The sequence below is a fragment of the Oreochromis niloticus genome, linkage group LG8 (genome assembly GCF_001858045.2).
Source record: "Oreochromis niloticus isolate F11D_XX linkage group LG8, O_niloticus_UMD_NMBU, whole genome shotgun sequence".
NCBI classification, from domain to species: domain Eukaryota; kingdom Metazoa; phylum Chordata; class Actinopteri; order Cichliformes; family Cichlidae; genus Oreochromis; species Oreochromis niloticus.
In genome coordinates, this window is record NC_031973.2 from 17,287,509 (window position 1) to 17,404,465 (window position 116,957).

General features: G+C 38.3%; 4 protein-coding genes across 4 annotated transcripts; all 4 read left to right on the forward strand.

Moving 5' to 3' along the window:
* Positions 1-6,213: 6,213 nt before the first annotated feature.
* On the forward strand, positions 6,214-19,755 carry LOC100708582 (integrin alpha-M). Its single transcript, XM_019362656.2, has 30 exons — positions 6,214-6,311; positions 7,194-7,296; positions 7,446-7,549; positions 7,837-7,907; positions 8,512-8,626; positions 10,154-10,281; positions 10,410-10,555; positions 10,839-10,989; positions 12,111-12,261; positions 12,458-12,531; positions 12,698-12,818; positions 12,956-13,095; positions 13,222-13,368; positions 13,461-13,670; positions 13,769-13,902; positions 14,762-14,904; positions 15,000-15,154; positions 15,263-15,388; positions 16,324-16,397; positions 16,888-17,029; positions 17,119-17,217; positions 17,325-17,404; positions 17,483-17,569; positions 17,669-17,738; positions 18,163-18,261; positions 18,362-18,442; positions 18,563-18,673; positions 18,821-18,934; positions 19,013-19,123; positions 19,291-19,755. Exons 1-30 carry the CDS (start codon positions 6,275-6,277, stop codon positions 19,381-19,383), a joined length of 3,417 nt encoding a protein of 1,138 aa, XP_019218201.1. The 5' UTR covers positions 6,214-6,274; the 3' UTR covers positions 19,384-19,755.
* Positions 19,756-28,398: 8,643 nt separating this feature from the next.
* Positions 28,399-53,087, forward strand: LOC102080873 (integrin alpha-M-like). Its single transcript, XM_025909571.1, has 30 exons — positions 28,399-28,498; positions 29,722-29,824; positions 30,017-30,120; positions 30,554-30,624; positions 31,170-31,284; positions 33,039-33,166; positions 33,280-33,425; positions 33,706-33,856; positions 34,304-34,454; positions 34,674-34,747; positions 34,911-35,031; positions 35,157-35,296; positions 35,473-35,619; positions 35,709-35,921; positions 36,020-36,153; positions 36,776-36,918; positions 37,039-37,202; positions 37,313-37,438; positions 38,181-38,254; positions 49,472-49,613; positions 49,701-49,799; positions 49,924-50,003; positions 50,094-50,180; positions 50,383-50,452; positions 50,552-50,650; positions 50,770-50,850; positions 50,961-51,071; positions 51,235-51,348; positions 51,424-51,534; positions 51,677-53,087. Exons 1-30 carry the CDS (start codon positions 28,462-28,464, stop codon positions 51,773-51,775), a joined length of 3,435 nt encoding a protein of 1,144 aa, XP_025765356.1. The 5' UTR covers positions 28,399-28,461; the 3' UTR covers positions 51,776-53,087.
* Positions 53,088-62,135: 9,048 nt separating this feature from the next.
* On the forward strand, positions 62,136-73,816 carry LOC100695195 (integrin alpha-M). The gene is made up of 30 exons (XM_013267773.3): positions 62,136-62,291; positions 62,725-62,827; positions 63,009-63,112; positions 63,470-63,540; positions 64,030-64,144; positions 64,768-64,895; positions 65,021-65,166; positions 65,487-65,637; positions 66,000-66,150; positions 66,540-66,613; positions 66,785-66,905; positions 67,287-67,426; positions 67,557-67,703; positions 67,791-68,003; positions 68,110-68,243; positions 68,924-69,066; positions 69,179-69,333; positions 69,466-69,591; positions 70,168-70,241; positions 70,716-70,857; positions 70,947-71,045; positions 71,148-71,227; positions 71,302-71,388; positions 71,483-71,549; positions 71,629-71,727; positions 71,846-71,926; positions 72,142-72,252; positions 72,383-72,496; positions 72,576-72,686; positions 72,897-73,816. The coding sequence occupies exons 1-30, from the start codon at positions 62,255-62,257 to the stop codon at positions 72,957-72,959; spliced, it is 3,387 nt and encodes a 1,128-aa protein (XP_013123227.2). The 5' UTR covers positions 62,136-62,254; the 3' UTR covers positions 72,960-73,816.
* Positions 73,817-78,916: 5,100 nt separating this feature from the next.
* Positions 78,917-95,091, forward strand: LOC100694924 (integrin alpha-M). Its single transcript, XM_025909572.1, has 30 exons — positions 78,917-79,050; positions 79,749-79,851; positions 80,111-80,214; positions 81,605-81,675; positions 82,117-82,231; positions 84,352-84,479; positions 84,604-84,749; positions 85,131-85,281; positions 86,266-86,416; positions 86,627-86,700; positions 86,823-86,943; positions 87,057-87,196; positions 87,325-87,471; positions 87,566-87,778; positions 87,882-88,015; positions 88,838-88,980; positions 89,085-89,239; positions 89,376-89,498; positions 91,041-91,114; positions 91,986-92,127; positions 92,216-92,314; positions 92,411-92,490; positions 92,575-92,661; positions 93,071-93,140; positions 93,232-93,330; positions 93,451-93,531; positions 93,647-93,757; positions 93,914-94,027; positions 94,106-94,216; positions 94,387-95,091. Exons 1-30 carry the CDS (start codon positions 79,014-79,016, stop codon positions 94,483-94,485), a joined length of 3,423 nt encoding a protein of 1,140 aa, XP_025765357.1. The 5' UTR covers positions 78,917-79,013; the 3' UTR covers positions 94,486-95,091.
* The last annotated feature ends 21,866 nt before the right edge of the window (positions 95,092-116,957 follow it).

The window sequence follows — 116,957 nt, forward strand, 5'->3', positions numbered from 1 at the left end:
ATGGTGTGGTCAGTGAAGATGGTCGCCTGCAGGTTCAAGCTCATTCCATCTCCAACCCACATCCACTGCCACTGTACTTAAGGGAAGTTAAAGACTTTCTTCTGCACCTACATTTGGATCACCTCGATCCATGATAGTCATTCAGGCAGTAATGCCTGGACTGGAAACAAGCCATCCTTAAAATAACATTCCAGCTCCTGTGTTGGAATGAAAAACAAATGTGTTGTTTAAATTAGAGACTGCACTTGTGACAGAACAATAAATATTTTATTTTGATTATATAAGTAATGTAAGTACAAAACAAACTTGTGGTAGACCTAAACTTATTTTCAGAATAATTACATCTGAGACTTTGTTTCATTGTAAGATTATAACAGTGATGGCAATATAATTGTTTGTTGTTCAGCAGAACAGTGTCCAGTATGTTGGCTGTTGTACTTTGTTGTGTTTGAAAATAAAAGTTGGGCTGATTTTAACATCATTACAAAAAGTGTTGTTAATTATTTTTAATCATATTCAGGTTACCACAAATTGTTTTTAATTTAGTTGAACTTAACATGTTTGTCAGTAGGTAAACAATTAGTATTGTACAGTCAGAAATATCAAGTTATTCTTAATACTGCAGACTTGCAATGTATAAGTTGTCCTAACAGTCATCTTAAGTAAGCTTTACTCAATTTTTTTGAGGCAACGAGTTTACATATTTTTTGTGTTCTGGGAACTAATTAGATTTTACAGTGTAGTCACTTAACTTGTGATTACAGCTTTTAGCAAGGAGAAAATGTCATCCAGCCTTCATTGGAAATTGGTGTTTTCATTCTAAGGTATCAAGACCATTTTACATTTAAGAGTTATTGTGTTGATTAAACTGGGTCAACCAGAAACCTTGGCAAAGATTACACATTCACACAGTCAGGTTTACTACACTATGCATCCGTTTCAATTTCTCTTAATCAGGCAGTTCATAAGAAAACATAGATGTAAAAAATGACTAAAAACAGAAAAGAAAAAACTGATGTGAAACTTGGCACCTCAGATGTGGTCAGATTATTCGGTGTTAAGTTGCTGAGAAAACTGCATTTTCTCACAGGACACTGACGAAAGAGGAGTCTGATTTACTGTAAAATGACTCACTGACAAGCATTTCTAGTCTGAACTAACAAGCATGCACAGATGCCACAAGGTGTGAAAAGAAGTACAACCACCTTGTTAGTAATCTAGTCAACGAGAGTATAGAAATTATTTTTAGAAGCTCAAAATAATAGCAAAACGTTTTTTTTGTTTGTTTGTTTGTTTGTTTTTTAATCCTAAATTGCAGTGAGTTGGTCATGGAAATATATTAAGTTGCTCTACTTTTGGCTGCACATGCACATTAGGTACATCCACAGAACATCTACTTTTCAGCCATAGACAATAGTAGAAGTAGCCACATATCGGATCTAACTTATTCTGCATGCATCATAAAAACTGGAAATATATCAGAATTTCTGACTAACAAGAACTGGATGGAAGTGCAGAGGAAGTCAGGCAAAAAGGAGGAATTAACCTTTTTTTATTTTTAGGTTTCTTGTGAGGAGGATGCTTTTCTCAACAGACAGTGGTGTCAGCATTTTAGCTCATCCTACACAGGACTTTCTCTAAATGAATGTCTTAGCTTTGAGTAATCAACCTATAATTTCTGCATTTTTGGTTTCCAATTCTTCTCTGTCATCAGAAGTATTACCTCACTCATCTGTCAAATAAAATGTATTTTCAAAGTCGTATAAAGGATTGAATAGTTAATGTAAATGGTAAATGGCCTGTATTTGTATAGCGCTTTACTTAGTCCCTAAGGACCCCAAAACGCTTTACACTACATTCAGTCATCCACCCATTCACACACACATTCACCCACTGGTGATGGCAAGCTACATTGTAGCCACAGCTGCCCTGGGGCGCACTGACAGAGTTAATGCATGTTAGTCATCCAGTTAAGGAAAGGAAAGTTCACTGGAGGTTTCTCCAGTGTTGTAAACTATACAGTTGCATAACTAACGAAACTACAACCATTCACTAACAACTGGCTATACGCTCAATTTCATTCACAGAGTTAGGGAATGGCTGCAGTCAAACTAATGTGAGATGGTGAAAGAACGAAACTTAGGGTGAGAGATATTTTTTCCCTTTTCACATTAACGGCCTCCCTGACTGCCCATTTAAACAAACATTCCTCCCTTTAAGTCAGTAAGTAAAACTTATTTATACAAAGATACAGAATAAATTAAATCAGTAAAAGCATCACCAAAAGCCTGGTTAAACACATGGCTTTTAGCTGGTTTTTAATCCACAGAGTCCGCTAACTGTAATTGTAGTGGGAGGCCATTCCAAAGTGTTGGTGCCACAGACTGAAAAGCTTTGTCCTCATGTCTTCAATCTTGTATTTGGAACCATTAGAAGATTCTGAGCCTATGATCAAGGACTATGAGCAGCAGTGTACTAGGTAGAAAGCTGGGATAAATAGTCTGTAGCCTGGCCATTTAGTGTACTGTATGCAAGACCACAACTCTAAAATCTAGTGGAAGCCACTGTAAAGAATATAGAATGGGAGTGACGCAGCTCCCTTGCTGGAAATGTTAATTGTCTGATCACAGAATTTTGTATTACTTGGTGATGTGAAAGTCATACTTTATCTAGGCCATCAAACATGGCAATACAATAATCTAAGCCTGATGACAAAAATGAAATAATTATTTTCTCCAGTTCTGCCAAAGAGACCATATGAAATCTTCCTAAAAATGAGAAAAACAGGAACAAGAATTAGATTTTAAATGCAAGTCAAAACACAGAGAGCAACCAAAAATTACACCAAGATTTCAAACACTGGATTAAAGTTTGATTGATGATCAAAGAATAAGATGATAATGGTAAATATGCAGAGCTATGCATGACACGAGAAAAAAACAAGACAAAAATGGTTCAGACCCTTCCAATCTAAATAATTTTGGGCCAATTTCAAATTTGCCTTTCCTAGTCAAAATTCTGGAAAAGATAGTGGCTTCACAGGTTCATAGACAGCTCACTGGAAATAACTTGTACAAACAGTTTCAGTCTGACTTCCGTTTATTTCATAGTACAGAAACAGTTCTAGTAAAAATCACTAATGATCTTCTGCTTGCAGCTGAATCTTGACTCATCTCCATCCTCATTCTCCTTGACCTTACAGCAGCTTTTGATACTGTCTCCCACCACATCCACATAGATTAGCATCTATTGGCATCAATGGTACAGCAGTCACCTGGTTTACCTTGTATCTCTTTGGCCGTTCACACTTTGTTCAATTAGTCACTCACAGATCACTATCTACTCCAGTTAATTCCCATGTACCCCAAGGCTCTGTCCTGGGTCATTTACTTTTTTATTATCTATCTCCTACCCTGCGGTAATATTTTCAGGAAATATAACATCCAGTTTCACTGCTACGCAGATGACACCCACCTCTACTTATCTTCCAAACCCACAGCTACTCTCCCACCCGCATCCATTCCTGACTGTTTAAGTGTAATCAAGGTCTGGTTTACTCACAACTTCCTTAATGGCAATAAAACAGAATTTATTTTAATAGGCACCAAATCAAAACTGACTACAGTTCCAACCAGAAGTTTTTAACTGTTGTCATGCCCTCCCCTCAGGTTAAGACTCTTGGTGTCATCCTCGATAGCACTCTTTCCTTCACAGCACATAAAATAATATCACTCGGTCTTCCCATTTTCATCATCGTATTATTAACTGCCTTCAACCTTCACTCACTCCAAACAGTACCGCCATACTTGTGCATGCTCTTGTCACATCTCGTTTAGATTACAGTTATTCTCTTCTTTATGGTCTACCACATAAATCGCTCCATAAATTGCAATTAGTTGAAAATACAGCTGCACATATTATATCCAGAATTAGATCCACTGAACATATAACAACTGTTCTTAAACAGCTCAATTGGCTTCCAGTTCACCTCTGTGCCAATTTCAAGATCCTGCTTCTTACTTTCAAAGCGCTTCATAACCTCGCTCCTCCATATCTATCTGATCTTCTCCATACGTAGTCACCCCCTCGTACACTTCGCTCTTCTTCAGCTTCCCTTCTGTCTGGTTTACCTACTCGCCTGACTACCACGGGACTCAGAGACTATGGAATGTACTTCCACCAGATCTCTGGACTATAAACTCTCTCACCACTTTTAAATCACATCTTAAAACCCATCTATTCAGAAATGCATACCCTTCACCATGATTCTGTCTTAGTCTAGTTTTACCTTGCTTAGCTTTTATACTTGCTTTTATACTTTCATGCTTTTTTTTCATTTACCTTACGTTTAAATTTTATTTTGCTATATTTTTTTTATATTGTATTGTTGCTACTGTTATTGTACTATTGTAAGGTGACCTTGATGGTCTTAATGGCACCTATATTATCATTATTTTTATAAGTCTCTGTCGGATCCACTCCTCTTTAGGTTTTAGCATGTTGATGGTAAAATTTGTTTGTTGATCAAAGACCATTGGTCAGTGGTTGTTGGTCAATGGTCATGACAGTTTGCATATTAATGATTTAGAAACTGACCTCACAGCCCATTGTTTCAGTCATTATGCAAATGACTGTTTATAAGGTTGAGGAAACCTGCAGTGAGCTGAGACTGAACAAGTCACTTGGATTAGTGACGAAACGTTTCTCCCACTGAAAACGTTACGTCCAGATGAACAGAATCAACTTTTTGGAATTTCCTTACCTGGATGATTGAGCATGCATCAAGACTCTTTCACTACTAACAGAAAATAAAGCATAGTGTTCACCACAATAGGTCACTCATGTTCATGTAATGTCTTTGGTTATAGTGTAGAGCCTCTGGATGACAGTAAAGTAAAGTTTTATTTGTATAGCACCCTTCAAGATAAAAATCAAAAATCAAGTTTATGTTTATGGTATGTTGTTGTCATAAATTTCTTAAAGAATCTTAAAGAATTCCTTCCTCTGTGAAATGAGGGTGGCACACACACACACACACACAGGCAGGAATGATAATTTCACTAGTGTTATTTCTCTGGTTACCTATCAATTATAAATCACCCATTTCAGCAAATCAAAATTTTACTAATATTGCATGATAATAATAACTGCAAGCTGTTACACCTGCAAATCGTAACTTCATTGCAATTTAAAATACCACTAAGTCAGACACAAAATCACTCACAGCATTATTTAAAAATGAAGGCTATAAAGGTCATTCTCTCTCTCTCTCTCTCTCTCTCTCTCTCTCACACACACACACACACTCACACACACACACACACACCAGCCCTTTGCACTCCCTACATGAAACGGCCCTTAGTCTTTCCCTGGCCATGTCTCTCTCCTCCCTGAATTGTTTATTCTGCCTCCTCCTTGGGCCCTGCACCACCTGCTACAGCAGTAGAACTTCTGATGGGAAACATATTGAGAGATTTTATTGGATTAGCCCGGTGTCCTTCAAAAAAATTAACCAATGGGAAGTTGGGGTTGATTATCATTTATAATATATACTTTTTGGGGTAAATTATTACAGCCCCTGGTCGGCTCAAACATTTTCGCCAGTGCGTGCCTGGCTCATGGTCAAAGTATACATTCATTTTACCTGAATTCTTAAATCTCTCCCTTCCTAATTATGTTTCTAAATCTGTTTTCCGAACAGGTTAATTTCACCTTCCTCGTCTCTTTCTGGTGCAGCAGCAGCCTCTTCCGATTTTGAGACCTGGTTACTAGTTTGTACTGTTGTACTACTGTCAACATGGCAACATACGTAAATAAAAATATCACTTTTGGTAATCTGTGACTTAGATTTCTATTTCAAGATGAGGGTTTTCTAAACAATACTGTGGTGAGTTGGACAATTAAATTGTTTAGTTCCACATCGGTAAACAAAAACTGAAGTTAGATAAAAGTTTCTATTTGGGTATTTATTATTTTAAGTGTTATTTGTGATTATAGTGATTTGATCTTGTTGCCCATAATGCAATGGACTATCCTCTCTGTTTACTATTAATGTTTTTATTTTTCAGTTAAAAATAAGTGGTTGAATGATAACATTTAAACAATACTACAGAGTGTTGTGCCAGTGTTATAACTCCTCCTACAAGTTCCTCTGAATGACTGTCTTAGCAGTCACCTCATGACTTTCTGCATTTTTTGTTTCAATTCCTTCTCTGAATATTAACAAAAGTAATTTCACACTCATCTGTCATTTATTTTTTATGGCAGCAGTACAATGGGCTGGACAATTAGTGCTGCACTATTCTTGTCAGGTAAGACCAGGTTGGCCCTTCCTATTTTTTTCTTTTGTTCTCTAATTATCATTGTGTAGAAATAGTGGATATATGACTGGCATTTTAATTCAAGCTGTGTTTGTAGTAAATATACACAGCACAGCAACATTTTTCAATCAAAAAATATTTCTTTGTATTATTAATATCCAGCAGGGATTATAGATTAGTAAATGAAACCATATCATATAGAAAAAATAGACAAGTAGATGCTTTGGATGAAGTGATTATTGAAGTTAAATCAGAAAGCTAAATCTGAGCGAAAGAGTTTACATAAACATCAAGCTGTAAGTAATGATACATTTGTTTTCTTTCTCTAGAGGTTAAAAATGTATTTGTGAAGAAACTAAACGTAAATAAATCTAAATAAATTTAGATCATTAAGATGACATTGTAGAACACTGTGACGTGAAAAATACAATAAACAAGCGAAAGTCAACACTATGAGGTTATATCGACTGTATTCCTCCAAAAAGAAGTCTTTGTTTAATAAATATAAAAACAATAGGACAGTAGGTACAGCAACAAAGACTTTGCTATTTATGGTTGCAATGGTACACGATTTTCACTGCACAGATAATCATGAATTCATCATCATTAATTAATCACATTGTCACATGAGAAAACATTTAAATTTTCACAGTGAAATCTAAAGTATGAATTTCAAGAGAAAAATTGTTCTGAGCCACAGTGTTTAGAACTTTGAAATATATGATTTGGGCGCTCTCTAGTGGTAATAAAAGTAAAATGGTTAAAAAAATGAAAGAAGGCAACTCATAGACTTTATGCAGTTTTCTATATGTATATAATTAGATGTGATTTAAATGGCAATACTGATGTTCTTCTTTCTTCTCTAATTCTCAGTGTTAAATGTTGCCCTTTGTTTCAATATTGATCCTGTGGCTTGGAAGACCCTGAGGAGCTCTGCTGCTGGTTTTGGCTACCAAGTGGTTCAAAGACAATCAGAGTAAGTCAGAATATGCATTGTTATCTCTGTTATGCCCCACAGCTGTAAGTTAAGAAGTATAACATAGTTCTTAACAGAAATGATATGGACTTTGTTTCATTACAGTTTGCTCTCTAAACTTACATCATTGTCTGGATTTGTTTTCCTAGTTTGCTTGTTAGTGCGCCACTTGAACAGTATTCACAAAATGGAAGAGGAAGAATTTATAGGTGCACTAACACTTCTCAAAACTGTGAAAATATCCAACTTCAAGGTAAGAAACGTAAAAGTAACAGTAAGAGTCCTATAACCAGGCACATGGTTAAATAAAATCATCATTGTGATTATTCAAATATTCCAAATTTTTAAAGATTTTAATAGTGAATTGTAATAGTGAAATTAAATTCTGTTTTGCGATCCTTACTGTTGAACCTAAAATTGCTTTTAACTGTTTTAATGTGTGTGTGTGTGCTCTGCAGTTTTGAGTTTCACTCTTGTTTTCTTTCTTTCACAAAGGGTTTTTCAGAAATGTTTAACAAATTCTGAATGCTTTCAATACAGTGCCGGGTTTTGCAGTAAACATGTCTCTTGGTTTGACAATGAAAAGTGATCCCACAGCACAAAAGACTGTGGTGAGTTGAGAAACTGCAGACATTAGTAGTGCTTTGTTAAAATCACTGAGGATCAACATCCTCTGTCCTTAAATGTCTTGTTATTGTTGCATGAAGGTCATCCCATGAAAACCAGTGTGCCTCCCACCTGTCCTTCACAGAATCAGGGGTACAATAACTTCAGCATATTGAATGAAGTAGAAGTCAATGCAAAATTTTGTGTCTTTAATTTGAATATGCGTTTCTTTTTAATTCAAGTTTAAAAGAAAATTAAGCTGCATTTAAAAATTAAATGTATTTATAAGCCCAGAAAACTTAATACGGATATATCATTTCCTTAAGAAGGTTCGAGGTCTCAACAATGGTGGGCAAAAATGTTATTTAAAAACATGTGAACTAAAAAGTTTTTTACACACCCCATGTACTTTGGTGGCCTCTAACATGGATTTTTTAAAAACAGGATTAAGGGAAAAATATGAATAGCTTTAAGAAGACTAAAGGTATTTTTTAAAATCTTCATATTCTGCTGGATCATGTGAGATTTTTTTTCAGTTTTGGTTGATTTTATAAGGAATGAACTGTTGTTTATGGGACTTTATGGGAACTTGACTTTGTCTCCTCTCAGGTGTGTGGTCCAACCATTCCAAAGGACTGCAAAAGTATCACCATGTACAATGGTGTGTGCTTTCACATGGACCGATCTAATACATTTGGACTGCCCATACCTTCTTCTCCAGACGGTAACAATAAATGGAGTTTGTGAAAATGTGCCCTTAATAATTAGAGTCCCGGTGCCTCCTTAATAAAAATCTCTTGCATTTTTACTTGAACATAGTCTTATAATTATTTATATTTGTGCTTGTATAATTTTAAATCAGTTGAAACTGTCTCAAGACTTCCCTTATATATTCCAGCAATTAAGGGTTAATCAGAAACAGTAAATAGAAAATTACGTTTGTGTGAGATGAGATCACTCATGGATGAATATAAGTATAAGTTGTATGATTTGTTATTTTTTTTTTGTTTGTTTACAGTTTTCCCCTCTAAGCCTTATTTCAGATTGTCTGTTTGGATTAATTGTATTGTAGTTTTATCCAAAGAGCTTTTCTGGAGGGATTTGCCCTGAATTCATCAACACTGAAACAAATGCTGGTAAAATTTGAGCTAGCCAAGATTAAATCTACAGCATAAAAAGTAATTTGATTCTAAGGATCACAATTTTTTTGAGATGGTTCAGAAGGGAATAACCATATCTGCATGTAAAATGAAATTGTTATTTGAAAAACAAATTTAAAAAAAAAAAAACCTTTCAATTTCAAATTCATTACAAAAATGAAACTAAGCCTGGTTGTTTGGGTTATGCAATGCATGACAAAATGCAAGAAGACTAGTACAGACACACAAGATCTTTGGGGAAAAAAATCAGAAGGAGACCGAGAACTTTTGACTTCCCTCTAAAGCTACTTACAACTTCTTTAAAGCTCCGTAGGCAAATAAGTAATGTAATATGGTTTCCTGGAGAAAATAATTTGTGTTGCTGTGTGTTACATTACGGTGTATTCCTGTTACATAAGAACAACGTAAACATGAGGCTACTGTCGCTCACACTAACAGAAATTCCAACCCTAACAAGAACATACAGTACAGAGGGTCTGTAGTGTTGTAAGTTTGAACACAATGCTGTATACACTCAGCTTTAACATCATTCTGGGTTGATTCAAAGCGTTGTGTTAGCACGCCGTCTGTACAGATGTTTGCAAACATCTGATGTTGTGTTAGCAGTTTAATGCAGCTGTTTTTGTCCTGGATGGGGTTTGGATGTTACCATCATGCTCGTGTCCCTTCATGGTCAAAAAATAAAAGCAAAAATTAAAATAAAATAAAAGTATTGTCCAAATCTCCACCATTTTCCTCCCCCCTGCACAAACCATAGATTCTATGATTGTAATACAGGATGAAAATGGCAAACTATTACTAAAAAATGTAATATGATCATATTACCCAATACTAAAGATCACATGAGTATGTTGAAGTAATTAGAATTGAATGCAAAAATTAAGGTTAAAATAACTAAATTAGTTTAATAACAAAATTTGGCTTCTATAAGCATTTTTTAAGACTCATTTAAACTAATTTAACCTCTTAATTTTAATTTCTTCTTTTCTTTCTTCTAAAAGACTAATCCTCTAAATATGTGGGTATTCATAGTCGATTTGCTAAAATGTTCAAATTCACCTAAAATAATCAATTTCAATTCTCTTTGATAGTGTGCCCGACACAAGTAGACATTGCTTTTCTGTTGGATGGTTCAGGCAGCGTATCTATCTCTGATTTTCAAACAATGACAAAGTTTGTGGAAGATCTAATCAAGTCATTTCTGTCAGTTGATGCACAGGTAAGACACTGTACTACCTGTCAGTCATATCATATTACAGACACAAATAGTTTCAACTGCTTTCCATTTATCTCCATAAAACAGGGCTATTTTATATTTTTTGAATATTGTTTCTCCCTTTTTTTCAGTTTTCTGTTTCCCAGTTCTCCTCGTTACCTCGGGTTCATTTTTATTTCAAGAAATTTTCCTCATCTGGATCACTGAAGACTGAAATCGATGGAATCACACAGCTGGGGGGATCTACTCATACAGCTAAGGCCATCAGACATGTTGTGTAAGGGTTACAATGATATTACTGAAGCATTAAAGTTAAATGATCTTGACAGACTTCCTGTGCAGATAATTTTTTGTGAGACTGACCACACTAAAAACTGTATTGACTGATGCAAGATTTTAGCTAGATTTGCAAAATACTAAAATGTCCATGAGCGATAATACAAAACAGATGGATGCATGCCAAAGTAATAATCATTCATGCAATTTACTCTATGATCAAAATATGCACTGTAAAACATGTTTTATATTGAAATTAGATTTGTTTATTTTTAATTTGACAGAAACAACGTTTTCACACCACAAAGAGGTTCCAGACCAGATGTGAAGAAAGTCTTGATAGTAATAACTGATGGACAATCTAATGACCGGTATGACCTAGGAAATGCAGCACAGCTAGCAGGAAATCAAAACATTGTTCGATTTGCGATTGGGGTAAGTACCTCCATTATTTAAATCTGCATAATGTTGAATTTTATGCTAATAATGTGTTTTGGTTATTTATTAGACTACAGTCACATGATCCTACAGTATATGGAGCAAAGTAATGAGCCACCTACACACCTCCAGAAACCATGGAAACCCGGGCCATACCATCACACTGTTTTTACACTATTATTAATGTTAATTTCTCCTCTATTTGCTTCCCTTCATTGGATCCCTGTTAAAACCAGGATTAATTGAATTCAAAATCCTGCTCCTCACAAACAGGGCCCATCATATTTTAATGACCTCATAGTACCATGTCACCCAATTAGAGCACTTCGCTCTTGCACTGCAGGTTTACTTGTGGTTCCCAGAGTATTTAAAAGTAGAATGGGAGGCGGAGACTTCAGTTTTCATTCTGTGGAACCAGCTTCCAGTTTGGATTTGGGAGACACTATTTCTATTTTTAAGATTAAGCTTAAAACTTTCCTTTTTGCAAAAGCATATAGTTAGGGCTGGATCAGGTGACCCTGAATCCTCCCTTAGTTATGCTGCGAAAGGTTTAGGCTAAAAAAAAATTGAATTGAATTGAACTGAACTGAACAAGGAGCTGCATTTACAGTTGATCATGGAATATGCAGGAGTGATATCCCATTACAGTACCGTGCTCAGATTCAGTGAGCTCTTTAGAGAACATAATTATAAATAAATTGCATGGTGAAGTGTTAGATTTTTTTTATAACCTGTGACAATGTGACTGAAAACACTGGAATTCAAAGATTTAGAGGTGTGCCCAATAATCCACTCAATTTCACATATATACTTGTCCATATAGTGTTTTTAATTACATCAGAGCCAATCTCATTGACCATGTAAACATGAAATAAAGTCACTTAAATAAATGAAAAATCAGAACAAATAATGGAAACATGGACTGTATGACTAATGCAAACCATTTCAGAAAATAAAATGTGTAAAACTTATTTTACAGCATGAGGTAACTGTGTATAATGTCAGAGTATAATACCTGTCTGTAAATTTCCTCATAAATGGTGTGAAAACTTTAAGATTTAAAAAATCAGTAAATAATTTTGCATGAAAATGTAAACACATTTTTTAAACAACCCTAGGTGGGGAATGCATTTTTTCAGCCTGAGGCAAAAAAAGAACTGCGCACCATTGCATCGTCTCCCTCAGACAATCACGTGTTTCAAGTGCAGAACTTCAACGCACTTGAAATAATCCGGCAGAGTTTGCAGGACAAAATTTTTTCCATTGAAGGTAAATCATATATTTAACATTTAGCAAGCTTTGATAAAGTTTCTGTAAATGTTAAATTGCATTATTGTATCATTGCTTATTCCTAAAGGTTCATTTCACTAAGCATTATTGAAATGAAAAATAACTACTGAAGCACCTTTATAATAACCACAAAAAGAATTGTGTCTATCAGTAAGCTTTATATTTTCTTTTACAGGATCGCAAACCGGTGGAGTCTCACTGAAAATGGAAATGTCTCAAGAGGGATTCAGTGCAGTTTATGTGCCTGAGGTAATTAAAACTACCTGAAACTCACCAGACAGTCTAGTCATAGAAAGAGAGATTCACACACTTTTTATAACCTTAAAGCAAACACACAGTTATAAAGTTAAACACAGTCCAGATTTTTAATGTAAAATAAATTGTATATAAATTGTATTTTCTGTCTGCATTGTAGGGAATTCAGATGTCTATTGTTGGTGCAAACCAGTGGAGGGGAGGCTACGTGCAATACACAACAGGAGGGGAGAAGCTGAAAACATATGAGGATGCGTCTTTGGAGCCTGACAGTTATCTTGGTAAGAATATTACAGCTTTAACAATCTAACTCATACACATGTGATCATGTATATACACAGCTCTGCTGTAATTCTTTCACACAAACACTTGTATCAGATTCCATATCCATTTCTCTTTTTGCCTACCTAAATTCTAGGTTACTCCATGGCAATTGCTAAAACCCATAGTGGTTCCCTGACAATTGTTGGTGCTCCAAGATATAAACACAGAGGAGTTGTGGTCGCTGTTAACAGACAAAGCTTAGAAAACCAAAAGATAGAGCCATTGGCATCACAGGTATGTATTTACAGCAAGATAAACCTGAATGGGATTATAAACTAGAAGTAAATATTTTCTCAAATACAAATTGTTGTCATTTGGCTTTATGTGATTATTTTCATCAATAATGTGTTTCTTACACAGTATCAGACTGGTGAATATTTCGGGGCAGAGGTGTGTACCATGGACATAAATAATGATGACATCACTGATCTAATCTTCATATCTGCCCCAATGTACATGGAGCCTGATAGAGAGGGAAGAGTTTATGTTTGCAGATTAATTGATTTGGTAAATCACAATGTTATCTACTGCAGTTAAATTAATCAGTTTATTTGTCAACTTTCCTAATAGCCATAAAATATTCACTCTCCTCTTTTTAGTTTGTGGAGTGTAATTTTGATGATCCATTAGTACTAAGAGGACATGCAGCTGTCAAAGGAAGGTTCGGCTCTTCTCTTGCTGTACTGCCTGATCTAAACTCAGATGGATTCAGGGATTTGGCAGTTGGAGCACCTTTGGAGAATAATGGTGAAGGCAGCATCTACATATTCCACAGTGACGGAGGACGAATCAGTCCTACTTACTCACAGGTACACGACATCAAAGAACTCACAAAGATTATTAAATGCATCTATTATGTAAAGTCACACTATGCAGAGTGATTAATAAAATATTTCCATGTACACAGAGAATTACTGGCTCTGAGGTCCAGTCAGGACTGAAGTTCTTTGGTCTATCAATCAGTCAGTCATCTTTTGACCAGAGCGGTGATAAACTTCCTGACTTAGCAGTGGGTTCAAAGGGCACAGTTGTCCTATTGAGGTAAGTCCAAGATTGTCCAGTCATGCACTGTTGTTGTCTATGGCAATTCTACAATTTTAAAAAAAAAAATATGCAACCTTAATGAAAGCTTTGGTCTTGATGAACACCACACATGTTTTTATATGACATAACATCAAGTTGATCATAAATTATGGAATAATTCATGATAAGAGGTTTCAAGTTTTTTTTTAATAAATACATATACAGAGAAAAAAGGTATTTATCAAATTATATTTCCCATAGTTTATTATGTTAAAATTCTTGCTGACCATTAGAAAAATATTTTTTCCGGTTAATTTACCACTTGATTTAAAATGCTCTTCTCATTACAGAAGCAATAAATGCAGTTGGTTAAACACCTCGAATAATAGCCTGTGTGGGTTTGGTTCAGATCTCAAAATGAAATGTGAAATTCATAACAGTAGCCTTATTCTAACAAATAATTTCCATTGAGAAATGGAAATGCATTTATTACCCCAAATGCTGGAGATTTCATAACACACTGTGTAATTTAGCACTGCTAACATGATGGACTAGTTATCATTTAGTCAACCTATGAATAATAAAGTTACGCCTTTGGGACACTGTTGGGGCAAGAAAATGGGTCTCTGTATACCTACATAGACATTCCATTAAGTGATTTATGAGGATTGATTCCATAAAGCATTTCTGATCAAGTTAAAAAGCATATTCATATATGACTCAAAGCTTTTTGAGGTTTGTAAACTTTGACATGTTTGTAGAACAAAGGAAAGTGTTGTTTTTAACTCAGGTCAGCACATACAATTTAAGGGCAGCTTTTAGTTTGGTACTATTTAAAGAGCCAAATCTTGTTCACTCGTGTTTTCCTACTTTCCAGATCAAGACCCATAGTGATGGTTGAACCGGAAGTGTCATTCAGCCCAAACCAAATCCCCACTCAGAATGTAGACTGCTCAAAACCATTGGAGAACACAGCTACAGTCTGCTTTACCATGAGCAGACTGTCTACAGTCAACACAGGTTCATCAGCTTTTTCTGTAACACAAAGTCACTGCCCGTTTATTTTTAGTGTTTGCACATTTGTAGAGTTTAAACCAAACTCTGATCTATTCCAGCTCAAGCGAGGATTAATTATACTTTAACACTGGATGCCACTCGCAAGCCTCCAAACAACCGAGCTTATGTCAGCAGGAAACAACAAGAACAGTCTGGATCAGTCATTGTTGACTTAAGAAAGAAAAAGTGTTCAACTGTAAAATTCCTTATTGAGGTAAAACCCAATAACAGCAACAGAAAAAATAATACAACCAGTAAAGTTCAATTTCCATTTAGTTTTTAAGAGTCCTACTACAAACCTAACATTGCTTTCTTCTTGCAGGCCTGTCCAGAAGATGCTCTCAATGCACTGTCCAATGAGCTTAAATTCATGCTTGATGGTTTGCCCTCAAACACAAATCTTAGGCCAAGTCTTGCCCCGCAGGCTCACACAGCAACCATTTATCCTGTAAGTAACCTTTATAGACACCGTATTAACTGAAGTGAAGAGATGGCTTTAGTTTGATCTTACTTACTTTAATATTCTTACCGTGCGATTGACCAATACCTTTTGGAGAGAAAAAATATAGTTAGAAAAAGTGACAGTGGCTTCACCTATATTGTGCTATTTATGCCGGGCTCACACTGTGCGATTTTTGGCCCATTTTGAGCCGATTTTTGAGTCGTGCGACCGTTTTGGTGATCGGCCCGAGTTTGTCCTTCATCGTGCGTCATGCATCGTGTAGTGTACGTGGGGTAACGAGAAGCGATTAACACCTCACGACCAGCTCCCGATCATCAATCGCTTGGTCGTGAGGATTTCAAACCTGTTTGAAATCCTCACGACCGTCGTGAGGGTGTCACCTCAGCTTCTCACACTGCGCACGCGCAAACACAAATGTCAGCGAAAAAGACGGCGCAGCACGGCAGTGCAGCATGTGATCTGGACACAAGCGATGGAGGCACAACTTGTAGAACTTTGGAAAGCTCACCCGAGCCTTTTCGATGTGGCCTCACAAAATTATCACGACCACAACAACCGTGAAAATAGTTGGATTTACACTGCTGCTCAATCACAGCTGCCTGATCAATGTTTTTCATAAAGTTGATGGTGGTGGTGTGCGTGTCTGTGTGAGTGAAAGACAGAGAGGGAGAGCGAGTGACAGAATTTCTGTTATAACCTTCATTTTATGAACGCACAGTTTGAGCACTCAGGTCGCATCAGAGCATCGGGCCGTATAGTGTGAGACCCTGCATCGTGACCTATGAACTTCTAACCCCTGCGAGTCAATCGTACAGTTTGAGCAGGAGCTGAATCGCGCGACTGAAAAAATCGCACAGTGTGAGCCCGGCATAAGTCTGAAAATAATATAAAAACTTTTTACATCATGCTTTCTTTCACAGTTGGAGTTTGAGATCAACTGTGGCACTGACAACAAATGTGTTGACAAGCTGAAAGTAGATTTTGGCTTCACCAGGTGAGGCCCAGTTACAAAATTAGAGCTGTTATGTCAAAGAGTACAATAAAATTGACTACAGAGTACTACAGTGTGCACAGTTTATTAGTCTGTATTATGTTGTCTTTTAAATTTCAGTTCCTGAAGATAAATAAACCTTGACGTGAACAAAAAAAGAAAAACTAGCTTTTCTTAGAACATGTTGTTAGTGGCATGTTTTATTTACTTCTCACTTAAATTTAAATAATACACCATCACTAATATTAGTAAAACTGATGAAACATTCAGTTGTTCTTTGGATTTTGTGCTAATAAGCAAATTGGCACATTAACTTAGTAAATTCCTATAATAAAAATACCACCCCACGTAACATAACCATTGCTACTATTCTAGCATTGAGCTCAAAGCTATACTACACTATATTACTGTGAGATTACTTAGTAGTAAGTTAAATGGTAGTCGTCTTGCTTTGTTACGCACATTATTCTCGCCCTTCTTCATATGCTGACAGATCCTCAGAGGTTAAAGTGGGCATTGATGAGCTTTTGGATGTCACAGTCACAGTGGAGAACAGAGGAGAAAACTCCTACAACAGTCGTGTTATTCTCACGTACCCAGCTGGACTCTCCTACAGGAAGTTCACCAGTCAGCAGGTAAGGTATCAGGATCAAGTCTGTATCAGTTCATCACTGATCTGCTGCTCTTCCAATGCATCCAACAGTCATTTTATTTTAAAATAAAGGGAAGAATTGAGTGCAACTCTTTGGACAGTGAAGATGGTTTATCACGAGGAAGGACAGACTGCACTATCGACAAGCCAATTTTCAAGAGCAAAACTAAGGTTTGTTTCTTTATTTCATTGGTACAGAACATCTTTTCTCATTTTTTGTCTATAATTTTTTTATACTTTAAAGACAAAGGGACTAATTATCATATCTCTCAATTAAGGCTTCCTTCATTGTCTCCTATGGGATTGACACCACCAATCAACTCGAGAGGAAGATCTTTGTCACTGCAAATGCCACCAGGTACTCTTCCTTTAGTCCAGGTATTGCTCGTTTATGCCATAGCCCTACATAAACAATAAAACTAATTTCAACTTTCAGTGGAAATCAGGAGCATGCCACTACAAGTGAACTCTACATAAAGAAATGGATTGATGTGAAATACAGCATTTTTATGACATTTGAAAGGTACATGTTTTTTTTATTTGACATAAAAGAAATCACTGAGAAATTAACAAAAGTTGTCCTGCATAATATTTATATAATGTTTTAAATATATCTGTTTAGCTCCCTCAGCTACAACAATTTCACATTTGGAACAAATGATTTGCAGAAACCAGTCCAACAATCAATCAAGGTAAAATACGAGCCACGGGGCGACCGTGGCTCAGGGGTTGGGAAGCGTATCTGCTACTGGAAGGTCGCCGGTTCGATCCCCGGGCTCTCTGTCCTGGTCGTTGTGTCCTTGGGCAAGACACTTTACCCTACCGCCTACTGGTGTTGGCCAGAGGGGCCGATGGCGCGATATGGCAGCCTCGCCTCTGTCAGTCTGCCCCAGGGCAGCTGTGGCTACAACCGTAGCTTGCCTCCACCAGTGTGTGAATGTGAGAGTGAATGAATAATGGCATTGTAAAGCGCTTTGGGTTCCTTGAAAAGCGATATATGAAATCCAATCCATTATTATTATTATTAAATATAATTTCCATCTGTATCTTTAAAAGTTCATTGTGTGATTTAGACTTAACTATAATGCTTGGTTGCCCTTTTCTTTATCTGTTTAGGTTACAAATGACATCAGAGCACTTCATTTCACTGTGGTGATCAGGGTTCCAGTGAAGCTTGATGAAAAAGACATTTGGGTGGATTTGAGCAGCCTACAGGTAATATATATTTCTGAAGATTTACTCCAAAAATGTCTAAGGATGGATGCATGTGTTAAATTAGGAGCAATGAAACTTCAGTATATCAAATGTATTTCAGATTTCAAACTGTCAAAGTGGAAATGATGAAGCACCAAGTGTCAAAGATTTTGTTCCGAAGATACAAAAGGATAAAGTGGTGGTAAGTATGTTTCTGCACTTTAGCTACTTACCTGTTTAAACTGAACCATGTTATAGATTCTTAAAGTAACATTTAAGTGGATGAGAGACTTGTTTTATTCAATTTTTAATTTACCCGCAGGACTGCTCTGTAGCCATGTGCAGGGTGTTCAAGTGCAGCACATTTATGGGAAGACTGCAGAGTAGGACATACGAAATCTCTGCCAACCTCAGTTCAGGATGGATAGAGCAGGTAATTGATGGGAAGTCCATGTTAAATGTTTCATTAATAGTTTTCCCAGCTGTTCCTGAGGAAATGTTATAAATTTTTAGATAAAATTATTTCCCTGTTAAATCAAACAACACCTGATTCAGGCTCAGCTCATCCCATTTTTCTTAGATTGGACTTCAATCTGCCAAATTCCTCTTGACCAGTACAGTCAGTCTGGAGTATGACAAAAACCAGTACATCTACCTTTCAACAGAGTCTAAAAACAATCCTCCTATTCGCAGGGTGAGTACACATTACTTTCTCTTGTTTGAGTCATAAAGAGCTTGAATGTCATCCACATTCTGCTACCTCATCTTTCAGATTGAGGCAGAGGTAGAAGTGTATCCTGAGCCAGATTCTACAAAGGCAATCGTTGGAGGATCCCTGGGAGGGTTGGCTTTTCTCGCTTTACTCACTGCTGGCCTGTATAAGGTAAACTTTTTAATTAATTCCACAGTTTTAAAACTTTTTTTATAGAACATGTCCAGTGAAGAAATAGTTTAAAAGTCATTATATTCACTCATCTCACTTATTTTCAGTCATGTTTGTTACAACAATTGTTACATTTTTGTATGTTTTTTTTTTTTTGGCACTCCTAGGCTGGGTTTTTCAAGAGTAAATACAAACAGATGATAAATGAAAATCCAGAAGATGGTCCAGGGACTGATGCCAGTGCACCCCTAGCAGAATAATAAAGATCATATTTGTAGTTGCGTGTTTGTGAGAACCGTTTGTGAAAGCAGCAACTCGGTGCTTTTCAGGGATATTAGCGTCACTACGGTAAACCCAGACAAGATGCCACATGCAAAAAAAAAAAAAAGCAAAACAGTGACAAGAACCCAAATACACGATAAAATGTTTGTTTTCTGTATGTCTATATGTCTCTAAAGCTCCATCACACTCACTCACTTTCTCTGCTCTCAACCATCCTTTGTCTTTACTTACCGAATACTGCTGGGGCATCCAACTCCAGGCCTCGAGGGCCGGTGTCCTGCAGGTTTTAGATGTGTCCTTGATCCAACACAGCTGATTCAAATGGCTGAATGACCTCCTCAACATGTCCTTAAGTTCTCCAGAGGCCTGGTAATGAACTAATCATGTGATTCAGGTGTGTAGACCCAGGGTGATTTCTAAAACCAGCAGGACACCGACCCTCGAGGCCTGGAGTTGCCCACCCCTGGAATACTGTAACGAGCCTAACTCACAGAAAAACACTGCTTTCAGGAAGAGTTAGAATTCTTTCTATTGAGCAAATGATTCGAGAGTTACGGGAGTTACAGATGTTAAACAAAACATTGCAAAACACCTGCCTGACACCAGCGACAGGTTGGCATTAGAGGGTTAAACAAATAGTATCTGAAATCACTCTCTCCCTTACAATCAAGGTAAATTTCACATTGTACCTTCCAAAAATATTGGTGACTTTGTCTTTGCAAAGTTATATTATATTTCATTAGTTGTCTTAAACTTCCTCTGCAATGAAACTTTGTTTCAATTCCAGCAAACATTGTAAAATAACTTTCATGTACCTTAACTCAATAGATATGTTTAAAAGCACTTAACTTGCTTAAAAAACTAAACCTGTTTAATGTGACTTGCTAAATTTAAGAATAAATCACAACATATAGAATTTTTAAGCTTTCTGCTTTTAATTTGCAATTTAAAAATCATTTTGTTTATTATTTGCAATATGTGAATAGAATATTCATAAGCATAAGCATACAGTCCCTTGCAAGTGCTGATATTAAGTTTTTCTTCAGTTTGACTTTAGTATTAACAATTCTTTTAATACATATGAATGGAGGCTTATGAAGAGTGTTGACAGCTGTCAGTTGTACATTTCAGTCCAATAACTACATCAAACAAATCACAAACAATAACCAAGAAGAATATGTTATTACCCAAAAGTCAGTGAGCTGTATTTTTCACAGAAATGCTCTTTTTTTTAAAAATAAAGAATTCAGCTCTGTGTGTGGAATATTGCAATACCTGGAATTTGTTAGCAACATGTATAACAAGTAGGTAAATTAGCTTGGTTCTATTGAAACAGAGCATAACCTCTCCCCAGTAAGAGTGAGTCAACCTAATAAATGAAAAGTCAAACTGCACATTGCATGCCTTTCATTTTCCCTCTGATGTTGATTAAATATGATTTTTGTCCTTTGACTGTATTGTATATTGTGTACATCGGTCCCACAAGATTGGAATTCAGTGAACTGAAATACTAATAATATCTAAAAGCATCTATTTTAAAAGCATCTTTATATATTAAAACAAAAAATCAGCTAAAAATTTTTTTGTAAAATGTTGTGTATAGTAGAGAAGTAGTAAACTTATCCCTCTCAGTCTTTAGTACTTTCTTTAAATATATGCTGTTTCTAGCTCCAAGGCCATGAAGAAGGCAGGCATAGCCCCTCATAAGTATGCTTAAATTCTGGTGACTCTGGAGGTATAGAGTAAGTATTCGATTGCAGCAGCTATTCTACAGTTTTCCAAGTTTTGTAAGAACAAAGGACAGCCCTGATGCCCTCTTGATGCCACAGACATTTGTGTTTTGTGAGTGTATAACATTCTCACTGCGTACTCATCAGTGAATCCTTGGATATAAGCAGGAAGTATGCAAGTAAATACGGCACCTCAATTATGTCTCAGACTGTGTATCAAATCAAAAGTGACTGAAGATTGGCCAAAATGTCCTTAAGATGGATGTCTCAGAGTCAAGTAAAGTCAGTATGTCAGTACTGACACGGCCACTGAATAGAAATATTGATTCATCCACCGAGGACAGGTATAAGGTAGTCCCTGAAGTGGAAGTTACCTTGGCACACTGATGCATTCCAGGTAGGTGTCTCTTTGTTCTGTATTCCATCCACTGATGAGAGGCTTTTTAATTTCCAGACTGTGCATCCATAAACCAAAGCTTGAAGTTAGTGCTTCTTAGCATTGTCTTTGTACTGTACCTCACTGATAACTTCTGCAGTAGGTCCAGGAAATCCACTTAGAGTCAACCTTTTACAGCTTACGTCTGTCTCTCAAGATTACTATGCAGAAACATCACTGCACATTTTAGTCAGTCAAAGGACTGAAAAAGAGAAAGTTTAAAAAGAATTGATACATATAAATTCATTTCAATTTTATTTATATAGCATGAATTCAAAACAACAGTTGCCTCAAGCACATGATATTGTAAAGTAAGGACCCCACAGTAATACAGAGAAAACCACAACAATCAGATCACCCCTTATGAGCAAGCATTTCTTTAAGAGTGGGGAATGGAAGAACTGCCTTATTCTTTATACCTTTAGCATATCAGTTATTTTCATCCACATTTGGTGGAGAAAAAGGGAGGAGGAGAAAATGAAATACAGTTGAAAACAAAATTATTAGCCCACCTATGAATTTTAATGTTTTTGTTAAAAAAAAATTCCCAATTGCTTTCATAAGGGATTTTAAACATAGCATTCCCCATCATACTTTATTATTAGGCCCCTGAAAAAACTGACATTTATATTTAGCCAAAACTACTGATGTGCAATGATGTGCTTTGTAATGCTCAAATCTTTTAAATTCAAGTTAAGACTAGGAGTGGTCTCTTGTGTTCTGGGGGCCTCTGGATGTCTGGAGTTTCGATCTCCTCCATACCTGCTTCATGCCCTGGAGGATGGGGCAGTGGCCCCCCCACACCCTTTAGCAGATCATTACATGAAGGAACCTTTTTAAAAAAACAAGCGCGTCCATGCTCACAGGTGTACACACGGGTGATCACACACACAAACTACACCCTTTTTGGCTCCTACCTCAAAGCACACTGTGCGCTGTCGATCTTACGTGCTGCACAATAATGTTTAACATTTAGTATTTACTGCCATATTCCCATATATCGTTGGGATGTTGTTTATTCTATTACTCTCGTTTTCTTCTGCTTGTTTTCTTTTTTCTTTCTCAACAGGTGATCCAGGTGATCGATATATGTATTTTTTTGTCTGCTTGCTCTGTTGGTTTTTGTTTTTAGCCCTTTTTTCCCCGTCCCTCTTCTCAGCTGTTTTTCTTTCCCTCTTTCTTTCTCCCCTTTTCTTTCTCCCAGTAAAGTGTGTCCCGTATTCAGCAAATGAAAATAAAATAAACAATAAAAGGTGAGTCAAATGGACCATTACGGCAAGGCTGGGATGGTCAGTTTGGTAAAGTAAATCCGTTGGGCGTCTTTCTTTGCCTTTAGACAATAATTCTGATGGCAAAAGAGCCAAACGGGACAGGCAAAAAAAAAAAAGACTAGGAGTCATCTTCTAATTTACACACAGTATAAAAACCTCAGTTATGGTCTGTGTTGTAACTTGAGAGAATATCATGCCCACAATTAACAAAATTAGTTTAGACTTGAGAAAAAAAATGTTGATGATGAAGCAACATATCTAATATAGGCCTATTTGACCAACTCACACTGCATGCATAATATAAAATTAGCAAATTATAAGATTTGATGACTTACAGGAACTGGATGAAAGTGCAAAGGAAGTCAGGCAAAATTACCCTTTTTATTTTTAGGCTTCTTGTAAGGAGGATGCTTTAAAGGATGATCTGCTGATTTCGTCAAACAAGCATGAAATGAAAACCATGCATATTCTTTTATATGCATACTATAAACTGGAAATTGATTCTCTACAATCATTCATTTATTTCTTATCTACAATTGAAAGTGACAAAAATGGAGTATCCTCTGAGTAAAACCATCTATCAATTTATTTTCACAACAGTTAACAAGAACTGAAGTTAGCTGGTTAGTTATTTTTTTTAATTATTATTTATGATTAAAAATAACTTCATATGGGAGCAAAAGTGCTATTAGTGTTTATTTTAAAAAAAGGACTGGATCACAATAGGATCCAGGACTGGATCAGCCCCCGCCCCCCAAAAAATAAAACAAAAAAACCTGACAATACTGTCAGTATTGTAGCTCAGCCTACACAGGACTTCCTCTGATCATACGTATATGTGTAAATGTAGGGATCAGTCTATCCCTGTTAATGAGGTACATACCACTTGGACTGGTAGTACTATTACTGAAAATACAGTCACTTGAGCCAGCTGTCTAGTTAATCTCAAATTCCCTTTTGTCTAAAACATTTTCAAAGAGTAGTTGTTGTTGAGTCTGCGCTTCCACCGACCCCGCTAGTTTAGAGACTTATTCCTCAAGAAGAACGAAAACAAGACAGAACATCTTCAACCGGTCTTTTACTCGCTAACGAGGAAAGGCTAGTTCAGAACCAGGCTGTGGAGCTTAACGCTCCTCACCTGTCTCCAGCCCAACTCCTTCAAAGTGTAGCCCTCCTCGTAGCTTTTTATTCCCATGACAGTTATAGTTTACACAACACAACACAAGCACCTCCCACCGTAAAACCTCCCAATGGTTCTAAAAGACAAGGCACTATGTGTGTATGTGTGTGCACATGTATGCATGTCTATGCATGTGCAAGAACATGTGTGTGTGTGTGTGTGTGTGTGTCATGGGGGTGCGTTTGTGTGACCTCCTGCTCACCAAAAGGATCATAAAAGCAGGAAGCTTACAACACAAGATAAGATGTGCCTAAAAAAACCTCGCCCAGCACCAGAGTGGCTGGAGAGGTGCTCAAAGACGAAGGAATGTCTTTGATCATGCTGCTTGAACTAAGACTTTACAAATTTAAGAAACACAATGACAACATTCAACAATTTGACTCCAACAGTTGTAAAATGGCTAACTGATCTTCTGCAGAGGAGTGGTTTATTTGTTTTATTCAGGATTCACAATTGATGGCAGTACAGAAATACAGTACAAGCAGCTGCATGACCTTCAGCTTTCAGGTTCTGCAGCACCTTGTTTGGATTTGTAAGACAGACACTCTCTCTACTTTTAAGACTAGGCATAACACTTAATTTTTTGATCCAACATAGTTTTAGAGATAAATCGGGTAACCCCGAGCCTGGGCTTCCCATGATGGAATTTATTTTTATTCAGGCACCTATTTTTAGTATATGCATTTATACACCACAGATAATCATTAGTTGTTATAAATCTTTGACCCTCTTCCACAGATTGGCTTTCTTCCAGTCTCACTCCCCTCACACAGGCTCAGTGAGGGGCAGCCATCTGCCAGATGGTTAATTAATTGAAATATTTAATACATTAATTAGCTTTGAGAAGTAACTGTATAACTTCTGCATTTTTATCTTTCTCTGTCAGCAGAATTTTTGCCTCACTTCATTTGTCTAATAAAATTGACTGGATAGTTTGGTGCATATTGGGGAATGGCTGCTATCTCAGCATTGTAAGATGTGAAAAATATACTTTAAGGCTTCCTCTTCCTATTCGTGTTTGTTCCCTTTTCACGTAAATGGCCTTCTCCCCATTCAAACCAGCATTTCTATAAGTTAACATTTATTTTCACAAACAACTAGTCACAAAGCATTGTCCACAAAACAAAATAAATCAGCAAATTAAATGTCATAACAAAGACAAGCTCAAAGGCAAATTAATTAAATTAATAAAAGTATTGGAGGAGAAAGAATGCTGAGTTGCATCCAAAGAACACAATACCTACTGTGAAGCATGCGGGTGGATTTCTGCCAAGGGACCAGGACGACTGATCTGTGTAAAACAAAGAATGAATGGGGCCATGTATCGTGAGATTTTGAGTGAAAACCTCCTCCCATCAGCAAGGGCATTGAAGATGAAACATGGCTGGGTCTTTCAGCATGACAATGATCCCAAACAAACCACCCGGGTAATGAAGGAGTGGCTTCGTAAGAAGCATTTCAAGGTCCTGGAGTGGCCTAGCCAGTTTCCCTGGTTAAACAATAAGATTTTCAGTTGGGTTTTACAGTAGTCCACAGAGTCAGCTAAATGTAATTGTCGTGTGAGAATGTTCCAAAGTTGTGGTGCCACAGACTGAAAAGCTTTGTCCCCCTTCGTCTTTAATCTCATACATGGAACAATCAACAGATTCTAAGCCTGTGACTCATAGCCAAGTCTATGAGTAGCAGTGTGCTTGGTAAAAAGCTGTTTAGTGTGCTGTATGTGAGAGCAAGAATTACAATGAATGTGAGAGTGAATGAATAGTGGAATTGTAAAGCGCTTTGAGGGTCTCGAAAAGTGCTATATAAATGCAATCCATTATATTATTATTATTATTATTATTATTATTGAAAACGTAACGAATGTGTAACAAATATAGAATCGGATGCGTGTGACAAGTGTCAACTGGCAGTTTGCTGCCTTCTGCCAGGTGATTGGCGGAGGAGCTCTGAAAAGGTAGTGGGTGTGTGGGGTGAGTTCAGCGCTCTTCTGTGGGAAATTCCAGAGGCGGTTAACTCACTCTGGTGCGAGTGGGTATATTGTTCGGTAAGAGACTTTTGCCATTTTGTTAAGATATATTATTATTTTAGGTGCCCATTTTTAATGTGTGTTGTTGGACTTTTTTTAGTTTGACCAGGAGTTTTAATGGAGGAACTGATCAAGCTCTTTTTTGTTTTGTTTATTTGTTTGTGCCACTTCCCTTTAAAACCCAGATTCCAGGTCATGCATAACAGTAATTCCCAGCCCATCCCTGCCCACAGGTAAAGTGATTGCAGTGTCTCTAAACGGGGTGTGACGGTTTGCAGTGTACTGTTATTTGTTCACACCTTTAGTTTGGTAGGTCTCATGTGCAGCTGGGGTATTAGTAGGATGTGTTGTAAATCCTGTCTGGGAATAAACAGAAAAATGTATGTTTAATTGAATTGACTGTAAGATTCATTTGTTAAAAGTTCATTTGTTATTTCAAGGATTTATTCTAAGGTTCCTAGGTTGTTAGATTAAGTTTATTAGATAACCCCTTGTGTCTTTGCCCCGTCTCCCTCTGTGTCTCTGTGTTTATTTAATTGCAAGTTCTTGTGCCTTGCTTCCCCTTGTGTTTTTTTTCCATGTTTCCCCTGCTCGTCACGTGTGTGCTCTCCATGCTCCTGTTTTCTCTCTCCCCCTCCAGTCTGTGTCTCTGTGTGCTTCCTGTTTTACTTTGATAGTCTCCTGTCAGTGTATGTCATGTTGTGCTTGATCCTGCCCTGTCTCGTTATGATTATTTGTGTCAGCTGTGTTCTCCGTGTCCTCCCATGTCCCTCGTTATCCTTCTGTGTATTTATGTCACGTCCTCCCTCATGTTGGTGTTTAAGACAAGATTACTGACACAAAGCTAATCACTAAACCAGGTTAAACAGTGGACTAGGGTGAAGCCAGCCAGTTTAAACTGCAATTAGATATTGTCATTTTTGGTGGTCTGGGAACAGACACAGTCTCTAAGGGGGTGGGGTTTTGGGAGGATGGCAGAAGGAGAGACTGGTCCCAATTCTGGATAGCCACATTTTGGGGGAGGGGAGGGGTCCATATTTGGAATTAGGAAATAAAGTCATAAAAACCATATGTTATGTAGTGAGTAAAAGACACCAAGTAACCAATAAGGGCCTCTGTACTACCCATGTACGCCCAACGCTCTTGCAGGAACGAGCCCAGAATAAACGGGACAGGAGGGTCAAGATCAGCCAGGGTACATTAAAGTTTATTATTTTAAAAGAAAATACAAATGTCAAATATATAAAATTAACATACCTCCAGCTGACTACTATGTTTGCTGCACAACTTGCATGTGGTCTTCTAAAATCACTACTAAAAAGATGAAATACAATAAAAATCAAATACATTTCAACAAACTTAAAAAAAAAAAACACTAAAAAAAAACCAGCCTGTACTTTGAACTTCTGCTGTAGAGATTTACAACGACAGTTTGTGTAGCAGACAATGGAAACTTCTCAGGTTCTTCAACTTCTCATATAACCATCGTCCACAGCCACTTGTCAGTGCAAATGAGAGAAGACTGCTGCTACTTCCTCCCTTGGGTCCCCTGGGTCCTAAAGCCTTCCCTATTACAGTTATGCTTAACTTGTTTGAATAATATTCAAAACTAAACTTGGCTTTAAATTAGAAAGAAAAAAAAAATAGAAAAAAGACTTCAAAGAAAAACAATGGGACATTGTGATGTTTTCTGATAATGATTGACCTCATAAATCATTTCACAATGTTCTTACCTGTAGTTAATTTAAAAATATTTTTAATGGTACTTTTAATATATGCACTACTGAACCTGTATTTACTTAGTATTTGATCGATACCAAAATCAACCATATCAACCATACCAAATTCAATATTGCTCACCAACACTTCCGAGTTCCACTGGTAATGATACCCTTACCTCCTTCAAGTAGGAGGGGGCAAGTCTTTCTGACTGAAAGTCATGGTTTCATATTTTGGAGGTGCTGTAATTCATTTTTCTTAATTTCTTTTACAAGAAGAGGCTTTTTTTAATCATACTGTGGTCAGTGGGAAAGATATTGTAATCTGGTCAAACGTAGGGTTTTTTTGGCTATTGATTATTCTAATTATTATTCATGATTACAGTAAATTCATCTTGTGGCTCCAAAAGTAATAAACTTCCAATCTTGTTTGTTATATCTGTTTCTATTGTTTGATTAAAACCAAGTTGATGATTTTCTAGATAAAATGTAAACGACATCGCCACAGTGTTGTGTAGCATCAAAGAGACAGTGTTGTTAGTACTGCAGCTACTCCTACATAAGTTCCTCTAACTCACTGTCTTAGCTTTGAGAGGTAGCTGTTTGAGTTCTGCATTTTTGATTTCAGCTCACATTATTAGCAGAAGTCGGTTCATGTTCATCTATCATTACCCTCGTTCCTTGGGAGCGACAAAATGGACTGGATAATTAGTGCTACATTATTCTTGTCAGGTAAGACAAATTGGTGCCCTCAGATTTAATCTATCGCTTTCTAATTATTAATGTCTGCAAACAGTATATGACTGGCATTTTAATGAAAACCGTGTTTCTGGCAAATACAGCACAGACACATTTTAAATTTTAAAAATTTTAATTTTAAAAATTTTAATTTTAAAAAAGTACAGTGAGTAGTATTAACCTTTTCATGCATGAATCAATGGTAACTTTATTGTCCCTAACGGGAAATTGATTTGCAGTATGTCCGTACAAACAAACAAACAGACAACCAATGACAATAATGACAATCAGGATTTTTTTTAATTATTTTTATGTTTAGGCATTTAGGCTTTATTTTACTTTATCATTACTAAGATGTTTTTCTGTTATAGAAGTGTACTGAGTGAAAAAGTATCTCATAAGTTGTCATCATAAATAAATAAATTCTTGATTATTAAGAAATGATTAAACTTGATTAAAACAAGATGAAATAATCCAAAATAATCATTGTATATTTATGCAGTCATTATATATACCTGCCTGTTTTGTTGAGGTCTACAGAAAATGTGAGGCTTACTTACTGTATGGTATTCTGACACTGCACCCAACTTTCCTACTGTGGTTATATTTGATATTTAGTGTAAATAGCATATGCAAGAGTGAATAAATGCTGAGGGGATCCTATGGGAGTCTTTTATTTAACTCTTGTTTACGCCATAACAAGAAACAGAAGTTGAGTCTCATGTCTTATGCTGATGAGATATAAATATTAAATATTTTTAGATTCTGGAAACTACAAAATGAAGCTGCTGCTGTTGTTGTTGAATACTGCGGCATGCAGAAAAACAGGAAATTTAAAAAAAGTTAGCATTATACAGTGTCGTACTGACTGCTTTTAACATCTAAAACTAAGAAAGACTTTAACAGAAATAAATAACTTATACTGAACAAAGACTTTGTTATGTATGGTTGCAGTGGTATGAGATATTCACTGTACAGTAATCATATCAGAAAATGTTTAGATTTCCATATTGATATGTGACTTTGGCGCTTCCTAGTGTTAATGAAGGAAACCTACAGTTAAGAAAAGAATTAAACCAACTCATTGACTGAATTAGTTGTTTCTTACTTTTATACTGCATATAAACAATTATAATTAGAGACGCTATAATGACATTATCATTCTTTACAGTGGCTCTAAATAAGATTATTGATGTTCTTCCTTCTTTGATTCTTAGTGTTAAATGCTGCACTTTGTTTCAATATTGAACCTGTGGCTTGGAAGACCCTGAGGAGCTCTGCTGCTGGTTTTGGCTACCAGGTGGTTCAAAGACAATCAGAGTAAGTCAGAACATGGATTATTATGTTGAATGTTGAATGTTAACCAACAAGATTGTTTAAGATTACTGCTGTTATTTGAACTACCACCTCCATTATGCCCCACAGCAATAAATACACAAGCATACAATACTTTGGAATGGAACCAAAGTTTGTTCTCTAGACTAACATCATTGTCTGCATTTATTTTCCTAGTTTGCTCATCAGTGCTCCACTGGAACAGTATTCACAAAATGGAAGGGGAGAAATATTTAGGTGCAGTACCTCTGCCCAAAACTGCCAAAATATACAATTGCAAGGTAGGTAACCACTAATTTCTAAACATCTTCATGGGATGTTCTACTGTATAACTCTTGCAGTAAGTATTTTTTGATCTATAATGTTTTGTACAGGTCCTGGCACAGCCTTAAAATTTTATATTCACTCACCAATTGACTTAGTAAACCAATAAAAAAAAAATCAAATTTTCCAGTTTTAAAATGAAGTAATACTGAAATTGATCTCTGTTTTTCATCCCTTCTTGTTGAAAATGTGCCAGACAAAGCAATGTTAACACTATCGTGTTTATCTCTTGTTTACAATATAGAGTTAATGCAGCTTTTGATAGTTATCATGGCAAATAGGGAAGTGTTTTATTATTATTTGTTTTTATCTTATGATGCTTTTAAGTCGGTAGTTTCACTTGTTTTATTCCTTTATGATTGTTTTAAATATTGAATGCTTTCACTGCAGCACCAGGTTTTGCAGTCAACATGTCCCTTGGTTTGACAATGAAAAGTGATCCCACAGCACAAAACACTGTGGTGAGTTGACAAACTGCAGATCATAATCCTCTCTCTTTTTTGTCTCAGATCTTCTTATAATGAGAAAATTCAGGTCATTTCATGACAAATCTGTGTGCCTCCCAGCTGCCCCCCACAGAATCACTTGATGTTTTGGGTACAATAACTTAACCATATTTAATGAAATCATGAAAATGTTTACCTTTATACTTTTGAAAATGTTTCCCCAAATTAGAACTACTCACATAAGACACAGGACAAACACATGGATGTATAATGTATTGAGGAAATAAAGGGGATCTTCAATGGTGGAAAAATAATTGTGTTTAAAAAAAGGATTAAAAGGACACATTTCAATACTTCAATACTTTGAGGACCTCTAACATGGAACATTTTATGGTAATGAGGTAAAATTGGCATGGTTTCTTTAAATAGACTAAGTATAAAAAAAATCTGCAGATTTTAAGAGGTCATGATTTTTTTTTAATTTACATTTTTTGTGATGTTTGATCATATATGGAAAGAACCACTGACATGAATAATAACTTGACTTTGTCTCCTCTCAGGTGTGTGGTCCAACCATTCCAAAGGACTGCAAAAGTATCACCATGTACAACGGTGTGTGCTTTCAGATAGACCCTTCTAATACATTTGGACCACCTGTACCTTCTTCCCTTGAAGGTAACAGTAAATTTAATTTGTAATTTTGTTTGTTTGAAGCTTTGATGTAGAAGTTTTTTTTCCTCATAAGTCTTATTTCAATCTGTTTAATAAATAATAATACATAAAAAGAGCTTTTCTGGGGTCATTAGCCCTTATGCAGAGGTGGCAAAAGTACAGGCATTCTTTACTTGAGTAGAAGTACAGTTGCCTGTGTTTAAAAAAAATACTCTATTAAAAGTAAAATTACAGAAGCAACTTCCGTACTCGAGTAAAAAGTACAGGTTCTGAAATGTACTCAAAGTAAGAAAGTAAAAGTTGCTCCTTGAAGGACAACTTTACCCTCTTTTTTATGCAAAGATAATGGAACACTGTGCTATATTACTATAATAATAAAAATAACATTAGTACATGAGAGTACAAATGTTATTATGTCGGACACAATCAGTGAAAGAGATTAAGAATCTAAGATTTGTTGTAGTGGCTCAGCAGGAATTCCCTACACTGACACTATTCTAGTTTTTCACTATCTTTATACTAGACAGTATAAAGTTGGTATAATGGTTGAATTCAGTGACTAAATCTAAGCTAAAATGCAAATAAATCTAATACACTTGATGTAATCGAAGTCTGACCATGAGCTCCACAGCCACTGTGTATCAGTCCAACACAGGGCTATACTGTCAGTTCACCACAGTACAACAAGCTAGCCTTTTTATGCTTCATAAAACTACCCAGTGTTTTAATACAGCATTTGAAAAAACACAAAGTAAGAATATAGTTGGTTTTACAGGATGTTTTGCAATATGAAAATACATAATTAATCAAAACACAAGTGTCAGCTGAGCAGTCCTTATGTTTAACTGTAACCTCTCGTCTCCATCTCCTGAGTCCATCTTTGAGTGAATTTATCTCACGTTATAAATATACTGTGATACTGTTAAATCTAAAGTAACAAACCTGCTTTGAAAATGTTAGGAGCAGAAAGTATAGATTTTTGTGTAAAAATTTAGATAGCAAGAGTAAAAAGTTGTCAGAAAAATAAATGCTCAATTAAAGTTAGTAAGATACCTGAAAATTCTACTTAAGTACTTTTATGAAATATTTGTACTTCATTGCTTTCCACCTCTCCCCTTATGTCATCAACACTCAACAACAATCAAAATTTGTAGCTGTCTCCACCATTTTTCGTCTCCCTGCAGGCCAACTGAAATCAGCTGATTGTGGCCTTGCTGCCCATGATTGTAACACAAATGTGCATTATCTTGCAGATAAATGAAGAAGCTTTGTAACACATGCAACAACATAACTGTAACTGTAGTGTGAATATTGAATTTAGTAATCAGATTAGTTACAAAATTTAGCATGTGTTATATTAATGGAATACTAAACAATTTAATGTACACTACATGTACAAAATGTGCAAATGTACAAAATCATTCTCAAGTACCTAAAAATAAATTAAAACATTAAAGCTAAGATTAAAATACTGACATCAAGTTTAGTAAAATTCCTATAAGTATTTTTATATCAAACTCTTAATTTGAATGTGTGAATCTAATTTTAAATATGATTCCATTTAGTACTCACAAAGTGAATACCCTCTCAATTTTTTTAAGAGGACATTAACGGAAGGTTTGTCTAAGTATGTCGTATTTATACTGCATTTACTGAAAAGCTCAGAATCCTTTTGTTTGCATGTTTAAAGTGTGAGGGGAAAAATTATCAAATCAACCCATAAAAATAATTTCATTTTAAATCCATGTCTTTGATAGTGTGCCCGCCGCAAGTAGACATTGCCTTTCTGTTGGATGGTTCAGGAAGTGTATCTAGTGGAGACTTTCGGAAAATGAAGAAGTTTGTCAAAGATCTAATCCAGTCATTTCTCTCAATTGATGCACAGGTGAGACACTGTAGTCCCTCTGTCAAGGACAGAATATTTGCTTTCTTATTTCCATTTAGCTTCACAATTCTCATACGTTTTAAATATTATTTCTTCTTTTTTTGTTGTTGCAGTTTTCTGTTTCCCAGTTCTCACGTTCACCGCAGGTTCATTTCTATTTTAAGAAATTTTCCTCATCTGGATCAATTGAGACTGACATTGATGGAATATCTCAGCAGAGGGGAGCCACTTACACTGCTCAGGCCATCAGACATCTTGTGTAAGGGGTGTCATGATATTACTGAAGCACTAAAATTAACTCATTGTCAAGACTTTTCAGATGATTTCTTTCTTTGAATCTGACCACATTAAGTACTGTGTGGACTGACTAATGCAAGATCTTCAAAAGAGATAATGTACATAGACGTGTCCTTTGAAGGCTAAATTACAATACCAGCAGAGGTGCATCAAGAATGAGACCTGGTGAAATACTAATAACATCTGCAATTTACCCCATGAGCACAAGATGGTTCGTGTTGAATTTCCTTTTTTTTGGACAGGGAAAATGTTTTCACATCACACGGAAGGTCCAGACCGAATGTGAAGAAGGTCTTGATAGTAATTACTGATGGAGAATCTAATGACCGGAATAATCTGGGAGATTCAGTGCAGCTTGCAAAGAATAAAAACATTGTTCGATTTGCTATTGGGGTAAGTCCTTCCATCATTTCGACTTGCAGAATGTGGAGTTGCACACTGATAATGTGTTTTGGTCAGTTGTCAGACTAAGGTTACTTGATGCTATGCTAATTGGAGAATAAAGAAGTAATAGCTCAGTGACCCCACTGTGTAATTTTATGTAGTCTGCTACTTAATTGATAAGTTGCTTCAAAATGTTCCATTTTGAAATAATACAGTCAATCATGGATTTTATAGAAGGGAAAAAAGTGACTCATTCTTTTACAAATTATTTGAAATACTGTGGAAAATGCAAATATTGCCAGTTCGGGAAGCTTTTTAGAGCATGAGATAAATGTTAATGTGGACTGGGTTCTAAGTTCATAATATAATGCCTCTCTATAAATTTCATTATAAGGGGGTGAAAAGTTTAATAACTATATTTTATGAACTCAAGTATATTTTTCCCAACAACCCTAGGTGGGAAACGCATTTACTCAGTACGCAGCAAAACAAGAACTGGACACCATTGCATCGTCTCCCTCAGACAAACATGTGTTTCAAGTGAAGAATTTCAATGCACTTGAAATAATAAGACAGAATCTGCAGGAAAAAATTTTTTCAGTTGAAGGTACAAACAAATGTATTATTATGATTTGGAAAAATTCCTGTGATTGCTACAACAATTAAAATTTATTACATATTAAATGCTCCATTGAGTTGCTCCCTCATCTATATGATTATTATGATTATTATTGCTACTTGAAACATAATCAAAGAATGAACTTGTGAAGTGAAGTGGAGTTTTATTATATTTGTTTTAGCTTTTATCATCTCACTTATTTGACAGGATCTCAAACCAGTGGAGAGTCGCTGAAAATGGAAATGTCTCAAGAGGGATTCAGTGCAGTTTATGTGCCTGAGGTAATTAAAACTACCTGAAACTCACCAGACAGTGTAGTCATAGAAAGAGAGATTCACATGTGCCCGTGTGCCACTTTTTATGATCTAAAAGCAAACATACAGTTAAACAGTTAAATCAGTTTAATAAATTATATATAAATTGTATTTTCTGTCTACACTGTAGGGAATTCAGATGTCTATTGTTGGTGCAAACCAGTGGAAGGGAGGCTACGTGCAATACACAACAGGAGGCCAGAAGCTGAAAACATATGAGGATCTGTCTTTAGAGCCTGACAGTTATCTTGGTAAGAATATTACAGTTTTATCAATCTAACTCATACACATGTATTCAGGCATACTTTTGCAAAATGGACAAAATTTAAAAGGAGGAGTCTTAAACTGTCTTTCTCTTTGACTTGCTAAATTCTAGGTTACTCCATGGCAACTGCTAAAACCCGACGTGGTTCTCTGACAATTGTTGGTGCTCCAAGATATAAACACAGAGGAGTTGTGGTCGCTGTTAACAGACAAAGCTTTGAAAACCAAAAGATTGAGCCCCTTTCATCACAGGTATGTATCAAACCTAGACATATCTGAATGTTCTCTGAAAATTGTAAACTATATATAAATTATTTTCTGAAATTAACATCTTCACGAAACTTAAAGACGTTAAGTCACTTTCTTTCCAAGCTCTTTGGATTTCCTTTATGTGATTCTTTTCATTTAATAATTTGTTCCTTACACAGTATCAGACTGGTGAATATTTCGGGGCAGAGGTGTGTACCATGGACATAAATAATGATGACATCACTGATCTAATCTTCATATCAGCCCCAATGTACATGGAGCCTGATAGAGAGGGAAGAGTTTATGTTTGCAGATTAACTGATTTGGTAAATCAGTTTTATCTACTGCAATGAAATTAATGAATTAGTTTGTCTATATTTTAATGACCATAAAATATTCACTCTCCTCCTTTTAGTTTGTGGAGTGTAATTTTGATGATCCATTAGTACTAAGAGGACATGCAGCTGTCAAAGGAAGGTTCGGCTCTTCTCTTGCTGTACTGCCTGATCTAAACTCAGATGGATTCAGGGATTTGGCAGTTGGAGCACCTTTGGAGAATGATGGTGAAGGCAGCATCTACATATTCCACGGTGAAGGAGGAGGAAGAATCAGTCCTACTTACTCACAGGTACACAACATCAAAGAACTCGCAAATATTATTAAATGCATCTATTATGCAAAGCCACACTATGCAGAGTGATTAATAAAATATGTCCATGTACACAGAGAATAACTGGCTCTGAGGTCCAGTCAGGACTGAAGTTCTTCGGTCTATCGATCAGTCAGTCGTCTTTTGACCAGAGTGGTGATCAACTGCCTGACTTAGCGGTGGGTTCAAAGGGCACAGTTGTTTTACTGAGGTAAGTCCAAGATAGTCCAGTCAGTAATGTTGTCTATCATATTTCTACCATTTTTATTAATGTGAAACCCTAATGATTGCATTTGTGTGCAAAAGTTTTGGCCAGTTTGAAAAGTCCTTATTATATGAATAGTGCATTTGTTTTATATAACCATGGAAGTATTCATAATAAGAGATTTAGGACTTTTAATTGAATACATATATAGGGTAAAACAGGTATCTATCAAATCATATTACTGGAGGTTTATTTTAGGTTTATTTTATTTTATGTTTAAAGCCTTACTGCTCATTAGAAAAATACTCTTGTTCCCACTTATCTTACCACCAGATGAGAAATGCTCTGCTGACTGAAGAAGCAATAAATTAGCACTAGGCTTCATTACTTCAAAGTAATGATCTCTGTGCAGAAATGGAAATGCCTGCAGTATCCAGATTTTATAAAACAGTATGTAGTTCAGGCGTTTCTGATCATATCTGACCTTTGAGAGCTAATGTTTTTGATAGAACTAGATTACACAAGTCTTTTCTTAATTCAGGTCAGAACACCAGATTTGAAAAACAATTGTTAATTTGGTACTACTTAAAACCCAAATGTGGTTCTCCTTTGTTTTCCTACATTCCAGATCAAGACCCATAGTAATGGTGAAAGCTGAGGTGTCATTCAGCCCAGTCCAAATCCCTACACAGAATGTAGACTGCTCAAAACCATTGGAGAACACAGCTAACATCTGCTTTACTATGAGTTCAATATCTACAGTCAACACAGGTTCATTATTTTCTTCAGTTTTCTAAACCAGAAAGTCAAATGCATCAGTTATTTTTATTTATTTATTTTTTTACTTTTTTGTTGTTGTATACATTTCTAACATCAAACTTTGATTTCCAGAGTTTGATGCTCAAGCAAGGATTAATTATACTTTAACACCGGATGCCACTCGCAAACCTCCAAACAACCGAGCTTATGTCAGTGGGAAACAACGAGAGGAGTCCAGCTCAGTTACAGTTGAATCAACTGGCAAACTGTGCTCAACCGTCACATTCTTCATTGAGGTAAAACCAAATAACAACAGTAAAAAACTAATACAACTAATAAAGTTCAGTTTCTATTTTTCATTTAAGAATCCTCTAACATGGATCCTACTACTGCCCTCTTCTTGCAGGCCTGTCCAGAGGATGCACTCAATGCACTTTCCAATGAGCTGAAATTTACATTTGATGGTTTACCCTCAACCACACAACTCAGACCAAGTCTCGCCCCACAGGCTCAAACAACAACCATTTATCCTGTAAGTAACCCTGGAAAAAAAAACACAATGACATTTTAACTGGGCAGCTTAGCCTTAGCTTAGTCTTTATGAAGTGAACACAAAACAACTAACCAATACCTCTGGAGAGCCTTGTACTGCAGTTGTGCCTCCAAATCCAAATTAATTATAAATGGCCTGTATTTGTATAGCGCTTTACTTAATCCCTATGGACACTTTTCACTACATTCAGTCATCCACCCATTCACACACTGGTGATGGCAAGCTACATTGTAGCCACAGCTGCCCTGGGGCGCACTGACAGAGGAGAGGCTGCCGGACACTGGCGCCACCAGGCCTTCTGACCACCACCAGTAGGCAACAGGTGAAGTGTCTTGCCCAGGGACACAACGAATAGAGACTGTCGGAGCCGGGGCTCGAACCGGCAACCTTCTGATTACAAGACAAACTGCCAACTCTTGAGCCACGATCGCCCCCACAGTGCTGCACATAAAACGAAGAAGATCTTGACCATAGAAGAAGCCTCAGTTGTTAAAAACCTGATTAAACAGAATTAATCTGTTTGTCCTGTTTTGTCCATTTTCACACCAAGATCATGCCCCCTGGATCCTTAACATAAGGATGTCAATGCTACTGCTAATGACTACATTAGCAGTACTTTTATCATGTCATGAAATTATGAGCTATCTCTGTGATATCATTTCTTTCAACCTATAAAAAGTTTAATTTAGTCTGTAAATATAAATTTTGCCCTTTTCCACAGTTAGAGTTTGAGATCAACTGTGGCTCTGACAACAAATGTGTTGACCACCTGAAAGTGGATTTCAACTTTACCAGGTGAGGCTCAGTTACAAAATGTATGCTTTGCTTGTATGTCTGGTATCATCATAAACATCCCATGTCTTAAAAAAAAAAAAAAAAAAATGCACGCTAAAACTGACTGCAGAGGAAACCAATTGTATTATTTATTCTATATTAACTAGTCTTTCAAATTTCAATTATTTGCAATAAATAAACCTGAGATTAAAAATGGATTTTAAAAAAACATCTTAAAATTTGTTTTTAGTTGCATGTTTTATTTTTTCCTCACTTATTTTCCATAATAGGCCATCACTAATACAAGCACAACTGATGATACCATCAGTTATGCTTTGCATTTTGTGCTCATCAGCAAATGTTAGCATTGTTACGTTCTTTGTCTAGGCGTGTATGAACGCAACAAGGAGTTGGCCCACTCACACACCACCCAAGTAAATACACAAACAACAATGTCTTCTAAAATGCTAATCAGCCATTTATTTTCTTCAGCAGTGAGCAGTGCCAAAAATAACAAACAAAACTCCCTACTGGTCCCTGGGCTTTCCTACACAAAATAAAACCAACCAAAAGACAATCCACTTACCTAACTTTCTAACCAAAAAACAGGAGAAAACTTAATCAACAAAAATGGCTTCTCACACCTACTAGGCTGCTGCAGTGAAGAATATGTACAAGGTGAACAAAATACCCGATTGCTACTTGACGAGACTATTTACAACTATTTACAAAACTAAAATACTAACACCAGACACACGAGTGGAACATGGTGGATACACAGACAGACCAGCCCTACAAAGGCAGAGGACGCGACTTAAATACACACAGAGAAACACAGGGAGATTACACACAGGTGGGGAACACAGCTGGGAATAATCAACAAGACGAGACAGAGGTAAAACTGAACACACTCACATGAGACGCAGACCTTCACAATAAAACAGGAAACGAGAACACTACACCAAGACGCAGACCTGACACTGGGAGACAGACAGAATGACACATGGACCCTGAACTAAACTAAACGTGAGATACAACCGAGAACAAAATCCTTAAACATGACATAAAACAAAACACTGACAACATTAAATCATAACTCAGGAAATTATATTAGGGATATTAGCATGAGAGTAGTGTTAATTATATCTGATCTATCTATCTATACAGGGAGTGCAGAATTATTAGGCAAATGAGTATTTTGTCCACATCATCCTCTTCATGCATGTTGTCTTACTCCAAGCTGCATAGGCTCGAAAGCCTACTACCAATTAAGCATATTAGGTGATGTGCATCTCTGTAATGAGAAGGGGTGTGGTCTAATGACATCAACACCCTATATCAGGTGTACATAATTATTAGGCAACTTCCTTTCCTTTGGCAAAATGGGTCAAAAGAAGGACTTGACAGGCTCAGAAAAGTCAAAAATAGTGAGATATCTTGCAGAGGGATGCAGCAGTCTTAAAATTGCAAAGCTTCTGAAGCGTGATCATCGAACAATCAAGCGTTTCATTCAAAATAGTCAACAGGGTCGCAAGAAGCGTGTGGAAAAACCAAGGCGCAAAATAACTGCCCATGAACTGAGAAAAGTCAAGCGTGCAGCTGCCAAGATGCCACTTGCCACCAGTTTGGCCATATTTCAGAGCTGCAACATCACTGGAGTGCCCAAAAGCACAAGGTGTGCAATACTCAGAGACATGGCCAAGGTAAGAAAGGCTGAAAGACGACTACCACTGAACAAGACACACAAGCTGAAACGTCAAGACTGGGCCAAGAAATATCTCAAGACTGATTTTTCTAAGGTTTTATGGACTGATGAAATGAGAGTGAGTCTTGAGGGCCAGATGGATGGGCCCGTGGCTGGATTGGTAAAGGGCAGAGAGCTCCAGTCCGACTCAGACGCCAGCAAGGTGGAGGTGGAGTACTTGTTTGGGCTGGTATCATCAAAGATGAGCTTGTGGGGCCTTTTCAGGTTGAGGATGGAGTCAAACTCAACTCCCAGTCCTACTGCCAGTTTCTGGAAGACACCTTCTTCAAGCAGTGGTACAGGAAGAAGTCTGCATCCTTCAAGAAAAACATGATTTTCATGCAGGACAATGCTCCATCACACGCGTCCAAGTACTCCACAGCGTGGCTGGCGAGAAAGGGTATAAAAGAAGAAAAACTAATGACATGGCCTCCTTGTTCACCTGATCTGAACCCCATTGAGAACCTGTGGTCCATCATCAAATGTGAGATTTACAAGGAGGGAAAACAGTACACCTCTCTGAACAGTGTCTGGGAGGCTGTGGTTGCTGCTGCACGTGTTACCGGCACCAGACCTAGGGGAATCTGGACCGGCAGCAAGCGGCACACAGGCTAGAGAGCACTGCGTAGCCAAATATGAGCAAACTGTGGATTAATAGAGAGGACACCGAAGTTAGCGTCTTGCTCAGGCCGGAGCGCATTTATTTTTCCACATATACACAATACAAGTCAGACTAGACCATGCATTCTTCCCATAAAATAACATAGTTGATAAACAAAAATAAAGTTACAAAAAGCATTCTCTCAAAAGCAAAATAAATACAAACTAATTCAAAATGACTTTACATACAACTTAAAACACTCGCGGTTAAAGCATAACAACATACTGAAATAACCCATCTCACATTCACACAACCTGTCCCCACATTCGCGCCATATACGCTATCACTTTTGAACATGGCGTCCCCTGAACGCAACACAACATGGCGGCAGACGACTGCAAACGTTGTTTCACCAACGAAAAGCTTTCCCCTTAATACATGTACTCAGTACTGCTTGGCTAACACTAAAACAAACACTACAACACATTTTCCGAAGTCGCAGGTTGCCACTGTCATGGCATATACTTATAGTGCTACGTCGCATTATAGCATTATGCCGATGATACACTAATACTCATTACAACAACATACCACAAAACAACATCATCACAATCATCTCAAAATATAGCCGAACAGTTGTTACTCAACTTACATGACATTTAGAACCAGTTTGGTAACATAAAAGTTTGTTTGTCAGTACCTGTGGATTAATAGAGAGGACACCGAAGTTAGCGTCTTGCTCAGGCCGGAGCTCATTTATTTCTGAGCTGCGCATGCGCAGAGCCTATAGCTAGAGTCTCTCTGGTAGTTCCACAGCAGTGCAAGAGCACCATCTACTGGCATAATGAAATATAACTAACACACTTCATGGCGTTTGCCCAAAGTCTTTAAAGTCTAATAGTCAAAACTGTTACAGTTCCATGAGTAATCTCAAAATGTCTTTTGGTCACCAGTCTAACATGTCCATACTGGTGTGGGGTAATAACAGTCAGGAACAGCTGGGTAAAGTGGCATGTGGCAGGGAACGCATGCAAGCATCATGTTTGCTCCAGGTCTCCAGAGCTGATATGAAGGCTGTCCCATTTGGCTATATGTAAAAACCTCTCTCGGTTTCACAGCTCTGGTCGACCTCCGTATTGGTGGCACATCCCATTCTGGTGTCTCTGGGGCAGGGTCCCTGTCATCCACACGGCTCTCCGACCCTGTGTCCTCCGTAACATCCTCGGCTGCAGGTTCCCCCTGAGTTTCCCCCGTTGGTAATGAAACAACAGGCATTGGGAAATCTGCTGGTTCTGGAGATACAGATGGTGGGACTGCACTTCCCTGCTGTACTTCCCCTGATTCCATTTCGTGTCTCATTGGCTGAAACTCAGGAGCTACAGCTCTCAGTTCACTGTGTGGTCTTAGCTGAGGCCTTTTGGGGTTAACTCTCCTCCACTGATACACAGGTATAGGTCTCAGGCTGTATGTGTACCCTTCCTCTTCATCCGAATGATCAGACTCATGTTCCACTGTTTCATCGGGGTTTGTCTCTCTCAGTCTTTGTGGTTGTCTTTTCTGACGTCCCTGCCGATCTTGCTCTACTGGCAAATCAGTCACAAGCAGCAAAAGGTTTCTATGCAGGACACGGGGGGTTTTGTCTCCTGTTTCTGATTGTACCCTATATACAGGTCCATCTCCAATCTTCTCAACAACTCTGTGAATTTTCTTTTCCCAGTAGGCACGGAGTTTGCCTGGACCACCTCGCTTGGAGAGGTTTCTGACAAGCACTCGATCTCCTGGTTGCAGTGCAATGCCTTTGATGTGCTGATCATAACGCTTCTTCCCTTTTGCAGAGGACTTTGCACTGTTTTCTGAAGCGATTTTATAGGCTTCCTGCATGCGTGCAGCCCACTTTTGTGCATACTCCTGTCTGGACTGTGACTCTTTTTCAGGTTTTAAATCAAAAAGCAGATCAACAGGCAAGCGTGGGGCTCTTCCATAAAGGAGGAAGAAAGGTGAATAGCCCGTTGCCTCATGTCTTGTGCAGTTATATGCATGGACTATATGGGGCAAATGGTCCTTCCATTCTGCCTTTTTCTCCTCATGAAGAGTCCGTAGCATTTGCAGAAGTGTTCTATTTAGACGCTCAACAGGATTTCCCTGTGGGTGGTAGGGGGTTGTTCGAGAGTGGCCTATTCCTGCCAGCTGTTTGAGTCTTTGGAAGAGGTTGTTCTCAAACTCCCGACCTTGGTCATGATGCAGCTTTTCAGGGTACCCGAAGCGTGGGATAAAGTCAAGAAAGATTTTCTCAGCTGCTGTTTTGCCAGATTTATTCTTAGTTGGGTAAGCTTGGGCAAAACGGGTAAAGTGATCTACCAAAACCAAAATGTACTCGTAGCCACCTTTACTTGGTTCTAGATGTAAATAGTCAACCGAGATGAGTTCAAAGGGGGCACTGGTTGTTATCGAGCCCATTGGCGCTCTCTCTGGGACACTTGGCTGTTTCTGTTTGATACAAGGGCACTGGCGAATGACATAGTCCTCAATTTCACGCTGCATAAAAGGCCAGTAAAACCTCTCCCTTGCTAACTGAATGACTTTGTCAGCACCAACATGTCCCATATCATCATGCAGGTGTTTCAGTACAGTTTGCTTCAGCTTACTGGGTAGAATCAGCTGTTTTCTTTGTCCAGTCTGTCTGTACAGTATTCCTTTCTCGAGTACGAGTCTGTTCCATTCATGTACTAGCCTACGTGTCTCTTGTCCTAACTGTCGCTTATCTTTACTATTAGGACTCCATCTACTCTTTTTCAAGTTTATCACCTCACAGATAAGGGGGTCCTCCCTCTGCGCAGCCCTGATGTTTTCTGGGGTGATGACAGGGGCACCTTCAGGGGGTGTGTCATCAACACAGTGCAGTGCAGCCACCCATGGTACATCACCGTCTCTCATGGCTTTGTCTCCTTGCCAGATTGCAGAAACCACTTCTGGGGACAGTGTCTCAGTATACTCCATGAGGTGTTCCTGGAGTGGCAATGGATAGCGGGAGAGCGTGTCAGCGTCTGTGTTGGACTTGCCTGGTCTATACTTTACAGTGAAATGGAAGTCAGCTAATTCGCCCACCCACCGATGTCCCACAGCATTTAACTTTGCTGTGCTCAAGATGTATGTGAGGGGATTATTATCTGTGTACACTGTGAAAGTGGGTGCATAGTAGAGGTAATCCCTAAATTTATCACAAATTGCCCACTTCAGGGCAAGGAATTCAAGCTTGCCGGAGTGGAGATGGTAATTTTTCTCAGCAGGTGTGAGTGTTCTGGAACCGTAAGCAATGACACAGAGCTTTTCCCCCTGTTGCTGATACAGCACGGCTCCCAGGCCTTCATTTGATGCATCTGTGTGTAGCACAAAGGGCAAATTGAAGTCTGGGTAAGCCAGGACAGGTGGACTGGTTAACATATCCACCAGACGTGACACCACAGTACGGTGTTCTGCTGTCCATCGCACTGGTGTTTTGGATGGAAGCTGACCACCAATTGTGCGCTTTAACTTGATTTTGGCTCTAGATGAGCTGCATTGCAGGCTAGGATCACTGGGACTCTCAATAAGCTTAAACAGTGGTCTCGCTATTCTAGAAAAGTCCTGAATGAACGTCCTGTAATAACCTAGAAACCCTAGGAGGGCTCTGACCTCTCCCACGTTCTTTGGCTCTCTGTCTCTCAAATGTTCCACTGCTTTGAGATCTTTTGGGTCTATCTGGACACCTTCACTGGTCACCAAGCGCCCAACATACCTGACCTGACGCTTAAACAGTTCACATTTTTTGGGACGTAGCTTCACGCCATGCTCTCGCAGGCGGCAAAGCACACGCCTCAGATCATCAACATGGTCATGAAAAGTCTTGGAAAAGCAAAGCACATCATCTAAATATGGTGAGCAGCACTCATCCCTCAGACCATCAAGGACCCCCTCCATGCATCTCTGAAATGCTGCTGGGGCGTTGGTAAGGCCAAATGGGAGGCGGATCCACTCGTACAACCCCCAAGGCGTGCTGAATGCAGTCAGGTGTCTTGAGCTTTCATCAACAAAGCCCTGGTGGTACGCACTACCCTGGTCGAGTATTGAAAACCATGAATAGCCCCCCAAATTATCCAGCAGGTCTTGGATGCGTGGTAGTGGGTGGCGGTCAGCAATGGTTTTACGGTTAAGGCTCCGAAAGTCAATACACAAGCGTAAGCTTTTGTCTTTCTTTCGGACACACACCACTGGAGATGAGTAGGGTGATGTGGACTTTTTGATCCAGCCATTGTCCAGCAAATTCTGAACATATTCTTTTACCTCTTTATACAAAGGTTTGGGGACCGAATTGTAGGATGTCTGGACAGGTGTATCATCTTTCAGATTAATTTTCAACTGCAAGCTTGGGATGCAGCCAATGTCAGAGTCACTTTGGGCAAAAACATCCGACTGTTCATACAACATATCTCTAACTACCTTTTGTTCATCCTCTGTCAGGTAGGACAAATCAACAGGTGGATGCCACCTCTGACCTTCATTGACGTCTGTCTGGTGCTTTTCTTTACCTAGCTGAACTGAACACACATTTACATTTGTATGGGCTGATGACCCTGAGTCAGCAGAGGGACACTTGACAGGTTTTACTTCAGTCACCTCTTCCAATGTACCTAAGACGGTTCTTTTGGAGAGAAAAATGTCATGTTTGGTAGGATTCTGAATGGGAATCTTAACAATTTTTGTCAACCCACTGGGGACATCTACCAAAGCGGGGAACAACTCCAAACCCTCAGGGCAGTTGTTCTCTAAATTTGGTTGGAAGAGTCGTGGGCCACCTCTTGGCCATTCTCTGACTCTACACTTTACTTCACAAATCTGTCCTGCAGGAATCATTACACCTTTTTTCCCTGTTCTCACACTACACTCATGATCTATTTCATCAGGGGTGGGCATCTGAAGTGCTGAAACTAGAGCATCTACTGCACTGCTGCTGACACTTAAAGCTTCTTCGAGGAGCGCAGAAAGGTCAGCCCCACCTCTCTGTTCTTTGTTGGTTTTTAGGATTTCAGCTATTACATTGCTGCCTAAAATAGGACAGTTAAGGTTGTGCTGACTGATAAGCACTGGCACTTGTATGGCGACATGCCCATAGTTCACGCTCTGAATTTGAAGTTCCGTGTCTACCCAACCATCAAATGGAACGTCTGTACCATTAGCTGCCGCTATTTCCAGAGGCTGGTCTGAAAGAAGGGACTCGAGTGACTTGATCCTAATGTGGGGGATGTTTTTCTCTATCCACGCTCTTGATACCATAGTCACTTGGGCCCCTGAATCAAGCAGCATCTTAAGTGGTACTCCATTGATGGCACATGAGACCATACATCTGTTCCCAATAAGCTGTGCAGTGGGTTTCATTGGTGGTGCATGACTGGGTGCATTTGGTCTCACCACGCTTGAGGTCTTAGCCAAACTGGCGTGTGCTGGGGACTCCTCGGCTTGTTCGGTCACTGGCAGCCCCTCTCCAGTGACCTCACCCCGTTTCCCGACACATTCCGCCGTAGGCAGCCAATAGCCCGATGTCCTGCCTGGCCACACGCAAAGCAGTGGGGGCAGCTCACTTTGCCTTGCTGTACACAATCACCACATCTGCCCCGGTTCTCAGGTGGAGGTGTTGGAGGGTGGTTCAGGGGCGAGCAGGAGTCTCCAGATGTCACACTATCAGTCTGGCTCACCACTTTAGTTAGCTGTCTGGTCAGTGAAGACACTTGGGCAGTCAGTTCTCTAATAGCTGCACGGTTAGCCTGTAGCTCAGTGTCAACCTTTGCTTGCTCAGTCAAGTCAGTGTTGGCAAGCTGAGCAGCACTTACAGTCACAGGTCTAGTTTTAGATGCTGTACCCAGTCGCCTCAGTCTCTCAGCTTCCTCACTGGTGGACTTTGTAATCTGTTCAAGCAAAAAGTCGTCACTAACCTGCAAGTCATTAAGAAAAGGTTTGAGGTCTTGTCTTACATAGTTGTTTTTTTCATTGAACCCTTGATAAAGTGTGTGAAGGAAGGTGCCCTGCACAAGCTTTTTGTCATAGTTAAAGTCTGCACCAGGCTGTCGTGACTCAAATAGTACACGCTGTTTTAACCCTATAATTCTGTACAAAAACTGCTGTGCACTCTCTTTGTCTTGCTGCTTAGCATTACTTAGCTCTTGAAAGAGTTCAGCACTATTCTTGTCTCGAATATGAGAGCGGAGAAGCTTCTTCAAACCATCAACTGTCAAATCATCTTTGTTGGTTAACATGTCCTTGAGAGTACCAGGCTTCATTATCTTTAGCACGGTTCTGATTATTTCACACTCAGTAAACCCTTCTTGTAACCCCTCATCAATTTGTTTGCACAGACTACTGTAGGACATATCAGAGCCAAGATCTGAAATTTGTCCACCATGCAACTTAAATTCTCTGCGTGGAAACAAAGCTGCCACATCACTGAGGCTCAAAACTTGGTCATATCCTCTGGACGGACGACTCACCCTGCCAGGGGAAACCCCAGCAACACTAGGCGCCGGTGATGCTGAAGCTGGGATGTTGAAGTTCTTGGTGGGCGTATTAGGGTCTGTTAGCATGGATGAGGGAAAGGTGGAGATGTCTCTGTCCCGCGGTAGAATGGGCTGTGTGTGAGAGTCTGTGTTAGGGTGTAATGGTGGAGTGGGGATGTGGTCAGCTGGCATAGCCAGATGTCTGTCAGGATGTGTTGGGTCAGTGTGGGGTGAAGTAGGGCATTCCTGCTGCTAGTTAGGAATGTCTTCCGTCTCAAGCGGCACGGCCAGATGATCGCCAGCCCCTCCGACGTCCGTTGACAGCAGGTCACTCACGATGTCGTCGAGGAGCAGGAGCTGGGCCATACCTTCATCCTCCAACGCTCTCAACTTTTCACCTCTGATGTACTCGACGATCAGGTCATACAGTTCTGCTTCACTTAAACCATCAAGATTGCGAGTCATGCTGCCATCCTCCACTGAAGTAACAACAGTGCGCAGCTGGCTCACACTCAAATCACAAAGTCTTTTCTGGATCTTTACTATCAACAACCGCCGTGGGGTAACAGTGGCCATCTTGACGTTTTGACTGTGACCTGGGCTCCCTGGATGACGCACTCAATGCAGCCTTCCCTGAGACTTTGGACACCAGTTCTGGTCGTTTGACACACACGTCACCACTAGACGATCCCTACGAGCCCCCAGTTGTTACCGGCACCAGACCTAGGGGAATCTGGACCGGCAGCAAGCGGCACACAGGCTAGAGAGCACTGCGTAGCCAAATATGAGCAAACTGTGGATTAATAGAGAGGACACCGAAGTTAGCGTCTTGCTCAGGCCGGAGCGCATTTATTTTTCCACATATACACAATACAAGTCAGACTAGACCATGCATTCTTCCCATAAAATAACATAGTTGATAAACAAAAATAAAGTTACAAAAAGCATTCTCTCAAAAGCAAAATAAATACAAACTAATTCAAAATGACTTTACATACAACTTAAAACACTCGCGGTTAAAGCATAACAACATACTGAAATAACCCATCTCACATTCACACAACCTGTCCCCACATTCGCGCCATATACGCTATCACTTTTGAACATGGCGTCCCCTGAACGCAACACAACATGGCGGCAGACGACTGCAAACGTTGTTTCACCAACGAAAAGCTTTCCCCTTAATACATGTACTCAGTACTGCTTGGCTAACACTAAAACAAACACTACAACACATTTTCCGAAGTCGCAGGTTGCCACTGTCATGGCATATACTTATAGTGCTACGTCGCATTATAGCATTATGCCGATGATACACTAATACTCATTACAACAACATCACAATCATCTCAAAATATAGCCGAACAGTTGTTACTCAACTTACATGACATTTAGAACCAGTTTGGTAACATAAAAGTTTGTTTGTCAGTACCTGTGGATTAATAGAGAGGACACCGAAGTTAGCGTCTTGCTCAGGCCGGAGCTCATTTATTTCTGAGCTGCACATGCGCAGAGCCTATAGCTAGAGTCTCTCTGGTAGTTCCACAGCAGTGCAAGAGCACCATCTACTGGCATAATGAAATATAACCATGGTCTGGCAACACATAACAATTTCAAAATAAGTCACAATAATAAACAAAAAATAAGGGGGTAATTGGTTTTCTTACAAAAATAAACATGTAGCTTTTTCAACCTGCTACACACGCAATGTTGATGGTGAACAGATCAAAACACTGACAGAATCCATGGATGGCAGGCTTTTGAGTGTCCTTGCAAAGAAAGGTGGCTATATTGGTCGCTGATTTGTTTTTGTTTTGTTTTTGAATGTCAGAAATGTATATTTGTGAATGTGGAGATGTTATATTGGTTTCACTGGTAAAAATAAATAATTGAAATGGGTATATATTTGTTTTTTGTTAAGTTGCCTAATAATTATGCACAGTAATAGTCACCTGCACACACAGATATCCCCCTAAAATAGCTAAAACTAAAAACAAACTAAAAATTACTTCCAAAAACATTCAGCTTTGATATTAATGAGTTTTTTGGGTTCATTGAGAACATGGTTGTTGTTCAATAATAAAATTATTCCTCAAAAATACAACTTTCCTAATAATTATGCACTCCCTGTATTGATTATATCTCACGCTGGAGAGATCATATCTCTCGGCTGGTCTGGGAACGCCTTCGTGTTCCCCCTGACAAGCAGGAGGAGGTGGTGGAGGGGAGGGAAGTCTGGGGTTCTCTGCTTGGGCTGCTGCTGCCCCCGCTACCTGGCCCCTGATAAGCGGAAGAAGATGGATGGATGGATGGATGGAATAGCCTTAATTTCTTCCCTTTTATTCTTCTGCTTCCTCATACTCTTACAGATCTTCAGTGGTTAAAGTGGGCATTGATGAGCTTTTGCATGTCACAGTCACAGTGGAGAACAGAGGAGAAAACTCCTACAACAGTCGTGTTATTCTCACGTACCCAGCTGGACTCTCCTACAGGAAGTTCACCATTCAGCAGGTAATGCGTCAGCAACAAGTCTGTATTAGTCACCACTGATCTGCTGCTCTCCCATTGTATCTACCAGTCATTTTGTTCTTAATAAAGGGAAGAATTGAGTGCAACTCCTTGGACAGTGAAGATGGTTTATCACGAGGAAGGACAGACTGCACAATTGACAAGCCAATTTTCAAGAGCAAAACTAAGGTTTCATTTCTGTTTTATTTATTTATTTATTTTTGTGCAGAACATCTTTCTCGTTTCTTTTTTCCATCAGTTTTGCACAGCTTAAAGACAGAGGATTCATTCTAATCTCTTTCATTCAATTAAGGCTTTCTTCATTGTCTCCTATGGGATTGACACAAACAGTCAACTTGAGAGGGAGATCTTTGTTACTGCAAATGCCACCAGGTACTGTTGTATGGTTCCTTTGGTCCAGGTACCCCTCATTTATGCCATATCCTACAGTACAGTACAAATAATATGAATTATTCTTTTTAGTGGAAATCAGGAGCATGCCACTACAAGTGACCTCTACAGAAAGAAATCGATTGATGTGAAATACAGCATTTTTATGACATTTGAAAGGTACGTGTTCTTCCACTTGAAATAAAAAAATAAAATAAAAAAATGTGTGTGTGTATGTATATATATGTGTGTATGTATATATGTGTGTATGTATGTGTATATATGTATGTATGTATTTGTGTGTGTGTGTGTGTGTGTGTGTGTGTGTAACATTTAGAAATGAACAAAATATTTACTTATATCATATTTATTTAATATTTAGCTCCCTCAGCTACAACAATTTCACATTTGGGATGAATGATTTGCAGAAACCAGTCCAACAATCAGTCAAGGTCAACTATAATTTCTGCATATACTGGTATTTTTAAAAGCTAACTATATTATTTAGACATAACTATAATACTTGGTTATACTTTTGCTTTCCCGTTTAGGTTACAAATGATATCAGAGCACTTAATTTCACTGTGGTGATCAGGGTTCCTGTAAAGCTTGGTGAAAAAGACATTTGGGTGAATTTGAGCAGCCTACAGGTAATATATATATATGTCAGAAGATTTTTCTACTAACTCCAAAAATGGCTTTGGTATGGATGGACCAAATGTGACAAAATTGAGACCAGTGAAGCTCAAATAAATCAAATGTGTTTCAGATTTCAGACTGTCAAAGTAAAAATGACGAAGCACCAAGTGTCAAAGATTTTGTTCCAAAGATACAAAAGGATAAAGTGGTGGTAAGCTTTGCATTTAAGCTGTCTACGTTCAACCTAACTGTAGATTAAAAATTCACATTACACTGGATCACAGCTTGTGTTGCATTCGGTCTTCTTTAAATCACCCACAGGACTGCTCTGTAGCCATGTGCAGAGTGTTCAAGTGCAACACATTCATGGGAAGACTGCAGAGTAGGACATATGAAATCTCTGCCAACCTCAGTTCAGGATGGATAGAGCAGGTAATTGATGGGAAGTCTGGGTTAAATGCTTTATTAATATATTTTGCAACTTTTTCTGAATATGCACCAGCAATATGGTTAAATCTTTAGACAGAATTTTCCTTATATTAAACGATCCCTAATTTAGGTTCAACACATTCCATTTTTATTTATTTTTTCTTAGATTGGACTTCAGTCTGCCAAATTCCTTTTGATCAGCACAGCCAGTCTGGAGTATGACAAAAACCAGTACATCTACTTTTCAACAGGGTCTGATAACAATTCTCCTGTTCGCAAGGTGAGTACATATTTAACTTGTTCCAGTTACTTAGGATCTTACATCTCATCTACATTCTGTCACCTCATCTCTCAGATTGAGGCAGAAGTAGAAGTGTATCCTCCGCCAGATTTCACCAAAGCGATCGTTGGAGGATCCCTGGGAGGGTTGGCTTTTCTGGCTTTACTCACTGCTGGCCTGTATAAGGTGAAAGACTCTTTTTACACTTTTTCAATTAATTACACAGCTTTAAAATGTTTTTGGCGACCATGTCCAGTTAAAAAATTTTTTTTAGAGATTACTATATTACTATATACATTACTGATTTTGTTTTTCCTTGCATTCCTAGGCTGGATTTTTCAAGAGTAAATACAAACAGATGATAAGTGAAAAACCACAAGAGGTACCAGTTCCAGAGATGGATGCAGGAGCACCCCTAACAGAATAATAAAGATCACATTGGTAGTTGCATCTATATGAAAGCTATAGGCCCTCCTGATATTTATAGGAGTGAACATGGTGTGTAGAAATGTCGATACTAGAAGATTTGATTCATGAAAGAAAAACCAGCTGGCTGTCTAAAATCACTCCCTCAATTGTTTATTATTATACTATATTGCCAAAAGTATTGACTGATCTGCCTTCACACACATATGAACTTGAGTGAAATGCCATTCTTAATCCATTGAGTTTTATATGATGTTGATCAACCCTCTGCAGCTATAACAGCTTAAATCTTCTGGGAAGACTTTCTATAAGGTTTAGAAGTGTGTTAGGGGAATTTTTGACCATTCTTCCAGAAGAGCATTTCTGAGGTCAGACATGAATGCTGGAAGAGAAGGCCTAGCTTGCAGTCTGTTCTCTAATTCATCCATCATAGATCAGGACTCTGTGCAGTCAACTTCTCCCACGACAAACTCAAACTGTCTTTATGGACATTGCGTTGTGCACTGGTGTGCAGTTATGTTGGAACAGGAAGGGGTCATCCTCAAACTGTTCCAACAAAGTTGGGAAGCATGAAATTGTCCAGAATGTCTTGGTATGCTAAAGCATTAAGAGTTCCTTTCACTGGAACTAAGAGGCTCAGGACAACTCATAAAAAAACAACCCCACACCAAAATCCCCCCTCTACCAAACTTTACACTTAGCCCAATGCAGTCAGACAGGTACTGTTCACCCGGTGACCACCAATCCATCGGATTACTGGATGGACAATCCTGACTTGTCACTCCAGAGAACACATCTCCATTCTCTAGAATCCAGTGGTGGTGTGCTCTATACCATTGGAGCTGATGCTTTGCATTGCACTTGGCAGTGTAAGACTAAACAGAAAAATACAATTGCCAATCCACTGCTTAAATCCCAGACATGCACATGAAGGCAAAGCTTTACAAGCAGACAAAAAGTCTGTGTACTTAAATAAATCACACAAGACTAAATATAGTGAACTACTTGAGCAGATGTAATGATTTTAACCAGGTTCTTTGAAGTATTATGGTAGGAACTTTGTCCTTATTATTTGAAGACTCTTAACTGCTTCTCTACAATGAGACCCTTTTTGTGTTTAAATTTCTGAAAACATATTTTTTAAATAATTTGTTGTATGGTGAAAAAAAGCTTCTTTTTTTTTTTTACCATTATGTACTGTAACATGTATGAAATTCAATATATACTTACAAGCACTTGCCTAAAATAACAAAGAAAAAAATTGTGAAATGTGACTTGCTTTATTCAGGAATAAATAACAGCACATGTAATTATTCAGCTTTGTGTTGCGAATCTGTATATTCACATTATAATCTTATTGCTTTAAATTCCCTATAAAATTGCTAATATGAAGTTTTTCCTCAGTTTGACCTGAGTATCAGCAGCTCTTTTAATACATATAAGTAGAAGCTCATTAAGAGTGTTCACAGCTGTCGGTCCATTGTTAATTTCAAAGCCAGTTTTTTGAAAAAAAGAAAATATATTGGTATCTGAATTGCTTTATTGTTATTGGCAATCTAGTAAACCTGTATTTACTTGGTAACATACTAATGCCAGAATTTGTAGTATCACACAATAGCATAAACTGTGATTTGTGTTTGATTTGCAACAGTGTAGCATTTTGCTGTTTACAGTTTTCATTTTTTTTTTTAAATGTTATGTTAGATTTTTTTGATGTTGTGTTCGATTTTTATCACCATTTTTCATGGGAATATTTCTGAATATAATTATTGTTGCGTCCCTCCGACAGAAGACAAAGACGATCAGTATTCTGTTTAGCGGCTGTTTATTATGAAAAGTAACACAGGCTACCCTGTGTTACTTAACGCCAAAACAACCGTAAAAACGCTCTCTCCGGAATCAGAACAAAACCCCCACTTTCTCTCTTCCCCAACTCGCGTTCCTTTCCCCGCACACACCAACAACAACACTCTCTAACACCCACCCCCAAACATTCTCAGCCAACCACACGCATGCTCTCCTACAGACTCTCTGTCATAGGTAGCTGATGTGATTGACACGCCCAACGGCCTCTAGACTATTACACATTCAGGGACACTCAGTAAATCACATTGCTGCCGGTGTGGAGCAACTATGCCACAAAACATTGATAACACAACAGTCGAACTAACTTGTAACCCAGTGCTTTACAATATGTTTCGGCGGCTTAAACAAGAGAAACATACGATCTTTACTTTACAATATAAAACACCTTATGATTGTTGTGATTTGGCACTACATAAATAAAATTTAATTCAATTATGTTCAATGTGAGTTTATGACTGTCTGATATAGATCACTGGTATTTATTTTATATTTTTTGAACTAACATCTTTGTCATATGCATGCCTGCCTATTTGTTCTTTGTTCTTTGCTATTTGTTCCAACATGATCAATAAACTTAATATAGCTTCTTTTTCAAATCATAGAAGTTAAAGTCAGAGATCCTCTGAGACAATTCAACGTCTCTAGTGTCTCACTCATCCCATCACCCCTTACACACACTCTCTGAGCCCAAGGTCAGCATTAGCACAAACATGCCACTCCATACAGAATCTCAGTGAGAGATCAGATGTTAGAATAATTTCATTCATCAGGTTGTATTTTCTTATTCATCATATTGATTAGACTTGTAGATTATATTCTGATTGGAATTAAGGATGATTATCAAAACCACATATAGGTAAACTCTGTTTTAACACTCTAGGGGAAGAGAAGTAATTGCAGACACATGAAGACAATACACAAAGACAGAAACCTGAAGCATGAAACAGAAGAAGGAACAATTAGGCAAAGACTGTGCAGTACAGGTGACTGCTCTGTTTGCATTCACGTTCACTTTGTGCATGTGAGACATTCAGTGCATCTCTTGATCTCTTCAGTACATTCAGTAATGTCACCTGCAGAAACATTCTGACTGTTCTAAAGTGGTCGCATGTACTACAGGTAACCTGGGAATCCACATTGACAGCAGAATTGGAAGAAGATTGAAAGAAGAATGTCATGGTCTGGTGAGTGGCTGTGTGTCTCTGCCTACAGGTGGACCCTCAGCAACCCGTCTAAATACACACACCTGTTGCTAATCCCCGTGGCTGTATTAAAGTCCAGCGCTCTCAATGACTCTTCGCCAGATTGTATGTTAACCCTCTTTAGGCCAGGCCACTAAGTGCAGTTCTTGTTGAGCTATAGTATTCTTGTTTTATTGACTGTGTGTCTGTGATTTCGTACTTTTGGATCATCCTTCCACCCCACTCACCTGGACGCTGGTCTCTCACACCTTGTACAGCCACCATCCCCAGCAATCTGGTCCTCCGCCTGCCTGCCTCCCTGCATTCACCCACCGGACTCTTTTTGGACCCACATCAATGAGCACTCACCCAGACCTCACCATCTGCCTTGCCCCCATGTCACAACCTGCCTGCGGACAAAACGAGATAAAACTCTAGCTCACTTACTGGCCATCTCACCAGTGAACCTACTGACGTTTCCTTCTCTCTGTTTCAGTAATTCTGTTCACCGGCCCCGAACCACGACCCCTTTGCCCATTTCCTGTTCATAGTTGCAAGCACCTGATTTCCTGCTATAGTTTATTGTTCATATTCAGTATTCAAAGTGTCAAGTTTCTGTATAAGAAAGCTTTCACGTCTAGCCGCCTCAACAAAGAAACTGTATGCAAAAAGGGGACAAGCAGGTTGTATTTACTGAGAAAGCTTAGATCCTTCAATACACGCAGCAAAATGATGGAGATTTTCTGTCACTGTGGCAAGCACAGTGTAGATTGTGTGTCTTGCTGGTGGAGCAGTATCAGAGCTGCTGACACCAACACAACAAATAAACACCATCATCCATCATGGGCAATCCTGACCATCCTGGATCAGTGCCACAAGGACATATACAGGGAAACTGTCATACCTTATGCAGTTATTCTCTGTAATCTGTGTCCACAGTAAACATTTTTCCTTATTACCATTGAAAGTGATAAACACAGGTTTTTATCTTAGTAAAGCTTAAAGAATGTAGTTATTATTGTTAATTTTTAAAGTAATACGTTCTTGAAATACTGATTGAAAATTAAGCAATGCTTTCATGATATATTGTGTCTTTGTCATGGTAGTGATCTGTGACTGAGTGAAAGTTTGTCATTATGCTGATCATTTTTAAATACTCTGTGATTTTTACAGTCATGGTTATTTTTACGTCATGTATTAAGTACAGTGGCTTGCAAAAGTATTCAATTTTATTGGAATTCCAGGTGAAAGACCAATACAAAGTGGTGTACACTTGAGAAGTGGAACGAAAACCATACATGATTCCAAACAGTTTTTACAAATAAATAACTGCAAAGTGGGCTGTGCGTAATTATTCAGCCCCCTGAGTCAATACTTTGTAGAACCACCTTTTGCTGCAATTATAGCTGCCAGTCTTTTAGGGTATGTCTCTACCAGCTTTGCACATCTAGAGACTGAAATCCTTGCCCATTCTTCTTTGCAAAACAGCTCCAGCTCAGTCAGATTAGATGGACAGCGTTTGTGAACAGCAGTTTTCAGATCTTGCCACAGATTCTCGATTGGATTTAGATCTGGACTTTGACTGGGCCATTCTAACACATGGATATGTTTTGTTTTAAACCATTCCATTGTTGCCCTGGCTTTATGTTTAGGGTCGTTGTCCTGGGGCGAAGGTGAACCTCCGCCCCAGTCTCAAGTCTTTTGCAGACTCCAAGAGGTTTCCTTCCAAGATTGCCCTGTATTTGGCTCCATCCATCTTCCCATCAACTCTGACCAGCTTCCCTGTCCCTGCTGAAGAGAAGCACCCCCAGAGCATGATGCTGCCACCACCATATTTGACAGTGGGGATGGTGTGTTCAGAGTGATGTGCAGTGTTAGTTTTCCGCCACACACAGCGTTTTGCGTTTTGGCCAAAAAGTTCCATTTTGGTCTCATCTGACCAGAGCACCTTCTTCCACATGTTTGCTGTGTCCCCCACATGGCTTGTGGCAAACTGCAAATGGGACTTCTTATGGTTTTCTTTTAACAATGGCTTTCTTCTTGCCACTCTTCCATAAAGGCCAACTTTGTGCAGTGCACGACTAATAGTTGTCCTATGGACAGATTCCCCCACCTGAGCTGTAGATCTCTGCAGCTCGTCCTGAGTCACCATGGGCCTCTTGGCTGCATTTCTGATCAGCGCTCTCCTTGTTCGGCCTGTGAGTTTAGGTGGAGGGCCTTGTCTTGGTAGGTTTACAGTTGTGCCATACTCCTTCCATTTCTGAATGATCACTTGAACAGTGCTCCGTGGGATGTTCAAGGCTTGGGAAATCTTATTGTAGCCTAAGCCTGCTTTACATTTCTCAATAACTTTATCCCTGACCTGTCTGGTGTGTTCTTTGGACTTCATGGTGTTGTTGCTCCCAATATTCTCTTAGACAACCTCTGAGGCCGTCACAGAGCAGCTGTATTTGTACTGATATTAGATTACACACAGGTGCACTCACACACTATTTAGTCATTAGCACTCATCAGGCAATGTCTATGGGCAACTGACTGCACTCAGACCAAAGGGGGTTGAATAATTACGCACACCCCACTTTGTAGTTATTTATTTGTAAAAAATGTTTAGAATCATGTATGATTTTCGTTCCACTTCTCACGTGTACACCACTTTGTATTGGTCTTTCACCTGGAATTCCAATAAAATTGATTCATGTTTGTGGCTGTAATGTGACAAAATGTGGAAAAGTTCAAGGGGGCCGAATACTTTTGCAAGCCACTGTATGTTTCGGTTAGTCCTGAGCTCTTTGCTATTTTTCATTTTCTCCGCCTCAGTTTCTAATCTTCAGGACCTGAAAACTCTTCAAATTAAACTGTCTCAGCAGGATGATACAACTTCTATCAAACACTTAAATCTCATACAGGCACCGAATGACAACACCCAGAATTTATTTCTGTGTTACTCAAATTGGGTCAACTACTAAGCCTTTAGCAAAAGACTCCACATTCACACAGTCAGGTTGAACTACACTTTGCATCTGTTTCAGTTTCTCTCACTCAGATAGCTCGTAGCATAAAAAAGACTTTAAAAAAAAGTGAAACTTCGCGCCTCTGATACGCTCACAACATCAGGTGTAAGGTTGTGGTGGCAAAAGTGCACTTCGTCAGTGGTTTGTGAAATAGAGGGTGACTTCCTGACAAGAGGTTGTAGTGTGAAAAAATGAGCATGCACAGATGTGAAAGGGAAAAAACACATATAGTCAACTAGTTAGTCATCGACAAGCAATGTAGAGTTCACAAATTTAATATTTTTAAATGTTAAAAGTAATATTGAATAATACATTTCTTAATCTTTCAATTTTTTTTATTAAATGTTTCTAACAGAAATTGGGTGAGTGCAGAGTGAGGGGAAAAATAAAAATGTAATTTTCAGCTTTCGTTTTCATCAAGAGGCTTATCTGATAGATAACAAAAATGTTTTTGACATTTTTCTTATATCAGTACGAATAGAAAAGCTGACGTTTTTTAAATTAGCGTCTTTGTTTGTATATAAACTGTTAAGGGAAACATTTGTTTTTCAATTTAAAGTGATAAAATGTTTTTGAGTAAATCCAATTTCAGCATTATAACTCCTCCTACGCAAGAGCTCTCTAAATGACTGTCTTAGCTTTGAGCTGTCACCCTGCGCATTCTGCAGTTTGTTTTTAACACCTCCTCTGACTTCTTCTTCTTTCTGCAGAAGAAATACCTCACTCTTCTGCCCAATTTTTAAAAAAATGATGTAGTTTTAATGCACTGTAAAAAGAAAATAGGTGAACCAACTTAATTGAATTGTTTCAATTGGCAACACCTAATTTAATTAAGTTCTTTGAAATGAAGTTAATACATTAGATAAATCAGTTGTGCACTCTAATGTATTAACTTCATTTCAAAGAACTTAATTAAATTAGGTGTTACCAATTGAAACAATTCAATTAAGTTGGTTCTTTTTTCAGTGTGGATGTAACACAATGAAATCCATTATTAGTGCTTCATCATTCTTGTAAAACAAAATAAATCCGTGCTTTCTGATCAATCTGATGAATGTCTGGTATGACCTGAAATCTGTCTTCTAAATACACAGAGCACACTGACATTTTCGATCAAAAAATACAGTACAAAATCAGCAGGGATCACCGATTAGTAGGTCAACCCATATAATCTAAAAATACCTTTGATGTAATTTCCTTATTTGCATTTTGTCCTCTTCAATGAATGAAGTTCAACACAGCCAGGTGTTTTTTGATTATCTCAGCTGGAGATAATAGGATATCATTGTAGTGGTTTTCAACTTTCTCTGTTGGCTTTCTGCTTCAGGCTCTGTGCACACTCACAGTTAATCGGTCGTATGACTCTTCTTCTGCAAAAAGTGATCCCTATGAGTGCCACATACTCCAGTCAGAGACAACAACATGTCCACTGTAATTTTGTTAACACTTATAAATTCTGCTAACTTTTTCCTTTCAAATGCCTCTAGGGCTGAGTTTCTGTGTGTTCTCTTGTACTCTTGTACTTTTAAGCCAACAGACACCAGGTGGCACCCCTCTCTCCCAGCTCACTGACCTACCAGTGACAGCTCTCTTCCTCTTACTGGAGCACACTCTCCATACACCCAGATCAGATGACGACGATAACGTGGTGATTAAAAATCTATTAATAACACAAAATAAAATAGTAAAATAATGACAATGTGACACACAGTTTGCACATAATTCAGCAGTTTTAATAAGGTACGGCCTAAAGACTTATAGATAAATTGTGGTTTACTTATACACAAATTCTAAACCAAATTAAAATATATAATCTGTATTATACTTAAACCATGCTGTAAATAAACAAATCAGTGAAAATGTGAAGATTTTAAATCGCAACTCTGAACACAACCTGCTCCAAGTGAGGTTGTGTTCAGCGTAGGGAACTGTAACCCTGAGCCAGCTCCCACTTCTAGAAGCAGAGTAAAGTCAGTCATAAAATGTATATATTAAGTATTACATTATTACACAGTTTTAGAAAATGAGTCATTAGAATTGCATGAAATTGAACTCACACTAATCTGAAGAGGTGAGTGTGAGTTTAAACATTGACCAATCATTTTTCCATCATTAAATCATTTTGTTCCACTTATCTGGGGCCTAGTCGCAGGGGGAGGAGCTTAAGAAGGAAAGCCAAGATCTCCATCTTGGCCACCTCCTCCAGCTTTTCTGGGGGGAAAAGCTGTTCCCAGGACAGCTGATAGATATTTACTTTTATTTGTTTTATTTAACCAGGAAATATAAACAGATTTCTTGGCTTCCTGACAAGAGGTTGTAGTGTGAAAAAATATATTCAATTATTGCAAGAGGTGCAGTCATAAATTGAATAAATTAATAGAACATACATATGCATATCAAAATACTACACATATACAAATTAAGAACAGGCAAAGAATAAAGTAAAAACACAGAATCAATCAAAATATAAAATTCAGTGTCAAAAGTGAATACAAAATATTACTTAAAATATAAAAAGTAAATAAAATATAGTAAATGTAACTGTCTAAAGCAAGAAACAAGGGTAATATACACTAGTGAGTGTCAGAACCATGGTCTAGGATGAGACCCCAAACATCCACGAGTACATCAGGAAGATGGCCTCAGGTGTGTACCTTCGACAGATAGAGGAAGTGGCTGGCATCCAGAAATTGTACAAGTGGCTGGACAAAGCTGAACTGAAAGATAGAACCAAGGCACTATGGCAGCACAGGAACAAGCTCTCAGCACAAGATCCATAGAGGCAGGGGTCTACCACATCAGGCAAGACCCCAGGTTCAGGCTGCATAAAGATGCTCCCGAGACAATCCAGCACATAACAGCAGGCTGCATAGCATACAAAAACATCTGTGCCGAGTATGGCCTGAAAGTCCTGAGGTCAAAATGCAAGACACCCCCTTGGGTGATGACCAAGCTAAGATCCTGTGGGACTTATAGATACAGACGGACAAAATGGTCATGTTTAACATGTTTAACAGTATTTGGTAGTAGCATTCAATATTACATGAAGACCATTTTGCAAGTCTGTGTTTTCAAATTGGGTAAAACGCCAAGCTTAGCAAAGGTTATACATTCACACAGTCAGGCATGCTGTAATCTGCATCTGTTTCAATTTATCACACTCAGTTCATAAGAAATCACAGAGAGACTTGAAAAAAAGTGAAACTTTGCGCCTCAGATGTGTTCGATCATTGGGCGTTAGGTTATGTTGACAAAAGTGCACTTTACTGGTGGTGGACTTGCAGACAAAGAGGGTGACTTCCTGAGAAAGGTCATAATCTGAACTAGTAAGCATGTACAGATATGAAAAGGTGTCAAAAGTAGCAGAGTCAACTGGTTAGTCATCTAGCAGCCAGGCAGGGTTCTGACATTATTTTTAGATGCTCAAAGTATTACTGAATACTGTTTCTTAATCCTAAACTGGAACATACAATGAGTGAGCTATGGCGACACATTTAAAGTAAATGGCTTTAATTTTGACTTAATGTGCACATTCGGTATCTGCATAGAACTTCTACTTTCATGTACCTTTTTCACCCATAGACATGAAGTACCCACATATTGAATCCAGGGATATTCAACCAACTCATGCTACGTGCATCTTTGTTTTTTGTTTTTTTTAAAAGGGAAATTATCAGATTTTATGACTCAGAAACTGAATGAGAGTGCAGAGCAGGTCAGGCTTTGTATACATACAACTGAAACTATATTCACAATAACGAATAGATAGAAGGTTTCATTTGGTCATTTATGTTATGGTTGGACAGGCTTGGCTTTTGTTCCTGCTTTTTTCTCCGTCTACTTTGTCTCCTTCTGTCATGTTCATGGTATTTGAGGATCAAATCCCATGAGCTGACTGGATGACAAGTGCCATTGTTCTCTACGTTGCCACTCTGTTGGTAACTAGGGCTTGCTTCTTGCTACTAAAACTTTGTGCTTTCTGAACAGTGTTCGTCCATTAACTCTCATGAGGCATTTAACAGACACTACCTGTAAGAAAAACCTGAGCTTAACAGCTGGGTAACCCACCACGACCAGACAAACTTGCCAGTTCTCCTGAACTCCTGTTGAAGGGAACAGGGAGCCCAGAAACTAATATAATAAACAGAATGGCTAGTTTAAGGATTATTGTTGTTTACTGAAAAATTAGATGCTTAAAGAACTTGATCAAAATTAAGCAACACCACCACAGTCTAGTGTGTCTTATCAAACACAGTGCTGTCAACATTGTAACTCCTCCTACATAAGACTTCCTCCTAATGACTCTCCTAGCTTTGATCAGTCGCCCTATAATTTCTGCATTTTTGGTTTCAACTCCTCTGATGCTTTCAGCAGAAGTAGTACTTCACTCATCTGTCGTTTATTTTTCATGGGAGTAACACAATGGAATGGGCAATAAGTGTTACAACTTTATTGTCAGGTAAGACAGGTTTGTGCCTTTTGATTTAGTCTTTTATTCTCTAATAATCGTCTGCAAATAGTGAAAATACAATTGACATTTTGACTAAATCTGCAAGCTGTGTTTCCATTAAATAAAATCTATAAGCAAATGGAATTCTACATTCAACTGTTTTTGTTTTATTTGTGGGGGGTTTTTTTCAGTTCTTCAGGAAAGAAAATGTTTGTATGCTTGTTTATAAGTGAATAATTGCTCCCATTCACTACGTTCAGAGCTTCAAAATTCATGACTTTGTTGCTCCTTAGTTTTAATAAAAAATTAAATAAACAAGACCCATTGAAGTAAAAAAAAACAGTGACACATAGTGTATGCATTTTTTTGTATACCTTATATATAGATGTGCTATAACTACATAATCGTCCATTACATGAGACATTTCTTCTTTAATTCTCAGTGTTAAATGCTGCACTTTGTTTCAACATTGATCCTGTGGCTTGGAAGACCCTGAGGAGTGCTGCTGCTGGCTTTGGCTACCAAGTGGTCCAAAGACAATCAGAGTAAGACAGAACAAGGATTATTATGTTTAATGTGGATTTGCAACTGCTATGTATTTAGTACTTTTGGAACAAACATCTCTGTTATGGCCAACAGAAATAATTAAACAAGCATACAATATTTCTGAGTTTATTGCTCTCTAGACTTACATCATTCTCATTATTATGTTATTTATTTCCTTAGTTTGCTCGTCAGTGCACCACTTGAACAGTATTCACAAAATGAAAGAGGGAAAATATATAAGTGCACCACCTCCTCCCAAAACTGCCAAAATATTGAATTTGAAGGTAGGTAACTGTTTGTCTTGACAGGATGTCCTAAAACTTGGACTTTCCACATCCTAGCACTCAAACTATGATTTGATTCAACCAATTCACTTGTGAATTGGTTGAATCAAATCATAGTTTGAGTAGATTTCCCCAAAAAATATCTTAGTATGTAACAGTAATGTAGTCTAAAAGGATATTACTGATGAAGTACACCAAGCAAAGAAAAGCTAATTATTAAGATTATTCTTTTTAATTTTTCAGTTGTTATAGCTGTCATGTCAAAAAGGGAAGTGTTCTTTAATTGTAGTACTTTGGAATTTTCAAAAGTTTTTTTTTTATGAGTGTTATAACAAATATAAAATACTTTCATTACAGCACCAGGTTTTGCAGTCAACATGTCGCTTGGTTTAACAATGAAAAGTGATCCCACAGCACAAAACACTGTGGTGAGTTGACATTACCAGTGCTTTGTTAAAACCACAGAGGATGAAATGTCCTCTGTGTCACAAATGTCTTCTTATAGTTAGAAAATACATCATAAATTTGTGGCATGCTCTTAGTATTTTTTTGGTGGGGATGGGTTGGGTTACAATAACCTCAGAATATTTAATCAAGCCATGCAAAATGTTACCTTTATACGCTAAAACGAATAAAAATTAATAAAACTGGGCCTAAAGGTCTTTTCTTTGAAATTCAGGTTTTTACCATTTAAGCTGTATGAAAAACTGACTGTGTTTCTCCACCCTAAAAGGAAGTTACAAGGCTCTAAAATACTGGGGGGGGGACTAAGTATATTCTGAGTGCTCATGTGGGATTTTTTTTTTTTTTTTTTTTTTAAGATTTGGTTGATTTTATGTGGAGCAAACTATTGCTTAAGGGAAATGGAAATAATCAACCCAGTGTATTAATCACAACTTGACTTTGTCTCCTCTCAGGTGTGTGGTCCAACCATTCCAAACGACTGCAAAAGTATCACCATGTACAACGGTGTGTGCTTTGAGATGGATCACTCTAGTACATTTGGAACATCCAGACCTGATTTTATTCAAGGTAACAGTACATGGAGCTTGGAAAAATATACCCCAAACCATTAAAATCCTGCCTAAAAAAACCAAAAACACTTGCATTTTATTTATATTATATATATTTTATTTATTTATATTTGCATAGTGTCAAAATCTTCTATGTTTGTGCCTTTCTAATATTTGGTACATATTCCTCTAGTTTATATATATTCCTCTAGACTGTATATCTCTTCCGTTTGCTATTTATTCCTGATGTCTTTACTTTTTTTTTCACTTACAACTGAAGAGTTGGGCTTATACATGTACAATGACAGTAAAGGGCTATTTTATTCTATTCTATTCTATAAGTAAAGCTTCTTTAAGTAAGCATTACTTAGTTTTTTTGAGGCAACAGGTTTGCATAATGTTTTAAAGTTCTGGGGAATAATTCGATAGTATAGTGTAATCTCTAAATCTCAGCACAACTGTGTTGTGACTTTATGTTTTGTATATTCCCAGATAGCAAACAATAACTGAAAGTATTTTAAATTAATGTTGTACTGTCAAACATTTACATTAAATGGCCGTTAAACCAATTTAAATGAAACCATTAAAACATCTATTAACCCATTAAAAATGAATTTCATTTTGAATCTATCTCTTTGAAAGCGTGCCCGCCCCAAGCAGACATTGCCTTTTTGTTGGATGGTTCAATCAGTGTGTCTTCTAGAGATTTTCAAACAATGAAGAAGTTTGTGAAAGATCTAATCCAGTCATTGCTTTCAATTGATGCACAGGTGAGGTGCTGTAATCCTTTAAATACTAGCACACACATAAAATAGTTTCATTATTACTTCCATTTAACTCCACAAAACATGGCTTTTTTATATGTTTTAAATATTTTTTCTCCCTTCCTTTTTAGTTTTCTGTTTCCCAGTTCTCTACTTCACCACAGGTTCATTTTTACTGCACAAGATTTTCGTCATCTAGATCACTGGAGACTACAATCAAAGAAATAAGTAAACTAGGAGGAACTACTTACACAGCGAAGGCCATCAAACATGTTGTGTACGGGATGCAAGTATATTATTATTTATTCCCTAATTCTGTAAATCTGACCACACTGTGGTCCATACAGTAATTTCTGTATTCAAGCTTTTTGAAAGAGACAATGAAAGAATTGTGTTTGGAGGTATTCTACTAATTGTGAGATGGCCCCAAGAAAAGCTGAATTCAAATACTTGCAAAGCTAATTTTGAAAAAAAAGAAATACCTCCAATAAAGAAATTTACTAAGTACAAAAATCCCTCTACATTGAAAGGTAATATGAAAAAGAAAGATTTAATTCTCAAGATATTTTGACATTAGATTTTTTTTTAATTTAACAGGCAAAAAGTTTTCATACCACAAAGAGGTTCCAGACCAAATGTGAAGAAGGTCTTGATAGTAATTACTGATGGGCAATCCCATGATCGAAATTATCTGCACAGTGCAGTACAGCTAGCAGAGAGTAAAAGCATTGTTCGATTTGCTATTGGGGTAAGTACTTCCATTATTTAAGCTTGCAGAATGTGTAAAGTTGCTTGACCATCGAAACCAATGCAATGAAGGTTTTAGTGCACTGTTTTTGTGCTGTTAATACCAGATAAAATTATTGCATAAGCAGGGGGTTTCCAATGCATTATGTACCTCAGCACCGCTGTATTTAATTATAGTGAGCATGTAATCATGCGTAGTATCAAAACTCAAACATATTTTTAACAAACAATGTATAATTCCTGTCTGTAAATAAAATATTATAATAGGGGTGAAAACCTTAGGTTTATGACTGCATTTTATTAAAGGGACCAAATCATTTTGCATAGCATGACAATGCAAACATAATTTCCCAACAACCCTAGGTGGGGAATGCATTTACTAAAACTGAAGCAAAACGAGAACTGCACACCATTGCATCATCTCCTTCAGACAAACATGTGTTTCAAGTGAAGAACTTCAACGCACTTGAAATAATAAGACAGAATCTGCGGGACAAAATTTTCTCCATTGAAGGTACAAACATACATTTATTGCTAGAGCTTTGTTTCCTTTATTGGTTTGATATCCAACCTATTGACTAAAACGACATACATTGTAAATACATTGTATTAACCTTTTTATTTACTATATTACTTTATTGTGTCATGGCAAAATATCTCATCACTATACATTATTGAAACTGAACACTAATTGCTATTTCAAACTTAATGAAAGAAATGAAAGAATTAACTTATAATGTTGTATTGTGTCTCTTCTTTACCTTCTAGTTTATTTTTCAGTTTATAATAAATAGCAAAAAAAATCATTTGAAACTTGCTTGAAGCATAATGAATTTGTATTTACAAAATTTGCAAAGTGAAATTTGTTTTATGTGTTTTATCATCTTGTTTTTTATGTTACAGGATCTCAAACCAGTGGAGAGTCACTGAAAATGGAAATGTCTCAAGAGGGATTCAGTGCAGTTTATGTGCCTGAGGTAATTAAAACTACCTGAAACTCATCAGGCAGTCTAGTCATAGAAAGAGAGATTCCTGTGCGCCACATTTTGTGACTTAAAGGCAAACAGACAGTTATACAACTGAACACCATCCAGATTTTAAATGCAAAGTAAATTGTATTTTAAATATATTTCCTGTCTGCACTGTAGGGAATTCAGATGTCTATTGTTGGTGCAAACCAGTGGAAGGGAGGCTACGTGCAATACACAACAGAGGGCCAGAAAGTGAAAACATATGAGGATGTGTCTTTGGAGCCTGACAGTTATCTTGGTAGTTTTTAACAATTGAATTCATATATGTGTCTTTGCATAAATACATGTATACATATATATATATATATATATATATATATATATATATATATATATATATATATATATATATATATGCATACATACATCTATATATATGTGTATGTATATATATATATATATATATATATATATATATATATATATATACATACATACATCTATCTATATATATATATATATATATATATATATATATATACACACACACATATATATATATATACATATACATATATACAGCTCTACTGCAATTAATTGACCAAAACACGTGTATCAGTTTGCAAAATGGAAAAAGGCACAATAAGGAGTCTTCCCCTTTTGACTACCTAAATTCTAGGTTACTCCATGGCAATTGCTATAACCAAAAATGGCACACTGACCATTGTTGGTGCTCCAAGATATAAACACAGAGGAGTTGTGGTCGCTGTTAACAGACAAAGCTTTGAAAACCAAAAGATTGAGCCTTTTTCATCACAGGTATGTATCAAACCTAGACATATCTGAATGTTCTCTGAAAATTGTAGAACACATAAATTATTTCCTAAAACAAAAGCTGTTGTTTAAAAAAAAAAAGAATCATTTCATTAATAATGTGTTCCTTACACAGTATCAGACTGGTGAATATTTCGGGGCAGAGGTGTGTACCATGGACATAAATAATGATGACATCACTGATCTAATCTTCATATCAGCCCCAATGTACATGGAGTCTGATAGAGAGGGAAGAGTTTATGTTTGCAGATTAACTGGTTTGGTAAATTGCATATGAAACTACTGCCATGGAATTAATCAGTTTATTTGTCTACTTTTTAATGACCATAAAAAACTCTCCTGCTTTCAGTTTGTCGAGTGTAATTTCGATGATCCATTAGTACTAAGAGGACATGCAGCTGTCAAAGGAAGGTTCGGCTCTTCTCTTGCTGTTCTGCCTGATCTAAACTCAGATGGATTCAGGGATTTGGCAGTTGGAGCACCTTTGGAGAATAATGGTGAAGGCAGCATCTACATATTTAATGGTGAAGGAGGAGGAAGAATCAGTCCTACTTACTCACAGGTACACAACATCAAAGAACTCACAAAAGATGACTGAAATCATCTACCACGCAATATCCAATATCTAAACAATCTGCAGCTTAATTAAAATATTTCCATGTATGCAGAGAATTACTGGCTCTGAGGTCCAGTCAGGACTGAAGTTCTTTGGCCTGTCAATCAGTCAGTCATCTTTTGACCAGAGTGGTGATGAACTTATTGATTTAGCGGTGGGTTCAAAGGGCACAGTTGTCTTACTGAGGTAAGTCCAAGATACTCCAGTCATGCACTATTGTTGATGGTCCGCCGTAATAAATACACTAATTGTATAAAGTTCAGGTCAGTTTATATGCTCAATATTATAAGAAGAGCGCATATTAAGTTGGTCAGAAATGATCAGGTTTTTCATAATAAGGGATTATTAAATTTTAATAGCATACAGCTATCACATTATACTAAAGTTTGTTTTAAAATCCTCACAGACCATTGGAATTTTTGGAATTGGCTTACCACAAGATAAGAAGTGCTCTGCTGATTAAAGGCGCAATAAATGTGGCTGATTAAGCACAACTCCTGTGGGTTTCATTCAAATCTCAAAATGAAATATGAAATGCATAACAGTAGCCTTTTACTAACAAACATGAACAAATGCATACATTACCCGAAAGCAGAAGATGTCATAAAACGGCACGTAGTTCAGAAGACCATAATGTTCAAATCGTTCTTATTTAGTGAGGCTATTAACACGATGAAGTTGCACCACTGGAACATAAGAGTGGTAATCTTAAAAAAGTGGTAATGTTCTAAAACTTTGAAATGTTGGTAAAGCAAATATTTGACTGATGCTAATTCACGGTAGAACACCAAAATTGAAGGGCAGCTTTTAGTTTGGTACTATTTAAAGAGCCAGATCTTGTTCTCATTTGTTTTCCTACTTTCCAGATCAAGACCCATAGTAATGGTTGAAGCTGAGGTGTCATTCAGCCCAAACCAAATTCCTACTCAGAATGTAGACTGCTCAAAACCATTGGAGAACACAGCTGAAATCTGCTTTACTATGAGTACAATATCTACAGTCAACACAGGTTCATCATTCTCCTTGGTTTTTCTGAACTACAAAGCCACTGCCCAGCAATTTAACTTTTTATTTATTTATGTACATTTGCAGCATTGAAATCAAACACTCATTTATTCCAGCTCAAGCGAGGATTAATTATACTTTAACGCTGGATGCCACTCGCAAGCCTCCAAAAAACCGAGCTTACATCAGTGGGAAACAACAAGAGGAGTCCGGATCAGTTATTATTGACTTAAGAAGAAAAAAGTGTTCAACTGTAAAATTTCTTATTGAGGTAAAGCCTAACAACAATATCAGATAAAAATACTTTGACCAATTAATCAAACAAAAGATTTTGTTTAATGAATTTTATTTTTAAGACTCCTCCAAATCTGAATCTAAACTTAACACTGCTCCCTTCTTGCAGGCCTGTCCAGAAGATGCTCTTAATGAACTTTCCAATGATCTTGAATTTTTGTTTTATGGGTTGCCCTCCAACACAAATCTCAGACCAAGTCTTTCCCAGCAAGCTCAAACAACAACAATGTATCCAGTAAGTGAACTTTAAAACATAAACAAACAAAAACGTAAGCCTAAAAAAGCTGAGCCTAGTCTTAATGAAAACAACTTTAGTTTTGTCCTTACCTTTTGGTGGCAAGGGGTGACGCGGTTCCTTCACATGTCAGTCGTGTTGAAGAGGACACCTCTTAGCTGGTGCTTGCTAAAGGATGTGATAAATGTCTCCACTTGACTCAAAAAGTAAGAAAGAAAATGAAAGAATGTGTATTTTGTATCAGATCAGAGAGCGGCTTTTTCAATTTCATAGTCACTATACGCACATTACTGGCACCATAGCCAGTAAGGATTTGACCCTCCCATGCCTGGATGTAGCTGCTAGTCCACTTTCCTCACGAATGGGACAAGCTGGGAGCTAAGCCAAAGGTCTGGGTTTGCTCAACACCTAGCAAGAAAGAGCCATGTACTACTGTGGGAAATTCCATCCTGAATGAGGATTTCCTCAAAATATAAATATGAAAACATTGACATTTGATTCACCTAAACAATGTTTTATATCGCCGGTAAATATTATATTTAGTATATGCTTTTTACATCATGTCATCTTTCACAGTTGGGGTTTGAGATTAACTGCAGCACTGACAACAAATGTGTTGATAACCTGAAAGTGGATTTCAACTTTACCAGGTGAGTTGATCTGCTGAGAATCGTCCTACATAAATAGATCACCAGAATGTCTCCTTAATATCCCCTTTTGCACCAATTTATGTCCCCTCAGTTTAAGTGCTTTGTTAAACTTTTAACTCTCCCGGCCCCCTCCCCAATTTCCATAACATACCATTAATAAAACCAGAAAAACTGATGACAGCCTCAATGGTTCTTTGCGTCAGCAAATTTTAGCACAACTCAATAAATTAGAATAGTAAAAATACATTACCACATTGCACCCATGGCCCTTTGATGCTTGTCTTCCTCTGCTCTCTCTTTTCTGTCTCTTCATTTTTAAGCTACTGAATAAAGACAAATAGTCTGAAAACAAATCTTAAAATACATGTTAGCATTAGGCTCAAAGCTGAATAGAATGACACTTCAAGAATTTTTGTGTTGCAGCAGTCTTATTTTTTTCCCCCTTTCGTCTCATCCTCATTCAAACTCTACCAGATCCTCAGAGGTTAAAGTGGGCATTGATGAGCTTTTGAATGTCACAGTCACAGTGGAGAACAGAGGAGAAAACTCCTACAACAGTCGTGTTATTCTCACGTACCCAGCTGGACTCTCCTACAGGAAGTTCACCATTCAGCAGGTAAGGCATCAGGATCGAGTCTGTATCAGTTCATCATTGATCTGCTGCTCTTACAATCCATCCAGCAGTCATTTTGTTTTCTAACAAAGGGAAGAATTGAGTGCAACTCCTTGGACAGTGAAGATGGTTTATCACAAGGAAGGACAGACTGCACTATTGACAAGCCAATTTTCAAGAGCAAAACTAAGGTTTATTTTTTATATGTTTTTTTTTTTAATGTAGAACATCTTTTCTCACTTTTAGTGAGAGTTTTAAATACAAAGCACTCTTATCTCTCTCGATCAATTAAGGCTTCCTTCATTGTCTCCTATGAGATTAAAACCAACTGTCAACTTGAGAGAAAGATTTTTGTCACTGCAGATATCACCAGGTACTGTTCCTTTGGTACAAGTACATTCATTTAAGCATAGATACCGTACAAATGTTTTCACTTCTCTCTTTCAGTGGAAATCAGGAGCATGCCCCAACAAGTGAACTCTACAAAAAGCAATGGATTGATGTGAAATACAGCATTTTCATGACATTTGAAAGGTGTGTGCTGTTCTGTTTAAAAATAAAAAAAAGTCAGTTAGAACTTAACAAATGTTGTCTAGTATTTATTTAATCTTTAATATATTCTTTTTAGCTCCCTTAGCTACAACAATTTCACATTTGGGATGACATTTCAGAAACCAGTTCAACAGTCAATCAAGGTATGAAATAACTTTTTGTTTAAGTTCCTTGATTTAGAATGAATGTAATGATTGGTTGTCCTTTTCTTTTCTTGTTTAGGTTACAAATGACATCAGAGCGCTTAATTTCACTGTGGTGATCAGGGTTCCAGTGAAACTTGGTGAAAAAGACATTTGGGTGGATTTGAGCAGCCTACAGGTAATATATATATGTCAGAGGTTTTTGCTGCTGACTCCAAAATGGCTTCTTGTGTAGGTATGTATGGTGTGGTGAAATCATGGCAAAAACAAGCATACATAAATCAAATGTACTGCAGATTTCAGACTGCCAGAGTGGAAATGATGAAGAACCAGGTGTCACAGATTTTGTTCCAAAGATACAAAAGGATAAAGTGGTGGTAAGTATAGCCCTCTGCACTTTAGCTGCTGAAAATCAGACTAATTGTAGAGTTAAAAACACATTGCACACTACACTGATCTTTATCTAACAATGTAAAGCATCTTGAAGCAACTGTTGTTGTGATTTTGTACTATATAAATAAAACTGGATTGAACTGAATATATCACATTACACTGGATTAGAGCATGTGCACTCCATTTAAACCACCCACAGGACTGCTCTGTAGCCAGGTGCAGAGTGTTCAAGTGCAACACATTCACGGCAAGGCTGCAGAGTAGGATGTACAAAATCTCTGCCAACCTCAGTTCAGGATGGATAGAGCAGGTAATTAAAGGGTAATTTGTGGTAATTTTTTAAAAAAATTTATAACTGTTGCTATGTACTTGTACTTGAACTTCATTAAATGTTTAGACATTTAGTCTTAACACATTCTTTGTTTTTTGTTTTTTTAAAGATTAGACTTCAATCTGCCAAATTCCTCTTGACCAGCACAGCCAGTCTGGAGTATGATGAAACCCAGTATATCTACTTTTCAACAGGGTCCAACAGTAATCCTCCTGTATACAAGGTGAGTACACAATACTCCCTCTTATTTCAGTTATACAAGAGCTGGAAAGTCATCCACATTCTGTCACCTTATCGTTCAGATAGAGGCAGAAGTAGAAGTGTATCCAGAGCCAAATTTTACCAAAGAGATCATTGGAGGATCCCTGGGAGGTTTGGCCTTTCTGGCTTTACTTACTGTTGGCCTGTATAAGGTGAGATGGTTTCCTTTTTTTTTCAGTCAATGTCACAATTTTAAAAATGTTTAAAAGAGTTAAAGAAACTGTTTCAAAGCTTATTATCTTTAGTTACTAACTTTTTATTATATTATTATTGTATTATATTATTTATTTTCCGTTTTTATTGCAACTCCATTGCACAATTGCTGCATTTTTAAATGTTTTGTTTTTTCCTTGCATTCCTAGGCTGGATTTTTCAAGAGTAAATTTAAACAGATGATAACTGAAAATGTAAAAGACAGCAGCTAATGCAGATGCATCCCCAGCAGAATTACCAAAAAAGGGGTGAAACAGCTTGTTGTGTCTGAAATCATTCCTTCACTCACTCATTCACTATTACCTATAACATAGGTTCCTACCTGGTGGTCATGACCCTAAAAGTTGGGTAACAATATAAACCTAAAATGTCAAAGAAAGTTTATTTTTTACAAAGTACCTTCAGAAGTGCTTTATAGTCTTTTGCGGGATCATACACATTCATCTTAATATAAGAAAAAACTCCAAATTAAGATGTCTGAGCAGAAAAACATAATTGTCGATAACTGCTTATATGTCACACATTCACCTCAAGGCAAAGCATCATAAGTATATATAGTTCCGACTCTAAAATAAAATGGAAAAGACTAAATTTAGTGAACTACTGGTGAAGAATAGAGGGATTTTGATCCAATCCTGTGGTCGATCTTTTCAAAGTGGCTGTATATTTTTTAGGAATCATATTGCTCTTCTACAGTGTAACTTGTGTGAGTTTAAATTTCTGCAAACATTTCACAATTATTGTTTAGAATTTTTTTGCTCGGTGAAAACAACTTTCATGCTATCATGTATTGTAAAATATATGATATTCGGTGGATATATTCAAATACTTAGCTTGGTTATGAAACCTTGACAAATGTGACTTGCTTTATTCAGAAATAAATTACAAGATTTTTCAGCTTTGTCTTGTGAGTGCTATATGAAAAGGTATTTCCTACATCAATGTTAAGTGTTATGTCATTTGCTGTATGTAAACATAATATTTAATTACTGATTCCATATGACTCATTAACACATTTTTAATAAGAAAAACAAAAGTATAGTGTAATAAACATATTCTTGGCTAATGAGTTTGTGTCATCATTATACAAATTAATGCACTCTTGATGAGTCCTTTTGAAGCAGGAATGCCAAACTCATTTTACATTGCGGGCCAGTGAAACTCCCCTTTCAGTCAGTGTATAGAAGTTACATATTTAACGGTTTTTGTGACTGTTGTGACAAAGAAAGAATTCTGTCAGCACGACTCTTTGGACTTAAATTGTGAAAAAAAGAAAATTTCTATAGTAGACAATTATTGTTTAGAACTCTGTAACAAAGTTACAGAGACTCCCAGACGCCTTAACGCCCACTACCGCCCACTCACACCCTGGGCCATCTGACCTCAATGCTTCTCTGCACATGCCCAAACCATGTCAGCCTTGCCTCTCTAATTTTGTGTCAAAACTGCTGCCTCAAGTTTTTATTTCCTCATATACTATTATCTTGTTCCTGGGCTGAACTGGAGCCACACGCCCGGCTTGGTGATCATTGCCCCAAGTGCTCGATTACCTATGCCAGCCACTTGGTTATGGCGTTCCATGTATGCCCTGCCTGATAGCAATTTAAAAAAGGTTAAATAACTAAAAGAAAAACAGAAAACTTTAACTAAACTGAAACTGTGGGATAACAATCTGCTGGCGGTTTATCGGAGGAGAATAAGACATACTGAAGACTCCAGAAACCTGGTACACCAAGACTTACCACCTCCAGGATACCAGGATACCCCCCACAGTATGAAAGCTTTGCTCCTGCAGTCCCACCAGCGACTCCTATGACTTTTCCCAGTTCGGCACACACGTCAGCCAACTTTTCAGTTGTCTGCACACCTTTGTCATCAAGCTAAAATCAATTTTAGCTTGAATAAAGGAATATCAATTCATTAAATCCTGGCGCTCACAAAACTATTTTAACAACTGCCAAACAGCTAAAACAGCAAATGAGAGCAGGTAAACTGATTCTGCACAAAGACGTAAACACAAAGCACGGATCGTTCACCTGACAGCATGTATGCAGACACGCAGTCGGTGCTAAAAGTCGACGTTTCACATATTCTGATGCTGCAGGTTTTGTCACTCTCTGACCAAAATTCACTTAACCAGCAGCACAAGAGGATCTACGCTTCACATTTGATAAACATCGTCATGAATTCCCTATTACTCTGGCTGTTTTTCTTCCACCACAATAAAATTACACTTCCTGCACAGCTCTTTCTCAGTCTCAGTGTACTTCAAGACCAGTTTCCCATCTCAAATCTCTGTTTTCTGCATTATTCACTTGCTGATTATGCACCATCTACTGTTGTCTACAGTGCTGTTGGCCGCTGTTTTTTTTTTTCTCCAAAAATGACCTCCAACAAGAAATCCTAATTTCTGTTGTTCAATACCAAAGAAATTTAAACTTTTTTAAATTATGCCAAATGGCAAAATGCTTAACTGTGTCTCTAATAAAACCTCTGTAACTTTGATGTGCTTCAATTCTGCAGAATCAGGTGTTGATTCGTGGTTTTCTTCCATTTTTGATCTACTGCAGAATATTTCTAAGGCGGTTATCTGCTATAAAAAGCCAGGACAGGAAAATCTCCTTCATGTTTTTCTGTGTTTTATCCTCAGTTACTTTGATACAAAGGCGTCTGCTGTGATGCTTATACCTCTGATGAAGTCTCACAAGTGTCAGCTTTGTTTTTATACATAGATGTAAAAATATGGATATGTACTGATAAATGATCAGAATTATGATATTTCTGACTGTCTGAGTCAAAATTGAATTGGGGATCGAATTGAATCGAATCGGGACCTTGTGAATCAGAATCAAAATCGATACCCAGCCCTACTCGCTAGTCCTTGGCCTCCTTCCTTTTGCTTACCATACAGTCTCAGGGTGCTGGATTCGGGGTGAATGATCAGGAACTTTCTGATTACCAGCAAGGCTTCGATGTTGATTACCAGATCTTGTTCTTCCCATTCAGCTGACTCCTCAGGACTTGCCTTACGCTCTCTATTTGGTGGTCCTAGCGGACTCTTTGTGGTTCCCATTTGCCTGTGGGATTCACAGGTACTTGGAACTGTCCTCAGTGTCTCCAATGTTGCCTTCTGGTATTGTAATCTCCACAGTTCTGACTACCTCCCCCCTTTTTGTTACCACCTGAATACACTTCTCCCATCAAAATGACATTTCGATGTCATTGCTCTAGATCCTTTTGGTATGGATCAATGTCTCATTCACTCCTGATATTCAGCTTGATGTCATCCATGTGTAGGATGTGGCTGATCAAGCCTCCATTCCTGTTGATCTTCTATAGTTCAAGGCATTCTAGGGTCCATGTGTGAGGCATTGAGTCATAGGCTTTCTTTAAGTCAATCTAGGTGATGCACAGGTCAGTCAGCCTGGTTTTGTAGTCTTGCTCTGCCTACCAGTAGCTGGTGTTTCATCCCTCTGGTTTTTCTGCCAATTCCTTTCTGAGCCCCACTCATGTACAGTGCAATGCGCCTATTCATCTTAGCCACTATGATGCCTAATAGGAATTTTCATGTTATACTGAGGCAGGTAATTGGCTCAGCTTCTGGGGATCCTTGGGGATCAGGTCTGTTTGGCTATCATTTAACCATTCTGGGTGTCTCTCATCCATTAACACCTGATTAATTTGTGCTGCAGATGCTTGTTGAGTTCAACTCTTCATATTTGAGACCATTTTATGGATGTCTGCCCCTGTAATGGTAGCTGGATCCTGTTCAGGGAAGTTTCTGTGGTCAACTCTTAGATCCACTAGCCACTGAGCATTGTTGTTTTGGGTTGCGTCCTTCTCCCATATGCTCTTCCAGTATTGCCCAAGCTAGAAGTGAAAAAACATTTTCGTTAACGGAAATAAAAATAAAAACAAAAAAAGGAAAACTAACTAAAACTGTAATGAGTGTTCACAAAACTAACTAAAATTAACTGAATTTATAGCAAAAATGCGTTTAGTTTTCGTTGATGTGTGCGTGTCATACAATAGTCAAGGGTGAAAAAGAAGTTTAGTTTCCAGATTTTTTTCTTGCTGTGTCTCATTATGCCAGCAGGTGGCAAGTACGTTAGTAGAGTCGTCTGTGTCGCTGCTCCGTCCACGCGCAGAATCATGTCAGGAAAAGTCTGGAGAAAGCGCCAGAGTCCAATTTGGGATTGCTTTGAATATGACTGGGTTTTGGATAAAGCAAGTGTCTTGTAGTGGAAACAGACAAATTATGAGGGACATTTCTAAAGGGAAAAAAAATCCCACAAACCTTAAAGTACACTTGAAAAGCTCACACAAGAAGGCTAACCTAGCTTACCTTGAGAAGGTAAGGGGCACGCCCAACCCTCATCCCCAGAAACAGAAGCTAACCCCAGGCAAGGCAGCGTGATGCATCCCGAGACAACAGGACTGGGATATCTACATAACTGTGTGAGTCAATTGCCTTAACACCCGGTGCTGCAAGAGTTAATAGTCTCATTGGGGCCAAGATATACATTTTATAGTTGCCTGGTATCAATGGTTGTTCATCTGCCTTTATTTATTTATTTAAAGAACCCATAGGTGGGAATGTGAGTTGTCTTTCTCTGTGTGTTAGCCCTGCGACAGACAGGCGACCTGTCCAGGGTGCAGGGTATGGTAGCTGGAATAGCAACATACCCAAGAATAAGCAGAAGAGAATGACTGATATGATGAAACTGGGATTTTGTTACACTTAATTATTGCAAACACAACTAAAACTATAACTGAAACTAATCAAAACTAAACTGAAACTAATGATTTTCAAAAAAATAAAAACTAAACTAAACTAGCAAACAATTGGTAAAAACTAATTAAAACTAATATAAAATTGAAAATCTGAAGTCAAAACGAAATAAAAATAAAAACTAATGAAAATTGCAAAACTATTAAAACCCTGGTATGGACAGCTTTCAGATGTGGTGACCTCTAACAGGCAGAGGCAAAAGAAGAATCGGAAGTTTCAAACTGGGTAAGCCACCAAACTCGGCTTAAGTTACACATTCAAAGTTTGCTTTGGTTTCAATTTCTCTGACTAAGAGAGAAAGCACAGAAAAAAAAAAACAGATGTGAAACTTTACACCTCAGATCTTCTCAGATCATTAGGTTGTGTTGATAAGTGTATTTTATCAGTGGTGGACACTTGCAGAAACAGAGGCTGACTTCCTGAAACACAGTTGTAGTCTGAAGATAAAATCTTCAGTAGAGATGTAAAACGGTGTCAAAACTTGCTCAGTCATTAAAACAGACAGGGTTCAGAAATTATTTTGAGGTGCACCAAGTAGCACTGAATACTATCTTTCTAACCCTAAATTGCCACATAGATTAAGTTAGCTATGGCAACTAGATAGGCAAGTAGATGGCTTCACTTTTGGTTACATGTGCATATTAGGCCCACAGGTTATTTAGCTTGACTTCCCTTTTTAGCCATTGACATGAAGGAGCCACTTATTGACTCCAGGCCTATTTAACCAACTCATACTTCCTGTATCTTAAAAACCATCAGATTTTCTGACTGACAGAATCGATGCAGAGCAAGTCAGGAAAAAAGTAGTGCTGTCAGCGTTAATCTCATTAAAATGACTAACTTGCTAACGGAGATTTGCCGCGTTAATGCAGTTATGGAGTTAACGTCATTTTAACGAGATTAACAATGACAGCACTAGAAAAAAGATAAATTAACCTTTTTTTATTTTGTAGACATTTTCTAATGAAGAGGCTTGTCTGACCCATACTGTGGTGGGTCAGGTAATCTGCTATTTTTATTAATTTTTATTATATTTTATTATTGTAACTATCAGAGGAAATGGAGCAATTTTCTATGTACTTTAAACTGAAACTATATTCTTAATAACCCTGAATTTATTTCTTATGCAGAATTTGAAGGGAGAAGAAATATATTTTTAACTGAATAAAACCAACCTTACTTATGACTGAAATTCCCAGACACTAATAAACTTTCCAATGTGTTTACTTTAAATTTTAGTAATATTTACTGAAAAATTACATTACTGAGGTACTGGATCAAAATTAAACAGCCTCACCACAGTCTGCTGTATCATATAAAACACAGTGCTGTCTGTCTGTAACTCCTCCTACATAACACTTATTTCAAATGACTCTCTTAGCTTTGAGCAGTCACACTATGATTTCTGCAGCTTTGGTTTCAACTCCTTCAATTCCTCATTCATCTGTCATTTATTCTTCATGGGAGTAACACAATGAACTGGATAATTAGTGCTACAATATCCTTGTTAGGTAAGAGAAATTAATGGCCTTCTACTCTGTCTGTTGTTTTTTAATTAATAAATTAATTTATGCAAATAGTGGACATTTCAGTGAAAGTCGCTGCTAGCCACAGCACAGCATTATTTTTCAATAAAAAACATCTTTTATTTTTAAAAACCAGCAGGGGTGTTAAATTGATAACTTAAAAAATATCTTCCAGAAACACTTTTGAGATTGTCATTTCCTCATATACATTTTACCTCCTGCGGATCACACTAGTTGCTGAAATGTGTGATTAGCTCAGTCGGGCCTTGACTGTCCTATATGTTCATGCAGTCATCATATACACCTGCTTGTTTTAGTTTTACTCATTATTCCAACACTGTACTCACATTTGCTACAGGCATCTTTTTGCATGCGAGGTAGATTGTCCTGGATTGTCCAGCCACTTGCATTTTTTTTAAAGTGCAGCGGACAAGCAAATCTATACAGGTTATTTTTTCAAGTGAATAATTGTTCTGAGCAACAGTGTTGAGAACTTTCAAATGTCAGATGGTGCTTTCAAGTGGTAATGAAAAAAACAATGTGGTAAACAAAAAAAAAGAATGAAAGTAACACTGGACATGTTTCATACTTGTGGTTATACTTAGAGGTGCTGCAAACACATTGTTCTATAAAATGGCTTCAAGTAAGAATAATAATGATGCTTTTTCTTCATTAATCTTCAGTCTTAAATATTGCACTTGGCTTCAATATTGAACCTGTGGCTTGGAAGACCCTGAGGAGCTCTGCTGCTGGTTTTGGCTACCAGGTGGTTCAAAGACAATCGGAGTAAGTCAGAACATGCATTGATATGTTGAATACAGGTTTATAATAGCCTGTTTAAAATTACTAATATTTATTTATTTATTCATTCATTCATTCATTCATTCATTCATTCATTTTTTTAACAAAACTGTCCCCACTTATTCCTCACAGCAATATTTAAACACAGATAAAATACTTATTAAACATATGTAGTTTATTTACTGTAACTACAGTTTGCATGCTGGACATATCATTCTCATCGTTGTATCATTTATTTCCTTAGTTTGCTTGTCAGTGCCCCATTTGAACAGTGTTCACAAAATGGAAGGGGGAAAATATATATTTGCACCACTTCTCACCAAAGCTGCCAAAACATACAATTTGAAGGTAGGTAACCACTCATCTATAAATTTCCTTACAGCATTTCCTGAATCTCTGACAGTAAGTATTTTGCCTTCAAAGAAATGAATCATAGTGTCATGATCACTGGGTCTGGGAGGAAGTGTTTTGAGCTTTTCGAGAGTTCTTGGTTCATTAATTTTTTGGAATGCACAGTATTTGGGATTCAAAATTAGGATGTCGGTATAGTTTATGTTTGTTTGTTTTTTTATGAAATATACTTCCCAGAGGCTTTTGTATATATTTAGTTGTCTATTCATAAGAGTTGGATTTTTATTTTTTTCCCTTGAGTTCTCTTGAGTTTTTTCTTCCGTGTTGTCCTTTGCCTTTCTGTTCTATATGCTCACTGTGTCATGTCTAGGTCTTGTATAGTTTTACTTCCCCCTGCTCGTTATGTTAATTGTATTCATATGTGTGTAGTTCCCCACGTTTCAGTTTCCCTCATTACCTCTTGTGTATATAATGTTAAGTCTTTCTTTGTCCTTTGTTGTGTTGGACACACAGCTGTGTATCCCCTAGTCCTACTTTTCCATTTCTTCACAGATATGTATTCATAGTCAAAGGAGTTTGCAAAGAAAAGCGTCTGGACTTCTTTGAGTTGCTTGAAGACGTTTCACCTCTCATCTGAGAAGCTTCTTCAGTTCTAAGGTCAAATGGCCGAGAGTCCCAGATTTAAACCCAGTGGGAGTAACCCCCCAAGGAGGGACAAAGGACCCCCTGGTGATCCTCTAATCACATACGCCACCAGGATCACCAGGGGGTCCTTTGTCCCTCCTTGGGGGGATACTCCCACTGGGTTTAAATCTGGGACTCTCGGCCATTTGACCTTAGAACTGAAGAAGCTTCTCAGATGAGAGGTGAAACGTCTTCAAGCAACTCAAAGAAGTCCAGACGCTTTTCTTTGCAAACTCCTTTGACTACGATGATCTGGATGACTGAGAACCTTCACAGACATATGTATTCATAATGTTTTTTGGGTATTGGCAATACATAGGTTCTCTCTTTTTTTATGAGATTTTTGTTAATTTCCATACTTTTCAGCATTAAATGCTCACCTTCTCTTTTTTGACTTTCTTGACCACACTATTTATAGTAGATTTCTTTAGCAGATCTTATTATATAACATTAATTAATGTACATTTCAATTTTTTCAAAGTTTTAAAATAAAGTAATAGTGAAATTAAATTCTATTAAGAATTCCTTCCTGCTGTATCATCTGCACCATAATAATAGATATTAAAAGTGTCTGATTTATGCTAGTTTCCAGCCTAGAGGAGATATTGCTTCCAATTGTTATCATGCTAAATAGGGAAGTGTTTTAATTTTAGCAATCAGTTTCACAGTTGTTCTGTGTTTTTGTATTTTGGTGTCAATACAGCACCAAGATTTGCAGTCAACATGTCCCTTGGTTTGACGATGAAAAGTGATCCTACAACTGCAAACACTGTGGTGAGTTACTGAACTGCAAACATTACCAGTGCTTTGTTAAAATCAGTGATAACCAAAAAGCTCTGTCTTCTGTGTCTAAGATGTTATAATAGATTGTTAAAAATTAAAAATGCATGAAGGTCATTCCATGAAAAACAATGTACCTCTCACCTGTCACCAATAACATCAGCACATTTAGTTATACATGGCTTCATCTAAATTTGGTTCCTTTTAATTCAACTTTTACATATTTATGTTAAAAGGTACACAACCTGGCCCCTATACTTTCTTTAAATAGGCTACAGTTATTTAAAAAAGAAAAATCATGATTCCCAGTTTGTTTGTTTGTTTTTTTATTTGTCTTGTTCTTTTCAGATTTGGTTGATCTTACGTGGAATGAACCAATGCACTTGGAAATAATCGGTCAACCATATTACTCACAACTTAACTTTGTCTCCTCAGGTGTGTGGTCCAACCATTCAAAAGGATTGCAGAAGTATCACCATGTACAATGGTGTGTGCTTTCAGATAGACAGTGTTACTACATTTGGATCTCCCATACCTTCTTCTCTTCGAGGTAACAGTAAATGGAACTTGTGCCATTACTGTACCCATAATTATCAGAGTCCTGGTGTGCCATTAATAACAAAGCCTTTGCATTTTATATCTAATGTAGTGTTATAATCATTTGTCTTTGTGCTTGCATATTCTCTAAATCTCAGATAAATTGAAACTCTACTGAGACTTCCCCTTTTATATCCAACCAATTAAGGATTAATCAGAAAAGGCAACAGAGTAAATCTAAAATCATTTTTGTGGAAGATGAGATCGCACCAATGGTGGATGATATTGATGCCATTCTGTATGAATGACTTGCATGATTTGGTGCACTAAAATGGCAGATGAGGCTTAACCTGTAGCCACAGACTTCCCAAGTTGCCACCAGAAAAAATCACTTATATCAAGTTTACACATTTTACACAAATTTTAACATCAAAATAAGGTTGTTATAAATAATTAGTTTCCCCCTCTCCACCATTGCTTTATTTCAGAAAGTCTGTATAATTAGTGAGCTACTGGATTAGATGAATTGCAGCACTATCCAAGGAACCTTTCTGGTGTAATTTACATGTAATTCATCAACTATGAAGCAAATACAGTAGAGGTATTTTGAAATATTGAAGATTAAATCTAGAGTATAAATAATAATAATTTTATTCCTAGGTCCCCAAATATTTTTGGAGGTAGTCTGAAGTGGGACGTTCTTTTTGGTTTCTGTTATTCACAATTAAATAATGTCTCTATATAAAATTAATGTCTAAATCTTATGCCTAAATGCATGAAGACTAGTTCAGACACTCAAGATTTCTAAGAAAAGTAACCTTATTACTGTAGGAAACTCAGAAGCTTTAGATTCCTTTTAAGAAAAAAAGCAGTTATAGGCTATTCAAAAATCATCAGATTTGAGGTTGTTACTTAAAAGTAATGAACTGTAATCTTAATTGTTTCACTAGTTGTTACATTACTTTTGTGTTTCTCTGAAACACATTCTGAAATGCACATACTGATGAGTTAGCAGTGCAAATCTTCAGCTACAGTCACACACACTGAGACTAATTCCTATCATAATGAAAAAATACAGACTAGAAACAAGTGCAGGTAGAAATAGAAACTACAATGCTACAGGCCTGACTGCTCATCACTCCCTTTGTTACCTATTGATACCTGGCTGCTGGGCTAGAACTGATATAAATGCAAAAATTAAGGATAACTGTCTATATATTTCCTCTCCTAGTGCAGCACTACTATGTCCGTTTGATTAGCAGGTTTGGTTATTGCCAGTTTGTCTGTTTGTATCTGGAAGTCGCACAGGATCTTAGCACAGTCATTTGCGACCACCCATGGGGGCGTGTCCCATTTTGACCTCAGGACTTCCAGGCCATACTTGGCACAGATATTCCTGTATACCGTGCCAGCCACTTGGTTGTGGCATTTCATGTATGCCCTGCCTGCTAGCATCTTGCACAATGTTATGTGCTGGATTGTCTCCGCGGCATCTTTACACAGCCTGCACATGCGGTCTTACCTGGTGTGGTAGAACTCAGCTATGGAACTTGAACATTCCCAACACGTTCTCACTCCCAAAGTGTAACATTTTATGCTCGGTGACAAATCATCGGTATATTACGAGATTCCGATCTCGGAATATAGGGACGTGTTAACCAGCACTTTAACGTCATTAAAGTGCTGGTTAAGGTTAAGGATAAGGTTAGGGTTAGAGCTGGAGTACATGGCTGGAACGTGTATTACCGCAGGAGCATCATTTCATCCATAACCCAGCACGTAGCATAAGAATGCCGGTCCTCTTTCTTGGGTTTCTACTACCCGAGGTATTTACAAAGCAAGCGGTCAGTTATGGTCATCTTCCTGATGTACTCATGGATGTTCATTGTCTCAACCTGGACCATGGTTCTGATGCAATAGCCTCCTTCCTTCCACTTAGCGTTCAGTCTCAGGGTGCTGGACTTGGAGTGAAACCCTCCATGCATGGTAAAGATCTTCCTTATGTGTGTGATATTCATTACTGAATACTGTCTTAATGAAAGCCTCAGAATCCTTTTGCTTGCATGATGTGAAGAAACATGTTAAAATTAGCCCATAAAAATTAATTGGACTTTGACTCCATCTCTTTGATAGAGTGCCCACCACAAGTAGACATTGCCTTTCTGTTGGATGGTTCAGGCAGCGTATCGTCTCCTGATTTTCAAAAAATGACGAAGTTTGTGAAAGATCTAATCCAATCATTTGTCTTAAATGATGCACAGGTAAGACGCTGTAGCCCCCCTTTAGTTATTAGTAGCACAGTCATAAAACAGTTACATTATTATTTCCATTTAGATCCATAAAGCATGACAGGTTGATATGTTTATTGTCTTCTCTTTTCTTCAGTTTTCTGTTTCCCAGTTCTCTACGTCACCATGGGTTCACTTTTACTTTAAAACATTTTCTTCATCTGGATCAGTGGAGACTGACATCAATGAAATCAAGCAATACAGGGGAGCTACCTTCACAGCTAAGGCCATCAGACATGTTGTGTAAGGAAGGAAATTATATCACTGAAGCACTATGCTAAATTTAATGTCCAGAGTTCCTGTCCAGGTGACTCTGATTTTCTGGGACTCTTACCAAATTAAATACAGTGTGGACTAAAATGCCAGTCTTTCAAAAGAGACAACATAAACAGACCTCCATAGAGATGCTCTTAACCAAGGCTCAATTTTATTTCAATTTGAAAATCGAATACTTGGGTTCTCTGCATTGGAAAAAATAGAAAAATCTCTGTAATGCTAAATGAAAATATAAAAAAAAAGAATGATGGATGCAAAAATAACAATCAATTTACCCCATGATCATACGTCCACTGTAAAAAAAAAAAAGATGTATTGACATTAGATATATATTTTTTTAATTCACAGAAACACTGTTTTCATACCAAAAGAAGGTATGAGACCTAGTGCAAGGAAGGTCTTGATAGTAATTACTGATGGACAATCTAATGACCGGACTTATCTGGATGGTGCAGTACAGCTAGCAGAGAGTAAAAACATTGTTCGATTTGCTATTGGGGTAAGTACTTCCATTATTTCAACTTACAGAATGTGCCATACTGAAAATGTATTTTGGTCAGTTGTCGGGCTAAGACTGATGCTGCACTATATTGAGAAAAGTACTGGGCCAACTGAATAACTGACGGATAACGAATAACTTGTATTCCGTTACTCCCCAACACTGGAGGTTATTGAGTCAGCAGAGCATTTTTGACTTTTACACACTATCCAACTCAGCACTCGGTGACCACAGTCTGTAACTTTATGTGGTCTCCTACTCCATGACTGAGTTGCTGTGGTTACCAAATGCTCCACTTTGAAGTAATGCCAATTATCAACTCAGTAACATGGCAAACCATGTAATAGACACACCAGTTCATAGTGCCCATTTCACGTTTTGGAGAGGCAAAGCGTGATATGGACACGTTGTACCGACGCATCTGTTACACAGTTTACCGTGATATTGCGTTGCCCCTATAGTTGATGGAGTGAAGCAAACACAAACTGACTTGCTGTAGCAGTGGTATACTGTTAGATTCTGTGAGCACTTTAGAATGGCCTTTTCATTCAGAAATACTGCATGGCTAGATGTTGTATACAGTTGTGGCAATGGGACTGAATACAAGGATCAAGAGGTTTGAGTATATATATGGCTACATATATATGTATATATATATGTACATATGTCTGTGTGTGTGTGTGTGTGTGTGTGTGTGTGTGTGTATGTGTGTGTGTGCATCTTTAAATCAAAGCATATCCCACTAAATACATAAAGTTGAAATGAAGTTTCTCAATTAAATGGCAATGCAGAATTACTGATTGGAGCACGAATATTGTGTATTCTGGATTTGGGTATAATGAGTTTAACACTATATAAAACATGTCTGTAAAATGCATTATAAATGGCTATAAAACCTTAAGTTTATTAAAAACTGTGCTTTGATAAAGCAAGGCATCTTGCATAGTATGAGAACTTAGATGTATTGTTTTTAAACAACCCTAGGTGGGAAATGCATTCACTAAAACTGAAGCAAAACGAGAACTGCGCACCATTGCATCATCTCCTTCAGACAAATACGTGTTTCAAGTGGAGAATTTCGACGCACTTGAAATAATAAGACAAAATTTGCAGGAAAAAATTTTCTCCATTGAAGGTACAAACATAAATGTATTGTCTCAACTTTGTTACAAATTTCTGTTACTATTACTACATGCTGCTTATTATAAAAGTGCTCAGACACATTTATGATAAACAGCAAAAAAACTTGAATCATAATGAAAATTTGTCTTTGCAAAATTATGAAGTTACAAGTGAAATGTGTTATATTGTGTCTTTCATCTTTTCATTTATTTTTCTGTTACAGGATCTCAAACCAGTGGAGAGACACTGAAAATGGAAATGTCTCAAGAGGGATTCAGTGCAGTTTATGTGCCTGAGGTAATTAAAACTACCTGAAATGCACCAGACAGTCTAGTCATAGAAAAAAGGTTCACATGTGGCACTTTTTATATACAATTTAGTCAGAAAGTCATAAACTGTATTTTCTGTCTGCATTGTAGGGAATTCAGATGTCTATTGTTGGTGCAAACCAGTGGAAGGGAGGCTACGTGCAATACACAACAGGAGGCCAGAAGCTGAAAACATATGAGGATGTGTCTTTGGAGCCTGACAGTTATCTTGGTAAGAATATTACAGCTTTAACAATCTAACTCATACACTGCTATAATTCTTTCACACAAATATGCATATCAGATTTTATATCTATGTTCTCTTTTTGGCTACCTAAATTCTAGGTTACTCCATGGCAATTGCTAAAACCCAAAGTGGTTCACTGACAATTGTTGGTGCTCCAAGATATAAACACAGAGGAGTTGTGGTCGCTGTTAACAGAGAAAGCTTTGAAAACCAAAAGATTGAGCCCTTTTCATCACAGGTATGTATTTCCAAGATAGATGGGAATGACATTGTAAACTAGATATAAATTATTTTCTCAAATAAAAGCTGTAGTTTTTTTTTTTCCTAAACATGAACCCTTTTATTAGTAATTTGTTCCTTACACAGTATCAGACTGGTGAATATTTCGGGGCAGAGGTGTGTACCATGGACATAAATAATGATGACATCACTGATCTAATCTTCATATCAGCCCCAATGTACATGGAGCCTGATAGAGAGGGAAGAGTTTATGTTTGCAGATTAACTGGTTTGGTAAATCACAGTTTTATCTACTGCAGTTAAATTAATCAGTTTAATAATCAACCTTTTTATTTCCATAAAATATTCACTCACTTCCTGCTTTTAGTTTGTGGAGTGTCATTTTGATGATCCGTTAGTACTAAGAGGACATGCAGCTGTCAAAGGAAGGTTCGGCTCTTCTCTTGCTGTTCTGCCTGATCTAAACTCAGATGGATTCAGGGATTTGGCAGTTGGAGCACCTTTGGAGAATGATGGTGAAGGCAGCATCTACATATTTAATGGTGAAGGAGGAGGAAGAATCAGTCCTACTTACTCACAGGTGCACAGCATAAAAGAACTCACAAATAGTTTTAATTGTATTTTCCTGCAATATGTCTAAATAATCTGCAGATTGATTAATTAAAATATTTCCATGTACACAGAGAATTACTGGCTCTGAGGTTCAGTCAGGACTGAAGTTCTTTGGTGTATCAATCAGTCAGTCATCTTTTGACCAGAGTGGTGATAAACTACCTGATTTAGCGGTGGGTTCAAAGGGCAAAGTTGTCCTATTGAGGTAAGTCCAAGATACTCCAGTTATGTGTTATTGTTATTTATAGCAATTGATATTGATGTGCAACTACTCTGGACTACTGGTCAAAAGTTTAGTTTGTTCAGTTTGCAAGGTCAATTTTATGAGAATTGCACATGATTGATTCATGACTTTTAATCCAATACTTATGCAGAGTAAAATGGGTTTTTGACATCTTTTTAGAGGTCACATTATATTAATGAATTTTATCATGTTAAAATGGTCACTAATCAATAGAAAAAAATTTTTCTAATCATCTTGTTACATCATGATGATCATGGTTTATGGTAAAATGGTAAATGGCCTGTATTTGTTACTCTAAACACTGTGTAGTTCAGTAAATAGTTATTATTATTGTAATAGTTATTATTTTGATACAATGTCACCATGAGAACACATTGATGGTAGCACCTATGTAGATATTCTTCACTGCTTCACTGGGTGAATGGGTCAAATGCAGAGGAGTAATTTCCCTATGGGGACTAACAGAGACACATTATTCCATTAAAAAGCATTCATGATAAATTATTTCATAAATAATTAACTGTCATTTGCAAGATTTCTTATTAATTTGATATAATATTAGAAAAAAAAATGTTTTTCTCATTGACAAAAGGATATGACAAAATGACTCAAAAGTGGTAAGGGATTGATAAAATATGAAACGTTAGAGCAAAGGCATGATTAGACAACTGGGAAGTCTTGTTACTAATCCACGTCAGAACACCAATAATGGAGAGCAATTTTTAGTTTGTTATTGAAGGTTAACATAGCTCACATATATTTTCCTTCGATGTCCATTTACAGATCAAGACCTATAGTAATGGTTAAAGCTGAGGTGTCTTTCAATCCAAACGAAATCCCTACTCAGAATACAACCTGCTCAGAACCACTGGAGAACACAGCTACAGTCTGCTTTACCATGAGCAGAGTGTCTACAGTCAACACAGGTTCATCATTCTCCTCACTTTTTTCTAACTACAAAGCCATTATCCAGCAGTTTGATGGTTTCTGTGTAAATTTGTAGCATTGAAATCAAACTCTGATATTCCAGCTGAAGCAAGGATTAATTATACTTTAACCCTGGATGCCACTCGCAAACCTCCAAACAACCGAGCGTACATCAGTGGGAAACAACAAGCGAAATCTGGATCGGTTGCTGTGAACTTAACCAGCAAACTGTGTTCAACTGTAAAATTCTTTATTGAGGTAAAACCTAATAACAACATCAGAAAAAAAACTATTATGACCAATTCATCAAACAAAAGATGTTGTTTAACTAATTTTATATTTTTAAGTTTCCTTGAACACTGAATCTGAACCTAACTCTGCTCTCTTCTTGCAGGCTTGTCCAGAAGATGCTGTCAGTGAACTTTCCAATGAGCTCAAATTCACATTTGATGGTTTGCCTTCAAAAAAACTTAGACCAAGTCTCGCCCCACAGGCTCAAGCAACAGCTATTCATCCTGTGAGGAACCTTTAACGACACCTTATTAGCTTGGCATCTGAGTCTAGTCTTTATGAAGTTTATGAAGTTACGAAATTTTAGTGTTTTGCCCTTAAATTGTCTGAAATAATGTTATTATGAAAGTAAATGAGTTACCATCACTGTAGTAGTAGCTCTCTATATAGTAAATGCATTACAAATTCTACTATGACTTTACCTTCTATTTAACTCTAGCTTAGAGGCCAAGGAGAGACTGTGCACTTCTCAACTGCTTCAAACCTAGTGACAAACTTCAACTTTGAAAATAACTGAATTAAAAATACACAAGCCTTATGAAGGGTAACTCTATCTGGGATCACACCTGATACATATTTCTGAGTTTCCAGAAGTGGACTGAGAACAGAAATGTTCTGCAGAAAAGTACAGCTAGATGGTGGAATACAAAAAGTGGTGATTTCAAATGTTCAATTAGAGCTGGGCGATATAAGATTTTTTCATATCACGATATGTTTTTTTCATTTCAGGTGATAACAATACATATCACGATATAAGCCAAACAACTATATTTGTAAGATTTAAATGTGCCGTTGCTCACAAGTAAAATGTGAAATAATCTGCAGCTTGTTTTGATTTAAATATTTATTTCCCATAATAAGTTCAACAGGGTAGATGTACTTAAAGAACATGAGACTTCAGTTTCAGATAAATAAAGGCAAATATTGCAAACTACACAAAAGGCAGCCGCTAAAGCGTTTAAGTTTCAAAATAGGACAAACAAAACAGACTACTAAATTGTCAATTCCACTTAGAAACAGAATATTAATTCTAAAAATAAATCTTAGTTTGTTTTATAGAAGAACAGACAAAATTGACTAACTTTTGTCAATATCAAATAAACTGAGAACTGTTGTATAGCTTAGCTTTTCAAACAGTTTTAACAGTTACTTTAGTCTGACAAAAGCCGAATGACGAATTAGCGCTTTCAGTCAGAGATTGAGCATGCACCGCTTTATTGTATTTCCAGACTTGCTTTCGGAACAATTTACAGTGCGCGCTACTCTGTTTTTTGTCAGACTTGAAATAGCTGAAATACCTTCACACTACGGAACTTCTCTGGCCCTTCCGTTCGACAAGCTCTCCGGCATTGGAACCATCATCTGTTTTCTCTTCGGTAACCTTTGGTCACGCTCTCGGTTGTTTTTTCTCTGGTCGGCACACTCATTTTCTCCATTACCCGGGCAGCACGGTGGCTGGCTGCTTCCCAAACAAATACACATGTGCGGCTTGGCACTTGTGCTGTACGTAACAAGTCACATGACGTGACGCTGCGGCTGCGATTGGTTCAGCTCTGCGCTACTTAATTTGGATTGGCTGTTTTTCTTTTTTTTTTTAAGAGGACAAGAGAGATGAGGCCTATCGCAATAGTTAACTCTTTCTCGATAAAAAAATTTATTTCGCAATACATATCGTTATCGTTCTATCGCCCAGGTCTATGTTCAATGTTAAATTTAGTCTGTAAATAATGTAATAAAAATATGTTTTATATTATGTTTTCTTCCACAGTTAGGGTTTGAGATCAACTGCGGCACTGACAACAAATGTGTTGATAACTTACAAGTGGATTTCAACTTCACCAGGTGAGGGTCAGGTGCATAACTCAAGCTTTGGTGTCTGGTAGCATGTCAAGTTTAAGAGTATGAACACTAAAATGATTAATTAATTTAAAGGAATAAAATGACAAACTTGGAAGTGAACATAAATAAATAAATTATAAAAGCAAACATAAACAAAATGCTTTTTTAGATCTGAGTTGTATTTACGTCTCACTTCCCAAATCAACAAATATAAGATTTATTCTGGGTGCCAAAACTGTGTTGTTAAATGTAGAATATGTTAGGCTGGAAGGACCAAAGGACAGGGGAAACTAAGATAAAATACAGACCTGATTTGTCCTCCAGTAATGATCACAGAGAACAAAACAAGTAGAACTCAAGACACAAGCTTGTGTGTCCAAACGTGACACACAAAGACAACAAAAACAAAACAAAACACTGAGACAAGACTGGAGGAAGACAAAGGTATCAAAAAAGGAATCAACTATCAAGAATAAAAACTAAGCAAGGAACTAACAGGACACAATAATAAAAGCTCATTAGAAATAGAGAACATAAAATCAAACCTTTAACAGAAGTCGACAGTGCCTGAACATTTTTTAAATCAAAAAGAAATCATTAACCCACTAAAACTCAAACACTTGGGTCCATGAGGACAGAAAGAATGACAGATAATTTAATATAACTGATAGAATCACTAATTGTTTAAGTCATCTGGTGAGAATCTTCACATATAAACAGGTCAAGAAAGTTTCTTCTTAATGTCCCTTTTGGCACCAATTTGTGGTTTTAATTTCTGCTGTTACTTTTGAATAAATTGGAGTAAAAATTAGTATAGCTGTAACTTTATTTTTTTTTCCTTCCATTTTCCTTGTGCTTCCTCATACTCTGACAGATCCTCAGAGGTTAAAGTGGGCATTGATGAGCTTTTGAATGTCACAGTCACAGTGGAGAACAGAGGTGAAAACTCCTACAACAGTCGTGTTATTCTCACGTACCCAGCTGGACTCTCCTACAGGAAGTTCACCATTCAGCAGGTAAGGCATCAGGATCAAGTCTGTATCAGATCATCACTGATCTGCTGCTCTTACAATCCATCCAGGAATCATTTTATTTCTAATAAAGGGAAGAATTGAGTGCAACTCCTTGGACAGTGAAGATGGTTTATCACGAGGAACGACAGACTGCACTATTGACAAGCCAATTTTCAAAAGCAAAACAAAGGTTAGCTCTGTTTTTCTCTGTACAGAATATCTTTTCTCACTTTTACACAGTTTACAGACAAAGAGGATTCATTCTTATCTCTTTCATTCAATTAAGGCTTCCTTTATTGTCTCCTATGGGATTGACACCAACAGTCAACTTGAGAGGAAGATCTTTGTCACTGTGAATGCCACCAGGTACTGTCATTTTGCTACAGGTACTCCTCATTAAAACAATAGTCCCACAGATACAGTACAAATAATTTATTTTCTCTCTTTCAGTGGAAATCAGGAGCATGGCACAACAAGGGAACTCTACAAAAAGAAATGGATTGATGTGAAATACAGCATTTTTATGACATTTGAAAAGTATGTGTTTTTCTAACTGGTTGTTAGAAAAACGATCGTGGCTCAAGAGTTGGGAGTTCGCCTTGTAATCGGAAGGTTGCCGGTTCGAGCCCTGGCTCGGACAGTCTCTGTCGTTGTGTCCTTGGGCAAGACACTTCACCCGTTGCCTACTGGTGGTGGTCAGAGGGCCCAGTGGCGCCAGTGTCCGGCAGCCCCGCCTCTGTCAGTGTGCCCCAGGGTGGCTGTGGCTACAATGTAGCTTGCCATCACCAGTGTGTGGATGACTGGATGTGTAAAGCGCTTTGGGGTCCTTAGGGACTAGTAAAGCACTATACAAATACAGGCGATTTACCATTTAACTATAATGGGAAAAATTGTAAATGTTTTTTTTGTTTACCTGGCATTTAATATTTCAAATATATCTGTTTAGCTCCCTCAGCTACAACAATTTCACATTTGGGATGAACGATTTGCAGAAACCAGTCCAACAATCGGTCAAGGTGAAATAAAACTTCTGCATAGTTCAAAAGTTCATTGTATGATGTAAACCTAACTATAATGCTGGGTTATACTTTTGTTTTTCAATTTTAGGTTACAAATGATATCAGAGCACTTAATTTCACTGTGGTGATCAGGGTTCCAGTGAAGCTTGGTGAAACAGACATTTGGGGGGATTTGAGCAGCCTAAGGGTAATATGTGTTTGAGAATTTATAGCTATAGACTCAAACATGACCTATGCTTATGTAAGGATGAATGGGTATAGAGAAATTAAAATAAAACTAAAACTATATAAATAAAATGTATTTCAGATTGCAGATTGTCAGAGAGGAATTGATGAAGAACCATCTGTGAAAGGTTTTGTTCCTGAGATACAAAAAAATAAAGTTGTGGTACGTATACCTCTGCCTTTACCTGTTGAAATTTAACCTAATTGTATTGTTAAAAATTCACATTGTACTGGATCAAAACTTGTGGTGCATTTATTCTTCTTTAAATGACCCACAGGACTGCTCTGTAGCCAAGTGCAGAGTGTTCAAGTGCAGGACATCCATGGGAATACGGGAGAGTAGGACATACAAAATCTCTGCCAACCTCAGCTCAGGATGGATAGAGCAGGTAACTGACAGGAATTTTATGTTAAATTATTCATTAATAATTTTTGTTTTTACAGATGATTATGTAGCAGTAAGTTCTTAAATCTTTTGATAAATCATTCCTTGTTAAATCAAGCAACACCTAATTTATCCCCAATTTATTCCACTTTTTTCTTAGATTGGACTTCAATCTGCCAAATTCCTCTTGACCAGTACAGCCAGTCTGGAGTACAACAAAAACCAGTACATCTACTTTTCATCAGGGTCAAACAGTAATCCTCCTGTTCGCAAGGTGATTGCAAATTGCTTTCTCTTGCTTCAGTTATATAATAGTTTGAATTTATTCACTTTCTATTACCTTGTCTGTCAGATTGAAGCAGAGGTAGAAGTGTATCCTCAGCCAAATTTCACCAAAGAGATCATTGGAGGATCCCTGGGAGGGTTGGCTTTTCTAGCTTTACTCACTGCTGGCCTGTATAAGGTAAGATCGATTTTTTTTTTTCAGTCAGTGTCACAGCCTCACAAAGTTATTACAGAAAATAACTAGTTAAAAAGGTTTTTCATATTCACTCATGTAGCTTGGTTATTTTCATTCCTTCTCATTGCAACTCTAACACACAACTGATGCATTTTTTTTTTCTTTGCTCCCAGTTGGGATTTTTCAAGAGCAAATACGAACGGATGATAAATGAAAATGAGGAAGACGGTCCAGGTCCAGGGACTGATGCAGCTGCAAAACCTGCTGAATAGCAAAGGTCACGTTTGTAGCCTGGATCCTCTAAATCTTTCATTGCATTTTAATAACAAAAATTATGCCCGGAAATGTCCAAATGCTTGCTGTGTCTAAAATACATCACTCCTTGACTAATTGAGCAAAATAAAAAAATAAAAAAGTTTCTACCTAGTTGTCAGGACCATCGAAACAGGATCCCAAAATAAACCTAAAGCCAAAATCTTTTTCAGGACTTGAAACGTGTTCAGATTAAACCTTTTCCATCTAACAAATATAATTTTCTTGAGCTGAAAAATACAAATATCAACCAATTGCTTAAAAATTACAATTACCCGAAGACAAGGCTTCACAACGAGACATGAAGCATGGATTCTCAAAAAAATAAAATAAATGAAAAGATTGGGTGAGGCCAAACAGTAGTGACTTTATTTTTTGAAGAATCTTACAGCTCTTCTACAATGAAACTTTTCTGTTTAATTTCTGCAAATACTGTACACTGAAAAAAAACATTCAAATGATCATATATTGGAAAAAATTGTGAAATTCAACTGAAATGCTTAAAATTGTGTAATGTTACTTGGTTTATTCGGAAATAAAGATACTTTCAGTTTTGTGTTTTAAAATTACACCCCTGTCCCCTACATGTACATGAGGGTGTGCCCTCCGCCCCACAGTCTCTTGTAGTCCACAATGTGCTGCTTGGTCTTGCTGAAGTTGAGCAGCAGGTTGTTGTCTCAACACCATGTCAGGTAGGGCTGTTCGATATAACGATATATATCGGATGACGATATAAAAACGTCTATCGTTTCATTTTACGCTATCGTTTGTTTCGTGGTGTCGCAAAATAAACTGTTTACGGCAATATTTTTTCATTATTTTGATGGTCACTGTAGTGGCTATATTAATTTCCTAAAGTTCTCTCTTTCTCTTATATTTAATATAACCACACTACCGACGGACAAGCGCTTGTTTTTAAGCATTGTCGTTAGCAACAACGATGGTAAAACCACCTCGTGTCCACTTGTTTATTTTCCACATAAACCTTTCACAATAAAGCTCAAGATCCTGTTGAGACTTTTCAAAATAAACTGAATCACGTGAAAGATGCAGAGTATTTACGGATGAGAAGCAAAAAAGAGCCGCCAGGTGCTAAAAAATAAACCTTAAACTCAAACGTTAGAACAGGCTTTTCCCCGCAGCACGCTGTGTAATAAATACTCACAAAGAAAACGGCAGCCGTTACAACCTATGTCTAAAAATGTATCGTTTCATGCATCAGTTAAAACACTCGACTCCAGGTACGCGACGCCCAGCTGGAAACACTTCACGCAAGTCGAGCTGCCCGACATTCACAGAATTTACAGAAAATGTTACATTTTTGTGGTTTTATATCGTTATCGGACGATAGATGTCTTAATATCGGGATATGAGATTTTGGTCATATCGCACAGCCCTAATGTCAGGGCTCTGTATGTAGACTTGTCTTCATCTGAAACACAGCTAATGATACTGTTGTCATCTGCAAATATAATGATGGTATTGGACCTGTGTGGCTACACTGTAGGGGCTGAGGACACAGTCCTGGCACTGGTGCTGAGAGTCAGTGTAGATGATGTGACACTTCCTATATGTACACCTTGTGGTGGAGCTGTAGTCACTAAACAGTATTCACACATATGTGCAGTGTGTAGAGCCAGCGCTATTACATCATTTGTGGATCTGTTGGACCTTTAGGCAAACTTAAAAGGTCTCAGTGTAGCAGGCAGTGAAGATGTGATGTGAGCTATGACTGTATGCTCAAAGCACAAGTACCTGTACACTAGTCTCCTTAGCAAGATTCTCCACACCCTTTCTGCAATCAATTCCTTGGAATCAAAACTATTCCGTTTCCCCCTGCCAGTTGTCTCTTCTGGATAATGAGGAAAACGGGGTCAAACACAGTTACAAACAAACTTAAAACACCTGAAATTCCTAATGTATTCTCAGCCTGCTATAACTCTAGGCAAAGGGGAATAGCAATTTTAATACATAAAAATATTAAATATTGTTCATATTTCAGTGCTCAACACAGTTATAGATCCAGATGGTAGATTCCTGATCATTAAATTATCTATACTTAATAAAAAGCTATGTATTGTAAGGCAAGTTACTTTGAAAAAGTAATTCAATTATAGTTACTAGTTACTACTTCAAAAAAGTAACTGAGTTAGTAACTGAGTAGCAGTATTCTAAAAGTAATTACTTGAAAAGTAACTATTGCATTACGTTTAACCCTCTGGGGTCCAGGGTATAATTGACCATTTTTTACTACTTTTGATTTTCCCTCCACAGTTCACCTTTAAAAACTATTTACTTTACCTTGTTTGGTATCATTCTTTTCAGCACAACCTCACGTGCCTGAATTTACAGTCATGTTTTCATTTTGACATACTGTATTAACACAGTTGATCTAAAATCAGACAAAAACCATAAAATCAGAGTAGAAAAAGTTATATTTTTACTGTAACAACCACAAACATGTTTAATGAATCATATTTCATAACTTCAAATGCAAATATTAATCATCAAATTTAAAATCCTATGCACAAGTTTTGCAAACAAAGTTATTTGGATCCATTTACCTTTTACCCTTTTTTAAAAATAACCATTTCAAACTATTTACAGAACAATCAGCTGTTCTGCATTCAATAAGATGCCACACAAATTATTTGTGCCACTCCAAAAAAATAATTTCTGTCCACTACAAAGGAGAACATCACAGCCTGATACCTGCAGGTCTGACAGCAGCAGGTGTATCACTCCTGTTTCTACCTGGAGACAGCAGTCGCCTCATTGTTCTGACACACAACACTACACACTAACTACACACTCCAAACACGCTAAACATCTCAAAACTCTCTCTCTCTCTCCTAAAACTTCCCCTGTTTTGTTTTATTTTTTTGCTCATAAGCAGAGAGTGCTTGCTAGCGCTAACGTGGCGAAATATTGAGGAAAAAACGCCGCGTATATATTGTTTATCATGACTCTGGTTTTACGTGGCCTATCAACACAATTTAAAAGCTGATAAATATCACCGTGTTGCTTTGTCTTTAAGTGGTCATGTGATTGGCTTACCACGACTACTTTATTCTTCCTCAGTCAAACAGCAGCACTCGTGCGATTGTTTTGCCTCCTTAGCTCCAGGTGTTGTGCTAGACCAGGGGTCGGCAACCCGCGGCTCCGGAGCCGCATGCGGCTCTTTAGTCCTTATTTTGCGGCTCCGGGTGGTTTGGGAAAATAGAAGAAGTATTTCGCTGAAGTGCATTTTATTTGTGTTTAGTTCTTTTTTTAAACTTGTAGTTCTAAATTGGAAGATTATTGTGATTTTGAAATGTAAAAATAAAATGATATCTTATTATTTTTTTCATCGCTCAAAATAAGCGTCACACTCCCGGAAGCCGGTGTACCCGCCGAAACGCCGTGCATTTATCGAGACTTTCAACCCCAGATAGGCCAATTATGGATCTTCGGATCCACATTATGTCGGCAGCTGTTCTCCACCGTGAACTATGTTAAAAACAAACACCGCTCCCGCCTCACAGATGACAGCTTACAGTCCTGCGTAAAGATGAAAGCCCCGATTTGCAGACGCTGTGCGCCGAGGTTTGGGACCAGAAGTCTCATTGTAAACATATCACGGCAGACCCGACGATGTTTGCATGAACATGCTTTTCAGCATCTCTTTATTGACCACTTTTCACACACGGTTGCTGTATGCATAAAGCCGGCTGTAGCTTTTCAGCTCACAGCCCGACAACACAACAGCAGAGAGGCTCGAGGCGCGATTGCGGGTGCTGCTCAGGTGCGTCCGACTCCCAAGCAGCGGCACTGCAGACCACGCCCCGCCACACACATTAACAAGGTAAAATAGATATTTAGGCGGAATTTTGCAAATATCTTTTTTTTTTTTTTTACCGGCATAGTGCTTTTTTTCCAATTACTTTTTAAAAGTCAGGTCAAGGCTCCAAAAGCCTTGACCTGAAAAGGGTGGCGGCTCACAACAGTTTTTGTTTGCTACATGGATCATTTTAGTTCAGCTGGGTGTCTTTCCTTTTGTTATATTTCTTTAAGAGTTCAAAATGTGTTAATTACATAAATAAAATGTAATTTTCTCTGTAGCACTTCATGGATTACATAAGCAACACACCTTAGTTGCTCTGTGGATTCTTTTAAAAAGCAGTTAAAAACTTTTCTGTTCAAACAAGCCTTTTGTTGATCTATGTATTTTATATTCTTTACATTATTTACATTTGATCTTTTACATTGTGTATAATGTCTATTGATTGTATTGTTTATTTTAATATTTGTGTACAGCGCTTTGTGACTGCCTGTCTGTGAAAAGCGCTTAATAAATAAACTTTACTTACTTGCTTTAGATGTTCGCACAAAGCACAAAAAACAATATATACAGTGTTATCTTCATTTTAGATTTCAAAAAGTATTTGCGGCTCCCTGTGTTTTCTTTTGCGTGGAAACCGGGTCCAAGTGGCTCTTTGGGTGTTAAAGGTTGCAGACCCCTGTGCTAGACAGTGATCATGATTGTCGTCCGCGGGAGCGCGCAGCAGCTTAAAGCTGTAGCGTCCAGATTACTTGTGTAGTCAGCTACTTCCGTGCAACTGATATAAGATGCGGTAAGCTGAACACAGCTTCAACCGTCTGTTTGTTGAAAAATAGTAACGGACCGCATTTTCTTGTTAGTAACTGTAACGCCGTTGTAACGATAGGAATAGTAATTAGTTAGATTACTCGTTACTGAAAAAAGTAACACCGTTACTTGTAACGCCGTTACTTGTAACGCCGTTATTCCCATCACTGATTGTAAGTGTACATGGCCCAAATGTTGATGACTCCCTCAACATTTTTTTAGTGCACTCTCTGAACACCCAGATTGCGCACTTGTTCCTGGGAGCAACCTTAACTTTGGACTAAATGAAGACATGTATATGCTCAATAGAGCAGGAACTTAGCATAACTGGCAGTCCACAAATATAATTATACAGTACATGAGCGATTTTGGACTTTGGGACGCATAGCGCTCCCTTCTCCCCAAACGTAAGGAATATATTTTCCTCTCACATGTCCATCACTCCTACTCTCATCTGGATTATTTCCTAGTCAGCAGCTCACTGTTGAGTGACATTTCAGACACTGATATACACCCCATAGGTGTCAGTAATCATGCTCCTTTTTTATCTTTAATACAAACCCATAAAAAGAACATTCCGCCAAGTAAAAAATGGTGATTTAATACATGATTGCTAACCCTAACCTCAATAATAAGACTCCAGGTCCAGATGAATTTCCAGCAGAATTCTACAAAGAGCTCTGGACAATTCCGGTAGCAGTATTCCACAGAACGTTGCAGGAAATCAAGGAAAATGGCAGACTACGACCAAATAAGAATTCTGCCAACATTAGTCTGATGCTAAAACCAGCCAAAGACCATGTATTTCCGCTCAAGATATTGTCCAATATCCCTTATTAATGTTGACCTTAAAGAAGAGATTTAAGATATTAAAGAGATAGAGAAGATAACCCCCCTCTTAATACATCCTGATCAAACCGCTTTCATAAAAAGGTAGGCACCCATCAACAAATACACGTAGATTGCTTAATTTAATAGACTACTCATGCAGTAAAAACACTGAAAGCACAATATTGTCTCTAGGTGCAGAAAAAGCATTTGACAGATTTGGAAGCCGGAAATTTTTGTTTAATTATGTGGGCTAAAGAAAACAAAGTTATAGTCTATATTTATATGAAACATGTGTATACTTACTACATGACTACATTTGAAGTATTTTAACCATTTTAACCATTAACCAAGTATCCAAAACAGCTTTTTTGAAATACTGCTCTGAAGTTTGTTTCAAAACACCCAGGTCACATGACCACGACCAAACCACAGTGTTTCCACCCAGATTTGACAGGTGATGTACCTGCTGCTTGTAGCCATTGGGTGGCACAAGGATTTTTTTTTTACTAACCAGAGTCATTTGCAATGACTGAAATAATGTTTTTGATATGACTGCTTCTATTTATTACACATGCATTACAGGAAAACAATAACTTCTCTCTCATTATTATTTTTGCGGTGGATTGCAAAGACCAAGAACCATGGATTATCCAAGCACTTAAACACTGGAATCAAAAGTGAAATCAAGTGAATATTATATAGATATAATAAGGCTTTGGTCCAGAGATATAGATGAGAGAAAGTGCGAAATTCCTGGGTGAGCTCCATTTTTTCATTTCAGAACGGAGAGAGCGGTGCAATAAATTCATGAAAATCTCTCAATAAAAAACAGCCTCCACTTTCAACAAGAAAACAAAAACAACTCTGCCTCCATCTGATCTCTAGTTTTTTTCAACTTTCAAAAGAAGCTTGCAGGTTCACTATAACCAGGACTTCAGACTCAGTAAAACATCATGCTAGTCTTGCAAGATGCAACATCCACAAAACTTTATACTGAAATGTTGTCATTTTTCAGTTAAATATATTTTTTAACACTATGCCAGCTTCTGGCTTTGTTTGCAACTGTGTGGAACAAACCTGATGACATGAACACATAGAAAGTTTAAGAGTTAACAAAACACATGCAAAGGTTTGCGGATATGTGACCAAAGCAGAACAAAAAAAAAAACAAAGCCAAGAGAGCCCCAAAAATGCTGTAAACTGTGATGTTATTACAGAAAACAGCAGTATTTTCTCTGTATGTTTTACTTTATACATTGATTTATTGTTCCCAGCACAAACGTTGACAGAGGGAGAATTTTGCTGACAACAACAGTCTCAATATTTTTCTTGCCTTATGCAGGGATTTCTCCCAAGCATGTGTTAATCACAATTATTGACAGTCTGGTATAATATGTAGCTTTGTTTGGAATTGTGCAGGGCTTTTCACAGTTTCACAGAAGAGCATTATCAAGATATGGCAATGGCCAAATTGCCAGCAGGTGTCACTGTAGAGATGGATTTCAGATTGTATCAGACTTTGAAACAATTCCAGCACAAATGCTTAAAATATTTCAGTGTTTGATGAAGCCTTGCTTTGCCGATCACAAGGAACAAGTACAAAACATGGTGAAAGTCAGAACAGGAAAAAGGGGAGATGGACACAATAAATACCCCTGAAGGTAATTAGGTATGGAGGAGTGAGGACACATGGGAATGCACTAAATATTCAGAGAAATACAGTTCTGCAGCATTAATCTTTTGTCTTGTTTGCAACAGTAGGTTGATAGTGATCATTTAGTGAGTATGTACAAGCCTCAATCAGGAACTCCTGCATGAAAGAGAAATTCATAACCTCTGTTCTGATTTTATCTGTAATAATGAATCAATACACAGGAGGAAAAGCTGAATTTGAAAAATGGAAATCATGAACAAAGGGAGGCGCAATAGGGCATGGAAAATTATGTCACCAGCTGCAATCTATCAGTAATTAGAAAACAATCCTACTACTTAGGACAAATGAATCTCAGCTATTTCAGTCCTTTTCAGTTTTCTTTTTTCCATTGTCAGGTTGTCTGCTTGTCTTGTGTCATGTTTCCAGGTGCTCAAGTTTTTGTTTCTACATGTCTATGTGTCATGTGCCGTGTTCCGTGTACAAGGTTTAGTTTTAGTTTTTCCAGAGTAGTTTACTGCTAGCTCCACCTTTGTTCCCTTCTGCCTGTGTTTTTCCATCTGCCACAATAAAGTCTTGCTTTTTGTTGAGTTCAGGCATGCCTTCGTTTGTCCACGAAGGCATGCCTGGGTCCACACAGAACAAATTCAGTCATATTCCAAGTGCACTGATCAAGAGGGGCGCTGCCACAATGGAAAGTTTCCTCAAATTATGGTTAAGTGCAGCAGGCTCTTGAACATCAAGAGTGTCTATGGTATTAAACAATATGAGGCTTATTGCAGTTTGACCGTTTGCAGTTTAACAAATATTTTCTTCTGACATCTTTCACAACTGTCTAATAGCGATACCAGCAGTCCTGTAAAATTTGAAATGAAACCTGGAGCTTTCTTATACTTTTATACACTCATACTTAATAGCAGAAGTTGTTTCATCCAGCCAAGGCTGGACTAGGTATTGGCTACCTCGGTTTTAATGAAACCGCAGCATCTACCGCTGTATGACAAGTGAAGTGAAACCAAGAGCAGGATCATCTATTATGACACAACCTCAATGGAAATGACAGTGTTCTGACAAAGAAACTTTAAAAAAAAGCAAAAGAGCACTGAACTTGCTGAACAGGAGCATGTGGTTCAAGAATGTTTCCAGGTGAGAAAATGCCAAATAACCACAGGCATGTCATCTGAACAGCTACACAAATCTTCACATTAATGGTCAAATGCAGACCTTATTATCTCCCCAGAGAACTCACTTCTGCCCTATGAGGGGTTTGGAGTTGACGTCATGCTGTAGTGCATTGTGGGATCGCAGCGTCATGTTAGACGGCCACAAATCAAAAAACAAACACACTGTATTGGAAGCAGGACTGCCAGAACCATGCTTAAAACCAGCGCAAAAGACAAAGGGCTGTGTCGCGACTGATTTCGCCCAGACGCCAAGAGACGGTATTTGGAAAAAAAATAGCGTGCATTGGTAATGTGGACCCGTATGAAATAAGGCAGTGGAGTGGAAACCCAGACGACCTACCGCCGTTCTCCTATTCCGATATCTTCGCGTACCCTGTCTGTGGAGTCAGCGCATACACGGCGAATCATTTTAGGAATTATAAATTCCTGGAGGCGCACATCTAATTCACAAACGGTTGGGTACAAGATTTGGCCGTTTTTAAGCCTCCACATTGTGAGTACTTTGACCATATGACCAAGATACAGCCAGAGGTTGCACATAACATTGACTTCTCCTCAGCAGCTGCCCCAAAAATTGCTCTAGATGAAAACATAAACACACCGTCTGGAGTGAAAGGCAAAAGGAGCCGTCTGCAAAAAAGGCAAATTCCACTTGCTACTCTGGAGGAGTTGTCACCGATAAGCTACTCCATAAACAGAACATAGTTCAGCTGCATCACACATTAGGGTGTTTGTTCTAATTTTCTATGACCTCAGCGCATTGAAATTAAAACTAAAAGAACTTTAGAACTTACCGGAATGAAAATGTCGGGAGTACACCAACAAAAAACTGGGGATGGCAGAGAACTCGATATCAGCTCGTCTCACCGCTGCTATCCAGGCCTGCCGTCTTCGTTTGGTAACATCAGATGCATGAGATCCCCATTGCTTCCAGGAGGGGAAACGGTAAAAAGAGAGCACATTTTCCAGCTTATTCCCTTCCCGATCGTGTGATCTAACATTGCAACCGACAACACAGCAAGTACGAGCCATAGCTGATGTTTCCATCTGCTTTTGCTCCTGTAGCCCTTTGTTTGGCCTACAATCATGGCGGCTCGACCAACAATCATGGTCACGCCCCCTCTCGTGACATCATGCTCCAAAGCCCTCTACTCACTGCAGTGTATATCCCCCCTGATGCTAATGCTAGGTTGGCCATGAAAGAACTTTATGCATCCATTAAAAAACACCAGACTAAACACCCGGAGGCTGCTTTTACTGTTGCTGGTGACATCAACCACACCAACTTAAAGACAGTCCTCCCCGATTCTACCAACATGTTTCCTGCCGCATCAGAGGGGAGAAGATTTTAGACAATGTTTATCCCAACCTGGCTGGAGCCTACTAAGCAACAACCCTCCCCCACCTTGTACAATCGGACCATCTCTCCCTGTTTCTTACACCTCGGTATTCACCACTCATCCAACGTGTGAAACCTGCTGTGAGGACAATTAAAGTGTGGCCAGAGGGGACAGACGCAGTGCTCCAGGGCAGATTCAAAAACAAAGACTGGAATACATTCACCCGCACAGACTTGGACCAGTACGCCTCATCTGTACTGGATTACATCTCCAAAACTACAGACAGTGTCACAACCCAGAAACGGATCACCATGTACCCCAACAGGAAGCCTTGTATGAACCGGAATGTTCGTCTCCTCCTGAAGGCCTGCAACACCGCCTTCAGGTCAGGAGATGCACAGGCCTACAATACAGCCAGAGCTAAGCTAAAGAGGGGTATCAAAAAAGCCAAACACCATTACAAAAAGAAGGTAGAAGATTACTTCTCCAACTCCAACCCCCAACGCATGCGGCAAGGACTCCAGACCATTACAGACTACAGGACCCTCCCCCACATTCTCTGATGTCTCCTTCCTCAATGAGCTCAACAACTTTTATGCTCATTTTGAGCGAGGGAATCCAACAACTGCAACTAAAGCAGACGTGGCTCCGGAATACCAACCACTGACTCTCTCCCCCACCAATGTAGGAGTGGTGCTGAGCACGATTAATGTCCACAAGGCTGCAGGTCCTGATGGCATCCCCGGGCGTGTTCTCAGAGCGTGTTCTGGGGGGCTTGCAGGAGTGCTGACAGCCATATTTAACCTGTCACTGGCCCATGCTGTGGTACTGGCCTGCTTCAAATCCACCTCCATCATCCCGATACCCAAAAACTCCAAACCATCAAGCCTCAACGACTACCGCCTATTAAGTGCTTAGAACAGCTGGTCCTAGCACACTTCAAATCCTGTCTCCACCCCACCCTGGACCCCCACCAATTCACATACAGTCAGAACAGGAGAACAGAGGATGCAGTCTCCATCGTGCTGCACAAGGCCTCTATCACCCCCGTACTTGTTGATTTGCATTTATTACCCATAAAATATCGTATTGAATTTAAAAAATTGTTGCTCACCTTCAAAATTATAAATTATTTAGCCCCTAGCTATCTTGTTGATCTCCTTAGTCCATATGTCCCTGGGTGAGCCCTCAGGTCTTCAGCCCAATTACTCTAGGCCAGGGGTTGGCAACCCTAGGCACGCGTGCCACCATTGGCACGCGAAGGGTTAACTGATGGCACACACGACCATAGCTGGACTGGCCATCGGGCATACTGGGCATTTGCTTGGTGGCCCGATGATTTTTTTTTTTTTGGTGGTGGATTGGCCAGACGCTGGTTGGTGTGTAAAAATAACTCAGTTGTTTGGTGTTGGCCATGGCTTCCACAGATTCAGTAAAATTAACAAGTGGTGGAGGCCAGCAGGTGGATGAGGGAAGGGGAGGCAGGAGGAGGAGAGACCCGAGGCAGCCGCCGGTCCGAGTGTCAGGTGAACTAAACTTCAGGTAAGAAGTTATGACCTGCAGTCTATCTGGCTCAGATATAAACCAAGTTTAGGTGGAGTTTTCGTTATGCTGACTTTTTACAGTCAGTTACAACAACTCATTCTGCGTGCTAGCTAGCATGACGGAATTTATATACTGCTGGGCGGGTGCTAAGATTTTATTGATAGTGAACTTTATTTTATTCATAAGGTTAGTTAGCAGAGTTGCCAACCGTCCGGTACAAACAGAATCGTCCCGCATTCAGAGAAATTATTATGCGTTTCGTGTTGAGCTGAGAAGAAACACAGTTTGTCCCGTACTTCAGCCACGATGGAAAAAGACACAAAGCTGGAGTTATTCTGTGTCTTTGCTGCACAGCTGCATCTTCTTCTCCTCTCATTCTCTCCCCTCTCTCTCCTGTTTCTACTTCAATCATGAAACTGATCAATGATCAGCTGATCAGCTTTTCTCTCTTGTTTGTTTATCGCTCACTTTGCGCCAGAAAGAGGAAACCGCCGGATGTCGCACTAAACAACAGCAGCACGTTTAAGCTTGATCAGCTGTTGTTAGAATTTATTTAATATTAATTTCTAGTATCAGCTGATGTTTGCTGGAGCCACAGCTGTAAAAGCTGCTGGTCATGATATCGGTTTGTATATCTGGTGAGAGGGAAACATGAAGATGAAACCAGGAGATGTCCTTACTGAATCATCAGAGCTGAACAGGTGATGGAGAAACAGGTTTACCTTTAAGGTGGCATGAATGAGTTGAAGGGAAGTTATGAACTGTTTCTGAGAAACAAATAACACCAGGATCCTTTTCTATGTAGCTGACAGCTGGTAACTGTGCAGGGGCGGATCTAGCAAAGTTTTGCCAGGGGGGCCAGGTAGGGCATTAACAGGGAAAGGGGGGCACAAAGAAATACTGTCTTATTCTCATTTAAAATGTCTGGCTGTTATTAAATCATTATCTGAAGCTTACAACCAAAGTTTTTATCTGACGTAAAATGAATAGAAATCATACATTTACCAACAAGACAGTGTACATCACTGTCACAACAGCGTTTGTTTTCATTCAAAGGCTTTATGGCTTTAATACCTGGTGGGCCGGTCTTTAGTCAAAATGCTGGCTGAGTTAATGCCAGTTAATGCGACATCGAAGCAGCTGGAATCCACAGCTGTGCATGTTCATGGAGCTTGCATTTTCACCTGCTGGACATCACTACCTGACAAGTTTAACTGTCTTCAGAACACTGCAGAGGCCTTATTGACAGTATTTGGCTCTACATATCTGTGTGAGCAGATTTTCTCTCACATGAGTGTCCTCAGGTAACCGTCTGAATGCTGGACACTCGGAGACCTGTGTCTCTGAGTGGGAGACCAGAGATCACATTAACATGCGTGTCTCTGTATTAACAAACATACCATATTGGCCCAGTTTATTTTTCTTATCATTGTTGTGAGGAGACCATAAATAGCATTTGTATTTTCTGTTGTACAGTTCATTTGCTGTTATGGAGTTCTTGTTATGAATAAAAAGTGTCTTTTTTTTTTGTTTCAAAATAGCTGATAAGCAGAGCTGCTTTTTGCGGATGATGTGGTCCTGATGGCTTCATCGGGTGGGGGCCTCCAGCTCGCACTGGAACGGTTCGCAGCCGAGCGTGAAGCAGCGGGAATGAGGATCAGCACCTCCAAATCTGAGGCCATGGTTCTCAGCCGGAAAAGGGTGGAGTGCCCACTCCGGGTCGGGGATGAGTTCCTGCCCCAAGTGGAGGAGTTTAAGTATCTCGGGGTCTTGTTCGCGAGTGATGGGAGAAGGGAGCCGGAGATCGACAGACGGATTGGTGCTGCGGCTGCAGTGATGCGGACGCTGCACCGGTCCGTCGTGGTGAAGAGGGAGCTGAGTGTAAAAGTGAAGCTCTCAATTTACCGGTCGATCTACGTCCCGACCCTCACCTATGGCCACGAGCTGTGGGTAGTGACCGAAAGAACGAGATCGCGGATACAAGCGGCAGAAATGAGCTTCCTCCGAAGGGTGGCTGGCCTCTCCCTTAGAGATAGGGTGAGAAGTTCGGCCATCCGGGAGGGGCTCAGAGTAGAGCCGCTGCTCCTCCACATCGAAAGGAGCCAGTTGAGGTGGTTCGGGCATCTGACAAGGATGCCCCCTGGGCGCCTCCTGGGTGAGGTGTTCCGGGCATGTCCCACTGGGAGGAGGCCCCGGGGCAGACCCAGGACGCGCTGGAGAGATTATATCTCTCGGCTGGCCTGGGAACGCCTTGGTGTTCCCCCGGATGAGCTGGAGGAGGTGGCTGGGGAGAGGGAGGTCTGGGCTTCTCTGCTTAGGCTGCTGCCCCCGCGACCCGACCTCGGATAAAGCGGATGAGGATGGATGGATAGCTGATAACTATTCGCTGATAGCTGCCAACATTTGCAAACAAATATAATTCTATAAAGTGGTTCTATATAATGTGTAACTGTTCATATAGAGCGTTATTAAATTTATTGCTAATGCAATCATATGGCACACTGACTTCTGAGGAAATTTTAAATGGCACTCGCCATCAGAAAGGTTGCCTACCCCTGCTGTATAGTTAGTGCCCTCAATCTGCTGACATATGTGATACTTTGTTAATAGTCTTTTATTTAATTATGTCTTAGTTTTCCTGTTTCTATTGTAAAGCACTATATTGTATTTTTGTTGAATAAAAACGTATAAGTCTGAGGTTAAAACTTTGAAGAAGTAGACCAAGGGGTAAAAGGAGAAACTACAAGCATTGCTGACAAAAGTGCAGACATTCTATACTTAAGTAGAAGTACAGATACTGTTAAAAAAAAACAAAAAAAAACAAAAAACACAAAAACAACAAAAAAAAAAAGAACAAAAACCTCCATTACTACACCAAGAAACAAGCAATGGAAAAAGCCTTTTGGTTGACCAGGTTGTTAAAAGGGTTAATAGCTAAAGTACTGATTCAACTTTTTGACTCAAGGGAAAAAGTAAAGGCTTTGAAATGTAGGTGGAATTTAGTCATTGGATCTAATCAGAATACTTTATTGATCCCCCCAAAAATAAATATGGAAAGCATCAGCTAAATTTATATTAATCTCTGCTAGCCTTTATGTAACCCAACTGACCATGAGCACAACAGCCACTGTCCAACAGTCTAACACACAGTTCTTTACTTTAAATGCCTCACAGTACAGCAAACTAATCTCCAGAGTATTTTCATGCAACCTGATGGGGTGACCTAAAAAGCCTGACCAAGATGCAGACTTACAATGCTCAGCGAATTTATTTACAGTGAATTTAAATAGTCTAGAAAGATTTTAAAAAACAAAAACAAAAACAAAAAACAGTCACTGTCCAAGTCCCCATGAAGGTTTTTCCTCCACATCAACTCAAATGCAGACCAGACCAGACCAGAGACAAGTGTCAGCTCACCACTCTATGACAGGAAATACTCCAAGCATTCCTGGGCATAAAGACAAGGAAGTCACAATCACTTTTTGCAGACAGGTGATCACATGCACTTCAGAAGCCAGACTGAACTAACTGTTCTCAGGTAATGCTCCAGCAAAGACTGACACTTAACAAGGCCATAATAAGGTAATCAAAGGCAGGCTTGTGATTATGCCAGGTGTGCCAGTACCAGATGGCCAGCAACAATCCACCTGTACAAGCAGGACAGAAAAAAGCTGAGTGAGGAGATGAAGGCAACTAAGAGGAGTTACAGTGAAAAGCTAAAAAAACAGCTTCTCATAGAACAACCCTGCATCAGTTTGCAAAGGCCTGTAGGACATCACCAGCTATAGGTGTCCACCCCACCCCCACACAGAGTTTGTAATTGCAGAGAAATACTCTATTAATTTTGGGCATGTCATTTTCGAGGAGTGATCTCAGAGATACTCTTGCAGCAGCATCACATCCCACAGAGACCATCAACACCGGCCTCCCCTAGGGTGTGTGTGCTCCTCTCCCTCTAAACTAAAGACCTTAGGAGAACCATCACTGACACTCCTGAAGTTTGCAGATGACACCACCTCCATTAGGCTGATCCTCACCTGAGACTGGGTAACAAGCTCCAAGTACAACCAGTGTGTTGAAGGAGTTGACTGTAAGAATAACTGACCTGAAATCATAGTTAGGCTGGAAACCTGGACCCTTTGTGGTAGCTGACGATGACTACAAGAAGTAGTCTGAAGGTCTACTAGAAGATGGGAATGCAGGATCACAGCTACAGAAACCTTAAGAAAGGTGTGGTGAAGAAAGGCCTTGCTTTCCATACCTGAGACCTTGGGAACTGCCAAGCAAAGACTCACTGTCTTGGCCAGGTATACCAGAGAGTTAAGCTACGTCTACACGTACCCGGGTACTTTTGAAAACGCAGATTTTTCTATGCGTTTGCACCTTTCGTCCACACGTAAACGGCGTGTTCGGTCACTGAAAACTGAGATTTTTAAAAACTCCTGCCAGGGTGGATATTTTCGAAAACTCAGTTTTTGCATTTACGCGTGGACAAGGAAAACGGAGAAAACGCGGCGTCAAAGGTGTGCGCATTTTTTGACGTCACACTGTGCGCCACGTTATTGTTTCGGTGAAATGAATTTCTACAATAGCAGACTTACACAAAATACTGTTACTGTTAAATTTACTCTCTGGAGTGTTTAAATGCATATATAGTCTCATATTGTCACGATCCTGGGTCTTTTGACCCAGCGTTTTGAGTTTTAGTTTATGGTTTATGTTTAAGCCCATCAGGTTTTCTAAGTTCTTTTTATCATGCCTAGGTTGTTATAGGTCTTTGTCATTAGATTCCCCTTGTGTCTTCCACCCCTGTTAAGTCTCCCTTGCCCTTCATGTGTTTCATGTCTGTGTCTTATGTTGTCAAGTACAGGTTGTCATGTCTGCGTCTTATGTTTCCTGTTTTATTTTGAAGAGATCTTGTGTTCCTGTGTTCATCGTGTTTAGTTTTACTCTTCCACTGTGATGTCGTTATGTTCATGTGTGTCAGCTGTTCCCCATGTGTTCCCACTTCTCTCATTAGCCTCCTGTGTGTATTTAGTCTGTGCCTTTTCATTCAGTCCTTGTCGGATCGTCTGCGTTTTCCCTTGCCATGTCCTGCTTTCAGGTTTTCCTCACCACATTGCCATGTTTAGAGTTTCCCTATGTTTTCTACTTGCCAGGGTTCTTCATGTTTCCTTTCTAGTTTACCCCATTTAGGTTATTGCTTAGTTTGCATTGTTTTCGCCCTTTTGTTTTGTACTGTTCTGTCTGCTTTAATAAACAGTTCATCATCAGTTAAGTTTGAGTTTGAGAATGCCTGCACCTGGGTCCTCTCTTCACACGCCTCGGCAAACTGTGACACATATTACATATACACACACAGTTACTGTCCCTCCACACAGGACTCCTTTCTGCTTCTATGCGCCATCTTTGTTTACTCTTTCCCACAGCTTTCAGTTTCATTTTACTGGAAAATGTTTTTGATGAATACACAATGACAAGAAACTTATTTTGAGGAATGGCTTATGTCAGTTGGCACACCCAAGAAGTGGGAAATTGTTCTAGATAACAATAACATAACAATGACACCGATGTTATTTTAATGCATGGCCTTTGTCCGCTTGCACACAAAAAACACTCAAGGCAATAATGCATAGTAAGGCGTGGAAGAGATAATTAGTGTTAAGGTATTGAAATCTAAATAACATTTAACACTGACATACAATGTAAACTCAAATATAGTATGTACACAGAATCACAAGCAAACTTCATATAAGAATAAGAATTCAAACATGACTAATTTAACAGATGGGTCATTTGATGAAAATCTTTGGATGCCTGCCAACTGACCAATAATGAGCTACTTATTCATTTGGTATAATAACTGTAGTATCTTTAATAAAGCCACTGAAAACTTTACAGCATGCTCACTCTCAACTGGATTGTCCTGATAGAAATTGTGAGAATAATTTTTTTTCATTGCCTTTAATACCAAATGCAAATTCAAATTTTATTTGTCACACACACAACCATACACAGTATGGCATGAGGTTAAATTCTTATTGCTGTGCAATATTAAATGACAGTAAGAACTGACAGTAATATTTACAGATTTACAGATTACTACAAAAAGTTACAGGTTTAGCTTAGAAATTTACAGTAAAATGTGAAATTAACAGTTTACGTGAGAAATTATTAAGAAAGAGAAATTATAAATTATAAGAAGTGTGCAAAAGGAAAAGGCCTTAAGGGAGCGGGGGCGCTTCCCAGACCTCAACAGTGAGAAGAGTCCATTGTTGGGATGGGAGAGGTCCATCATAATCTTCCTGGCTTTAGTCTTGCACCGCTTTGAGTGCACCACTCTTTGCAGATCTTGTCTGTCCTGCTTGGTGCTGTTCCCAAACCCGGGTGCAGATGTTTCCTGTCAGGAAGCTGTCGATAGTGTAGAAGTTAAAGTTTTTAAGTACCCTCAGTTGCATATGGAAGTCTTTAAGTCTTCTGGGCAAAAAGAGACGCTGGTAGGCTTTCTTAAACAGGGTGATAATGTGGCGCCTGAAACTGTCCACTCTCTCCACTGGCGTGCCATTGAGGATCAGGGGCTCATAATTCCTCACCTGCTTTGTAGTGCAGTCCAAGATCAGCTCATTAGTCTTGCTGACGTTTTGGAGGAGATTGTTCTCCTGGCACTAGGTCTCCAGCTTCCTAATCTCCTCCAGGTAGGCCTTCTCGATGCTGTCACAGATCAAGCCCACAACAACAGTGTCGTCAGCAAACTTGACAATGGAGGTGGTGTCCGATGTGGCTACACAGTCATAAGAGTACAGTGAGTACAGCAGGGGGCTTAAAACGCAGCCCTGGGGCACTCCAGGGCTGAGTGAGATGGAGGGGTAGACTTGTTTTCCCACTCTCACTGATTGGGGTCTGTCTGTGAGGAAGTTAAGGATCCACTGACACAGTGATGAGCTGAGTCCTAGATCCTTCAACTTGGTGAAAAGCTTATGGGGAATTATTTAGTAGTAATAGTAGTATTAGGATTATCTTTTGTTTGCTGTTGTTTAAGCTGAGTTTAGCGATGTTTCACTTAGGTCTTCTGTGTTAGTCTGCCATGTTTCTTGTCTTCTTGTCCATGTTGTAAAGTTTGTGTTGTCATGTCTGCATTCCATGCTGTTTCCTGTTTTATTGTGAAAGTCCCTGTCCTATGTGCGGTGTGTCTAATTTTGCTTCCCCTTGTCTCATTAGGTCTGATTTGTCCCAGCTGTGTTCCCACCTGTTCCCCATCCCATCATTATCTCTCTGTGTACTTAAGTCCACTGTCCTCCTTTGATAAGTGTCAGGTCGTCTGTTGTGCCATGTTTCCATGTTCCAGGTCCATACCAAGTTTCGGGTTTTTCATGTTTCTCCAGTTTAGGTTATTGTTTATTCTCGTTTTTGTTTGTCTTATGCATTACTTTGTATTTCTTCATATGTTACATTAGACGGCTTGCTTTTTGTTCCCATTAAGTTAGTTTCCACGCTTTGGTTTGTCTGCATTCGCACTCCACAGTTTGTCTCTGCACACTGTGACGAAGATGGGCTTACTGTAAAATGGGAATATAAATTTTCTATATAAAAATATATCTATATAAAATTCATCTCAAATGGGAGCTTTTATAAGTGATGAGAAAAGATTAAAATGTGTTTTTCTTCTCCAGCTTGTACCTTTGTCCTTGGCAGCTAGCCAACCTTCAGCACATTTCTTTGACATCACCGCCTTTGTATTTTCACCCATCCAATACTTGTCATTCTCCAGTGGCAGTATCTATTGTGCATTGTTCAGTTACGTTTCGGTTTAAGCTTTATTAGGAAAACCTCTTCCTTATCACGGTGACCTACTTTTATCAATACCATCAAATACCAGTTTTAAAAAACATTGCATGCATATGAATTGAATACACTAAATCACATTATGTTTTATAATTGTTGAACTTGAGATTTCTTGTATAACCCTTAGTATATACACTTTATACAAGCATGATTCAAAAATAATGAATTAACAACACTTCCTGTAATGCAGTTAAAATCAGCCAACGTGTCACGGCTGGGGCGGCAGTCGTGTGGTTGAATGAATGAGGATCCAAGATGCAGATGGCAGTGGAGAAGCAAGTGGAGCTTTATTTACAGTGAAAAATAACAAAGGTGAGGGCAGAACTGAACATAAACCTAAACTGGGTAAAACTAACAAACAAACCAGATAACATAATGACACCGAGAGATATACAGAGATGGCAGATGAAGAAGGCTGGGCAGAGAGACACGAAGAAACACTGAATTAACACCGAGTGACACAGAGAATTCACTGGGAAACACAGACGACGCGACAAGGAGCATAGGCAGACACGCAGTATAAATACACACACCAGGTAATTAGGAAATGGCAGACAGGCGGGGACACAGCTGGAATTACTGGACATAACAAGACACAAACCTACAAGGTAAAACAGGAAACTCACAGACTGTTTTACACAACCAACTGGGGACATGAACAGAACACAGAGGAGAGACACAGGTAGGGACGATAGAGGCACACAACTCAAACCCTAAGAACAAATATAAAATCAGAATAAACTAGAAAAATAATAATAATAAACGTAAAGCGCTGGGTCACTGACCCAGGATCATGACACAACGTCTGTTTTCAAGTACAAGAAAGTATATTTGCCAACACTGGACACCCTTCTGCTCAACAATAGCACGTATATTGCCAAAAATGTAGCTGGTGTTATTTAATAACACTTTAAATATTATGAAATTTTAATCTTTTTTATAACAATTTCAACTCTAAAAACCTTACAATGAAACAAAGTCTGAGATTTAATTATTCTGAAACTAGGTTTAAGCTCCCCAAACTTTGTATTGAAAGTTACATTACTGACATAATCAATGTAAAATTTATTTTTAAGCCACAAGTGCAGTCTCTAGCTGAAACAACACATTTGTTTAACAATGAAACACAGAAGCTTGTTATATTGTAACATTTATAACAATGATTTGTTTCCCAGTCCTGGCATTACTGCCTGAATGACTGTCATAGATTTAGGTGATCCAAATGCAATGGTCTTATGAACATTGTTCGAGATGCAATGACCGTGAACCTGCATGTGGCCATCTTCACTGACCACACCATCTGAGATGAGGGGCTCATCTGTCCTGGTGTCCTGCAAGGAAACAGTCCATATTCTTTGGAACACCAAGTTATATTTGCTTTTTAAAATTGTTTTTTTTTTTTGCATTTGCATTTGAATTTGCTGTAGAACAGACCTCAAGTCTGACAATACTGTAACTTTGATATAAACAATTATACCATCCATCCACCTATCCATTGTCTTTCACTTGTCTGCGAGGAGGCTGGCAGCCTAAATAAAGAATCCCCTCCCTCTCCCCAGCCACCTCCTCCAGTGGAATTCCAGCATGTCCTGGGTCTTCTCTGGGGCCTTTGTGTTAGGACATGGCCAGAACACTTCACCTAACAGACGCCCAGGAATCATTGTCATCAGATGTCTGTACCACCTCAACAGTCCATCTGTTGATCGCTTGTTCCCCCCTTTGCTCACTCGTGAACAAGACCCTGACATACCTAAACTCCTCCACTTGAGGCAGCAACTCATCCCTGATGTAGATTGGGCACTTCATTCTTTTCTGGCTGAGGACCATGGCGACAGAGGTGGTGATTCTTATTCCCGCCGCTCCACACTCAGCTGTGAACTGCTCCAGAAAGAGCCAGAGTCCACCACCTGATGGTTATCCAAGCCAGACAGGACCAACTTGTCTTCAACTTGATGGTGATTACGACTATGACAGGCATCGACCACCTTTGCGGCCACTGCTCCTTGCAGCAGCCCCAGCTATCGAGGTGCAGAACTACTGAATTGATGATCTCCTGTACTGGGGTCTTTGTCAGACATCCTCAGTGCACCCTCACTATACAATTGCCATGCTCCTCCACCACCTAATCCAACTCACCACCAAGTTTTGATCAGTTGATAGTGAAGATAGGGACTGAGCTGAGTGTAAAGAACATACAGCCGCAGATAGTCAAGCTGTGCATTGAGATGAGTATCTCTTAACCTCTTGCACTCACTCCCCACCAGAGAGATGATATACAACCAAATTACACTAACACATATAGTACTTATTAATAAAAATAGTCATTTAAAATGTACCACTATGTCTAAATGCTCTCCTAATTGCATGGTATTGCAACATTTCCATTTTTAGCATTTTAGCATAATTAGCATTACAATTTCTAATGAGCACAATGACCAGATAAAACATGTGGCAGTGTTTATATTTAACATAGACTACCCCAAAATGTTGCTGATTCTAATTATGTATATAGAATTTCACTTATTTATTTAGAAGCACAAACTAAATTACTCCCCCCCCTCAACTTTAAAACCAACCTAGGTGCTCAGCATTTAGCAGGCCCCTAATCTGGTTCATGGATTTCTTAAATTTGGCTTTCATAACAAAATTTGTATCTGAATAAAATTTTAAACAAAGCATATACTATTAAGACTACAAATTTAAGAAAAGTTAGTAGTCTTACTACTAAGTTAGTAGTGGACTAGAAAAGTTTGCATTACAAAACCTGTGCTGGCAAATGGTATGGACTGTAATAATTTTTAGATCACTTTAATAGTTAATTGCACTACTGAGCACTCAGAATAAAACAGAAAAGAGCAGTTATTTTTTTTAAAAAGAATAGAGCAGTTATAGATTCACATGATTTGAGAGTTGTTTGTACAGACTTAGTGCAGGAATCAGGGAGTGAAAATTAGGACAAAGTGAAATCTTGACGCGATCGCGGCTCAAGATTTGGCAGTTTGTTTTGTAATCGGAAGGTTGCCGGTTCGAGCCCCAGCTCGGACAGTCTTGGTTGTTGTGTCCTTGGGCAAGACACTTCACTACTGGTGGTGGCCAGAGGGCCCGTTGGCACCAGTGTCCGGCAGCCTCGCCTCTGTCAGTGCACTCCAGGGCGGTTGTGGCTACAATGTAGCTTACCGTCACTACTGTGTGAATGTGTGTGTGAATTGGTAGGTGACTGAATGTGTAAAGCGCTTTGGGGTCCTTAAGGACTAAATATAGCTCTATACAAATACAGGCCATTTACCAAATATCAGTAAACTCTCACAGACAGTTGCTGAGGGATCACCTATTCCTAATCAGAGGTGTGGACTCGAGTCACATGGACTCGAGTCAGACTCGAGTCATTAATTTTATGACTTTAGACTTGACT

What these genes read in the sequence shown, in the direction of transcription:
- LOC102080873 (XM_025909571.1), top strand. Translation starts at nt 28,462, where the DNA reads ATGGACTGGATAATTAGTGCTACATTATTCTTGTCAG. An exon ending in TTCTCTCAATTGATGCACAG is followed by an intron (nt 33,167 to 33,279) that starts GTGAGACACTGT and finishes TTGTTGTTGCAG; the next exon opens with TTTTCTGTTTCCCAGTTCTC. An exon ending in TTTTCAAGAGCAAAACTAAG is followed by an intron (nt 49,800 to 49,923) that starts GTTTCATTTCTG and finishes CATTCAATTAAG; the next exon opens with GCTTTCTTCATTGTCTCCTA.
- LOC100694924 (XM_025909572.1), top strand. Translation starts at nt 79,014, where the DNA reads ATGAACTGGATAATTAGTGCTACAATATCCTTGTTAG. An exon ending in TGCTACAATATCCTTGTTAG is followed by an intron (nt 79,051 to 79,748) that starts GTAAGAGAAATT and finishes ATTAATCTTCAG; the next exon opens with TCTTAAATATTGCACTTGGC. An exon ending in CTGTAAAATTCTTTATTGAG is followed by an intron (nt 89,240 to 89,375) that starts GTAAAACCTAAT and finishes CTCTTCTTGCAG; the next exon opens with GCTTGTCCAGAAGATGCTGT.
- LOC100708582 (XM_019362656.2), top strand. Translation starts at nt 6,275, where the DNA reads ATGGGCTGGACAATTAGTGCTGCACTATTCTTGTCAG. An exon ending in CAAAATTTTTTCCATTGAAG is followed by an intron (nt 12,262 to 12,457) that starts GTAAATCATATA and finishes TTTCTTTTACAG; the next exon opens with GATCGCAAACCGGTGGAGTC. An exon ending in ACAATCCTCCTATTCGCAGG is followed by an intron (nt 18,935 to 19,012) that starts GTGAGTACACAT and finishes CTCATCTTTCAG; the next exon opens with ATTGAGGCAGAGGTAGAAGT.
- LOC100695195 (XM_013267773.3), top strand. Translation starts at nt 62,255, where the DNA reads ATGGAATGGGCAATAAGTGTTACAACTTTATTGTCAG. An exon ending in GTGGTCCAAAGACAATCAGA is followed by an intron (nt 62,828 to 63,008) that starts GTAAGACAGAAC and finishes TTATTTCCTTAG; the next exon opens with TTTGCTCGTCAGTGCACCAC. An exon ending in TTGTTCGATTTGCTATTGGG is followed by an intron (nt 65,638 to 65,999) that starts GTAAGTACTTCC and finishes CAACAACCCTAG; the next exon opens with GTGGGGAATGCATTTACTAA.